This window comes from Amblyomma maculatum, chromosome 2 (genome assembly GCF_055883805.1).
Source record: "Amblyomma maculatum isolate TAMU_Amacu chromosome 2, ASM5588380v1, whole genome shotgun sequence".
NCBI classification, from domain to species: Eukaryota; Metazoa; Arthropoda; class Arachnida; order Ixodida; family Ixodidae; genus Amblyomma; species Amblyomma maculatum.
The window spans coordinates 72,085,742-72,229,920 of record NC_139345.1 but is presented as its reverse complement, the minus strand read 5'-3'; the positions used below and the strand labels follow the sequence as shown (position 1 = coordinate 72,229,920).

The 144,179-nt window shown below is 46.1% G+C and overlaps 3 protein-coding genes across 3 annotated transcripts in view; all 3 read left to right on the top strand.

The window, feature by feature from the left end:
* The first annotated feature begins 37,640 nt into the window (after positions 1-37,640).
* On the top strand, positions 37,641-85,307 carry LOC146198958 (uncharacterized). The gene is made up of 11 exons (XM_084592010.1): positions 37,641-38,088; positions 56,630-56,833; positions 58,247-58,665; positions 62,228-62,488; positions 64,441-64,653; positions 68,027-68,218; positions 68,298-68,509; positions 68,925-69,193; positions 72,480-72,627; positions 73,764-73,883; positions 79,479-85,307. Exons 1-11 carry the CDS (start codon positions 37,641-37,643, stop codon positions 79,663-79,665), a joined length of 2,673 nt encoding a protein of 890 aa, XP_084448136.1. The 3' UTR covers positions 79,666-85,307.
* LOC146198959 (uncharacterized) lies at positions 77,499-78,865 on the top strand. The gene has a single exon (XM_084594426.1). It carries the CDS (start codon positions 77,609-77,611, stop codon positions 78,479-78,481), a length of 873 nt encoding a protein of 290 aa, XP_084450552.1. The 5' UTR covers positions 77,499-77,608; the 3' UTR covers positions 78,482-78,865.
* A 50,118-nt stretch (positions 85,308-135,425) lies between the features above and the next one.
* LOC146198957 (uncharacterized) overlaps positions 135,426-144,179 on the top strand; it is a 10,779-nt gene continuing 2,025 nt past the window's right edge. The window contains exons 1-2 of the mRNA XM_084594425.1: positions 135,426-135,532; positions 143,190-143,435. Coding sequence (XP_084450551.1) covers positions 135,459-135,532; positions 143,190-143,435 — 320 coding nt within the window. The 5' untranslated portion in view covers positions 135,426-135,458. The remainder of the gene's footprint in view (positions 135,533-143,189; positions 143,436-144,179) is intronic.

Here is a 144,179-nt window from a genome sequence, read left to right as displayed (position 1 = left end):
AGTTCAACACTTTTCATAATAAAAATAAATTCTCTAGCGAAAGTGATCCCCAAATCTATAATGTATTCCGTTTATGTAGATGACCTTCAAATAACATGTACTTCCGCCAGCGTATCAACCTGTGAACGACAAATACAGGTAACCATTACCAAACTCTTTGCTTGGGCAGAGAAAAATGGATTCAAGTTCTCCCCACAAAAAACAGTAGCCGTTCTGTCGTCACTAAAATGAGGCTTACAAATGGAACCTAAATTGCACCTGAACCAAACTGCACTACCTGTTAAACAAGAACACAAATTTTTAGGCATCACTTTTGATAAGAAACTTACATTTTTACCGCATATAACCAACCTAAAGAAGAAATCTGCTCAAACACTAATGTCTTAAAAATTATCTAAAAAAAAAAAACGCTGGTGCTCTGATCGAGCATGCCTTCTACAGACCTATCGCTCCCTAGTGCGCTCTAAATTAGACTATGGGTGCATAGTATATGGCTCAGCAAGGTCATCCTACTTGAAACAACTCGATCCTGTTCATAATCTTGTTCTGCGTTTATCATCTGGAGCGTACAGAACATCTCCTGTACACAGTCTCTATGTAGAATTAAATGAGCCATCTCTAGAGGATCGCAGAACTGCACTGATGAGCACATACGTCTTAAATATTCGTTCTCTCCCTAAAAATCTCTGCGACTTCATTGTAACCAAATGCCCATCAAACGCTTTGTTATGCAACAAACCTCATTTTATCAGGCCCTTGGTATTGCGTTTGGAAATAAATGCAAATAGTTAGCAGTACTCGACTCTCTCCCTAATATTGGTACTGCCACCATGATACAACCTCCCTGGTGCGCTGTGACTTCTCACTAACGCATTTACAAAAAAAAAAATAAATAAATAAAAATAAACACCACATGGGCACATACTACAAGAATTTTTCGCACTCCAAGAAAGATATCATACCTACACTGAATTTTATACAGATGGCTCAAAAACAGAAACACAAGTAGGAATGGCAGTAGTTCAGGTGAAAAATAAAAAAAAATGGTATGTCTGCCACAGTGCGCCTCAATTTTCACGGCCGAGTGTTACGCTGTGTATGCTGCGGTAGAACAGATAGTCAAAGAGAAAATCAAAAACAGCGTCATCTACACTGATTCTTTGAGCCTGATCACCAGCCATAAAAGCAAAGAACGCTCAGGAACCTTTGTTAGGAACATTATTCATAATATAGTTAAAATCGCATCTCAGGAACCTAACATTCGGTTCTGCTGGGTCCCCAGCCATATTGGGATTGATGGTAATGAAACAGCTGATGCATGTGCTGCGGAAGCCCGATGCGGTGAAACAAAACAAGTGAGCGTGCCGCACAGGGATTGGTTGAAGTCATTACATAAAATATTCAGACATAGATGGCAGGCTGCATGGAGAGATCAATAAAACAATAAATTGCATACCGTAAAGCCCTTTTTAGTAGAATGGAAGTCCAGTAGACACCAGGAACGTTTTAAGGAAGTAATTTTATGTCGCTTACGGATTGGACACACCCATCTCACCCACAATTCCTTACTAGCAAAACGAGACAAGCCGCTTTGCGAAAGGTGCGGTGATGAACTCACAGTTAACCACATCTTAATTTGACTGTTCAGGACTAGAAGATCTAAGAAAAAAAGCATATATATATATATATATATATATATATATATATATATATATATATATATATATATATATATATATATATATATATATATATATATATATATATAATGGGGGGGGGGGGACACTTAAAGCTCCGCCTTAGAGGGGTAAGGACATGAAATTCTTGCGTCGTATATTTATGTTGTAAACAGTGCGCAGCTATTTTGTAATCACGGAGCACGGCGTTAGGAGCACGAAATTGCCTTACGTAATTTATTGTCGCTCTATTAGTACGCAGCCGTTTCAGCTTCGGTTCGTAGTTGCCAGGTATTTGCTCGATGTCAGAAAAGATTGAAATGTCACGTGGACCAAAAACCCCTCAACGTCAACGAGCAGGCGTACGTGGTTACGCACACGACACACGGACTTGGGAAAAGCCATGATGTCAAACTCGGAGTCGGATGCCGACGAGAGGGCAGAATTTTATTTCGTCGACGACACGGACTATGGAGGCGCAGGCAGTGGCTACCGACGATGAGGCAGGAGAGTCCGCAGTCTGCAGTCCAGACAATCATTTTGTTTCTGACTCTGATCAGCGGCACAGAAGAGGAGACATGCTGTGACCGGCCCGACGCATTTCAATGATAGCGTTAATGGCCTAGTGAAAAAATCCAATGAGTCACAATAACATCATACAGATTTCTCATACTAAACTCATACCAATGTCATCAAATCTCATATATTCCTCATAAGGTGAATAAGATCTGTATGAGGTGATATGAGATTTTTACGAGTTCAATATGAGTTTACTATGAGAATTTTCATGAGGTTATTATGACTCGTAGGGTTTTTCGCTATGGTCGTCTGCCGCCTTCCCTTGCAGATCTTGATTGCCGTACATGTGCTGTGCTGCTCGGCTTCATTACTGATCCCTTAATTTGGCTTCTGTTATCTCGCGCATAGTACTCATTAGCAATAGATTCGCAGCATGTGTGCAAGACCATCCGACAGAGGTATAACGCACCCCTTTAACCAAGCCGTATGAAGCTGCCTGCTGGGGGAATACGGGTTGCGTGTGCGACTCGGTATACACGGGTCCCAGAGCGTTCGATTCCCAGCTCAATGTAGAAGCGCGAGTTGGCAGCACCGGGCAACTCTGTAATGCCATGTGCTCTCGTGACGTCACACAAGCTGGCGACCAATCAGTACCATGCCGTGGCACCTGCCATTTACCACCTGGCACAGTGGCGTGCTTCACCAACTAGCCCCGCAGTGAGCTTTGTTAAGTGTCAAAGCCATGCTCGTGATTGTTCGCTCACAGTGCTGACGCCGGATTTTCTGAAGAACCGAGGCTCGATCATAATCACGTTAAAAACGGAAAGTCTTCTTGCAGTGTAGATGAGGTCATCCATAACCATCCCTTTCCTGCTCTGCCGGCATCTGCCTAGTAGAAAATAGCCTCGCTATGTAAGCTTTGTGAGCACAGAGTTGTATGCTTTAAAGTTGTGAAAACGATAGAGAGGCAAGGGTGAAGAGGACTAACAGGTACTACATTAACCAGAGCCTGAAATGAGCTAATAATTTAGTGAAGATGGCCTTAATTGTTACAGCGCTCTTGGCTGCTTTGCATCCCATGTGCGTAGAAACACTACGCGCACTAATTTATTTTTTTTTTCGTCGCGCACCTGTTTTCGCTTCAAGAACGTTTATGATTCGGCGTTTTTTTTTTTTTTTGTGACAAAGGTGTGTTCACAGATATGTACATTTTTTCTTGCACTACTGCCCAATTTCCTAATTGCCCATCTGTATTCTGCCCAGCTTCATTGGTGTTTTGATTGGCGAACATGTGTGTTGATGTAATCGATACACGGGCAATAGCCACATATTCAGGAAACGACCCGTTGCTTCTTCTTAATGATGATTGCAGGCGGGGCCCGAAATAAGTACCAAGTGTGGTCGGAGCGCGCGCAGGCCTCATTGTTATGGCCCTCACGACCGCGGGGCGTGCCGAGATTCCTCGCCGAGTGTTCCCATCTAGCCACTAGCATAGCAGCGAAACTCGGTGCGTGTACTACCCACTGAAGGAACGAGTGCGTTGTTTCGTTTCCGGTCGGCGACATCCGAGAGCCGACGGAGGGCACGTCGGCGCGAGTGCGGCCCAAAAATATCCACGCTAAATTGCGAACACCCCACCGCCGCCCCTGGAAAATTACCCGGCCACACATCGTTGCCGTAAAATCCCCCCCCCCCCCCCCCCCCTCTCTATCTCCTTATCGTTCACAAAACTCGATATTCTTTTTCATGCTCCGTGCATAGCTACTGAGCAGAGCACTTTTCCCAACGCTTCCGCCGTCCGACCCGTTACTTTTCCGACGTGCATCCTCTTTCTTTCCACTCCTTAGTGTCACGACCGTTGTTCCCTTTTCGCGTGCACCCTGCAAGAGCTTGCAGTTCAAAGACGACGTCTCGGAAATCAGATCGAAACTGAAATTAAATTTATCATCGCCCGAGCACCAAGCGATGCCGTTCCAATGGAGGGGGGAAGGTGGGTGCTGTGGCGATAGAAATGGTAAGGGGAGGTTTGAGCGAAGGAGAGCAAGGGCTACGAGCTGCTGAGGGTCAGGGAGGGAAATCGCGAGAGTTTGAGCGCCGACGGCGGTCGAAGTTTTAGGAGGAAAGAAGGACCTGGTGCCACCTATCGAAGCGGGGCACGAGCGTGACGGGCGCCGTTACCTGAGAGTAAGCGCGTTCGTGTAACGGCCGGTGAGGCAGGTATGCGCGAGGACGTTGAGAGGAGCTGCTGATTTTAGTCGGGGAATGCGCAGAACCGTTCAGGTGTTTGCAGAGTGTGGTGTTCTCCCTGCTCGTCTAAGGAGAACAGGTCCCGCAGCTGAGCGCGTGTAAGGTAGACGAGAGGCTATAGGAACGTAGCTGCCGGAAAATGGATAGTAGAGGAAGGGAGAGGAGAATCGATGACATGAAACGCTGCTTTTAGGCTTCACGCACCGCGCGGCGTTGATTGCGTAGGAAAGAGGCTTGGCGGGGGTATACCTTTGGAGCGGGAAAGGCGGAACTGGGGAAAATGGAAGAAAAAGAAATTAGGGAAATCAACGTACTTGGGCGCAGAGCAGTGTCTCCTCTGGTATGTGCGGAGGAGGGCAACTCTGAGGAAGGGTGAAACGGGAAAGGACGCGAACATCGTGAGGGGGAGAAACGGAAGAGCGAGAAAGGAACGCGGTAGTCGTCGTCGGCGGCGGCGCTGGCGAGGGAAGCATTCCCGCACACCGCATCAATGCGACACGCAGGCGCAGAGAGCCCCGGCTCTTCGCTGCGTGCGTTCGCTCGGAGCGCTCGCCTGGCCCTCATCCCGGAGGCAGAGCAGCATCGTCATCGCGGGAGTACGACCGTCGTGTGCGTGCTCTCTTGTCTCACTCCCTCTCTCCCTAATTCATGTCCCGCCATCCGGCGCTGCAGTTTCTCGAGAGCCCCTGACCGTGGCGGTCGAATTGGAGAGCCGTTTTCGGAAGGGGAGAGCTCGGGAGCAGTGATCTCTTCGGGAAGACGCAGACTTTGATCACTCTTTCGACTGGCGTCGACTCAAGCAACTTCGGCGACAGCGCGCGCCTCCGTTCAACTGCTGTAGGCCGGGACAATATTATTTTCCGTTCGCGTTCTGCGACCAATGAACGTGACTTTGGGTGAATTACAGGCTGCGACGTCTTCGGAGACTTGACACTCGCGTTGTCGTACGATGTGCTCCGACGAAGGCGGCGACGAGACTGGTTGAAGAGAGCGTCTTGACACTGGTCCGTCGTCTTTCTCACGTGGGAGCCGTCATGTAGACCTTGCCCAGGGGCCGTGTTCTGCCGCTGCCACAGACTTTTGAACTGTCCCGAAGTGCGTAGCGCTCAGCGTGGCGTAAAGCGGAGCTAAGGTAAGCCGGCGTTGGTCGCATGCCTTGCTCGTGGCCTCCACTGGCCCTTTGATGTTTATTTTTTTTATTAAGTTAGCGCATTTATTCGGTGCTTCGATTGCGTAATTAAACGCAGCGGATTCGTCAGGTAACTGGCAACAACGCGAAATGCAGAAAAAAAAAAATCGCTTCTGGAGAGACAAAGATATATCCTTGTCGCTAATCACTTCGTTATAACGTCACTAGCGAACATCCGCGCACCTCTGCGCACGCTTCGCGTGCAGTTAGGTAGTTAATATGATGACTGCCTTCCTAACTGCGATACGGAAAGAAAAATTCAGTTGAAACTACACTTTCTGAATTCAAGTAGCCGTCGTAGGCAAATGCGAGTGGCTAAATAGGAAAGATATCACGCAATCAAATGCGAAGAGCGGAACGTACTGAAGTTGACTTAATCTGCCCGAACGCCGTTTATATAGTACCTACATGTGGTGGCTGTTCGCGTTGCGTTTTCTTTTCTTCCTCTTTCGCGTTGACGATCAACAACTTCCGCACCTTTAAAGGCCACCCTTTTAAGTTTGCGACTTTGCACTCGCGAATGTTTTCGTGCGGCGTACTTGAGATGCCTCGCGACAGAAGGGGCCACCCTGCAACGCAATAATCTTTGAAACGAGTTGGTGGAACCGGGCGCATTACGGGCGAGGCCAGGCGTCGGCATCTGTTGAGCACTGACTGCGTAGTGCGGGATTTAAATAAGCGCAATAGCAAGTTGCGCCGGAGGTGTCAGTATTGAGTTGGATGCGGTTCTCATCTTCGGTCTGCTTTGAGTAGTGGCATGTTTTATCGTTTCCTTTAACCTAGAGGTTCGATGTGATGTTTTGTATGTAGCCGCTTGTGTACCAGCTATGTAGCCTGATCATTAACACAGGGTATGGAAAGCTAATACTCTCGTATAATAAATGTATCGAGTTGGAGTTACCGCCTCCCCTGTTGTCGCAGCGCGTCATTACAAAAGAGGCGCGTTGAGTTTCAGTTCATCGCTTATTGAATCCTTGTAGAGTATACATAACATGCAAATAAAAACGCAAAGTTTATCCAGCACGTTGGTTAAGCTGTCGAAACGGTCTCTATACAGATAAGAGTTAATGGAAAGTCAATCGCTTGCCGGTCACTTGTCTCGTTTGGATATGAGGCGATGGGAATCCAGTTATACGCGGGCCGGTTGAGTCATTTTAGGTTTTGTCACCAGGAGGCTATATAATTTTCCGCGAGTCAGGGTGCCTTACAACACGCAGCTACAAAAAGAAATTTAACAATGAAGATGACGCATGTGCTGTATGTGGTAACTCCAATGAAACAATTGACCATATTATACTCGAATGTAATGGTATCCATCCGGAAGTTGATGCAGGCGCAGTCACTGTTCCTGAAGCTCTGGGGTTTAGAGATACCAGTGGCCGGGTGAATAAACCGGCGGTGGAAACTAGCAAAAAACGACTGGAAGATTGGTGGCTTAAAAGCAGAGAAGCGACATAATGTTAGTAATGTAGAAACAAAAATTTAATAAATAGAATGATGGTTTAGTTAACCAATTTAAATCAATAATTAAGGTATAGGGAGGAAAATGAGCATGATAGCTACTGCTACCACCCCGTTTCAATGGGGACGCTCTCCATCCATCCAGTCAGTTGAGTCTCTGTTAATTTTGTTTGGAGATAAGTTCTGTGGAGCCCAAGTTTTCTTGGAACGCTCAATAAGAGCTGATAAGTAATATTGGAAGTAGAACGTTTCAGCAGAATATGAAACATTGACTTGAGGTATTAAAACACCGGTACGCAGAGAAGATGAAAGGCCGCAAACAAACAAAAGCCTACGTCGGGCATACATTTCAAAAACCGAATTAGGATTTCTTTATTTGTTTTTCGTGCACTAAGGACTCAATTCAACTTAGTACTCAACTTTGCAGGTGAATGTCTTGGCTTGTGTGGCTTGTGTTGGCTTGGCTTGTTTTCGAAATGTGTTGTTATTAAAAGATCGCCACTAATACAAGGTTGTATAGATTTGTAGCCGGTGTAAACGTGAACACGTAGGTTTAAGGCATGTGAATGCATAGGTGCAGCATCTTCACGCAGTCTGTATCCTCGCACTTGTTACTTGCTGCTTCCTGATTGTTAGCAGTGAGCGTTTGGTGTCAAGTTTCGTTCTGGTTCACAATGTTTTTTTTTATTTATTTAAAAGTGTGCATGTCGTTGGGATGTATGCGAGATGTTTCAAAACGGACGTCTAGAACGTATGACGGACAGGCTATTTAATTGCTTTTGCCCAAAATAAATTATTCTGTTAACGTTTTCATGACGGCAATGTAGGCTGTTACCGCTCAAGGTAATAAAGGGACTCGGTGCATAATCAGATGTATATAGTTCTGCCAAGTTCATTTTTTTATTTCCGTTCGCTAGAGTGTGTTAAGATGAATTGAGTCTCAAATGCCACTTTACTATTGTGTTTCAATTTGAACGCGGAAGGCAGTTCGCTATGGTAACTCAAATGAGCCAATTGATCGTTAAAATTCTACACCGTCGTGATGGTTAGATGGTTACGGCGCTCGACTACTGATCTCAAGGACGTAGGTTCAACATCGGCCGCGGCGGGTGCTTTTCGATGAAGGCAAAAATTATGGCGCCCGCGTAGAAACCCTCGTTCGTCGAAATTTCCAATGCACCTCCACTGTGGTGTCCATCTTAGCGTGTGTCGCTTTGAGACGTTAAATTCTTATAAATCATAAACATAACCTGTTTAATTGAGCAAGTTGATAAAAAAAAATATCAGTTTAAACACATAGTATTCTCTTAAGAGCCTTTCCGGGTTAATGGCGCGCCCCATACATTCCACGTTGCGTTAATGCTCTGAAACTCAGTGCTTTTTGACTAATATACTGAAGCATTCAGCCGTACAAAAAAAAAAAGAAGTATCTACTGGCTTTTAGGCTTAAAGTTGCTGAGTGAACTTTTACTTAGTATAAGGCGAACATTTTCCGATAGGCTCCTGCAGCAGACGGATATGATTGCTTTAGAGAAGTGAGAGGCAAACTACACAAATGCCCCTGCTCAAAATTTTTAAGTATATATACATTTGGAAACTTGGAGGGGAGGGGGGGGGGGGGGTGATAAGAAAAAGCAATCAGAGAAGATAGCCATATATAATCTGCACAATCGGCTAGAGACTTTCAATTTTTTTTTTTTTACCTCACTGACCTCAGAATTTATTAAACTGCGTCCGCCTCCTGCCCATTGGTACCGATGTATTCACCAAAGTGTTTTTAATCCAGTCTCCGTAAAAACGGAAAATTATGCTACCTTGTCCTGCTTTTTTTTTATTCGGTGAGTTTTCATGTGTATGTTGGTCGCGTCTAACTAAATACGCTCCCATTCTCTGTCCTGCTTATGCCGATATACAATAGATGTAAGCCGGAAATCCGAACCCCTTGTTCCAGTAGAGATTGGCCTGGCGAATAGCGAGGTCACGTTACAGCTACGCCCAGACTACGACGAACGCCTTAGTGAAAGGCGGCACATTAATAAGTACCACATAGGGTCTTTTAACGTCACCTGAAAACCTTATTACACTGGTATTGAACAGGGCCTAGCTCCGTTTAAATGATCAGACTTTAAGCGTCGTATTCACTTATCCCCCTCGCGGAGGTGTAAAGGGAAATAACATTTTCGTGGTCTCATTCAACCAGTGAGTTCACTGCGAGAACCGACAAGAAGTTTGCGTTGATTGCCAGGCCAGTACACAGGGCTTGAGCATGACCAAACCATGAGCGTGGTGCGCCAGCAAGTGAAGCGGGTGGTCGAAAGCGCCTTTTTCTCTATATTTTAAAGTTCTGTCGAATACGTCACGTCGAGCTACTCTACATTGGCGCTTTCCAAAGTATAAAGATATCAGCGTTGTGCGTTTTCATCTGTCACGGCAGCAATCTAAAATACTCATTGGTAAAAAATTAGTGCACATAGGCGTTCTCCAAAGAAGAAAGTAGCCATGTGGTGGGTTTTCATTTGTCGATCTAGCTATGTACAGTCCTGATTGACGAGAAATTTCATACTTTTTGGGTACTTTTCTTTGCTCGCCAGAGCGCACAACCGCACATTCCGGTCATAAAGCGAAGAGCAGTAAAGTGGGCGCCATAACAAGAGGGCGCCCTCCGTTCTGGGTTCCTTTTTTACCTCTCGAAGCTGCTTGGAATGCAGGCGAGCGGTTTCATCTAAGTGATGAAACGCGACTAGTTGCAGCACGGGAGAACACAGGCTGCGCCTTGCGAGAGTTCCTGTGGGAAGATGGCCGGCTGTATCGGTCGTCTCCTGTCCATAGAAGGCGGCAAGAACTCCAAAGAGCCTGGAGAAACGTCGTGCATTTCAGAAAAAGGCTAAGCCTTACCGTATGGCTTCAGTACCGTGTATAGACCCTTTACGCCGATGGGACGTAAAATATCAAGATATCGGTGCATTTTTTTTATATATATTTCGCACTCAGCCTCGAGAATATGAACGGATGTATTTTTTTTTTTTCCGGCTGTTAAACTAATAAACTATATGTATGTAAAGCATGCTTACCATAGCCTGTGCTTACCGAATTTTTTATCTTGAGTGTACGTGTTTTGCGTGTGTGGTGCGGTTATTGTTTCCTGACCAGAAAGGACAATAAAAATACCGGCTTAGGTATAATCACATCTGTCCCCATTCTGTTGTTGTTGACGTTTGTTGAAATGGCCTACGGTCACTGATTCCTGTGCCTCTCCTCGTGCTTCTCTTTTACCTTGGTCATTTCTTTTGCTTTCTAAAACAAGTAAGGAAAAAAACAAAACGAAAAGAAGTCGTCACGAGCAGTCTTTTTCAGCGCGGCGAAGATGAGCGCAAGTCGAAGAAATAAAGATGACGGCCAGAGGAGAACAAAGAGAATTTTGGAATACCATACTACCCAAGGCTTTTTTTTTTTCACATGCGTGTTTCCAAACGTATAGCAGTTCTGCGCTCCCTATCGTCTTTATTTGTAATTTCTCCGGTTCCTTTTTTTTTATTTTTTGTCTGGCCTTTTTCTGCGGGTGCGCGCGCGCCTAAACACAGGGATCGAGGGGTGTTCTTTCTGACGTCGCCCGCTCCTCTGAGAAAGATCAGCGCTGTTGGATCATGATGATTGAAAATCTATAACATAGCCAGAAAATTCGTGCAGACCTAGCGTTACGACAAAAGCGCGCTGCTTCCTGTCTTGAGATATGTATTCGGCTTTTCTTTTTATTCCTCTGAGTTTTCCTATCCGCTTTTTTTCCCCTCCCCAGCCTTTGAAGGAGGTAAATTGGTACCGTCGCGGCAGCGACACAAAAGTCGAAAAAAAAAAAAGGGGGGGGGGGGGTGAATACACTGCGGCCCTGGCTCTGCCCCCTCTCTCGCGGTTTTTGTTCGTTCTTCATATTTTTTTCCGGCTTCCTTCAGAAAAGGCCAGTTTGGTACGCTTATTGATTCCGGACTGGTTCGAACCGAGTGCGGCTTCCCCTCTCTTTCTTTTATGCTCAGCATTGTACCCTGTAATACGAGTTTGATGAACGCACACGTTCCTGATTGGCTGATTTGGGGGGTCCACAAGGGTTCCTTTTAGGAATCGGGAAATCTCGGGGCGGCCAGCATCCGTGTGAGTAGCGAGAAACTGGTGTTTGCTCCAGCTGGGTGGGGAGTCGAGGGAAGGAAGGGAGACACCTCTCTTTGCGCTTGCTGAAAAGGAACCTAGGAAAGAAGAACACCAGCCACGTAGTCTCCGAAGAAGCAAATCACCAGTTCAGCAGCGCAGGGATGCCGAAAGCTTTCAACCTTTTCAGCTGTAGGCAGTGTGCAGAACCTGCCATTGAGGGATATTGTAGGAATACCACGCATCAGACTCTATGCGAGTCGCGTTTCTTACTATTCGCATCATAAACAGCCAAAAGAAGCATTGCCGGACGCATTTCTTTTGGACCGCGCTCGACGAAACGTGAGAAAAGCATCGGATCGTGCAGCCATCTTTTTGTGTTTGGTCTCTGTTCTCGTGTGCGTTTGTAGGCTTCTTGGTCGTTCCGACGTCCACGTCTGTCCGTACACCCTGTTCTCGGATGTTACAGTATTCGTGGCGGGGTTTTGTGGGCATTTCTTCAGTTGTGGAGCTTCGACTACGTCATCGGTGTGTTCCGCAGAATGTCGCTTACCTCGCCCGCACGAAGGCCGCGATGTCACTGAAGCAGTGGTCACAAATTGCCGCTGCCAAGATATTTTGATTTTACTTCTCACGCTGAGTTAGCGTCCTCTTTTTATTTTTTTATCGCTCTTTGCGCACGCTGGTATCATTTTGAAGTGTAACAGTGCATCTTACACGACTGAGTGTTTCGCCGTGGACTGTTGTCTTCTGGGCTGCTTGCAGCGATTCGCAATCACCATTTTTGAAAGCTGTCTGTTTTCTATTTATCAAGGAGCATATTCTCGTGCTGTAACCTGACTTCTAGGTCTGTGTACGCTACATTTTTGCTGTGCAGCCTCTGGAACTTAGCAACTGTGGCTAGGTCTTGCCTAGGTTACGGGGTTGTACATTGAGCAAGATGGAGTCTAAAGTCAGACTCCTCCCGCACCACTAATGTATCGCGGGTAGAGAAAGATCCGGAATTGGCGGTATATGAATGAACAGGTCCATCCGGACAAAAGTTGTAATATGGAAGTAATAAATAAAATGGGGATGCTACTACAGCGACCCACATCCAGGAGTACAGGCCCGGGGAGACACCCCTGATCTCCCCTGAAAAGTAGCGGAATGGGGTAGGAGATGGGAAATAGGAATAAGGGGTGGGTAAAGGGTTGTTGGACGGGATCTGGGGACAGCGAGGTTTAGCGCAAATATTTAACACAGTCTTCACGTCTGACTTTTGGCTTCATCACTGTCACCACGACGTTGTGGCACTACACCTCGTCACGCCATAAAGAGAGCGTTTTTTCTTTGCTGTATTAAATTTGTGCAGTGAGTAACCTGCAGTCCTCAGTATGAGGAATGGCGAAAAGGCCAGCTGGAAGAGCGTACCCAACTTGATACTTATGCTTGTAGTCTCAATATAATCACTGCTTGAACTAACTGTCGCCCTTAACACTTTTCTCTGACTATAGTTTCTTATAGTAGTATAGGCTCAGAAGTAATGATATCAATAGCGTCGAAAATGTTCTCTAGTTGCCAGATATTTCGTTACCATGCAGTACTTTGGTCTTCGCTTCAGCAACTGTTTTTTTAGCATTCATTAAAAGAGCCGAACTAGACATTAAAATGTTGGCTTGTTGGTTGTTGGGGTTGTAACGTTCCAAAGCGACTCAGGCTTGTTAAAATGGGATCCGAACATGAAAACTCGTTTTCCTGATTGAACTTGAAAGGAAGTATTTTATATATATATATATATATATATATATATATATATATATATATATATATATATATATATATATATATATATATATATATAAATTCCCGCTGCAAGACACGCACGCCACAACGACCGAAGTATTTAGTGTTGTAATGAACGTCGGGCATCGGAGAGACGCGTTTTTGCTCTGCTGGAGCTCTGATCGTCCGAGGTAGACCGGAAACTCTTCTAATTTTAGACTCGACGTTTCCCGCCGCTCTTATCTAAATGATCGTGGTTTCAGTAAAGCCTCGGGATCTTAGGAATGACAGTTAGCTTCCGGGTCTGCGGAGTGTATTTTTTTATTTTCGCGTTATTTTGGGTTTTAATTAGTTCTGTACTCGGTGGAACTTTTCGTTGCTGTTTGATTCTACAGTACTTAATCACTTGGTAGGGCAGCTTATGCCACAGTGTTAGATGGTTTCAACCTCCACATTGAGCCCTTGCCGGTTATCAGCTTTCTTTTTTGGCTTACTCTAATTCGGACTATTCTGTCTTCGTGCATTTCTGAATTGGGTTTTTTTTTTTTTTTTTTTTTTTTTTTTTGCGAATTGCCAGCAGAAACTGCGATGAGATTTAATTGCCAGTGCTATTTAAGCTGCGATGATTTGTGAAACGAACTATATATTTGAATTGCTATGAATAGCTCCTTATTGTTAGTGCCGTGGTGTTTCTCTTCAATACTTTTAATAAGAGAAAGATGGTCTTTCCAGTTGTGATGTATGGATGCGAGAGTTGGACTGTGAAAAAGGCTGACCGCCGAAGAATTGACGAGTTTGAATTGTGGTGCTGGCGAAGACTCTAAAGAGTTCCTTGGACTGCCAGAAGATCAAATCAGTCGATATTGTCGACCATAAACCCTGACTGCTCATTGGAGGGTCAAATTCTAAAGTTAAAGCTCAGCTACTTTTGTCATCTGATGAGAAGAGAGGAGTCGCTGGAGAAAGATTTGATGTTGGGAAAGGTTGAGGGTCGCCGGAGAAGGGGTAGGCAGCGAACGCGATGGTTAGATGGCATTCTCGAGGCAGTGCAGATGAAGCTATGTGATGTTAAGAAGATAGTGAGAGACCGGAAAGCGTGGCGTGACATGGTCCATAGGGTCACGAAGAGTCGGACACGACTGAACGCCTGAACTGAACTGCAGTAACTGTCTAACTCAGAGGTCAACAGCAGAAGCGCTTCATTCAGGAAATTCATAGGGGAAGTGAAATTAAATATAAAAAAAAAAGTAGCGTAGTTTTACCCCTTTAAACTTAGTTATTCGAGCGCAAGCTTTACACATTTGTTTCGCTTTTACCAAACCTTTGTTGGTCAATCATCTAAGACGCACTAGGACCGGCGCACACGTCGTCCATTGCGAGATTGAGCAGCCAAGCGCCAGTGAAACAGTTGTTCTACCCCCTGCCTAGTCACATGATATCACAGCGGAGAGAGCCTCTGCGAGAGCGCCGCAACTCCGCCTCTCCGCAGCGGGCCACGGGGAGTGACGTCCCTGACCGCGCCTCCGCCCCGCCAGCTCAGGATCAAACGCACAAGCGAATGGACTTGAAAGTTACAGTGCGAGACTAAAGCTGGCGTTCAAAAAAAAAAAAAAGAAGAAAAAAAAAAGGCCGTCGTTGTTGAATTCCGTAGGTTTATCTTTAGGACACCTGGAATTCGTAGCGTCCTCTCGCGTCGCAGAGGACTGAAGTATTTTAAGTTTACCTTTACTTTCTCTTACGTCATCCTTCTGACACATACCTTCGCATTTCTGTCGCATTGAAATCCTTACTTAGAAAAGTACACATACGTAGTTCGCGACGGCTCTGCTGTACGCTAGGTAACGGCTGTACTTTCCTCTTTCGCATTCCTGTAAAGCGTGCTTTGCCGCATACTACCACTTACTGCGGGAAGGCACCCGCATTTCGCGAAGGGGCTATTTTACATTGGGAGGGGCGTAAATGGTGGTAGCTGCAGTTTATTACGCCTCACTGTCTGTGTAATTTCGTCATTTCGCCAGGTTCCATAACTTTCGCCGATGGCTATGAAGCTTCATTATGACTGATGTGTCGAGCTGTCGCCTGTTAAAATTTATATTGATCGTTTTGTTTAGCGCCCTTACGGCATAAGCAGGTATAGTGTGAGGCCTCTAAAGACTACTAAGATCTCACTCGTACTATAATTTACAATATGAGGGAAAGAGGTAGAAAAATCTTAGCAGCGTTCTTTTTTTTTTTTGCTTTCTTTTATAAACGGGTGCAAGCTGGAAAATTGCTCGCGGAGATTTTGTCTTGTCTCTTTTTCAGCGCCCTCCGTTTGTCGCATGGGATAAGTTGGCTCCTGACATACGGAGCCTTTTGCTTTCCGCCGTTCTGGAATTCGCCGCATTTCGATAGGAACGCTTCGAACCGCAGTTTAATTAAAGGGGGCATATCAGATGGGTAGGGTGAAGAGCGTTCTCGTTCTCGGCCGCTCCTTCACTGAAGCTTTCTTCCGAACCAGTAGAGCTTTGTCGCCGTCCTTGTCGATAGATCCTGCCGCTTCCAGTATTATATCCGGAATTCCATTCGTGTGAGCGTTCGGCATCGCTAAGAAAGCAAACACACCCACAAAAAAGGAGCAGTTCCAGGGACTGAGCGCTCGCTTCTAAAACAACGGCGAAAGCTGAACGGGTACTATCACGCACTCGCGCTTTACAGAGAGGGCAGTGGCCGCTTGGTTTCGTCTGCAGATCAGCTCCTCCATTTTCTGCGTGGATTGGCTCGGCTAGCTTCTTCGTCTTCCACTTCGGCTTTCGCGTCACCCTGCGGCCGTCGCACTGTGCGGTGTCGAGAAGCCTCCGGGCTGGCGTTAATTTAAGCGCGCCTGTGATTGACGGCTCGTCTCTTTAGCTGGGCCACTTGGCATTGTTGCTGTGTTCAGGGTCTTTCTTTTTTTCTTAGCACTCTTCTCTCGTTCACTTGTGCGTAGTTGCAGGCTTTTCGTTGCTCTTTCATTCTTTGTTTTGATATCTTTATTTTTTTCGTAGAGTCTGCTTTCTGCTCTGAGCATACGGCTTATTTCCCGTCGTTATAGGGCTCAGCTCTTCCCGCCTAGATCGATGTCTGGTTTTCTTATTTCCTGTTACAGCGCCTCCAACTGTCGGATTCCGCGTTTCTAATTGGGCTGTCTCCTCAGCTGTCTGTTCCTTCGCTGGCGCTCTTGGCACTGTCCGCTGCGTTCGATCTTTGCTTACCATTTGTTAGCACTCCGCCGCGTGTCACTTCTTTTCTACTTCAGCTCATTAAGTCCCAGCCTCTTCTTGAAAGCCTGCCATTTTTTTTTTATTCTGCATTTTCATTCCCCTGTTTGGCTTAATGGATATCCGCGCGTCCTTCTGGCTGTCTGAACTCTCGCTTTTTATATCTGGCGTTTGGCTGGCTGTTCTCTTTCCGTCCACGCCACTCGTCTCTTTTTGACGTGTTTCTTTGTTGGTTTGTTTCTTTTTCTTTTTTCTTCGCGGCCCTTAAGCTTCGCCTCCCTCACTCCTAACGCATTAGTCGCCTGTTCGGTTTTAATGACTTCCGTTCGCATGTTTGTGTTTTGCAGAATTTTTATTGTTCCGTACCGTTTTTTTTTTTTTTTTTGCTCACTCATCTGCTTTCAAACATTGCACGTTGTTGTTAGAGCTTCCGTGTGTGAACGTTTTTGGTTGTGCTTCGTGATAATTACTTAGAGCTCAAGACTTCTGAATTGCTTGAGGCACTTTTGCAGTCCATGGCTTATATCCCTTCTCTTATTACACGCAAGCTTTGCATGAAACTTCTTTTAGATAAGCTTCGGCCGATTTTTTTCCCCCGGGGTTGTTGTTGTTATTTTTCCTAATAAAAAAGGGCATTTTCGCTTTACATCATCTATGGGTTTTTTGTAATTATTTCTCTTTTGTGGACTGCTCAGCCGAATTTGGCGGGCTTGAGCAAACACTGAGCCCCGGGTTATTATAATCTCTTTTTTTTTTATCTTTTTTGGTGCTTCGCATTCGTCTGGATTGTCATGGGCAGTGCGTTTCTTGTAAATATTTTTGAATTACTTGCGCTCGCGCTTTGAGGGCGTATGTTTCTCTTGACCACATGCATTGTTTTCTTGTGTTTTGTGTACTTCCTTTTACATACTGCTCTCTGCTAATAAATTTCGCATTCTACTCGCGTTTTTATTGTACAGTGATAATCAGAATTCTTGCGTCTTTTAGTTCCACGCTTTTTTTTTTTTTTTAATGTCGCGCCTCGGGTGATTATCTGCATTCGTATTTTTAGTTGTTCGGTAAAGTTCATTTAGCACAACATGAGCTTTGTTCTTGATTTGCCAATAAACGCAAACCAGCTAACCAGCTACCTAACTGTTGTATTCTAGCTAGCTGACTGTCTAATGTGGAACGCACACTCTGCCGTGGTTACAAAGCTCGAGCGCGTTTCAGCTGGAAAGGAGACAACACTGAGACTCTTTTTTTTTTTTTTTTTTTAATCTTATACAGCGCAAAAAGAAAACGAAAGTAAGTGCCTTATATTTCGTGTCGGTATTCCTCGCCTAGCTGGAGCGGCTGTTCTGTGCTTCGCCGTTAGCGTCCGCATTCTCGATTGCCTCCTTCATTATTTCGCCATCGCATCCAGCTCCTCTTTTTCTCTTTGCTTAATGTTCGAGCCGAGTGTCATCTTTATTCCTCCTTTTCCCGAGTAAAAGGCGCGAACGACAGAACTGGAGCAAACAACGGGTCGATGAACGGGCTTCAGTGTTTCTTCTCTTTTCTATTTTTCTTGCACGTATCCTTCTCTACCGTTGCTTTTCTTTCGTTGCTTTCTTTTCGAGACATCGAGTTCAGAGCGAGACTGCACGCTTAGCGGCTAAAAGTTGAACGAACTTTCACCCGCGAGAGAGACTTGCTTACCTGCCTTATACACGTCCGAAGTTTTTCTTCTTTATGTTTCGCAATCCTCGTGAGAGAATCCTTAATACCCATGGCACGGGGCATCATGCGGGCTTCTTTCGTACATTTTAAACAAGCAATCCCTTCGCTGCTGCTCTGCGTTTGGTAGTAAGAGATCGAAAACGTAATGCGTTCTTTCCTTCGATCGTGTCCTTCGTGATGAGATAGTAGTGGTAATCTGCTAAGTGCGGCAGCATACTCTTCTAGGTTCTAGCGCTTTCTTACGGCTTTAATTCTTGTTTTCTTTATACTTAAGATGGGCATGAGCTCAGAACCCGGATGAGTATCTTCGGTGAAAGAGAAGCCGCGGGAACAGGGCGAAAGTTGCGCCGCCGTTTACCACTGTGTTCGGCCATCGGGCCACGTGCCTTCCACTGACTGGTTTCTTCGGCGGACACAGTAGGAACAAATCTCTGGACTCTTCGCGAAGTAAAGCGACCAAGCAAAAGTAAGCTGGAGGAAAAGGTGAAGCTTTCCTTTTCGCGGAATAAGCGTGGAAAGCGTGTCTTTCAGCGCTTGCTCTGATGAACGGAGCGTTTCATTTCAGACGTAAACAGAGCGCTTCACGTGCATCTTCGCTGTCGCGAGAAAAATAACAGATTAAAAAATAAAGGGCTTCTTTCGTCTTCCTTAAGACTTCGAGCGTATGTTTTTTTTTTCTTTTTTTTCTTCTTTTGTATTCATAGAAGTGCCGGCATTTAAGAAGCGCGGCGCGAAATCTGGAAGTTTACTGTGGAATCTCTTTGAGGTGCTGAAACTTCGTGAAAACTTATTTTTCTTGTTTTATTCGCGTTGGTACGGGACGACGTGCGCCGAGCGCTAGTGCTTTTTCATTGCGGATCGAGCGCGAAATGAGAACAACGCACGCCAGCGCAAATTGTTGCGCATGCCTGACTAGGGAGAAGCAAGCAGCTAATAGAATTCCGAGAAGATAGAGCGCCAGGTGCCTCCGGAATAATAGAACTCCCCTCGTGTTCGAAAGGAGCGGCCATTTTTTTTTCTCTCTCTCTTCTTGTCCCCATAGCTCCTTAAAAGAGCGCGCGACGGCTCTACTAGTTTATGCATTACGAAAAGCGCCGGAGGCTGCCTTAAGCCACACGGACAAGCATATTCCGCTCACCCTTTGCGTTCCACCCATTTCATGAAACTTGGTGAAGTTTTGTCTCTTGCACTGCTCCGCCTATATTTTTATTCCCATTTCTCCCATTCTTTCTTTGTTCCATTGCGCCATGGGCGTGATTTCGACTGCCGCGTTTCGTAAACTTCACGTGTTTCTAAAATGGAATACAATAGCGGATTCCCTCGGTGGCTGCATTCGCCGCGGTGCTCTCGGCTTCCCCCGTACGTATACGACGGCGAAGGTGATCGTTCTTCCGTTTTTTTTTTCTTCTTCTTCCTTTTCTCCTTCTTTCATTCCTCAACGTCCGCTGGATAGCCAGCTGCCTGCTTTCTTTCCTCCACGCTTCTCCGGTGGTTCGACGTGGGTATCCGGCGCTCATTTGAATTTCAGACTTCGGAGTCGTCAGCCGGTGGGCCGCTTGTCGCCGATATGCGGCCGCTTCGCGTTTCTCCCTGACTGCTGCGGCAGAGCGCCCCCGCTGTCTTCGCCGTTCGACTCTCTGCGCCCCGGGGATTTGCTATATTTATATGTACAAAATTCTCTTCGCATTGAATACATTATTCAGTGCGCCGAGTGTAATCTCGAGTCCGTGTCCGGTCGCATGCATGCGGGCACAGAGAGCGAAGCTCCCTCTCGTGTTCCGCCTGATTAACTCGGCTCTCTTTGTTTGCGAAGCTTTGAATGTAGCGTCTGGAGGCGGTGTGATGGGGTCAACCAAATCGGCGCGTATTCGGACGCATTGCGAGCGCGAACAAGCATTGCTCAAGGCTCATTTCGAAAGGGCCGCCGTCGCGCCACGGGCTGTTGCGTCATGGACGGATTCTGATTGCTACAGGATTCCGCGCGGCTGCTCTGGGCCGAGCTTCTCATTACCTTTTTGCCGTTTTTCACGGAGAGCGAGGTCTGACGGCTGTTGTTAGTGAATAGCTGCTGGGTTCCGCAATGTCTGTGCAAGCTGCTTTCTCTAGCGTGGGTAGAAGTCCGACTATTAGATATTTCGCTTAATGGAAGGGGCAGGTAAAGACAGAAATTAACGCCTTTCTTTTAAATCAAGGGTTTTAGCTGGAGGCTTTGTCGCCTTCACGCCGTCCTTTACAGTAAAAAGTGTTGTCGTTTCCTTTCTTTGTTTTTTTTTTTTTTTCGACGAGTGTGCCCCCAGACGTACATCTGGTTCCACATACTCGTTAAAAAAGTTCCAGTTATAAGTGGAACTTCCACTTATAACCGGAACGTTTTTGACACGTATGTGGAACCAGATTAAGAGTGTAGGTTTAGGGAGCCGTCTTCGCGCCTGCCACTGCAGCGAAACGCCTGGCGTAACTAACGAATATCGTCAGGTATTGCTGTCGCCGCGGATATAGCTAACTCAGTTAAATTTTGTAAAGTAGCATACGGACTGCTGCCGTGAACGTGATCACGGCGTTTGCGCAGACGCTGCAGCGACTATATTTCCGGTGCGCCTACTCCGCCAACAAAATGATGAGACCCATGATGCACTACGAGTCGGAGGTTGTGCCAAGATGTCGAGAGGGTGTCTCGCACTGTCTGTGCGCATTACGAGGGTGCGGGCTCCTCTTGAGCCACTCCCGTGCAGTGGCCCCTGCGACGTCGTTTGTGGGCCTCATTTATTGCGTCCCTGTCGCCCGTGGACAAGTGGAGAGCGTCGCGTGCTGCAGAGACAGCGGCGACTCGCGGCAAAAGCACTCCGGTGGAGCGGCGGCGACGCCGGCAACGACGGGGGAAGGCCCTTTGTCATTGTAATCCGCTCTGGCAACACGGGAGCCGGTACAAAGAGCGGCGGCGGACAATGGCCAGAACCTGCCTCCGGGCGCGGCGCCTAATTCGATAAGGCCTTCCGCCGCCATCGTCGCGTGAATATGATGGAAAGCGCCTCCTCTGGCCGGGCACCGCGGCGCAAGTGTTTTTCCAATACGCGCGCACGCCGGCCGAGTTCTCTCCTTTTGCCTCCCGGCTTGCTCTCCCTCCCTCTCTTTCTCTCATTTTCACTCGCACTGTTTTGTTCCTGCTATCGACGATGGCGGACCCCAGATGTGGGCCGAACTGTTCGTGCTGCGATTCTTTACTGGCGTTTGCTTCGCGTGTGGGCATATGTATTATGCAACCATTTTTATTCGTCTCTCGCAAGCTGGCTGGTGGCCGCCTTGTTTAGTTCGAGGCAAGGGGTAAGCGTGGGGGCGATGAGCTTATTGGGGCTTGCGCTGTCTTTAAAGGACAGCCAATGTAAGTTTATCTCTCGTCATTAGTGCCAGTGTTGCCGTTGCTACTGGTACGTGTGCGCATGCGCTACAGAATAAAGTTTCGATCTCCCCTCGCTCGCCGGTGGCGGCTTTGACATTCAGCCGGACGTGTGCGGCGGCCTTTGTTTCCGAGGCAGAGATACGGGCGCGCGCACGCTTCAGGGCTCGTAATGAGCTCCGGGACCGGATGCAGAGCTGGTTCCGTGGCTGTTAGTTAAATAAAAATGCGCGCTTAGAAAAGCTTGGAAAACGGGTCGGATCCAACATTGTTCCAGCGGGCCTGGCGTTGATTAAAGGCGCTCCCGTCACGTTACTGCGCGCTGCTACTTGTACAGCGCTGGGACCGCTACTCGTTAGCGGAATGAGTGGCCTTGCTTTTTTTCTAAGTAATGATTGGGGACACCCTGGTCAGCTAGGCTTGGATGGCGTAGTGTGACAATGCGCACAGTTTAGTAATATATTATTGATTTTTAACGCTGTTTTTAACTTCCCGCCATCTTTACGCTCTTTAGGGCAAGTAAAAACTGAAAGATATGCGTGACTACCACTCTACCCTGTGCCTCACGATAAGAAGAATTTAATACGCTCATCAGCAAGGTGGTGATGGGGTTTCACTTCACTGGTTTAGGATGCAATGTAGAGAAAAAATGTGGGTAGAAAGGATTTAAGGAAAGGATTTAAGTTTGTCTCATTCATTCTGCTTTCTTGAATCGTGCGGTTGGCGGCCGAGAGAAAGGTTAATTCTTCACCTTGGACGTCGGTACACGCATGCCGCGAATTAACGATCTCCGTGACTCGCCGTCATTCGAACCGCAAGAAAGTGTTGCCCGAGTTTCCAGCCGTACCTAGTCCGCTTTCCGAACCTACATCTGCGCCCAGCACTCGTTCACTTTTCTGGTGGTGATGCTACCGTCGAAGTTGGAACACACGCTTGCATCGTGGTCACTTGTGTACCGTCATTTTAACTCGATGCGACGACTGGTGGTAGTAATAGCAATGAAAACGACCCGTGCTGTCACTACATTCAGTGGCGATGAAGGATGAAGAGGAGGAGGTACACAGAAAGAAGCGAAGGCAAAGGCAGGAACAAGGTGCGCAAAGAAAGGGGGTAACGATGACGGGTGGCCCTTGGGATGTCGGTACCGAATGCTCCGGCCATTGTTGGTCACAAAGTGACCGGAATCTCATTGTTCCGCGCGCGTACTATGGAAGTGGACGCGCAGGAGAGAGGAAGGTGTAGGCCCGTATGCATCGTTGTTCGAAAGAGAAAATTCGCGTTGTGCGCCTGCCGAACGCGCAGCACGCTGATGACAGCGTCGGAATGCGCCGACCGCAAATGAAGACGGAACGCGGACGAATATGGTGCTGCCCCCGCGGCCCTCCTCGTGGGCCAGCCTGCATTGTTCCGTCGTCTTTCTCTTCATTTCCTCGCTTATCTTCTTTCTCCTGGGCAGCCTTCTTTCGCGATCTCTTTCGTAATGCGCGAAGACGGGTAGGGGACGACAGGTCGGCGAAATAACCGGCGCGCCGTGGCATGAATGAAGTGATGAAGGGAAGCCCATTGTGCTCTGCAGGCATAAAGATAACAAGCGCGGGGAAGACGCTGCCGAAAGAGATGAAAAATGCCGTTGCTTCCCATACCGGCGGCACACGGTACTCCCATGCCGCGCGGAACAGCTCGTAAAGAATGCGATGCTGCATGTCGCGTCTATTTGAATGTTGTACGCTTTTTTCTTGCGCGTTTGTTCTTTCGCTTCGTCGCGGGTTGGATAGGAATAAAGAAAAAATGAACGCAGCCTCTGCTTATAGAAGGAAAATGGTTCGCAATTTTCGCGCGACTCCGATTCAAATTACCCGCTGTCTCGAGTTTTTAACAGAGACCGCGCATCATTCTTCCGTCTGCCCTCGCTAGAAAGTAAACGCAGTTTGTTGTAGTGCACGGCCAACTCCGAGAAAAAGTGCGTCGGAAAGCAGATAAGGACGTCGGCGACCGAGCCCGGAAGCGTTGACTGTGCCCTGATCAAGGCGTTTCAAACGAAGGGACGTGAACATGGCGGGAGTGAGCAGCCATATTTCTTTTTATTTTTTATTTTTTTTTTATTTCTAAAAGAGCACATGAAGTGCGCGTTAATACGGCTCCATAAACCGGGCTGTCTTTCACACGCCGCGTGTGTTTTCTTGGGTGGTAGGTAACAAGTGCAGTTATCCCCTCCGTATATGGCGCGCTGGTTGTCTCGGATACTGCATGGGAAGTGCGTTGAACTGGTTGTGCTTGCTTTGGCTTGTAAAGGTGGCAGCTATTCTATGGACTTGCGGGTCATGGAAGACTTTTTTGTGATGCGATGATGGTGCGTCATGGAACGACCCTGAGAAATCAGTAGGAGAAGGGGTTTGTTACTAAAGAGACGAGGTTCGTGTTCGAGACAGACGTTCCAATCTCGCTTAGCTCATAACCTATATTTCGATCTCTTGCGCCGAGCTGTTGTACTCTCAACTGAAAATAAAAGCACTTGGCGCGAAATTAATACCAGTAATTAGCAATTTAGAAATTGCGTTTTCCAGCCTCCTCGTGGGGTCATATTGACCTCCGATTTCTCGAATGGCAGCAAGTTTGAGAAAATTTCTGGCAAATAATGATTCTTCTTTTTCGCTCCTTTCTTTTAGTCTCCTTTTGTGTTCACGAAAACTGCGTCCACATTTTTATTGGCGCTATAGTGGCTTCGCCCTAATAACATTGACGTTTAGTTTTGGTTTCTTACAATGACTTGAACTCTCATTGCTCCGGCAGTTATGCTCGTCAGGGTGTCACCATAGCCACATGGTTCTTTATTATACATTGTGTAATGTTGCCTAAGCACCGAATTTTTAGCTTCATTACTTATAGCAATGCACTGTGCTATGCAGACTCCACTTCGCCCGTGCGAGTTTCGACGCGTGCTTGCCAGGCGGATGTTCTGCCTCTGCAAACGTAATGAAGACGCCTCCAACCCTTCCGGCGACATTGTAATCCACGTTGTACCTCTGCGGTCCGCACGTGCTTCTTTATGGGGCGTCGCTAAGGAAGAGCGATGCGCGCTAAATAATAAAAAAACCTAGGAGGGAGCTAGCGTAAACATTACGTCGGCGGCGCTGGGAGCAAAATAGAAAGAAACACACGACCTCGTGAAGCGAAACTGCATGTCCACTATACCGCTTCCCGTTACTCGGGCTACCGCGATGAGAGCGTCGGACAGCGCGCTGCCTATATTATTTCTGTCCCCTGTACCGCCCTCGTCTTCTTCCTTAACGCCAGTAGCGTGCAGTAGCGGCCGTATAGTCTAACACTGTAGGAACGCAACGGCTTGGGGCCGGTGGACGATTTCGACGATTCGATAGGAGGAGGCGTTGTTATAAGGGGTTCCCGCGCTCTCGGTTTGCGCCGGCCGGTTAATATGGCGGCTGCGTTACATCAGAGACCACGGCGCCTTCTTACACTTTCTTCTAGGCTGTAGTTATCGTTTCGCGGGAGTCTTTATATTTCTGCGCGTTCATTTTTAGCACTTGAAGTTCTTATAGCATAATGTGCTATGTCTGTATCTAATTTTTTGTGATCCCTTGAGAAAAGGGCATGTCACAATGACTCGCGTATGGCAGTAGCGCTAAAAACAGGACCTAATTTTTGTGGCACTCTTTCCTCCTAGTTAGGATGCTCCCACTTGCGCAAGGAAGTACAGCTGGGGGTCCCAGTGAAACGTGATCTCGATGGCCTCCTTTTGTATAAGTTGTATGTGTATTGTGAGGGAGCATCGGGCTTGTATAGCTCTCTCTGCAGCAAGCGCTGTATACGGAGGCCGCGTGGCAGGCTTAATCCAGTGCATGCACCACAGTCGTGCGTGCATACGTCACTTGTCAGTGATGCGCCGAGGTCATCCTGTGTTCGCCGGCGGGGCGACAGCACCCTATTTAGAGCGGGAGATGTCAACCGGGACAACGTGTCGCGCTGCGCCATGCAATGCAGAGGTTGTCTCTGAAATACGCGCCACAGCGCGGAGCTCGACCGTTGTGCGCTGAGCTTGTCTGCTTCTCTTTGCATCCCCGAAACGTAATCGAATCGACACAGCAATCGTAAACTCCACAGATCTACTCTTCCCGCCACTTCCCCCTCCTTGCAAATAAAGGAGAAAAACGAATACAATTTCATTTCAAGTGGAAGATGTGGAAAACGAACGGGGTGTTAACGGCTGCCTGCTCCTTGGGCCGATTACATATGCAGTTGCCGCCATGCTGCACGCAAATCCTCCGGCGCAAAGTGACACTAGACGGCATCCTGGGGAACGGCAGTCCGGAGCCCCTAACGACGTTTTCCGGACCTTGTAACAAACGCGTGCGCACGTGTGTGCTCGCCTTCCGCGGCAACAGCCCGTTTCTTAGACACTCTTGCTGCTGCTCCTCCTCCTCTTTTGCTCGAGCGCTAGGTGGTGATCAAGAGGAGAGAGAGAGAGCAGAGGACTGGAGAGCGCCGGAGGTCGGTTTTGCGGCGCGAATCCGCCGCGTTGAATTATGCATAACGCGCGGATGGCGGTCCTCGGGAAGGAGAGTCAGGAGAAAGAAGGATAAGAAAGAGGAAAAGGAACAGACCTGAGACGAATCGTTTCGCGCGCTTGATTCGTTTCCTTCGGCCTAGGGGTGGTGGATGGCCACTGGAGTCCGTGGGGCTGCCAAGCTCGCTCCCGCAATGGTGACTCCATATTTGGCCGCGGTTGACCACGCGAGACTTTCTAGATCTCGCTGCCCTTCTTCCTTCCTTCCCGTGGAAGAGGAGGAGGATGCTTTTGACGCTGGCAGCGCTAAGGTGAGGAGGCGATGTGGACGGATTCCGGGAGGGCGCCAGGGAGTGGTGTTTTTCGGAGGGGCGGCAGTTTGTGAAAGGAGCATTTTGTCGGCTCTAGTCGCTCTGCGGTTGACAACCTACACCCTCAATTCCCTGCTTCGATATTTCTCGTCGCCACCTTCCTTTCCGTCAAATCCTTGCTTGCCGCACAAGCGGAAATTCTAGGGTGCCCGCGCCGTCATCGTAAAGAATTGTTACACGCGTTTGAAGTCAACCTTTATTCCCCTCCTTTTTGTCTTGCTTTTGCCCATTACCTTGTATCCTTTATCCTCGCAAAAGAGACGTCTTCAATACTTGCTCGCATTCTACTTCATCTGCGCGGTTTAATTATAGTCTGCTGGCTCTCGCGACTGTCCGCTTTCTATTTTCCTTCTTTAGCAAGAACGAGGATAAAAGCAGAACGCAAGTTCGTTCTTTCTTTCTTTCTTTCTTTCTTTCTTTCTTTCTTTCTTTCTTTCTTTCTTTCTTTCTTTCTTTCTTTCTTTCTTTCTTTCTTTCTTTCTTTCTTTCTTTCTTTCTTTCTTTCTTTCTTCTTCTTTCTTTCTTTCTTTCTTTCTTTCTTTCTTTCTTTCTTTCTTTCTTTCTTTCTTTCTTTCTTTCTTTCTTTCTTTCTTTCTTTCTTTCTTTCGAGCGGTTGCTCTAAAGGAGGCCTCAGAGGCACCCTGGCGAAATCCGGGAATGCGGGAAGTATTGCTTCTGCATTAAAATTGAACTCACTCTGGTTCCCTGTGTTCGAACCCGGCACCGCAGCCTGGACACAGGGAATTTATTATACCAGCTCGGCTAACCAGGGCAGCTAGTAAATGGGTTCGTGTTGATCCACTCGGCCTTGCCTTACCGCATACTTGTCGCCCTGTCTACTTTAGTTGATAGAGCTAGAGTTGATAGTCTCAGAGATCACCAAGCGGTACATGCGTACTCGCAGTACCGCTTCTAAATAAACGATCTAAATAAACATTGTCTTCATCCTCTCTATCTCTAACAACCTTTGAAGCCTTCCCCCTCTCTTAGGCAGACCAACCAGGTAGGCAAGAACGCCTGGTTCGAAACGACCAGGGTGTCGTATTCCATACGCTTCCATTTCGGATCCATTTGCTCCTCTGGTATGAACTGGTCACTGTTGCTGAGTGACGAAGCCGCGGCTTTCAAGCGTCCATGAGAGGCCACTGGCTCATTAGTGACCGCTGCTCAGCGCCGAATGCATGACGTAGCTGTTCTGGTGCCTGTTGTGAGTCCATGCAAGTGACTATCGCCGTCTGCGGGGCCGACTTATCTTGTCATATCTGAGACTGGCCGCTGACTGCTTTCGTCTAATACTGACGTCCGGCCCAATGAAATGGAAGCTTATAGAACATGACCGCGGGGTGAATATTTCAGAATGCTGTGCAGCTTTCCTGCGTAGACCAATGGCTGCGCCTAAGTGAATGTTGAGTAAATACCCTGTTAATCAGCATCCTCTATCTTAGAAGGAAAAAGGCACGGGGTCAGTCTGTTCCCCTATACATGCATCATGACTATAACATTAGATGAGAACTGTGGAATGCGGTGTCGGGCCTAAATTAGTATCGTACTACGTAGAAGCAGAACGACACAGGATTGACCTTCCCTGTCGGTAGCATCAAACGGTATTAGAAGCTTGTTTTGCGAAGCTATCGATCTTGTTAGCATCCCCTGGAGACAGACAGGAATAAGCGACAAAGGAAGGGGGAAGTCCGCTCTGCCCTTTTAACGACGCTCGGCCCACTTCCTATTGTCGTGGAGGAGGCCGTCGTATAACTCTTGCTCCGGCCATTGTTCTTTTGTCGCCGCTCTTAGGGATGAGTCGAACTTCCTCACTGGCGTCTCCGCGTCCTTTCTAACTGGGCCGGCGACGCGGCCAATCATGGCCACTGGCCATGGACTTGCGCCCTCCTGGTGTCGCGGATTTTACGGCTGGCCTCTGTGCTCTGTTCCAGCGTCCCGATCAGCGACGCTATCGCGAATTTTACGATCGCTGCAGTCGTGAACGATCGCCGTGAACGTAAAAGACTCGACGCCTGCAGGAAAGCCGCGGGTGTAATCGACTCTGACGATCTTTAACGCCGACGAGATCGAATTCCTTCACCGCCTCTTTTTCGCGTCCTTTTTGTGTAACCCCTTTCTCTTTGTCTCTGCGGATAGATTGGACGATCGGTGCATTTGCTAGGACGTGTGCTCTCTAATTTACCCGAGAATCCTTGGCTTCAGACCTTCTGACCCTTTAGGGAGTTTCTTTTTTTTTTTTTTTTTTTCGCTGACGCTGGTTTCATTTTGTTTTGCGGGCGCGGTACTTCGTTCGCGGTGCGCGAGAATATCTCGAACCGTTTTGTCCTCTGGCCTCTCACGGGAGAATGGGAATTCGGTTGAAGCCTGCTTTCTTCCTCGGATTAAGTACCGGGGAATTCGAAGATCCTTTCTCGGATGCCATCATTCTTCAGAAGTTCTTTCTTGGTGTAGTTGTATTGCCGGTGCAGACGCCTAGAAAACCTCTTTTATTTTGTTCGATGTCTTCTGCGTTATTCCATCTGTGTTCCTTTACCGTGATGTCGGAAAATTGCGAACGAAATTTTTGCTTTGAGAATTCTACTTCCCGCGCAGTGTGAGCCAGGTGGTCCCGGAAGATGAAGATGTTTTCGGCGTGTTTTACGTGCTGACAGTACGATTATCGGTGTTATGGACAACAGGATTGTTGCTGTCAGTCGCGCTCGCTTTGATAAGCATGTTGAACCAATTCTCTTTATATTTTCATTCTGCTATGCATTGTACAGCATTGTCAACACGTTGTACAGCTCACTTTTCGGTACCTTGCTGACCGCAACTGACCTGCAGTCGCCTTGGTCACGCAGCTCACGAAATGTTTTTCGAGAGCACAACGTTGCGATATTCGTTCGGCGCTTGTTGTTGGGTGTAATGCTTACCCTTTGTGCTCTCTCTGTATGTGGTCAGCAATCATTTCCGCATTTGAGGCAAATATAATTCGTGCCATATTTTCTTGGCGAAGTTTCATTCCAGATTCATAGCTTCGCTTGACAGAAAAAGCTCTTCGCCACAAGGAATCCCGTGATTTATAGTAGTCTATTACTCCCAGATTACACCTTATAAGATGATCTCTTTATTTATTTACTTTTTTTGCTCGCTGAGTTTCAATCGCGAGAAATGAGCCCTGCACTGCCTCATAAAAAGATACAACTTGCCGTGTCACATTGGTATTTGTAAACTATGGGACTAAGGTGGAAGTGAGTGTGAACGCACACATTATGGGGGTGTGCTGCATTACACCACGGAAGAGGTCCGCACCCCAATTTTCGGGGCACTGCTGCTGCTGCTAATTTCCACTTGTTTCGCTCGAGCAGGAGATAAGGTCACTACACCGTGTTTCGAGCGCTTCTCACCTTTCGCACATCTATCTTTGCCTGAGTAACTGTCACGAAAGGCAAGAGGTTTCAGAAAAATCGTGTTTGTCAACCCACTCCCCGCTCCACCTCCCATCTTAGACCGTAGACGCACCCGAAATTTAGAAATGTTTCGCTCGAACACCACTATCGCGCCGTTTCGACCCGGTGTCGCTGATGATCTCACTACTTCCGCGTCGTCTCGTCGCCCCTCGCTTCGTCGTGGTATGTACGAAGCGCTTCGCCTTCGCACGGATGTCGTTCAGCTGACCCAAAGTGGGCCTCCGGAGGAGTGGGTGAAAGGGAGTACGGCCCGGTGGCATGGCGCAGCCACTCTCATGGCCATCATCATCAACGCCGCAGGGCCGGCGCATGCGCATTGGTGCGCCGGGCGCGCTGCGCGGGGAAGCCGAGTGCGAGCCACAGCGCCGAGCGCTCTATCGATCTCCTTGGGATGAGTCATCCCGGCCTGGGTGACCTTTCCGCATCCTTTCCCGAGAAGGAGAGGAAAGGCGCAGCACCCTTCTTCTTTCCTGTTGCCCCTCCTCTCCTCCTCTGCCGTCTTGGTTGGCTCCTTCGGGGCCGTCTTTTTCTATGCTCTCGGGCCTTTTTCCCTCTCCGGCAGTGATTGGCGTTTAGTTGCCTCTGTAAGACGTTTAGCGGAGCAGATTGTCACGTGGCTGATGCACCACGTCCGCTTTACTCCTGGCGAGGCGTGGCTCCTTCCTGTGCCGGACATTTGGATCGAAGGCCTTGCTAGAACGTTTTCTGAATACGCGCCCGCAGGCAGTTATTTTTAGATTTATTCGTAAAGAACCTACAAAAAGAACGTCAGCCTTCTCAGCTGGTAACACAGGAAAAAAAAAAGGAAAAAAAAAATCACCAACAGCGAAATTAAGCGTAAGTGCGATGTGGGCAAAGCGAAAACAAATGTATCTTTACAGACATCGGATTCAGACATCGGTACAGACATCGAATTCTCGTATGGAGAGGATTAGGCCAGTGAGCCAAGAAGCATTGTGCCCTGTCCGAGATAGGTTCTGAAATCAACCTGTGACTGCACTGGCAATAGAAATTCGATGACCTGTGCTCCTAATGTAACCAGGTGCTGTCGCCTCGTTGTATTGGTAGCATTATGGGGATGCTATAGCTCTCTCTCTCTCTCTCTCTCTCTCTCTCTAGTTATTTACATTCGAATTAACGGACGCGCGTAAAGCATCAGAAACATTAAAGCGTTTACTTTATTTCTTTTCTATCTTTCCTTCTATTCTTCTCGTGCACTGCAGTGTTTTGCTGATTACAACGCAGCGTACAACTCGATGGTGAAGACCAGGAGGAATCTGACTGAAACAGCTTTGTAACAAGCTTTTATATGGACCTGGCTGGCTGAAATTGTGTCAAATTAAATGCGACCTTCAAAGTTGGTTCATCTGCTTTTTTTTCCTACCCTATACTTTTTGGGGCGCCTTTAAGAAAGGCAGTTTTCATTAAGCATTTTTTTTTTACATTAAAACGCGGTGTTAGTGGCATCAGCTTGCAATTCGTGGCCAATCAGGTAAACCGCTCAGATAATCGCCCATTAGTGAGAGTAGCGAGCGGGAAAGCTGCCAGCAACTGACAAGCCGCGCTCTTAACTGCGTAAAAGAATATTTGTTCCGTCAGTGTCACATGAAGCCCAAGCAAAATGCAAGAGCAGAAGACTAGCTTACGGAGGCTAAATACTAGCCCGCTCGGCATACCCTTCTAGTGGCGTGAAGACCGCTGCGTATAAGTGGCAGTAAAGCCTGCCTGTATTTCCTCTGTAGCAGCAAATACTTTAACTTTGTTGTTTTTGAGTTAGGTTTGTTCTATTCGTATTTAATTTGACGCTGATAGTACATCTTGCGTGTGACTGAGCTCTTTCGAGAAATTTAGGAGATGTGAGCACGCGCTTTACGCGACGGAGCAAACGTCCGTACGATGGACATTTATTTTATCCATTATTTTTTTAAATTTTATTTCCGTACTAGGTAGCAGGTTCTCACGAACTCAAAAAGCACACGTCGTCAACTCAAGAAACCGAAAACAAGTATATGAAACGCCATTACATTGCTTCTCTCTGCTTTAACGAAGAGGGCTATGGGCAATTTGTCCCGGAGCATTATTTTTAGCGAGGACCTGATTCTGATTGGAACCTGCCTTTATTCGCTATAGTGGGCGCGCTACTGTACAGCGTAAGACGAAATTGATCGCCGCGGACAATTCATTTCTTCCTCGGCTGTTTGGTATCGCCCTGAAGAAAAGAAGTATAACCACACGGCTCTGTTTTCCTCGAAACGTCGTCCTCTCCACTTTTCATTCCTTAATGTTCCTTTCGTCCAGCTATTGCGCGATGTTTCCAGTGAAAGCCCGAATGTTCGTGTGCTCAGTTCTGGTTTTCGCCACCGATATTAAGCCGGTGCTGCGCTGATGGGTCCGTCGTTTTCCCCGTGTTCACTGACTGTCGTCGCAGGACGCTCATTTCCTGCGACTCGGCGGTCCAGAAATTACTTCCGTATTGTTAGGGCGGACAGGAGACATTTTGTAACAACATTTCTTTTGCCAATTCTGGGATCACCCCGGCCCCTATGTCTTGTTTTTCATTTATTCCTGTTTGTTCTATTCTTGTTTGGATTCACGAGAAAATATTGTCTTATTCCGAGATTACGTTTTCTTTAGCCCTTGATATTGCGAGTTTATTTATTTATTTTTTCAGTCTTTAATATTAGAACTGTCCACCCTGTACAACAGCTTTATTTTGTCTATTGAAAAAGAAAAACAACTTTGCTCAGCTCTTGGCCAGCAGGAATGAATTTTTTTTCTTGTTTTGTTTTCTTAACTGGTGGCACATACCGTCGACACAAGGGGACCGGCCAAGAATTAGGGCGCAGATATTTTTTAGATGTATACTTACATCGTCAAAATAAAATGGTTGTTGGGAAAAGTTTGCTTTGAAGGAGCGTTGCGAGAAGACACAAAAGGGAACCGTCGTCTTGTCGAACTGTAAATATAGTGTTCTGGAATTGAGAACGCTATACTGTAAACATCCCGCTTCATTTCTGTAGCGTACAAGACCGAGATGCGCACTGCCGATGATTTTCAGCGGCTTTAATTTCATTTGCGGTATATATATTTTTTAAGTATGATTAGCACCATAGTTCTCCTTCCTCATTTGTTTTGATCCTGGCAGCGCCTCTCAAAGCCGTGGACTGCTGCTCGTATTCCTTCGCTCGCTACTGTGAGATGAGGAAAAGAATTTGGAGTGAATGTGCTCGCTTTAAGCGTACACACGTTACGGCACGTACGACGATTAGAAGCGGTGCCGTTTTTCTCTAGCTAAGGTCGTGACGCGAATATGCGTCGAACTTATATCACGCTAACGTTACTAACGATCAACAGCTTTATCGAACGGACAGCGAGACGTAGTTGATATGGCCCTGTGCAGTTTCAGAATAGCCGGCACTGTCTTTGGGCGCTTGCTTTGCTTGCCGGAGGACCTTTCAACTTGACGCTCTGGGGTTATTTGGCAATTTTTCCAGAATATCATTGACAGATCCTGTTTTTTGTTTCTCATAGACAACGTCCGTATAGGTACGTCGTATGGAAACGAGGTGTTGGTTCCTTTACTGAACAATTCTACAATTTTACAACATAGTGTAGAATTACATCTTGAGTAATGCCACAGCCGAGCAACAAATTAATTGATTTGCAGTTGTCCTGACGGTCGTCATGCCAGTGAATACTCACTTGAGGCGTAAGAATTCTGTAATACTTGTTTCGTGAAGTGTTTGTGCAGTTAATATGCCCCGCACCTTCGCAGAGCATGCTGGCAGCGAGGGCCTTTGTTAAGCTTCTAAATCCATCCTTTAATACGTTTATCCGGAATGAATTGCCTCTTCGCCTTTTCTAGTATCGATTGGCATAACTCAGATACATACGGGCGTTTTAAACAGCTTCAGCCAAGGACTTTAAAAAAAAAGGGGGGGGGGGGGGGGGGGTGTACCGCAGCTGGCTAAAATCAACGACATGTTATTTACCGTCGTGTAGTACGCCTTAGAGTACTTTTTACATTCCGCGTAATTAGGATCCAAGATGAATTACGATAAAGTTTTAATGATACCGGTTGGACAAAGTGCTTTTCGTTAAATATATACAGCGAGTTCGAGAACATATACCTTGAACGAGGCCCATTTTTTCTAGCTGTTGTTGAAATTCTACGAAATGTTAAAAAAAAAAGGAAAAGAACAAACAAGAACAGTGCTTCCAGCCGTGTTTTGAACTAATATAATCGACACCTGAGCGTGCCCAAGTAAGCGACCGTCGATCTGTTGGGCGGATTACACAGTGATTCTGTTAAAAAAATGACTAACGGTCTAGTTCTGCTAATCACGGATATGCGCAGACATTATTTAGCAACTCGTTTAGTATGCTCTTGTTCCACATTCTTTAATTAGTCTTCGTCAGCCTTAACGATTCCGTATTCGGTACGAGTAACGATGGAAAGTCAAAGACCCTGTTAGTCTTAATTAGCCGTATCTTAATCAGTCTTTCAACAATTAATATTGGCTTAACGTCGAAGTCCCATGGCTGCTCAAAAGGCTTCACACCCACCCCGGCGAAATCCAAAAATGCGACTAGTAATGCTTCCTCAATAAAGAAACGCAAGGAATAATTAATATGAGCTAGTTAACTAGTTAAACGGAATTAAATATACACCAGAAAGCGTTACACAGTGACAAACAATGCGTCGCGGGTGTAAACGAGCTGCAATGCATAGCCTTTGATTATTACTGTTCTTTTTCTTTCTTTTTTTTTTTTGTTTTGCTGCCTTAGCTTAAGATATGTGAAACTCCCTTCATATCTGGCCTTAAACCGCATTCATCTTCAAATCTGAAGCTGTCTGTTTTTTGTTTTTTTTTTTATTTTATTTTTTTTTTCTATTGAGCTCTACATGTCAGTCAGCTCTATTAGTTTGGTTATTTGCTCCTATTCTCGCTTTTCTTCACTGATAGAGCAATGAAATGCGCTGCTTTAATAAATCACACTGTCGTTCCTTTAGTCATTTGCCTTTAGTTGTTCGCCCACTATTAACGCGATGCCTCTACGTACTGCCATGTTTACCCATCCCCCTCCAGCTATTTCCTCTCCTCTTAGCAGGCACGCTGGCGCTAGTACAGTTTTTTTTTTTCGTTGTTTTTTTTCTATTATTTTTGCACGATTTGTGTCGTGCTCTTTTATTACGCGCTTTGGTGGCTTCAACCTTTTGTACTCTATAAATATCGAGTTTGGCTCTCGCCAAGCTAGCAAGGAAGCAAACAAGCAAGTTAGCACGCAGGCTCAAGAACACGTGCGCTGTGGCTCTGCCATCTACCTCTCTCTTAGGCTTCGCCCTGGGGACCATAGCTGCACTCACCTACTTTTCTTCCTTCTTTTCGGGGCTGACGTCACCGCATTATTGATTGGTCCTCTTCTCTCCGGTGATCCAAAAACTCCTTAAAGCTCCTGAGAGACGGGCAATGCTTCGGCCGAGTTTCTTTGCCCCCTCTTCCCCCTTCGCAGTTTCATGGTCTTTGCATCTTTATTTCGCTCTTCTCCGCTTCTGTCATACCCCCTCCTCTTTTCCGGGCTTCCTCCCTCGCGAGGCGGAAGTTGCTTTTGATTGCCGCTCCCACCTTGGCCCGTGGAGACATAACTGCGCGGAGTCCGATGGTGGCGTGCACGGGTGGGCGTTTTGGCTGCTTGTGCCCTCGCCTTGTGCGAGCTCGCTCCCGTCGTTTGTCTGCAAACATTTGCGGATGATGTCACGGTATCTGGTGACGTCATTCGGTTTGGGACCGTGCTGGCTTCCCTGTCGGGCGATACGGCCTACGGCCTACGGGCGATACGGATATGGAGAGGGTACGAAACGGTCTCGAGTGCAGCTGTGCGAGTTGTGCGCGGTGTTTCATCTTGTTAGTCACCTAGGGCAAGGATGCGAGCGCGAGGAATGTCGCTGATATGTTCGTAACCGTTGTTTCGGCAATGAAATGTACTGGGAAATATCTACGCCCCTTAAACGCACACTGAACAAACTGAGAGGCATCTTCTTAGTTTGCCTTTGTTTGTACGCTTCATTTGCAAATCAAAGCAAATCGATGACCAGTACTCAATAGCTTTTAGAGCAGGTGCAGTAATATTACTCCCCCCCCCACCCCCCCCCCCCCCCTCCCTTTCTATATATTTAAAATTGTCGCCGTATGCCCTTTTTATTCCACGTTGCAGAACAGCGGGCCGTTGTGAGCCGATCCATCAATTCTTACCGTATATTTAACCGTCTGTGGAGCCTACATTTAACATGCTGTGGCATCGCCGATGGTTGTGGCCTCTGCATGTTAATAAGAGCTTACCACCTGTAATGCGTCTGTCTTGGCTGTTTAAAAGCGTACTTCCATTACGAGGCGAATCATCTCCCTGCGTCCTAATTCGTTTCCTTTCACGGCGTTATCTCTCTCTCTCTCTCTCTCTCTCTCTCTCTCTCTCTCTCTCTCTCGCGCGCGCGCTCTCTGTCTGAATCTCTTTTTGCAATTCTCGTAGTCTCTCGAGAAGTACACGCGTCGAAGGCGCGACAGAATTTTTTTCAGGACAAATTATGGGCATCTGTCGTGTTATGATTGTTTAATGTGTTGTCGTGACTGTTACCCTCACTCGCTGCAGTATGTACCAGGCCTTCAGTAAGCTGCACGATTTATTCGGCGACAAAAGCGCGCGGTGCACCCGTGCATATCGATCCGATTACCTCCGGGCGGCCACGTGTCAGTGACCGCTGGTTGCCACAGCCCCGTTGCACCACGCTCCTTGCTGGTTCTCTGCGCGGTTTTGCCTCGAGCTTCGATTTCTCTTCAGGTTTAGGAAAGTAAAAAGAAAAACGGGAAGGAAAGGCTGATTTAATCTCCACGTAGTCCTGGAATTCCGGGCACCCCGGTAACTGCCTGGATGCTGAGCCAACGCTAGCAAAACATCAAAACTAGCCATGGCAAACAAGCCCGTAGACAGTTTGGCCTTTTTTTTTTTTTTCTTTGCGGATCGCATTCCCCCTAAATATCGATAAACTTGCGCGCGTGCAGTTCTACTTTTAGGCAAGCACTGATTATGGGCTATTTCTTTTTATTATTTTCTGCTTATCTCTGCTACCTGTAGTTTCGATCGTTTCCGCCCTTTTTCTTTTTTCTTCGCTTCCTTTCTGTGCGGCTTCGTCGTATTTTAATGTTCGCGCGTTTCGCCCGGCCAATCGAAGGACGTGACTTTGGCCTCGCGGCGCTCGCGGTGAGTCATCTCTGCGCAGCAGTGGACCCGCATAGCGGACGACGCGTGGTAGTCGGCCTCTCACCCGGAGGAGAACACTGCCATCGCCGCGGAGAGAGAAAAGAGAGGAGTGACGAAGAGGCCCCGCGGCTCGTGTACAGGGGTGCGCTTCGTCATCCCTCGGCGCTGTTTCGCCATCGTCCGTGCCGCCGACGACTTTCGTCAACGAAAGGGAAAGAAACCCGGCGTTCTCTGTACACCGAGGAGTGCGGCCGGGCGCCCCACGCGAACACGGGAGGGAGCGCGGGTGTAGAAGCGCGCTGCCGGCGCGGCAAGTGCGTGCACTGCCTCCCTCATCGCGCTGCTCCCGCGCCTCCCTCTTTTTGCAAAGCTGGGAGCGGCAGACGGTGCGGGTTCGGGGGAGACCCCCGTGACGCATCGTGGGAACTCTCTGTCTCTCTCTCTCCTATGCGTCTGTCGTCAGTGCCACCACCGCTGCAACCACTCTAGCACTTCCGAAGTGTGATTCTATCGTGCGGACATGTTTCCTGCGACAGTCATTGTGAGGTGATGTGACCAACGCTGGCCTGCGTCGGAAGGATATCAGTTTTCATTCACCGTGCTGCGAATCGGGTCCGTGTGTGTATTCATTCACTGGCGGAGAATTTCGGCCTCGTTGGGAAAACAGTGGCGGGCTCCCATTTTGAGGGAGCCGCGCTCCGTGCGACTGACATGGAGACCGCCGGCTTGTCCGACGATCGCTCCTCTTCGACCGCGGACACCGTTGCGGCGGAGACACCGTCGTCGCAGCAGACGGCAGCCAAAACCGTCGCGTCGTCAACGAGACGTCGCACGACAAGGCGTCCCGAAGCGGGGGGAACGTCGACGTTCTGGCGGCGCCGGCCGCTTTTGCAGCGCAGCCAGACGTGTTTGAGCGAGACCGACCGCAAGACGAAGAAGAAATCGTCCGCGTCGTCTTCGGACCGCTGTCCCGGAGGTGGCACCGAGGATTACTGGTTCCTGGAGCCGGCCCCTACGGCTGCCTCCGCTGTGACGAGTTTCGCCGGCGCTGGTGGTGTTGAAGGGCGCGCGCAGGGGGACAGGAAATTGCGTAGTGCCGACCGGAACTCTAAGGGCGGCTCCTGCCTCTTCCTCTCGCAGTGTTGTTGCCAGACGAAAGGTGAGATTGGTCGCTACGAACGCAGCCGTTTGTCGGCGTTTACTGCGCGGACTTTTTGCATAGAAGGTTTTCGAGAGCCTTTCTGCGGTGTTTTCGAATCCTGGCTCCATCCTCGACCCTGTACGATTGACTATGGCTTTTGAGTAAGCTTTACAGGAAATGTGGAGCGAAAATCGGGTGACATCTCGGTCTTGAAAAGAGATATTGGTTCAGTATATCTGACCGTGGGTATAACGATGGTTTTACGATGGATATAAAGATGACGCATACGTACGTGTTGCTCTAGAGTGTGTTTCATTTGCTTGCAGGGATGTTTGGAATGAGACGGCACCTTGTATTGTGAATGTTCTGGCGTGATTCGCTGCATTCAACAATATGACGCGTTAGAACAAAATGACGCGTGAGATAGAAAACTGTGAACTGTCAAAGTATTCGCTAAGAATTTACTTTGAGGCTAGCTCGTTCCAATCTGGCGACCTCTTAGAATGTCGGGAATGCTTATTTTCGAGTGTCTAGTGTTCTGGTTTGCACGTAATCTTTAGCCTTCTATTATTGGCACCTTAAATCGTTACATGTTTCTTCTTGAGGATTAACGCTGGCCAATAACGCTGGCTGCAATAAGACCAAAGCCACTGGGCTTTGGTCTTATTGCACCTTTATGTGCGATTTGTTAGAAGATTCGTGTTCTGTTCTCGTGAAGGATGAACTTTTTCGCTCCTCGCTGTTATCCAAAGCGCACCATCCTAAAGTGGTGTTAAAAAAAAATGGTTACTCGTTCTGTCTGTAGTGAACATATCTGAAGAATTTCAGAGAAGACCGCCTTACATACAAGACTGTTAATACGGCCGAGATTCGTGACTGTGTTTGTTCTAGCCTAGCATATGTTTGATTGGCTTAGTCCATTCTATGTTATACTGTGCGCTTCAACGCTCATCCTCTGTCTTCACCTGAGCAACTTACGGACTGAAATGTCATTGCGCAGAACGAGTGAATGCGTAGAAGTTTCTCTTCTAGTGTAATTAAATCGACTGGGATCTAATATACACCACAAACTACGCGGGAAACCGATACAAGAGTATGGTGAGAGAATCGAGCGTGTTTTAAAGGAACACAGGCGGCCTGCATGAAGTCAAGCTGAAGCTTTTGGCACGGGCAAAGATCACGCGTACGCACCAAGGTACATAGCATTACCATTACCAATGTGGAATAAGCTTAGATAACTGAGGAATTCTACTGGGATCTCTACAGTCGCCGAAATAATGAGGATGTATAATAACAAAGATTATGATTTGGAGGCAGCGGACAGCCCATCAGTACTAAAAAGGCGAAGTAAACAAATTGCAGGATCTCTTAGTATATCTCTTTAGGAATGAACGGCCGCGAAAGTCTAGTAGTACTTATTAGCACTCATTTTAGTCATTACTACTTATTACTAAGCATTTTAGTCATATCTAATCAATTTTAGTCGTTACAAGTCTTCGTCAGCCATATTGGTTATTAAAATCCGTTTAGGCCTTACTACTCATTACCAAGCATTTTTAGGAATTTATAATCAGTTGTAGTCGTTATAAGTCGTAGTTAGACATATTGGTCATTACAAGTCATTAGTAGTGATTTTAGTCATTACATCTTATTACTAAGCATTTTTAGTCATTTCTTATCAATTGTAGTAGTTACAAGTTGTCGTTTGACATATTCGTCATTAGTAGTCATTTTAGTCGCACTAACCATTACTAACAGTCTTTCAGATGTTCAGATAACTGGACTTTAGATTCTTAGGGCTGAACGTTGACGAAGAATATATTTGTGGCCTCCGTTTCGCCGATGGCATTGCCTTCCTAGGTAACTCAGGGGACGAATTGCTGGACATGCTCTAGGACTTGGACAGGCACAGCAGAATGATGGGCCTGCAATTTCTAATATGAAGAAGTCAAAGTAATGTTCGTCAGCTTCGGAAGGGAACAACACTTTGCGATAAACAGTGAAGCATTAGAGATGGTAAGGCCGCAAATCCTGACTGCGCGAGTTAAATCACTGAAAGAGTAAGAGTGGGAGGGAGTACGCTTGGCAAGCACTCTCATGTAACGAATGACAGCTCACCAGTATCCCTCTGGAGGAAAGTATGTACCTGCATCATAGTGGCACTCACCTATGCGACCGAAACATGGGGGCTAACAAAGATGATTCAGCTTAAACTGAAGGCCACATGGCGATTAATGGAAATAAAAATGGCAACAGTAATGTTAATAGACGGGAAGAAATCAGAGTGGGTCGGGGAACGAACACGACCTACCGACGAAATCGAGAAGAAATAGACATGGCCAGTATAACGCGAGAGGAGGATCACGAATGGCCGCTTAGATAGCTTATTGCATTCTAAGGGAAGGTACACATAGGAGGGGGTAAAGTATTAGGTGGGCGGGTGAGATCAGGAAGTTTTTTTGTTTTAAAGCGGCAGCAGTTGGCCCAGGGCTGGATTAATTGGATGTATATGGAGAAAGCGTTGGTCTTGGAGTGGGTGTATTTGAATTTTGTTTGGTCTGGTGGGGTTTAACGTCCCAAAACGTCTCAGGCTATGAAAGACACCGTAGTGGAGGGCTCCGGAAATTTCGACCGCCTGGGGTTCTTTAAAGTGCACACTGACATGACACAGCACACGGGCGCTCTGCTTTTCGCCTCCATAGAAAAGCGGCCGCCGCGGCCGGGATTCGATCCCGCATCTTTTGTGCCATCACGACGGGGCGCGGAAGGCAGATTGAATTTTAGTTTGGATACGCAGCTTCGTCTTTGTAACGGGTATACTCCTTACGTAAATCATCGAAAATTATCCTTGCCTTTCACATCGTTAATAAGGCCAGGAAACTGATGATGTTTATGTCGATGCGGAAATTTTCCAGAGCCGTAATTTTCGTTTAGCGTAGCGAACACCTTTCCGCAAGGCTCATCTTCTTGAATACGCAGCGTTAGGTTCTCGCTTTATTGTATGTAATGCGGTATGCGATTATAGCGCAATAGTTTTGATGCAGGTGCTTGCCGACGAAAGAGTCGAGGTTTTTTTGCCTCGGTCCTGCTCATTCCCGGAAGTCTGACGCGGGACGGCGTTTGTTGCACACTGTGGCGCTGAGCTCCTTCCTCGTTCGATCCTTTCGTTCCGGAATGGAGAGAGGTCATGAAGATATCCGTGCCACTACCCGGGAACGTAGAAGAATCAATCGTAATTCTCGTTAATTCCGTTACTAGTGCGGGTAGCACGGTCGGGCCTCGTAAATTAACCGTTATGTGAGTCGAGTAAATGACGCGCGATTCAGCGTTATCGGCGATGGCGCTGCTGGAAAGTTAATTAGCCCGCCCGCATTGTACTCTGCGTTACTGGCATCGCTCCTCATATCTCTCTCGTTTTGCGTGTCGCTCTAGGGCCGCTGTGCCTGTATCGCTCGTTTTGGCCTTGTTGCGTTGATCCGATATATCGCTCGTCATTTGTACTTACTGGTCATTGCTCGCCGAAGCACGGCACATTTGAAGAAGAAATGAAAATGAAGATAACGCAGTGCGTCTGGTTTAAGGGGTGCTTGTCTCCCCCTGGCATTTTTTTTTTTTTTTTGCCTGTAACCTTTGAGTTGCACGGAGTTTATTGCAGCGGAAACTGCGCGGCACGCAACATTTCGTTCGATCGAACAAGCGTGGCAAGCCGCCCCGAATGGATGCCTCGCGCACTAATGACGTCCCACGCCTTTCTCGCGCAGTAAAAAAAAAATAATAATAATAATAAGAAGAAGAATGAATAGATGATAATGAAAGAGTGAACGCCAAGCTGCCTGCAGGCTCGGAATGGGCTTAAGCTTTACAAGCGTTCCCGCGGCGTTATTACGGCTGTCTGGTGCTGTGTTCGCCCTCTCTTTACTCTTTGCGCCTCCGTGGCATCGGCGCAGCGTACTTTACCGATTGCAACGCATGGCTGCGCTGCCGGGCTTGCGAGCGTTGTCGTGCGAGACGGTTAATTAGGCGCCTAATGACGCGGGACGGAACGCATATGTGCGACTTATAGGCTTTAAATGCGCGTCTTACCCGACTGAGGCCGATGCCACTTTTCCTGCTTATCTGTTTTGCGTGGGCGGCCAGCGATGCGAATTGTTTCCCGACACTTGTTGTGAGCAGTGGATTCGCGTTTGAGGGCGCCGCTGAGCTTAAACTGAGTTCGTGGCTAGTTCGGGGTCCGGGTGAATTACGCCAGAGCTGTATTCTACTCTTTATCTTCCTCCCTATTCGTCCCTTCCTTGTTGTTGTTGTTTTCTTATTTTTCTGTGTGGTCTATAATTCAATTATGCCCCCCATGACCTTCTCATCTAGTCCTTACCCAGCATCTGTAAACGATATGGCGAAAATGTAGAGCGCATGAAGCTAATCTCACCTGCGCCTAAACGCAGCCTCCAACAATATAGGGGGGTTGTTACTGAACGCCTAAAACATATAATTGTATTTATCGGCCGCTAGTTTGGGCCCATTCCGGGGTGGTACACTGTGTTGCGATGCAGTGTATGCCTTTGCTTTGGAGTCTGCACGCCTTGAACAATGGCATTTCGGGAGATAGTTTCTTCGTCTCGGATAGAAAAAAATATTTCAAGTAACGGACGCCTAGACAGTGCTTAGCCTTGGTTACGCTAGCACAAGGAGCCCGTTGGGATCGCCGAGCACGATCAACTAAGAACCTGCATGAGCAAGCACGCCCTTCTCATGCATCAACGCCAGTTTCAATGGTGTTACGTCGCCATGGTGGCTGTATTGTCCCATCGTGCGATGCCGTCACCAGTGTTAGTTGTCTGATGGACACCACAAGTTTACGTTATCGTGATCATCACTGGTTACACGAATCATTCACACTGCTCTGCTTCATGTGCTCTATACCAAGCCATCACCACCGATTTATCACCGCGACATTAACTGCCGTTATTTCCGGACTACAGTTAGCGGATTATACATGTTTGAAGATTAAAATTTCGCACGTTGCGGGATATTGATGTCTTGTGTATTCGCTGCGCCTTCTATTCAGTGGCATTTTCTCTTCTGCACGTGCCATCTACTGCGCTAGTAGTCACGGGAAAGCAACTAGCCCAGTTTTTGTTCTTGCGGGCAATCTAAAAGGAACTGTTTTCAGTCGACATTATAAACCCTTGCGCAATATACATAGGGAACTGTATGTAGTCCAATAAGTACGGCAGTCATGATGAATCATGGCAGGCTTCTTATTACCATGCATCCCGTGTCATCATCACCAGCCGGACTATACCCACTGCAGGGTGAGGGCGAAGGCCTCTCCGAATTTCCTCCAATTAACCTGGTCCTGTGCTACCTGCATCCACTTGACTCCTGCGAACTTCTTAACGTCATCCGCCCACCTAATTTTCTGCCGCCCCTTGCTACACTTTCCTTCCCTTGGAATTCACTTTGTTACTTTTTGCGACCATCGATTATCCCCTCTCCCCGTGTCATATGCTTACTCATATGCCTCATTGTACTTCGTGTACAGACCATGTTCCACACGTAATATGTACCTTAACGTAACAACGCATGCCGTAATTGCCACCACAAATACAAAAACAACCAACTATGTAACCGGGTGTGTCAGCGACACGCCAGCAACACTGGCAAAACGTCTCAACGGTCCCTTCATGCTTTCGCATATACGGTTTACAGCGATTGTCTTGCTGAGTCATTCGGTTTATTGCACTGATGAATCCGGGCCACGCCGAAGAAATGAGCGCCGCCCAGAAAGATGTGTCCAGTCGTGAGCAATATGACAGGGAACAAATATTTTGGACAATATTGCGAATATTCTCGGTATTTCTCTATCAAATGTGAGGACGACCTTTGGTCATTGTGTATCCAGAGGATAGCTAATTAGAAAGCTGGAAAAACTGCGCTGGTCACGAATAATTACAGAGTAATCAGTAAACCTATGCTCAAACTTTGTTCCCTCTCATATTGCTCATAACTGTACATTTAATGTCAGCGTGTATAGACCGAGTCCTTTACCTGTCCCTCTCCTGCGCTGCGTTTTCCTTTCCCCCGTGGTTTGCTGTAATGCAGGATGTGCCCATCGCGGCACCTACAATGCAGCGCGTCCCTTTTACTTAAAGTGAAGGCGATGTTCAATGTTCTATGTTCGATGTTCATATGTTCAATAAAGTCAGTAAATATTTCTCCACTGTGTACAGAAGTATGCCTTATTCTCACGTAATGTCACCGTTGGTAGGAAGCTCGTGAATGGATGTAAAGAACACGTTGCATCGCAGGCCGCGTGTCATTCATTGTTCAGAACCATTTCCAGCCGGCCACCCGCTCGATCTTCGCGTAATTAATGACGTCTTTTGAAAAATTCACTCTTTTCGGACGCTCTTGGACCGCCGGGTTCTCACAAGAGATGCCGACTATTCCTTCTCTCCTCTCATCTGTTTGCCGCGTCGAGGTGATCTTTCGCCACATTTCTCGCCGCCACATATGCGCCAACGGGCGTGCGAAGACGCATGCCCTGCGAGGTAAATTTGTAATGCTCTGGATATCGAGCGGGGAGGGTAACGAAAGTAAATGTGTATACAGCTGCGGAAATTGGAGGAGGGAGGCGAGGTTGAATGCCTCCTCCGGAGGCGATGTAAGCCTCTTCCGTCCTCCTCCTCCTTCTTCTTCTGCTGCTCCTGCTCCCAATTTTCGGGCGCGATAGAGCCGAGAAACACTCCAGCGAAGCTCGCTGACTCCGGAGAGAGTGTGCGCGCTCAGTTGCAGCTGAATAATTGAGCGCGTTTCGCGCCTTGAGAACGCTGTCTTTCCCGCGTCCACGCTGCCGTTTTGCTGTGTGTCGCGTATCTCCGGGTGCGCTTTACGTACACACGCGAGGACGACACGAGCAAGAATTCCGACCCGCTGCCGTCTGTTGGCGGGCCGCGAGTGGAAGATCGGGGATATTTGTAATCCCCCGGTCGCCGTTTCAGGCTTCTTGTCTGTGTATTATACAAACGTATACGCGGGTGCCTGTTTGCATCTGTGCTGCGTTACGTATGCAGCACTTGCGTACGCTCTTTGCGGTCGTACTTTCCGCGTTGATTTTGACTTCCGCTCACTTGGCGGCGTGCTGTAATAGCGCGCTTGCGGGGCGGAAGGAAGCGGAGTTGTGTATTCCGCGTGCAAAAGCGAAAGTTGGCGCGTCGATGAATCCATTCCCGACACACGCGCGCCATCCGGATGTGTTCGCCCGCAGCGGTGCCGCAGAACCACTGCGCGCCCACGGGCTTCCGCTGCCGAGCCGTCGTTTTGCGAGTGCAAACTCGGCTTAAACGAAGATTTATGGTCCGAGAGCTCGTCGCGTGGCTCACGGACGGCCGCGGGCGCGAGCTCCCTGGGTGGTGAATTGTGTGCGCGTAGTCCGCGTTCTTTCTGCTCGACAACAGTGCTCTCCCGTCGAGCTCGTCGCTCATGAATGCGCTGAATCTGGTCGACGTTTTCACTTGCTTGGGCAGAGGTCTCTCCGCGCTATACATATATCTCTGAACCTTTCTTTTCTTTATTTTTCTCTCACGAGCAGGTTGCGGAATGTTGCGACTCTGATTGTGATACAGTGAATGCGTGGAATGCGATTTAGATTCCTAGCTGCTCGCTGTCGACACCCCGTCCTTGCCTTCTTTGATTTCTTTTTTTTTTTTTCTGCTACAACACATCTTCGTTTACAGCGACACGCCTGAAATCTCGAAACTGGTATTTTTTATTTATTTAAAGTGCGCACTATACTGCGTGTTGTACGTGCAAGAGCCCGTGTCGGAACTCTATTGATAGAGAGGTCTAGATGAAGGATAGTAGGTGAGCTTCCAAGGAATCAATGGTACCGCCACGCTTCTTCGGGCACAGATTATCGCTTTGCGCCTACGTTCGGAGACGCTGACGGTTTGGAATGTTTTCTACAAATAGTTCGGAAAATAGCGCGTACGGTCTTCAGGAAAGTAAGCTTAAGCTGTGGCGCGTTGCATAAGAGAACGGTGTGATTAGCACTCACTGCAGATGAAATGCCTATCACTATCGCACACTTTTCCAACATATCTTTGCTTAAGATATTTTACTTAAAAACTAATAAGACCTTTTTACGTTCATTAAAAATTGACATTGAGGTGCTTAAGACATCTTTACCCTCCTTCTGGCCACTCTCGGTCACTTAATCATTTAATTAGTATCAGCAGCAAGACTGCCTTAGACAGCCTGTTGACTTCCTGGAGAGCTCATTGAAAGGTGTTGCGTCGCGAGACCACAATCTCGAGGGCTTTGGGGAGTTCCTCACGCTTAGTCATTACAGAAGCTCCGAATGGCAGATCGCAGTTATTAGTCGTATTATCAGAGGCCTGCACATTTCTTGAGTCCATGTATTAATGGCGTTAGTGCTTGTTTCTCCTTTTTTTTTTTATATATAGTGGGTTGGGAACCTTTATTTAGCCAAGGGGTAGAGCTTAGAGTCCCCAAAACTCCAAATCCTCTGAAAAGTCAGCTCGTATTCACATCTTTCGCTGCACTGTGTATATGTACGAATCTTGGACCTTTTGTTTTGCGTTCATCATAGAAATGGCATGTTATGTAGGTTTTAACGTCTAGAAGCTGACCGTGAAGGTGCGAGATGTCGCAGTGTTCAGCTCTGAACTACTTTAGACCAGCTGAGGTTCTTTATGGTGCACTGACATCGCACAATACACGAGGATTTTTTACTCAATTGAAATGCTGCTGCTGAGGCTCGGATTTGATCCCGCGACCATGGTCTCAGCAGCTGATCCCCATAGCCCGATAATGGGCCATGGTGGCTGGTACTGTGGTAGAGAGCGTGCGGCAAGTCACGTGTCCTTTCCTGGTATTCTGCGTTTATGGTGTACGCAATAATTTCACGTCTATCGTCTTGCCTTCATTGTTCATAGCAGGACAGATCTAGCGTCTTTTTTTTTATTTATTTGCAGCTTTTATGCTCTCTCTCTTTCTAGCCAACATTGTCTTTTTTCTTCTTTATCTATTTCCTTTTTTTTTTTTTTGCGGTGATATCTTTTTTGCGAACGGATGCAGCTAAAGGGATATATTGCCTTTTTTTTTTTTCTGCGTGTTTGCTGCAGACACCTGTTGTATGCTCTGAAATTGTGAACTTTCTCAACCTTTCTGTTGTGGATAATTTCCTCCCGTTTAAATGAACCTGTTAAAACTGGTCACAGGCTATCCCCGCTAGCGAGATCGGAACACATTATCTTCATTGAAGAAACCTGAGGCTTCTGCTAAGTCAACGATGGGGGACTGCTGTCGAAAAATTAATCCTTCTTGTGTCACCGAGCGCCGTATCTTCGAAGAAATTTACCGGGCAGCACAATTTTCGTGCTTTCGGTCGAATTTGCTAAGGAAAATATTGAGTCCAGTTTAATTCATAGCTCACCCCAGGGCAGCTCCTCTAATTTCTATCGCACTGTCGCACGTCCGCGTGACGTCCGAAAGAAGAAAAAAAAAAGAGGGGGGGGGGGGGGGGGGGTAGAGGAGAGAGCTCAGCCGTTGTATTTTGTTTCTTCCTGTGTCTTCTCTATTTCCTTTCGCTCCTTTCTCATTTTGTGTCAGCTTTAAGGCGCGGTCGAGCAAGCAAGCGGGCCAGATTCTTTGCGCCGCGCGCAATATGCTAATGCGGTTGCTCGGAGCGGCACCGTAAAGTTCGCAGCCAACACGGGGAGCGCTCACTCGAAAGCCGTGCCTTCTCATTTTAACGTAATTAGGCCGGCTAACAGCGGCGGCGCTGTGTGCCCTAGCTCTGAAGTAGCTCTCCTTCGACGGTCGGCAGCGCGGCCGGCCTCTTTGCGCGGCCTCTCTCTCGAGTCCCAGAGACGAACGCTGCACCTGGTTGAGTTGTTGAGGCTAATGAGATGGCGGCCTTTCTACTCAGGGCCGGAGCGAGCAGGAGTTTGCGTGAGATGTTTTGGTTGAATGGATTCAGCAGCGCTAAAGTGGACTGACAAGTCAAGCGGTAGAAGTCAGTCCTTGAATAGCTAATTGAGCAAGAATTCGCTGGTTCCCTAATTCGTTCTTTCGTTCGCTATTTTGCTAAACCAAATCAAGCGCTCATTAGTTACAGTCACTGATTTACTGGCATGATTGGTGTTGTTTGAGAATAAATAAATAAAGTACGCCGGTGCCTGATTTTAACAGGAAAATGGTAGCATGGCGTCTAAGGCACCGTTCACGCACAATGGTCTATGTTGCTGTTCGGAGATGCGGAAAAACTTGCAATACCAAAATCCTGGACTTCCTTATTTTTTTTTTAATCCCCTTGGCAAGTGTAAAAATACCCCACAGTCTGTAACTGTTTCCCCGCGACAAACGAAGAAGTGGACACGTGTCGTAGCTGCAGGGGAGTTGTCCAGCTTGCAGTAATCCCAAAGGCGATGAGCTGTCAGGAGCGACTGTTGTTCTCCTGCGCTCTTTTTGCAGCGTCTGGTCAGATTTCACTTTCTTATTCCTTGTTTCCTCGTCGTTGTTTTTTTTTTGTTTGTTTTTATTTTTTCAAGGTTATAGTGGCAAGTAAACCATGTTATTGCGCATTCTTTCGTATGAGAATAGCGTCTTCGATCGCAAGCCATCTTCAGGTTGCGATATATATACTCCTCTCATCCGGGTATTAACGCAGGCGCTCTGCGCAGGCTCTGTAATCTCTCCTTTCTTAGTTGTTTATAGTCTTTTTTAGTTTTTCTTGATTAGTATTGGTGTCTAGCTCAGGATCCTCTCGGATATCCACGCCTCCGGCGCCAAATTGGATGGAAGATGCGGAGCATCTGTTGTTAACGTTCTCGCGAAAGCCCAACACATCGCGGCGGCGGAAACGAGATGCCCGGAGGGCAAAAATAAGCTGCGAGTTGCGCACCAAGCAAGTGTTCGCTAGCGGGAGCTTACGCCAGACGCCCTACTTCGAACGGAGACGTCGGAAACAAGCGACGCAGGAACACCGATAAGGTGGAGCGGCTAAATTATTACCTAGCTTTCGCGGCGTGTTGTGCTGCAGCGGCGCGCGTGCACTCTGCACCCAAGTGGGCAACAAGAGTTCGCTTACGAGGTCTTGATATACGGCCGGCGCCTGTATCTAATAAAGTTATCTCTTTTACCCTGGCCTTTCTCTCCATAGTTTTGGTCATTTTTTTTTTTCTTATTCTCTCGAATTGATTGTTTGTAGTTGGGTGCATGTCTTTCTCAGTCACGTGCTGGTTTGTCCTTTGGCGATGCTGGGCGTAATCACTGCTGTTCCGGTGTGCTCTGCCGTGCTATCCGTTACATCTCGAAGTGCGTTCGCGATAATGTGGTATCATTTTTCCGTTGTTCAACGGCCGAAACTAGATTTTTAGTATGTAGCTTAAATTTGATTTACGCTCCTGAATTCCCCCTTGACATTTCTAGCAGATTACTTTTGGCTTTAACTGATATTGCAATGGGTTTCTATTTCCTGGAAAATGCGTAAATTGATTTTCAAGGGTTGAAGTGCTTCAGAAATTGTATATGCTAAGATTTGAATACGAGGTCTTTATTAAATGCTACCTCCTTACAGGCTGAAAAATATGGATGCCTCAAGTTTTGCTTCAACCGCCGGGATGGTGTAGTGGTTACGGCGCTCGACTACTGTTCCCAAGAATGCGGGATCGCATCCCAGCCTCGGCGGCCGCTTTTCAGTGGAGGCGAAAAACAAGGCGCCCGTGTGCTGTGCGATGCCAGTGCACGTTAAAAAACCGCAGGTGGTCGAAATTTCCAAAGTCCTCCACTGCGGCGTCTCCATAGCCTGAGTCGCTTTGGGACGTTAAACCCCACAAACCAATCAACCATCAAGTTTTGCTTTCGTCGAGTACTGCGAGACATTGTAATTTGCAGCCTAATGAAATCACCCTATACTTATTTTTGTCTCTATGCGTACACCAATAGTATTGTGTAATCCTTCTGCAGTATGCTATGCCGCTATCATTACTGTTTGCTAACGGTCCGTCCGCCTTATCTAGGCATGTATGCACGCCTGTAAAGATTGCTTCTTTGCATGCACACGTGCTAGCGGTGGTGCACGCTTTACAGGGCAAAGCAGAAATAAATGGACGAGGCAGCGCTTTTGTCCAAGTGCTGCGACTTCCTGCGTCCCATGAAAGCAAACGCTAAATAGCTTTGCAGGGTTTGAAAAAAGTATTTTCTGGTAAATGTCGTCATAGAGGAAAATTTAAATATGCATTTATCCCGCATTTACTTACCGCTGACACTGTGTGCCGTGAGTAGAAACACGTACCTTTTTGTACACGTACAATTATTTTTTTCGTCAGTTTGTGGTTTTGCCCGTGCCGTACGACTCCGTGGTCATTTTGGCGGGGTCTCCCTTCTACGTTTCCGATGAATGTTCACGCTGTATGAGCGACGATATTTTCAGTGCGCGTTCAAAGTTTGTCCGCCCTGGGATGCCGCGACGGCCGTGGTACTTTCGGGCAAGAGTCAGACGCGAACACTGCTCATATGCTGAACACAGCATTCGCATTTTTATATTCAGCTACAGCCATATAAAGTCACTAACAGAAGAGAACAGTACTTGCTTTCTGAGTGAATTTATGAAGAAAAAAGAAAGATTAAGTGAGGTGTGCGTCCGTAAGGCGGTTATGCGTGGATACTGTGCTGTGCGGCCAGGATATGATGCACGATTTGTTCGCGTGTCAACCTTGCTCAGTGGTACGTAACTCCGCGCTGAGGCACACCAAATGAAAACACCGGGCTCTAGTTAGGCCATTTATTAATTATTCGACTGTTTCTGGAGGTTTGGTCATGATTATATAAGCAATATGCAATGGGCAAAATGCTTGTGCGTGCGCTGCTACTGTACGCACAAGCATTTTGCCCGACCTTGATTATCGCAGCTATTGCTTGCATGTGGATTAAGGCTCGGAACAATGCTTAGAATTCGAGTTATTTCGATGAGAAATGCCAGTGCTCGCTTAAAGCTGAGGTGCTTACCGTCTCGGCCACCACCACCACACACACGTGTGTGTGTGTGTGTGTGTGTGTGTGTGTGTGTGTGTGTGTGTGTGTGTGTGTGTGTGTGTGTGTGTGTGTGTGTGTGTGTGTGTGTGTGTGTGTGTGTGTGTGTGTGTGTGTGTGTGTGTGTGTGTGTGTGTGTGTGTGTGTGTGTGTGTGTGTGTGTGTGTGTGTGTGTGTGTGTGTGTGTGTGTGTGTGTGTGTGTGTGTGTGTGTGTGTGTGTGTGTGTGTGTGTGTGTGTGTGTGTGCGCGTGCGTGCGTGCGTGCGTGCGTGCGTGCGTGCGTGCGTGTGTGCGTGTGTGTGTGTGTGCGTGTGCGTGTCTTCCAAACAGGCAGCAGAGCAGGAAACAACACAGAAACACAGAAGAAGCACACACAGACAGCAGCATTGTCCGTGTGTCTGTGTGTGCTTCTTCTGTCTTGTTGCCTGCTCTGCTGCCTTTTTGCAAGTAGATACGCCATGCTGAAAAATAAGGTAGGGAGTTAAGTTGCATGAGAGTGAATAAAGAACATTGCTTGTTCTAAGTACTTTATTTTCACATTTTTATTTTCTGCTGAGCTTTATGACCGTTTCGTATTTCTTGCCGTCGTTTCGGGGATTGGCGGAGATTGCCTCTATCGTCCCCTGTCAGGTCCTCTTCCTTGGTCCTCTATCGAACATTTATCTGGAAGCAAGCACACAAAAAGGGGGGCTAGTATGTGTGGCCGCGAGAGTGTGCGTGAGGCAGACGCACTGGGGAGGATGGCGGAAAAACGATACAGCGGGATCCACCTACAGAAAAGATAAAAGGTTTCAGTGGTGCGACGTTCGTGTGTGTCGAGCAGAAATGTAATTTTCCTCCCGGCGTATTAGAAACCCATTTTGGGAGAGTCTTCACGAAAATACATAACTATGACGCTACTGCGAACAAAAAAGAAAGGAAAGGGCAGAGGACACGGATGAACGGAGGGTGAACAAAAACTAACAAAAAAGAAAGCTGGGTTGGAAAGGGCGAAGAGGAATCGGTTGGAGGGGAAGAGAACAACTGCGTCAGGAAGGAAACAGTAGGCACTCGGCGGAAAGGGCGTCAGGGGCCGTTTCTTTCCCGAAAGAGTGAAATACGACAGTGAGCAAAAAACGCCCCGGGTCTGGCCAGGGTCCCTCCGCCCCTTTATTTGCCTATATCTTCCTCCATCTAGAGCGTAATCTCGGCAGTTTATAACCCATTTATCCTCGGTGTCGGTGCCCTGTACTCTTTCTTTTTTTCAGTTACTTCTCTCTGCCAGGCTGCCTGTCTATATCGTGCTGGCACCTCTTGCGAAATATCTCGCGCATTGTTTTGCAGCAAACCGGTTTTTGTTTGACTTCCTTTTGTTGTGGTATGATGTTTCTTTATGCGATTTGTGTGTGTGTGTTTCTTGTCTACCCCATTTTAAGTATGCTTCCTCATTTCTGGCTGCTCCTGCTCTTTGTCATTTCTCACCGTGCGTTTTTCTTTTTCTTTTGTATCTTCAGGATGTGAGACTTTTCGGCCTTGCGCCTGGAAATGCACACAGTACATCAGAATGAGCGTGGGGGAATGTTTGCATCGTAGTACTCACTACTGACATTCGATGTATTGGAAAGCAAAAATTTTGACGGAAACGCAAAGCATCTGAATTTTCGTAGCAACTCTCTCACCATGTTTGTTTGGCTCATACCGTCGTTTCTCTCGTTGGTAGTTATTCATCTGTGTCGAAGTTAACTATTTAATTCCTTTAAACAAGCGCAACAGGCGCGCACAATGCAGTAAATTGCTAAACATAAACGTCTGAACGTTTCAGTCTCGAGGCCATTCGTGAACTTATCGGGTACGAATTGTTTTAGTTTGCTTGTTTGCTTGTTCGCGAAATCGCCTTTTAACATTCTCCATTTCAGCTCGCGTCACCTTTTACATTTTTTGTTTCACTTGAAAGACCTTCCCACTTGCTGATCCCCTTACTTTTCTTTCCTTTTCTTGTCAGGTGGTAACGTGACGCTTATCGCATGTATTTTTGTTCTAACAATTATATTGTTTATTGTTTATTGCAGTTTGTAGCAAAATACAGTTTTTGCCGTGGGACCGAGGCTAAAGGTGACGTACAAGTCACCTGACTGGGCGGTAGAGGTGTGAATACTGCTTACGACCGTTCATGCTGCGGCATTTCAATCGAAAATATTTCGAACGTGTACCCTCTTGCGCCCATGCCGCCGTGCAAGAACCAATAACATGTCGTTTTTCTCTATCTAAAAGGGTCTCATTTGGGCCGGTCCGCACGATTTGCGACGCCATCTGGCAGTGTTCGTTTCACGGGTAATCCGGTCCCGCGGGAAGAGGAGCAGGCCGGCTTTTCTAGAGAAGCTTTTACTTGGCAAAAAGCCGCGTCCGGATAGCGACCTCCAAGGGAAAGCAGCCGTCCCCTTGTGTCCGACGAACAAGCTTTCAGCGGCCTCCTCGATCGACGCTTGTTCCGGCCTAAGCCAGGAGCAGCACGGAGAAGTAGTCTCCGCGAACGAAAATTGACTCCCCCCCCCCCCCCCCCCCCCCACCCCCCGCCGCCGCCACAACAATCGAGCATGGACCGGCTGCCTTCCCGTTATTCTTTCTGAAAGTCCCTTGCTGCTCGATTGCGCGTTCTCGCGGCCGTATTGGGAGATCCGTGGCGGGGAACGGTTTATCCGGGAATGTAGGCGAAAATACTACCTCTGCAAGAGACGAGCGATTCCTTGTGCGGCTTAGTAGTTGGGAACCGCTTGACGGAGAAATAGGGGGAGTGGGTGGGGCAGCTTGTCGGAACTAGAGCGTAACTTCTTATTCCGAGGCTGGAGCTGCGCCCTCGAATAAAAGGAGATAGAAAGTCGATGGGACGGTGGCAGATGCGGTATCTCCGCGATGGATCAGGAACATCCGGATGGCTGAACCTCGTATCTGCCGCCGAAGCAGGGAATTCTTGGCTTCCTGTACGACGCAACGAGAAAAAAAGGACGTGAGGTAAAATGGGGAACAAGACGGCATCAGCCCAACGTCGGATCTGAGGTTCCGTCGGATGTCTCTCGCGTAGGAGCGACAGCAAGCCCCGTCAAGTTCGCGAAGCCGAAGGTTTCTCGCGTAAGCTGTCGTAGCGGTACCCCGGGGCCAATGTGCGAATTTTATCTACCTCTTCGTGTACACTTGCCTCTAACGCGTGCTGGAAGCGACGGGTTCGCCCTCGATTCCAAAGCTACAAAAACAAAAAACAAAAAGCAAGTGGGTATTATAAACGACCCGATAAGGCTAAGAACTGTTTGATCGAGTCGCCCTTTCGTCAGCTGTTTGCTTAGTTCGTCTCTCTTTTTTTTTCTTGTTTCTCCGAGAGTTCGCTTTGCCCCCAGGCGCCGTTACTTCCGGAGACAAAGTAATCACCTCTTAATGCTGTCATTCTTTGCCGTCTCTTTCTCATCTAGTTATTTCGGTAATCCCTACATCTTGCCCGGCGGCGTCGGCTTCTGTTTCCCCGAGGGATTAGCATGAAGTCTGCGCTGTTTCACTAGAGTTTTAGAAAGAACCCAGAAGGAGAATGTCAGACAGAAATGACGTCGCTGCTTCTGGTTTCTTGAGTATAATCCGGAAATTAGCTGTCGTCGTTCCACAATTCTAATTAAGGCGTAAGTAATGCTTTGTACTTAGCGGCTTTCAAAATTTCCCATCGTGTTATGGCTCGGGCTGACGGTGGTGGCGCCTCTGTTCAACGGAGAAGTTCGTCAATAATGGACAGATTTAGTGCAGCGTTGCCATTTGACCACCTGCGCATGCGCTTGTGGTGGATGGCGGTAGAGATACAAGAATAGTGGCGCACTGACGCGGTCGCTACCAGCACGAGACATGAATGCCGGTGCTTATGGTGCCTTGAATGAGTGAGATGGAAGGGGGAAAAAAGGCTTAAACCAGAACATGACATCATAGACTTGAGGAGTAATTTTCTTTTATAGGCGTTTACTCGGTTTAACTTGTCGGAGAATTGTCGAACTTTCCCCGCTGTTTAATCTAGAACGAATCATTGGGTGGGGCGTGCGGATGTTCAGTTCCACAGATGGAGCACCGACCAGAATTCTTTGAGTACATGGTGCACCCAGTTGATAGAACAAAATAAGAAGTTTCGACGGATTGCGTTCGTTCTCACGGTTGCGCTTGTCTTTTGTGGCATACCAGAATCCACACACCTTTGTTCCGTAACTGCGGACTTCGCGCAAGCTTTCTAAATTCTGGCGCAGAATCATTATTGTTTTCAGGCCCGAGTGTTCCTTTCTGTGTAGTATACGTCTCCACTTTGCGCCCCTCTTGTTGGCAGGCATTGCTCGTTTTGCGCTGATCTAGGTCACCGTTATCCAGTTAACATGGCAGATTACCGTTTTGCCTATGGAAGAACACGCACTCTTTTCTGTGCGGGAACAACGTGAATTAAGTACGTTTCGCGCACTTTGCCCTTATCAATTGCTCAATCAGTTGAAGGAACATTTGTATTTCGACTGACGCTGAGAAAAAGCAGGTCACCTGGGCGACAAACTCAGGATTTATAGCATGCTTGCTATCGCTGAGAAGCAGTATCAATTTGTAAATGTACAGTTAGTACTGTGCAAACTGTAATTAACAGATTGGTATATTATTGGTTTATGTAGACCCATAAACGTCTTTCACCAGCGCTTTGTATCCTTTGTGCACTTTACATTTTAACGAGACTTCTATGCGTCGCGGCTCAGATCCTATAGCTTTTCGCAAATGCTTTCATTGTTCTGCTCCTAGCTCACCGAAACGCCGTTTCTTTAAGCAAATCCAGCTTTCTCTCAACATTTGGGAACCCCCTATTACGGACGCTTTCCTTTTACATGTAAGCATAGTTTCATGTTATGGGTAAGACAGTTAGACCCAAGAGGATGACGACACCTGAGCCACGAGGAGTACACGTAAAAAGTAAATAGGGAAGCCTACACTTCATGCGTAGGCATACATGCATGAAGACATCTCTATTTCTGCTTAACTGGGGTACATGCACTTTTATTGGGCAAGCTGCTCTCCAGAGGCTTACAACTAAACTTAGGCTAAAAGTGGAAGACACGATCATTAACACCTGCACGCGTTTTTATTTTTTTCCTCTTCGTTCGACGGCAGCCGTTGCCCAGAATTTTCCGAATCCGTCTTGTATACGGCAGGTGCGGGAATGGATCCCCAGTAGCCTCGGGTACCTGTGATGCAGTGTGTACAGGCTTTCCCCCGGCCTCATGCGTGCGGCTTGTGTTAAGTGGAATGCTTGAAAATGCTTTGTGTAGATGAAAATATATACCTTGTGACGTAGCGCTCTTTGGCCCAAGCTGTACGGCAATCGTAAACATTCATAAACATTACCATCGTTCTTCGTTCAAAAAGTCTTGTGACGTATACGCGTGCAGCGTGGTTCGTTCGCGATTACACTTCGCAACAATACGAGTTTCCAGGCAGTGATCTGAGGGGGGAATCCTTTCTTTCCTCGCAGCGGCCCCTACGTCCCCGAGCATCGGCAGTGGCTCCTCGTCGTCGTCCAAGAACGCGGCCGACAACCAGCGGTTCAGCAACAGCGGCAGCAAGTCGAGTCCGCAGCCGCCGCCGCACCAGTCGCAAGCCTCCACCTCCGCTTCGGCGTCTTCCGCCGCTCACAGCGAGCCCGGCAGCAAGGCCTCCAAGACAGCGGATGAAGCTGGTGAGTTTGCTTGCATTGTCTGCCGCTCGTATGTTCTCTTATCTACTGTCAGTATGTCTGTGTAATGTAAAAAAAAAATCAAAAAGAAGAAAAAATCGGGGGACTTCGTGGCACGGTGAGACATAGTTTCGTTTTCGCGCTTTAGGTTGCAAGATTTGCCCTAAATGAGCCCTCTAGCACAGCTCGCGCTCGCTGAGTTTGCCACGAGGCGTCTGAAACCATGAGGCTATGCTGGAACATACTAACGGTGGTAGATACTTGTGTAGTCTAGCTAGGAAATGCCGCGTCAAAATTCAGAGCAGCTGCTAGATTCGTTGCAGTAGTAGTGTTGTGAAATTCCTGACGGGTGGCGTATGAAACCTCCCACGACCGGTGCTTAACAGCCCAGTTTGTACTGCGTAGGATTTCGTGGAATAAGGAGAGAAACCGTCCCTCAACAGCGCAGTAGCAAACGTAGCATCTGGGGATGTGACAGCGTTCAAGTACCTCGGTATATAGCACCGAAATAGAGCAATGCTACATTTTTGTTTCAGTCCGACTTTATTTTGATGTAGTTTAATGTCCTTTTTTTCCTAACGTTTTAGCAATGTTACATGTAAAGGATGGTATAATGTTTCAAAAAAATACTAAAACAACATTAACCTAATATGTATTCAACATAAATGTAACATTCGTGAAAAGGTTTAGCAAGCTCGTGCAAGCATGTCGGCCCACCACTCATAATGGTACACAACTTGCACGCTTTGTAAAGACCACAATGCACTTCATAATACAGTACACTCACCTCTGAACAAATAGCATTGAGTGAAGCTTTTATATCCATCGCCGACGGGTGTTCCATGAGTGATAGTGGCGAATGGATAATAAGAAAAACTTTCTAACACAATGTTAGGCCTGGGCGTGCATTCTATATGGCGGGCATCATCTCAGAGTTCTAGTTGCAAAGAACTGTTATTGAAAAAACATGGTTACTGCAAGAAAAAGGGCAAAAGTGCTGGGACTCGGTGTTTGAAATATGTTTTATATAGTTATGATTCAGTCATTGCTGAGTCATGTCTCTGCCTACAAGTCATGACTCTTAAAGGCTGTTACGTTTTATCACTCACTGCTATACGTGTAATCGCACATGCGCTTGAACATCGTACACCGGCGTATATTGCCGTCATCAGAATTTGGCTTAATGGACGGTGTTTAATAGAACATATAATGCTTGGGCATTAAGATTCTCCCGTGTGCTTTACGATGTCAGTGCATGTTAAAGATCACTTAGTGGTCTAAATTATCTGGCACCTTCCACTACGGCGTTTCTCATAGCCTGAGTTGCTTAGGTGTAATCTCTTATTATAAGCCCCACATGCGCTATATTTCAAAGAAAAATCGTTGAATAAACGGTCTCTTCGACGGTCGTCGCAGCATCATCGGCGGCAGCGTCGGCAGCAGCAGAAGCATGCGGCGGCGTCGACGCGGGCGACGTGCAGTATTGCGACCCTTGGGACTCGGGCCCGGCCGCCGTGGCCCTGCGGTTACTGAGGGCCGAAGAGCAACGCAGTGGCAAGAGCCCCGCCCCGGTACCGCTGTCGGCCGACGAGATGGCCCGCCAGAGGCACATCTACGAGACGGCCTTCGACTCGCGCGTCAAGCAGCGAGACCCGGACTCGGACCTGGACCGCCTGGCCCAGAGCCCCGTGCTGCTCGCGGGGCTGCAGCAGCCGCGCGCGGGGCCCCTCTACCCGGCGCCGTCCTCCTCCTCGGCGGCCCCGAGCCGCAAGGGAGGCGTCACGAAGCAGCCCTCACTGCAGGATGCCTGTTGCCCGAAGCCTCCGCCTCACCAGGTATGCAGCCTCACTGCGCATCGGCTTCTGTCATCCATATCCACATGCCTGGGAAGGAAGGGGGTGCACTACATTTATGTTTGGCAACCTGGCACAGTGACACAGTTTGCCGCAAACTGAGTAGAACCTAGTTGATACGATTATCTGATTCGTGCGTTCGAAGTCGCGTGCTTTAAAAATTCCCCTTGTATTTACAGTTTTTCTCCCAGAAAACACTATTTCCCGGATACGAGGTTGAAAATTTTCACAAATCTAGGTCGTATAATGCGTTCAGCGATCAACCGCGTGTTTTCCAACATACCAGCGGGCCGAGCCCTGGATAGCGCAACATAACGGCGCTCACCCACCATAGTGGCTTTTCTGCAGTGACGTGGCGCGATCGGGCGAAGCTAACGTAAGAGGGCGCTAAAGTAAGAGGAAGATGCAGTGATTTCTTCTCAATGCCTTAAGAGCAAGGAGTCGAAGCATTCGAGAACAACTATGCGCCTACATACTAGTGGACCAGATCTGGGGAACGCAGTGTGAATAGCAAGAACACGACTAAAATGAGCCATCGTGATGGCTTCTCCGCAGTGCATTGTTATAAAGAGACGAAGCACCCTGAAACAACGCGGAAGCGATTTTAGTTTGCCATTGCCACCAAAGTACTGGATGCGTTGCTAAATCTCTTCGGCACTAAGGATGCGTAAATGAGAACTAAATTCTGCAAATAAAACAAGGGCTTTTCATATCGTTAGCAAGGAAATGCTATCTACCATTTTATGAAGTGAAAGTGTCAATAAATGGCATTGTGCTTAATTCACCTGTTACATCTTTCAAAATCATGCAGTTCGGCTCATACGTTTTTCTGGATAATACGTGTTTATTTTTTGAGCATTGTTTTAAAACATGTAAGCGGTGCTTTGCTGTAGTTCTGCATTGCTTGTGTTAATATGTTGACCTTACTTCCTGCATCATACGTAGGACTGAGTTTATTTTCTCCAGAGACTTGCGGCTTCTGCTTGCACTGGTCATCTAAAGCCATCAGAGGTCATAGAAAATTTCTTATGGGATACCACCTGAAAAGAAATCGAATATTGCATGTGTCATTTTTAAGGACTCTATGTATAAAGGCAATTTTAAATTCAACTGCATGTAACTAAACAGTCCTAGTTACCATTCATTTAATATTTATCCTGAAGATTTTCTTTAAGTCAGCTATCAGAAACATCTACTCAGTCTTCAGGAACTTTAAAATTTACTTCTGTCTGTAGGTAGTGCCAAACAATGCAGCCAAATGTCCTCAAATTTATACAGTGCCTAATTAACAGGCTGTGCTACCAAAGAAAAAAATTGTGCTAGTGGATACTGATGCTACCACACTGATTTCACTTGTATAATTGATGTTCTCTCAAATTTGCTTTTCAGCAATTTAGAGTGCACCGTCCCCTCTAAACACTCCAATACAAGTTTGCAGTATTTAGAAAATAATTAGTACTTTCTTTAGCAGTTTCTTTGCAAACATCTTACTTACAAAACAGTTGCTGCTTCACAGTTATCAGTTTTGCATAGAAGTGAATTGCAGCAAAATAATAAAGTAAAACTCCATGGGAGTGAAAAATTTGTTCAGATCAGCCAAGTTTAAACTGGGGAGAGCAACTTTTGAGTGACCAAAGTCTAGAGCTCACACTTTTCGTCTGTATTGGCGCTTAGTAACTGCATTGTGCATATGTGGGTGCACATTAACGATTGCCACACAGGTTGAACTTGAATCTAGTTAAACCGTATTTAGGCCAGGCCAGAGCACCCCAACTTTCCAGAGAGGAAGGACCAAAATATGAACACATGTGTCAGCATCAAAACGTTAAGAAGGTTGACACTCTAGGAAACTCTATGCTAATATTATTCTAGGTGAAAATGCATTATATGTCCTTACTTGATATGCTAAAGCTTTGCCAGCAGTAGCAAAATAATAATAATAATAATAATAATAATAAAGTTATGCAATATTGATCATAACAAATTAAAAGTACTTTTTTGGCTGCTCATTTCAAACTCATAGTGTTTACACCTAGAAGGACTCATTTCCGCCATTTTCGAATAATGGCAGTGTAGCGTAGCTTCTGGAATCTGCAGCGAAAATTCGGTGTTGGTGCATGCAGTTTAATTTTGAAACTGGCTTGCAATGGCAACACCTGTATTTAGTTTCTAACTTAAAAAAGGTCCATTTTCGGTGAGCATGGAATTCTCTCCATCATCAGAATACCACGGTCTACCGATGCAGGCCAAGCGCGATTTGTCCACAGTGTTCCTTTTAAGAACAGAAAAATAGTAGTGCTTCTCGAAGAAAGGAGGGCTCACTTCCAATAAAGTGCTGTATGGTCCTAAATTATCTTCCGAGCGACAACTGATGCTTCACTTATATGTAAATTTTTTTAGCTGCTAAATGTAATAAGGAAATAAATGTATTGAGTCCAAGGTCTGGCCAGCTCAGGACATTCCTGCATTGATCCTTTGATGCCATCTTCACTCCAGCGATGCTGAGGAAGACCCACCTGTAGAGGAGGTGCCATGGGCTTGCACTAGGATTCTAGACACCGTCCCTAGCTGAAGTCTTTTAAAGCCTTCTCTCTACCTGCCATTGTAAAGTTCGATCTCTGGTCACCTGCTCTAGTTATGGCCCATCATAAAACACCTTGCAGTAATAAAATAATAAATGGTAACATTGGTGGAGTTTCTGTACACACATATTGGCTGTCCTTACTCACCTATGGGGCTGAAACATGGAGGCTAATGAAAAGGGTTCTACTTAAGCTGAGGACAATGCAGAGAGCTATGGAGCGGAAAATGGTAGGTTTAACGTTAAGAGATAGGAAGCGTGTAGGGTTAGTCAGAGAAATAACTCGAGTTACTGACATTTTAGTGGAAATCAAGAAGAATAAATGGGCATGGGCAGGGCATGCAGTGCAAAGAGTGGGTAGCCGATAGTCGTTTAGGGTAACAAATTGGATTCCAAGGGAAGGAAAGTATAATAGGGGGCGGCAGAAAGTTAGGTAGGCAGATGAGGTTAAGAAGTTGGCAAGGGTCAGGTGGATACAGCTAGCACAGGAGCAGTTTAGTTGGAGTAATGTGAGAGAGGCCTTTGCCCTGCAGTGGGTATAATCTGGCTGATGATGATGATGATTGGCTGTCCCGTCATTTATTCTTCATTGTCAGTTACGTCTTCTAATTTTGCTAGCTTTGTATGGCAAATGTATGACCTGTTCATTGAAATCTGCCTTTGCATCTTTGACATTGACATTTTCCAAGCGTGTACACGACATTTGGGCGTCGCGTGGAAGGAGATGATTTTTTATTCTTCACACATCAGACATCCATCTAGTATACTCTTCTGGATGTTTTCAGTATATCAAAATTATCGAAAAAGGAGGTGCGGTAAACATACGTTGGACGCTTTGTGGCAGATGGAGTGCCATGCTTGGAGCGCTAGTATTGAAGTACCAGTATTTGTGTGGTACTTACAAGAAGGGTTTTACCGGTTTCAGAGTGTGCCCGCAGCAATTAACACACACCTCTCATGCAGGGGAGCAGTGGCAGCAGTTCATCATCTTCTAGCGCACAGCAGCAACCAGCACCAACGCCTCGTGGTTCGAGTAGCAGTGGTAGCGGCAACCCTTCAGTTCCAATCCCTGCCACCAGAGGGCAGTCCAGCAAGCAAGCGTCAGCGGCCGACAAGGCCATCTACCAAAACCACCCCCTACCACAGTCTCCCATTGCTGAGAATCCCCCAGCTGCACCTCTCGGCGCAGTCGCCGTTAAGCGCAGCATCCATGCTGGTGTCAAGGTAACTGCCTTTCACAGTGTGTGGCTTTACTCCTGTGCTTTTTATCAGATTGTAAGTGGTCTAAAATTCACTACAACTGAGGCTATTTCAACGCATAACGTGCATATTGGAAAGTGCTATCACTGCGCTACACACTTGCTGCTTCTCTAATAGTGCCACATGTTTCCCAGGCTGCATGTAATCAAAGCGTGACGAAAACGTACATGATATTATTTAGGTAGCTGCTTGACGTGAATGAATGGCTACCTGCAGTTGCGCAATTGGCTGTGCATTGAAATGGGGAGCCTGTGGTGACACCGAAAATGTCATGGCTGGACAGCTCCTTTAAAGTAGTATAGATGCTGAATTTTCAGTTGCAGGGTTTGGTGTACTTGTATCACCAGGCAAAATTTGCCTGCACCTGCCAAGTGATCTTAATTGAATTTCTTTCACTCACCTAATTTCGATTTCAATATAACAGTTAAACAGTGGCTATGACATCAAATTTCTGTTAAGGTTACATTAGGCATAGAAAAATTGTGGTATGTATTATCACTGCTGTGTTATTTCAACTCGTTATCACTCTTATGGCAGCCTGCTTCAAGAACTGAGATAATGAATTAAAAAGTGGCTAAAATGTTTTGTTTTTATATTCCTCATGTCACCTTAACTACACGTTGATATAATAGAAAAAAATTCGGTCGTAACTCTTTTATGAAGCATTTGAAATTTGCATGCAGTTTGTACTTTAGTGCCTTGCACATCATTACAAACCAAGAGCACACAACCAACTTGCTGTCTCTACATCTTTCGCAGTTATTTTATCAGCTTGGACTATGCTTGGAGGCTACAAACAAGACAGATAGTCGTGACTGACTAAGTAAAGCACTCATACCTTGAAATGCAGTGAACACTGCATTTATGCAGTGAACCCACACTAGCACTTTATCTGTAATCAGCCAGTCTATATATTCTGCCACTGGCAGAATATATAAATGTGCACTGCATAAGGGACACAGTGAATATTACTGGTCGTTCTTCCTTACTGACTGGTAATGGGCTTCCCTTGTGTCTGTCCACATCTGCCCTGACCTTATTCATGGTGCATGATAGCCTAGGTTGCTTATGCACCAAAAAAAAACCAACACAACACAACATCTGCTCCGCTCCTGTGTTCTGATTTTGCATCACTCGATTTCAATAGTCAGGAGTGAGCACTATTTTATGTTTTTATTTTGTTTTTACTTTTGCTAATTGGCTTCTTTCTGCATAAAATATATGCTATAAACACGTCAGCACTTACTTGTCAAGCCATGGATGAAGTGCACAATGTAGACCATTGTCTAGCTTCATGCCTCATCATAGAGGCCAGAAAGGACTTGCTTAAATGGCTAGTCACTTTAGTATGGGAAAAAAACGATCTCTGAGAAAGCATGGCAAACGGAAGTGTGGTAAAATTGCTCAATTGCTATGGCTGTATAACTACACTGTGATGTGTCCACACACGAAGTGTCATGAGAGCACATTTCTTAGACAATGTCTTTAAATTGCGCCTTGGACAAACACCTTTCTAGGCGTAACTTTTAGTTTTCAGTTGTGACATAAATAATTATAGTTGGGTGAATCAGACAAAAGACTGTTGATTTTCGAGAGAAAAAAAATTTATGTCGCTACCTCACAAATTTGTGATGCCAAGGACACGTTCATTGCCCCGTACAGTACTTTGGTGATGCAAATTAAAGGAGTGAGTATATATACAAAACGTATGCTCTTCAGGATGTATGTTGCACATTTCTGCGATCATTGACTGAGCTAGTGCAATTGCCCGAGGAGGGAGAATCACTGCATACATGACCTAGCCTTTCACTTCCTTCACCTGTCTCTCTGCACACAAATACCGTTTGAGCTTACCTTCAAACGCTGAAGCAGACCTCTGTCACAACAGGTGACATAAGCCATGCCGTTTTGTGCAGGTGCTCCCTTCAGAGCCGGTGAGGCGCCCAAGGCACGGTGGCCACCGCAAGGAAGGCGAGCCCATGGCCCTGGCGCCCGTGCTGCTCAATGGGTTCCGGTCGACATCCTCGGACAATGTGTCCTCCTCTTCCTCCTCAGACAACAGCCCTCGCAGGCCTGACGAGAAGCGAGGCCGGCACGGTCCCCTGCAGCCGGTCACTACCAGTGCCAGCGTAGGTCCACTGACTGGCATATATCAAGCATGAAATGCATAGGAACAGCAAGCCTCTAGGCTCTAGAAGAAGGCATAGAAGAAGGCATATGGGGCATGGTGCTATGTCACAGCAAACTGTAGTAAAATTATTCGGAAATTACTACAGTGAAAATAAAAACAAAACAAGAATAACAATCCAACAATCCTGTACAGAATTTCACAATGGCAGGAAACACATACACAAAAGACAGAAAAATATATGTTAATTTAACACGCAGAAGTGGTTTGAATTATGGGATGCCGAGTTTAATATCTCAGTGAATGTTTCATGATGTGTGTATGAATCGATATCATTAACATATTCCACGGTAATATTGCATTACGAATGAACAAGTTGTTAGAAATGGACTTGGGTTGCGTGGTATACTAAACGACAACTTCTTTGGCAGTGAAGGAAAAGCTACAACAGCAGAGTATCCAAAGCTTTGTCACTCCGCCGAATAATTCAATTTCTGAGGCGCCATATTCAGGTCTTATTTTAGTTTCAAATCTGTTTTGTGGTCAGGGATAGATATTTGTTACAGTGATTAAGAATATCCAAGTATCCAAGAAGATCTGCCTCAAGTAATGCTGATGTGAGCTTTGGCATCACTTAAACTGATAAGTTCTAAAAACATTGCTACAAGGAAGGTATCAGTGTACCAACTGACCCACATTCACAAGACCTGAGCAACAGCTCGTCATGGAATGGAACTGATCAACGCAACAGTAGCAGCCCAGAGTCCCACTTTTATCTGTTAGCCCTCAGACTAACAGATTATGAAATCATGATGGCTCTTTACTCACAGTGACCATAATAGAAGAATAAGTTACGTAACGAAACACACTGACAATCACTTAGTTGCACTTCCTCCGTGTCGCTTGGCCTGCCATCTGGTTTTCTTCCTGTCTTTTCTTGCCAGTTATCACACGCAAACTATAAAGAAATTTGCAACGATTGAATTTGCGGCTTGACATGAATATTTTGATGAGAAGGTTATATCAGTGCTCAGTTCGGCCGCAAAGTCCATCGTCTCCTTGCTGGGCTTTCAGGTGTAGCTAAGCCTTGCTGCCACATGTGTTTTTTTTTCGCTCCTGTTCAGGGGTGCAAAATACTACATAGTTGTAATTTTGACACATTCAAGACGCATGGTGACTGGAGTACTCATGTTCAAACAATAAGAATTCATGCACATGTGACATTCATGCTTTATCTTAAACTACACGAAATAATTTGCCAAAATAAGCTTAATAGGTCTGTGAAATACAGCTGAGAGAGTATTGGTCAATTTGAAGTGTCATGTAGAGTAAATGTTGCTGAGAGTGCATGCCACATATGAGTCCTCAAAAGTGAGCCAATAATTAACAAACAGTTTTTTTAACAGTTATCTTCCTCACACCTCGCAACAACCACTGCCACCAATCTTTCTTACAAATTCTGCCTTTGAAAATCGTAAGGAATGTGTGACATCAGAAGTAAAGGGCTGTCATTGGCTCGCCAGAAACTGCAGTGAAGTATAAACTGGCAGGAGTTTGCTGTATATCTCACTTTCCTTCTCTCCACTATTATCTAGCCATGGCAGTGAGGGAGAGACAAAAAATTGAGCGAGAAACCAAGTCAGGTTGGCTAAGAGAAGACTTTATGAGCAGCTTGCTATGTACATCCTTACCCATATTTTTTTCTTTGTTCGATTTGTGAACATGTATGAACTGATTGGAAAAACTCTGAGGCCGTTTTTAATTGTCAATATCTCTGATGGTGCGTGTACCAGACGGAAAACTTCTTCAAGAGGGTGATTGGCATTTATATATAGATCAGTATTACAGCTTTCCTTACCCTCGGTGAACAGTGTGCAAGTAACACATATTTACACTTCTTCATCGGCAACCGATTTTTTTGCATTTCAGACGGCGAGAGCACCTACGCACATTTCTAAACTGAGGCTGTAGCAATGGCCAAATTGTCTGCATCACTGGGAAACAAAGCTGCTCTTTTTGTACCAGTAATAGTGGTTTAAATCCCGCTTGGAGATGAAGTTTTTTCTGCCTTGCTTTAAAGAGCAATGGACTACTGTCATCCATTCAGTGAAACAGCTTTGTAACAGCTTCTTAATGTGCTTATACTACTTCACTGTAACTCAAAATCAAGCCTTGGTGAAGAATTCACGCCGAGCTAAGAACTTTGCTTCTCTCGCTCTGAATCAAAACAATCCCTTCACCCCTGATCATGATAAGAGACCTCATACAACAAAATATGAAAATACTCATTTACACATAGAGAAACCGTGGCACAGTGATGCACAGTCTGATATGCTTCATTCATATAACTGCATGACTTATCCTGTCAAATATGATTGTCTGCAGTCCTTGCACTTGGCTCTGCTCACTGTGCACAGTGGTCTTGTGTCATCCATCTCACTTATGCGAGACAATTATGTTGTTTCGTGTGAGCATTCTTCTTCTTGTGACTGTAGACTGGATGCCATCTTCGTTGCCAGGGCCGGGTATGTCGAAGATACAAGACGTATGCCTAGAAAATTAGGTGTATCTGAAGAAATTTTATTTGCCGTTGCACTTATAAATTTGACATGGAGTATTTGCATTATAGGCTCATAGCTGAAGTTGGAGGACATTCTCGTGGAGGTGTTTTAACAACGGGTGTCATAATTTTGTATCCCACAGGGAGAAGCACATGATTGTGAAAGCAAAGTGTAGCGCTAATCATGCGATATAAAAAAAAAACAATTTTCTTTTTTTTTCTGTCAAGCAGTGCGATCCTTTTTCTATAGCAAAATGCAGTGGTAAAGGGCATTTCATACACGCCCATCTGCCAGCACTTAGATGCTTTGGTATTTTTGTAAAGGCGGAAGCCTTAGTAGGCTATGCTGTGCCGTCAAAAATTGCGCCAAAATGTGTCTGCAAAAACTGAAGCCAAACTGTGCTGGTAACAGCGGTTGTGATAACATAATTAATGAAAATGGGAACACAAGTAGTGATAGCATGATTAGTGATAATGAATTCGTGATAAGAAAATTAGTGATAAAGAAGTCAGTAATAATGAAATTAGTGATAAGAAAATTAGGCAAGGAAATTAATGATAAAACAGTTAATGATAAGGAAATTAGTACATAATAAGGATCCTTTCGCATTATTTAATGTGGGCTACCTCAGTAATCTCAGTTTTTTTTATTTCCGTTGTGTGGGTGCCAACTTGACAATCCAACCTTGCTATATTGTTCTTCGCTGGGAACCCAGTGTTTTATATCACGCTCCTTTTCCTCTTTTTGACTGTGAAGAAAAGCAGTTATTTGCCCAATGTGAAAAGGTTTTTCTTTGTGCCACTCTTTCCACAGCATGCAGCACCCATAGTTGCGCCCCTTCAAAATGGCTCCAACTGCGCTGCTGCCCTGCAGTCATTCAGGGCATCGCCATCTGTGGACAGCCTTTCAAATTCTTCGTGCGACAGCCCTCGAAAACCCGAGGAGAAGCGAGGGAGGCTGGTAGCAGTTGCCCCACCCACAGTGCTCAACGGTGCACCTTTTAAGGTACTTTACCTTCTAGCCTAACTGAAATATTGTTGTAGAGGAAATGCAAGGCATCTAACAGAATCTCCTTGCCATTCAGGGTGCATCGTCTGCTGTGGCTGAAGCCGAGAATGCAGAGCGGCGGCTGCCCGACAACACCAAGCGGTACCCTGCTCTGGCAAGGCCGTTAGTCCAACACAATCAGAGCCCCAGCTCAGACACGAGACCGGAGAGTGACTACGACCGGCCCTGGGATTTGCCGAGGATCAAGCGCAGCAACGGTGACTCGCCTCCGCAAGTCCCCGACCACAGGTACGAAACCACCATAGTAACAACCCAGGATGGTGCCAGAGAAAGAAGGGGAAATGGCAAAAATGTATAAGAGGAAAGTTGGAATTGTTTTTTTTTTCAATTCTTTGTGCTTGCCATGGCAAAAGGAGATAAAGGAAAGAAAGCATGCATGCTGTACAAGATACCTAATCATATCCTACACCTGGTTGTTACTTTGCCAGAAATATGGGCTAAGTCCTTGCTAACAATGTGTTTTCTCTGGTGAAAATCATCAAATAAGTGGTCTAGTTCCTTTTTGAAATTTGCTGGTCCTAGCTGGAGAGCTGTTGGACCAAGGAACTAGGGAGAGAGATTCACTGTAGTATTTCAAAAGCCCTTTGGTCGTCCCTCATCGACATTCTGAAGCAGTTCTGTTCTCCTCCAAACGGAACCGCAGGTCCCGGCCGGCTGTGCAGTCGCCCACACAGCATGCCTCTTCGTCGGCCGTCCGGCTGCCCCCTCCTCCGTCCCCAGAGTCCTCGGCTGCAGTGCAGGCCTTGGACCCGTCTCGCGCCAGCCCAGCGCCAACAGCGGGTAGCAGCAGCAGCGGTGGCCCCAGCTCTTGTTCCCCTTCGGTGGTCATGATGGCCTCTTCTTCCTCTTCCTCATCCAACACGTCCATTGCGATGGAGTCGCCTGCCGCAGGCCCCCCTTCCAGGCCCAATGGTCAGTGTACAGAGACACTTCCTGAGCCCCAGTAGATGCGCTCATGTTGTGCTCAGCAGTCTCAGGGTGATTGCTTGCATAGTGAGGAAGCCAGAGTACCAAGTGTCTCATGGTGGTGGCGGACATTCACTTCCTTGTAAAAGTGACACTGCAGGATAGAGAAAATAAGGGAAAAGCCGTCATGGTGCCCTGCTTTGTCTACCATTACGCAAAAATAAGCTGCCGTGAAGCAGTTTAGTATGTTCGCCATCTGAACTTGAGTATGGGTACTTTACACAAGGGTTATTTAGTAAGTATGATAAAAGTACAAGAGACGGCGCACTAGAAGCAGTCTTCATGTGACATCAGAGGACTTGTTCCCATGGGCACTGGCCATTAGTAATCTTCTGATAGTCATTTAAAATGCGCCCGGTGGCGATTCCCAGGAAAATAGGAAAAGGTGAATTTCGTATAGTGGCCATTTTTATTTCAAGTATTGCACAGCTGCCCTAATTAAAGCTGAGTTGAACAAAGTTCATGAACAAACTGCTTCACCATTAAAGATAGTGTATTATGAATTTAAATGTGGCCAGATTTCACCTCAAGATGGACCGTGTCATGGATATCCAGTGAAAGTCACTGTGCCAGAAATGATGTCAAGAATTTGTGGTATTGTAGTGGAAGACAGTCAGATGAAGGTGCTTGAGATAGCAGAGGCTGTAAGCATCTCACGAGACTAAGTACACAATATATCCTTCATGAAACGCTACACATGATAAAGCTGTGTGCGCAATGGGTGCCACGATTGTTGGTGATCAATGAACCAGAAGAGCGTGCGGACAGACATATTTCTAAGCAGCATTTATCGATGCTTGCTTGTAAGCTGCGAAACATTTGGCATATTGATATGTGGACAGCTGTGGAGACGTAAGAACGTCATTACATACTGTAGTTAAAATTAAAGCAATGGACAGAGCTTTATGAAGATGCTCCAAAATTAGCGACAACTGTTCTATCAGCCGGAAAAGTGATGGCCACCAGTTTTTGGTATTCTTAAGGAGTAACCGGCACAGGCTGCCTAAAAAATGGCTGAACAACTACAAGATCTTATTATGCAAAACATATGGATCAACAGAAAGAAAAAGTGCATACTAAGCAGCCAAGATTAGCATGAACAAAAGTTCTTTCACGCAACAAGTGCTCCCCCCTCCCCCTCTAGTATATTGCTGCAATGGCCAAATCGCACAAATTATAGCTTCGAATTGGTGCTTCATCCACCTTGCTCTCATTAATTGGCACCGTGAATCTTCTTCCTGTTCCCAAACCTAAAAAGTTAAATAGGTGGGAACAAATCATTATCACATGCAGAATCAGCTATGGATGACTACTTTGAGGGCCTCAAGACATCCTCTTTTTTTTTTTGAGAGGATAAAGAAAATAGAGCAATGCTGGATAAATTTTGTGCTGCTGGAGGGCAAATACATTGAGAAGTAAAGCATCATTTTTCCGAAAAAATTAATACATCTTTAGTTCTTTTTAACTGCACTTATTGAACAATCCATGTAGGCTTCATCCTTAGCAGTCACACAAGAATAAATGTGAACCTAGTAAATGCTACAACGACGAACTAAAATTTGTAAGCAAGGAACCTTATTTTGATGTGCATTCAAAAAAGAAGATTTTGGTATTTGTACTCACCTCCATGTAGCTGGCAGCACCTTCACATAAACATCAAAACCCATCACGCTCACATTCTTTCGTGGCATGTCTGTCAGCCCTAAATAATGTTGTGCGAGTGCGTACCTCCAACTTTGGGTGCATGCTCTAGTTCAGTGATGATACGAGCAGATGCTATTTCTTCCAGTGTGTATTGAAAAGAGTTCAGAAAGGCAAATAAAGCTGGCTATAGCCTAAATAGTTTGCTTAAAGAAGCCAGTTTTCAAGGTTATATAGTTTGATTGTAGTGGCAAGCACATTTTTTTCTGAATGCAGTTGTGTCAGCTTTGTTTGGCTAATAATGTTTGTCAATGCACTTAGTTTTAATTGGTATTAAGCAAATAATTCTATCCAATCTAAATAAAATACCACTTTCCTTCTTTTCTAATTTAGGACAGTAATTGTGGGAAAAAAACAACTGCATACTTGTGTATTCAAGTAAATGCAACTTATTGACCACCTTTAATCCAGTTGTCAAGCTATGTAGCAAAGCTGACGTAATTTATGTGATGTAGCAGTATAAGCTTCAGGAATGTAGACCTTATTGTTTGTAACTGCATGACAGTCTACCAGAAAGTTAAAAAAAAGAACCTGTGAGGCACCTGTTTGTCAAAAATGCAGTGACTCTTCGTTGTTCAAGTTTCATAGTCTAGTCATGGTTTTTGTCCCTTCACCAAAAAAATGTAACGTGGACATTTCTATGGCTAGAGAAGCACTATAGTACACAGATACATATTACCTGTAAACTTGACGAGCAAAGAACTGCAGATGGGGAGACATATCGCTTTTGGTCCTCCCCTAATAATGCATCATTTGGGACTGCAGCAGGCCATATGTGTTCTTGCAAAGTTTCGTAGCATTATGCCACCCATAATGAGGTACAGGAAATTGGAAAATACAGTATATATTTGTGTCATCAGCTTCTGCCTGGCATGCATTAACAGTGGCATAAATAGCATCATCTGTTAGGGATGCAAAGACCTCACAAGCACACAAACACAATGACAAAGCAAACCAATGATGGCCACATTTGTCAGATATTCAAATGTCTCTTCTTTTTTTTTTTTGCCTTAAAAGAAGTGACCTTAAGCTTAGCGTCAAAGCTTCTTCAGACGAGCTTTAAATTAACTGCGCTATCCACAACTGCTTCGAGGCAAACTACTGATGATTCTTAATCCCCTTTTGCTGGTGAAGCACAGTAGTAGTCCTATTTATAGTTAGGGACCTTGCCACTTAGAGCCGACAACCAAGAGCTAAATGATTATCAGAGCTGCTTTATCATGGATATGACCACTGAAAAATTTCTGCACACTGAAAAAAAAAGCTTTTGTTTGAGGAAAATGCATATAATTTCCACTCCTGTTGCTAGCCTTCTTTGCTTACTTCTAAATGCAATAAAAGAGGTCCCTGTATCTATGTTTTTCTGTCTTTGTCAACTGTATATGTACTATGAAGACAGCCAGGTGCTGATCGCATTGGGATGTTAAGCCTCATGAAACCAAACTAAACCAAACCAGTCTAACACTGCTATTTATCTTCAGTTCTTGTGCTGAGGCTCACGGCTTTGCAATCTTTCTTTCCTTTTATGCAGCACCAGCGCGACCCTTGCTCAACCTGAACCTGAACGCATCGAACTCGCCAAAGCGGTCTCGGCACAACCTGACGTTAAATTTTGGTTGCGCCGCTTTGAGCGTTGTTGGTGAAAAAGTAGACACAAGCGTTGCTCTCGAAAAGCAGGGGTGAGTGCTTTCATTTGTGCTTATATTCTCTGATCTCAGTTATGCTACTCATTTTTCCTTATATGTATAAGAATAAGGACATTTATTTATTTCGCTGTAATTCTTAAGGCATTTGTGAACTTTACACTTGTGGTACAAGTGATAGAAGTCATGAGAGAAAGGCTCCAATCTTTAAGAGGAACTGTCTGTTGGCCAAGCCTGCATTTGCTGGTCAAAGCAACAAGTAGAACAGAGAATATATGGGGCATACGAATAGGAAAAGTTGCTCTCGGTAGCCCATCTTCTAAGGCAAACTTCCAAGCAGGTTTTATTAAGCCTTCATCGCCATTGTCAAATATAGACACTAAGGACAATTTGAAAATGGCTTTTATTGGTAAATTAATGCTGCACATTGATACAAGAGATGGTACTTCTAGTTAAAAGAGAGATTTGATAGCTCTAAATGATTAAAAAATAAAATACAGATCGTCTCCTGCTTCACAAGAAAACTGAGGTGTGTCAAACTAGGTTTCTGCATGTGAATTGTTGAGGCTGGTCTACTCTACCATTCTCTTCAAAAAGGTTGTCTTGGAGTCCTCTACAGCCTTGATGTTACAAGTTTGAATCAGGTGGAAAAAATATCTTTAAATGTAATTTCGATCGGTACTAAATGTCCTTTTTTTTTGTTGGCAATCATCGTGATAGCCAAAAATCAGCTTAGGACCGACTTTTACTTAGAGAAAAAAGGTGGATACTATTGAACTCAGTGTACTCGGCATGAATTTGTAATAGCTTTTTGCACTTGCTAGTCTCAGTTATTTCTGTTCACAATTACAGTGCAGGTATCTGAACCATACAGTTTTCTGATCGTTACAGCCCCATATGTATGCTTTGCCTTAACATGACAGGTGCAGGTTAGGCGTTTTGCCAGGAAGCTGATGTTAGTTATGACGTGCCTTTTCCGTGTACTCGCATCCGAGCATTAAAGGAGTGAAAGGAATGTGAGGTGAGAATTGAGTACTCTTCAGCAGTACTTAAACTTCCCAAGCCACGTCATTGTGTTGTGTGATGACTGCCTTTAGTTTTCCCTGTGCAGTAGCTGATAAGAATGCACTGCTGTTTCTGACACTGGGGGTGTTCTCCGTTCTCTCAACCAGGTGGTACCATGGCTCGATCAGTCGCCTTGACGCTGAGAATTTGCTCAGGGTCCTGAAGGAGGGAAGCTACCTCGTCCGCAACAGCGAAAGTTCCAAGCACGACTTCTCACTCTCCCTGAAGTGAGCACAGCAGTCATTCCTTGGCTCCCTGTTTTGGGGCCTCACGGTATTATATGCAAGGAAGTAATAATGGTGCCTTGTCAAAAGTTTCTCCGGTGATGGATTACATTCACAAGGCACTTTTAGCACCATAAGTGCAGCACGACACCCATGGGTGGCATTTCATAGCAGTCCCCCTTGAGCTTGATGTATACCTGGATTCAACATTATATATTTAACTGAAATTTATATATAATCTTAGTGGAAAGCATAAGGAACTTGGTGCTCATATGGCTGCTGTGCCTAGTATGTTTGGTTAGACAAAGCAGCTGTCCTGGAGGGCCGTTCACATGTTTGTTCCCAACGCATTTGAAAAACTACTAAACGGCAGCACACCAAGTATGCTGTTGCTTCCCGCTATATATTTAAACTGAAGGAGTGCAGCATTTTTGGAGAATGGTAGAGAAAAAAAAATTGCATTACAATCTACATGATGTTTAAATATTCAGTCGGCGACCGAAAATTCAGACACCTGATTTTCCGGATATGCATGATTATGCGGACTTTTTTGCGGCACTGTGACGTGCTCCATGCAACTAATGTATATGAGCTCCCAAGATTTCGGACGCCTCGCGACTGATTGCTCGATTTTGAGGACTTCATTCGCATTCCCTGCGGCACCACTGCCAATAGCCAAGCCTCCATATGTACCGTGTATTGTGGAACGTCACTAATCCAGGCTTCAAGGGGGTCGTAAATTTGATTATATAAAGGAAATTTTAAGCTAAAGATACGGGGCATTTTACGCAGTGCGACGCAGTGATTGCACATATAGCCCCCGCCGCGTTTCGAGAATGCTTCACCGCATGGAAGATGAGTACTATGCAGTGAAGCATCCCTGAAACGCGGTGACTCGGTGAATTTGCAGTGGCAGGTTTGCTTTCGCGTTTGGACTTTGCCTAAGCCAGCGCACTCGGCCTCAAAGTGCCGACGGCAGTACAGCCATCGAACACCGATTGCCGCCCGTTGTCTGTGTAAGCATTGCACGGCGAGACCGTCAAGCATCAGACTGGGCTTCTGACCCCTTCCTCCACCATAGTGGCAATATCAGAAGTTTATGTGAAGTGATTTGTTCTGCAAAATTTGACTTTTCAGACTTTTCGCGGTTTATACAGAGTCCAAAAATTCGTTCAGCGACCATATAGTGTACATGTACATATATTTTAGAGTAAAAGAACACAAGCCATCTTTTGCGTTAGTTGCAATATGTACATGTTTCTTGGAACTTAGGTATGCATGAAACGGAAGCTCAGCACTTTATATGTATATCGAAGCAAAAAGCTGGTTTTACGTTCACCACCATTGTCTCTCTTTTCTACCCTTGCCTCTCCCTGTGCAAAAGAAAAGGCTAGAGAATAATAAATAGGAGCATCGTTCTGGAGCATAGGCAATAGCCTGGTCCTTACAGCCCGGCTCAGTAATGCTGCACACTGAGCTCCTACTTGCAAATATATGTCAGATGAAGGTAGTCATAAAATAGCCTTCTTGAGGAAGAATAATTTAATATAGCACATTTACTGTAGTATGCGTGAAATGGGATGAAGATGAGAGCATGAAGGGGGGATGCGGGGATCAGATCGCGAAAATCGCGGAAAAAATCGATTTTTGAAAAGTGCGCTTTTCGGAATCTACAACATTATTTCTATGTTGTCCTGAAATATTTCACCAAAAAACAAACTCTAAGTAGTCTAAATAAATATATTTATCGGTGCCGGCGTCGAGATATTCTTCCCGAACCGCGAAAAAGCTGCCAAGTTCACGGCATGACTGCTTGACTTTCCCGCCACGGAGCGCCGCCATTTTGGCATCGTTGGAAAGCCCGACTCTTCAGCTCTTTGTCCCAACCCCTCCCTCCCTTCTCCGCCAGCTAGCAAGCGCACAAAAAAGGAATATCCGCAGGACGGCAGCACGAAGCAGCCAATGAATACCGCGCCCCGATTGGCTCTGCGCCGCGACGTGTTGCTAGGCGCCTCCTCATTGGCTGATGCCGCGGCAATAATGGCAGCCAGCGCAAGGAGCGTCTGCTTTGTCCGCCGCTGGAAAGCAATTCTTTTTCTTGCGTTTCGAGTCTTCGACCACGTGCAATGGATCAGCGAACGTTCGAAAAGAAGTTCCGGACAAAGCATGCTTACGGGAAGCGAAAACGCAAGCCTGTTACAGCAAGGAAGAAGCGGCGATCATCAACAGGTGGTTCTACCGAGCCGAGCGTCCGTTCGGAATCGGCGGAGTACGCGCCCAACGTGCTACGCGATCTCTCTCCCAATGTGCTGTGCGATCTCATGCCGAGTCGGGCACCAGCCAGCGATTGTGAGAACAACCAACAACGTGCTGCGCTGTCGAGGCACGGGTGCAATGTTACTTCACCAGCGACGATCGACATGCCAGTGAGCGTCGCCGCACACGTGCGTCTCGCCGTGCACGGACGTGCCACTGCAAGTTCGTCGGGTGAGGCACCAGCCAGCGAAGGTGAGACGGGCCACGATTTCTCGCCGTTGAGCCGTGGGCGCAACGTTAATTCGCCAGTGAGGATCGGCACTCCAGTGAATGTCACCGTATGCGAGCGTCCCGGCACAAGCTCGTCGAGCGAAGTGGTCTTGCAACAGTCATCACCGCCTGACTGCACAGTGGAGACACGTTTCCGCAATGTGTTTTTCAACTCCAAAATGTGTCCACAGCCGACAACCGCGAGTGAAGGCAATCCTATGCCATCGACGAGTTACGGTGTTCGCGGGCGCGCGCTCGCTTTCGCGGACGCGCCGGCGGCCGAGCCATCGACGAGTTACGGCGATCGCGGGTGCATGCTCGCTTCCACGGACTCGCCGGTGGCCGATCATCGCAGTGACGAATATTCATCCAGTGAACGTCGCACTATTCAAGCTCACCTCAGAACACGATTTGTGCCCGCGGAAACGGCAAAGGTGCAAGCATCGAGTGTTTGCGAATCGCTTCGCGCGGTTTCGGCTACGGAGCGCAAGTTTGCGCTGACTGACTCAAGAGAAGATGCCATTTCCGCACCTCCAGAAGAGGAATTTATGCTTGTGCAAGTAGCAGCCTTGAACTCGCTGATTAGTTCCATGCTTTGCCCAATTTGTCATCAGCCTGGCCTAACAGTGCATCGGGAAACTAAATTAGGGCTAGCTGTGAAGATGGTACTTTCGTGTATTTCCTGTGGTGCCCTGCAATCTGAATGGTCTTCACAAAGGCAGAGTGGTTCTAGAGCCTTTGATATCAACATCAGATCAATTCAAGCGATAAAGAGCATTGGTAAGGGACCAACTGCTCTCAATGACTTCTGGGCCACCATGAATGTTTCACATAGAGGATTACACCACAAAACATATGAGGAGCATCTAAAAAAAACTTTCAAGCCTGCTGCAGAAGCAGCTGCAAACAACATCTTTGCAGATGCTGTAGAGGCAGTGAGAAAGGTGTACACAGAAATGGAAACTACCTTTTCGAAGAATATTACAGTCGTGTACGATGGTACGTGACTGACACGTGGCCACAGTTCTCACACTGGCGTAGGCTGTGTAATTGAGTTTCATACAGGGCTTGTGTTAGACTGTGTGATTCTCTCGAACTTCTGCCTTGGGTGCAGCAGACAGCCAGCTGAAAGTGACCCCACTTATGCTGAGTGGAAGCAACAGCACCAGTGCCAGAAAAACACTGATGTGAATTCTGGACGAATGGAGGTGGAGGCTGCACTGCAGCTGTTCAGGCGCTCTTTGAGCAAGAATGATCTCCGGTACACAAACATAGTCTGTGATGGGGACAGCCGCATGTTCCGCACTCTGTGTGACGAAGAAGTTTATGGTTTTGTGCAGCTCTCCAAAGAGGACTGCATAAATCACGTGAAAAAACGGATGGGTGCTGCACTTCGCTCCCTGGTCAGCAAGGCTAAAAAAGGAGAGCCACTAGGTGGAAAGGGGGGCCTGACACAGCAGCTGATGAAAAAATTGACTGACTACTATGGCCTCGCTCTGCGGAACCACTCAGAAGTTGAAGAAATGCAAAGGGCAGTAATGTCGACCTATTATCATGTGACGTCGACGGATGGTGAGCCCCATCATGAGCTGTGTCCCCCTGGCCCCCTCAGCTGGTGCAAACATCGATCAGCAGAGGCAGAAGGACAACCACCACCCCCTCACAAGTACAAGTTATCACCGAAGGTCGCTGAAGCACTTCTGCCAGTGTACCAGCGCCTCTCAGACCCTCAGTTGCTGGCCCGGTGCAGGGGAGGCAAAACTCAAAATGCGGCTGAGAGCCTCCATTCAGTGATTTGGTCACTATTATCGAAAGACCAGCATGCCTCACTGTTCGCTGTGGAAACAGCAGTGCACGAGGCGATTTTGAAGTACAACTCGGGCAATCTGAGAGCATATTCAAACCTGTGCACAACATTGGGCCTGCGCCCTGGAGCCCTTTCTCTTCAGCGGGCCGCCGAGAAAGACTCTCAGCGCATTAAGAAGGCGCACAAAGCCCATCTTTTGAAAGGACAAAGGTCTAAGAAATTGCCTGCTGCCAGAGACATGAAATTTTACAGTGCAGGAGCATTTTAGACAGTGTGTGCCAGTTTGGAACTTTCGAGCTTGTTTTCTGAAAACTTCGTTTTGAACTTACCACCTTGCTTGTGGAAAGCGCAGCATCGCAATGGGTGCATGGATTTTTATCCCGTTTGTCTTGTTGTAATTGCTGAAATGTGCTTTACATCAAGACAGTCTCAGATTTGCTATTTAGGCTCACCATTTTTTTATTACACAGTAATTAGAGCATGATACCTTCTAAACATAAAGAGAAGATGTATAATAAGTCATTTAGGAAAAGAGCAGAGAAGTTTAAAAAAATTTAAGGAGAATCTTGACCTAGACCACACTTCTTAGTAACTATTAAGAACATTTACAGACCCATAGCCCATTTTGCTGTCATGCTAGGCTTTCCACGAGCAAGCACCATGTTACCAACATATAAACAATGGTAAAATAAAAACTACTGAAGCTATCATTTTGAAACTTTATACCTTTCTGTTTGATGCTATTTCAAGCCAGCCTGCCAAATTTCATCCTTCTAAGTCAAAAAATAAAAAAGTTTGCTCCGATCCCCTCATCCCCCCTGAAACTAGCTTATGTTATCCTACTTGAATATAGCGCTGGTCTAGTTTTTTTTTTATGGCTTCTTTCTTCTCACTCTATCCCAAAGCAACTGCTGTTTCTGTGTTATTTTTTTCTTGTTTTCGCTTTCCATCTTACTTGGCCAAGCACTCCGAAGGTGCCCAGTAACGTTGCCTCTCTTATCTCCTTCAACGTAACTGTGCTTTACCCACTCCTCAATCAAGCACACTGGGTGCTTTTTATGGTCGCATTGCTCATCTCATCCAAGAATTCATCTTAACGGAGTTCATCTTAAGAGGAGACTGCCATAAATTTAAATGCTCCATTCAATTGAGTTTTCTCTCAGGTGTCATCAGTTCTACACATATACACTGCTTGTCTTTGTAGCCCTATTGGTTCCACAACTGATTTTACCGTGCCTGTTGCCATTCCTTTTTTTTCCTTACAGGAGTGCACGGGGTTTCATGCACATGAAGATAGTGCACAACGAAGATGGGAAGTTCATATTGGGCCAGTTCAGCAAGCCCTTCGAAAGCATCCCCGAGATGATCCACCACTATTCAGTTAACAAGCTGCCCATCAAGGGAGCCGAGCACATGTCACTTCTCTACCCGGTCATCGACCAACTTCTCTAAGAACTTTCCACGGGTTCTGTGTGGACGTGACTTGCTGTGAGCTGGCAGCGTCAGTGGATTTTATTTCTTTTATTTTTCGTTTCTATTGCTTTTTGCAAGTCTGTCCTCCCGTCTAGTGCGTTATAGTGCGGAACTGAGAAACAGATATGCCATGAGAACTGAGCTGTCCTTTGCACATTATGAAGATTTTTCAAAGTGCCGGACAATAGAGATGTGGCAGTTTCACCAGACTCTCATTTCAGAATGTCCTGCATGTCGGAGTGAACATGCAACCAAATGAGGTTGCGAGCAAACCTCAGTGCATGTTAGAAGCAAAGTACCACAACTCTTAAGAGCCAACATTCAGATAACACTTTTTTTTATGCAGAAGAAAGTTTTTATGCATTTTATTGGGATATCCTCTAGTTGATTGTCTTCCTTTTCATTATACAGAACTCCATCTTTATTTCTCCTATGTTTACCATATTTGAATTTTACACTTTATTTTATATCCTCCACCTGCCAATCTTTACTTACATTAATAAATAACTGACACTTGGGAAGTTTTTATCCGTAGTGGGTGAAGTTCTCTTTTAATCCGAGTGGATTAGAGAAACTTAATGCAGCATTTTTTTTATCCACCTTTTAATATGTAACTGTTGTACTTACGAAATGCCTTCCATGAAAAGACTTGAGCTGAAGTCTCTTTTCTTTGCAGCTTCTCTTGCCATGGCAGCAACATTCCATTGTAGTCTGTTGTTTACAGTGTCTCTTTTTTTTTTATTTTACGAATACAGAATGAACACGACTTGTGGTCGCGTACTTAATTTTACTTGATATTTATTTTGTCGAGATATTGAAATACAGTCCAACGTCTAGTCTACTTTGGTGAAGCATTTCAGGGGTTCACGATTTGTTATGCGCAGCCAAGAGGAAAATGCTCACGTTGTGAATATTATATAGCATCTTTCTGCCAGCTAAACAGCCAAACTGTGTAAACAGCAAGATGTGCCACATCTGAGAAGAGAGGAATGGTCTTTGACCAGATGAGTGTTCGTGGTGCTCCGGCTACCTGCATGTCAAGTATATCGACATGCGGCAAGCGTGGGCGCACATTCTGCATCAAAATCTGATTCCACTTGAAGGAACTCGTGCGCTTGCATTCAGACTGCAGTAGCTTTCATGGCCTGTAATGTGTTAGCAATTCTTTGGGAATTGTATTCCACCTATTGTTTCTTTGGCATCTCTCCATGCTTTTTTTACACGTTTGAAGCTCAAAATTTACTAGTGCTGGACTTCTATGAGATTTTGATGACCATTTACTTTTGGTCACAATTGCAAATTGCAAACATTAAATGACTGAAAAAGTGATGAACCATTTTATAATTAGTAGCTTACCTATTAAGAGTATGTTGCTCTTAACATATTCAAATAAATTTGGCATCCTTATTGCTGACAAGAACTAGAGTCATAAAAAATTAGCCTAGTGCTTTTGCAAGCTCTTTCAGCATGGAAAGTCAGCCATATTTTTTTTATATGTGTACAAGCAAAGAACTACAATACTATAACATTTCAAATTGTTCACACTGACCTGTATTATCAATTATTAGATAACTCTCAAAGTGTAACTGGTAAGAAGTCTTTACAGATGCATTCCTGTAAATTCATCAATAGTCAAAATTCAGAAAAAGAATACCCAATATTAAATGCACAATGGGTAAACTTCATCACGGCATATCCTTGAAGCCAGTATTTATCAGCCTTTATGAGCCTCACTGGAAAAACACTGTTCATCCTAACCACAGACAGCAAACTGTTGTTGAGATGCCTATTTATTTTTTGAGGAAAACATTATTGTTTTCAGTGATGGAGATGATTCGATTTTCACAGTTTTATGCCAGGTATGTTACACTTCAGGTATATGTGTTTTTTTTTATTTTAATTTTTTTCGCATGATGCGAGTGACAAAGTGATTTTGGTGCGGGGATCATTGCCTTGCCGAACATGCTCAACATTCCCTGGCAAGAGCTCTGGCACAGAGTTTTCATGCATTCGTGGCTTTGCTAACCGGCACATCAAAAGACAGGCAGAGAGCACCATTGGAACTTGGATTCTGAGAAAAAAAAGGTGTTGTAAATTATAGTGGTAAGGGCACCGTTATCGTTCTAGTGCCAGTCATATGTGAGGAATTGGCTAGAGGTGTTCACTTCCTCAGGTGTAAATTAGTAAAAACCCTTCATACTTTAGCCTTAAATAAATACACAGTTTGATTGTGACAGGAAAGAAAGAATGCGTGTAAAAAGAAGTCTGTTCAATGCCTGTTTAACAAACTAAGAGGCTAATGTGCATGGCACAGGTTCGAGTGGCACTCTGTTGGTGCCTAGCATTTCACATTGTGGTCCACTGAAGAATATTCTCTGCCAGATGCCTTGCCAAGCGTTCCGATTTTCGTTTGCGCTGCTCAGGTTGCCTACTGTGTTGACACTGCTTGAGCACATTTTGCGTGATGTGCCTTCTCAGCTGCGAGAATGAGACAGCGGTACTTGGAAGTTGAAGGTGTGCATTGCGGTGTCCCGAAGCCAAAAGTTCTGTGCTGCACAGTGTCGATACGCCACTGTGAAAGGGAGACCGATGTTTGCTCCCAGCGATGTGCTTTCAGGCTTGCTTCTGATGCTGCTTAATGCTTATTAGCATAGCTGCTACATTTATGTTAGAAGCAGTGTTAGGCACCTTGTGATTATATTGATGTACTTTTTGATAGGTAACTTGGGAAAGTTGGAAGTGTTGTCAGTGGTTGAAGTACTGGTATCTCTGATTGATCCTTATAAGAATGACATTGCATAAAGAGAGCAACTAAGTGTATTGTGCTTCATGCACTTATTTAATTTGTTTACTACTGCGCTTCTTAGGAAAGGCCAATCTGTTTTTCAAATTTGAGGATTTGAAATCAGCCATGTTGTCTGCCAGTTGCATGGTTGTCGCGTGTTTTGGTGCTTTCTCTCAGGCATCAGTTTTCAGCACTTTTCACACAAAACAGAATTATCTGTAAAATATAAGGCAGTATTTTTTCATGCAGCTAAGGCTGCCTGGTATATTGGCATGGGACTGTGCCACTTACTGAACTGTCAGAAAAAGAAATTGCTAAATTCGGTAATCTGCTTCTGAAAATTGATCTCCAAATGAATGGTGTAAACATAGGCTTGACTGTTCCAAGCTGAAGAAAATGTATAAATATTACCGGATAGTAATTACCAATGTGCTTGCCTGTAACTCATTCTACAGATTCATGGATTCATCTGGGGTGCAATTCTGGTTTACTGTAAACAGTCATAGTACTGGGTCCAGCGCCCTCACAGCATCGTCGTTGCTTAGTGCACATTGTAATCACTTTAGTAAAAGGTGAAACCATAAAGAACTGCGTACATGAATATACTATCTACATATCAAGAAGCGAATGGTTAATTTTTGTTTTGTTTTCAAATGCATGTGGCTGTAAATGTTTGCCATGTAGATTGTTTTGCAAATGTGCCTCTCTCTTCTTTTTTTATTAGGGATGATCGATAAAGCTGGCTGGAATGTCACAGAGCAACACAATAGACTTCCTTCAAGACCGCATAATTATGTACAGCTAAATGTAAGACCACAAAATATCGAGTTATGTAAGTTTGCACATTTGCTGGAGCAGCGGGAGTGAGACAAAAAACGTAAATGAGTAGTACGAAGGAGAATGCTAAGCTCCATGAAGGAATGTTATTATGATTAATAGAAGTTGCAGTCAACCATGCTGCCTCATTTGTTACTTCTTCCACTGGCAGACATCTGGTCAGTTTTGCTGAGTGCTCACAGCCTTATACCTCTAAAACAGTAACTGTTACTATTGTGTTTGAAGAGGATAACGTTCAATCTAACCACTCTGTAGGAGTTGGCAAATTATGTTAAACGCATTCATTTGCCTTGCTTTTTTTGGGAAACAGCTCCTTGAACTGTCAAGATTGCCACATAGTGTAGCTCAGCAGAGTTTGTCATGAAGGAGGTCCACTGTTCTGCTCATTGAGACTACAAATAACAGTACTTAATTATTCAAAATGAGCAATATTCTGCATTTGTAAAAAGTTGTCTTTTTGTTCTTGCCTCATAGTTTATTATGAATGTGTGGTGTTACATAACGAAAATCCGGAACATGAGCATGAAGCCAAATATAAGAGAAGCAGACCTAGTTAACCAACAGGATCTCTCTGCATGTCATAAACGCAAGGAATTATTCAAACTATATCTTCGGTCAAATGATTTAATTATTTTAGTTTGTAATTTGGAATGCCAAAGGCTCATTTTGGTCGTAGAGAGTTTGCAGAATTTGTCATGTCGTTTTATGAACGCCAGGTGCATGTTTGAATGTGGGGCCACAGAAGCTGTACAGTTGAAGCTGTCCGTATTTTCGCTGGAATTTTCGAGGCCGCATGACAGTGTCAAGGCCGTGTTGCTGACAAGTGAGGATGGCCATCTTCAGATGTTGGGAGCAGGTTTTGATGTGCAATATGGATAAGAGGAAATGAACATATTTTTCACTTCGAGAATGTTATATAATTCCTCAGATGTTTGCTGTGTTCAGAATGTTTTGCCGAATACCGCACCCATTTCGAGTCACCGTCTAGTGTCACAGTGTCTGCAGCTTAGTGATAATTTTTTTCCTGCAGAAGTATTTTGCTCGAGCTATGAAAGAACACTCGCTGCATTACCTCACACTTCTGAGTTGTCTTCTCAGTTCTATGTTCAGTGCTACATTCCTTAATGCCACAGCTGTTTTTGCTTGTGTTAGATAAGATATGTGCCAAAACGTACAGAAATCTGTTTGTGAAAATGCGCGTATACTAATATATTCAGTCTATAGGAACCTGGCGGTCCTCCTGTGTGCGAGGAAATGAACGGAAGGATAGCTTGATGTGCAAAAAGTGTAGCGTACACATGCCCTGTAGATAATGTATTATTTTTGCAACTCACTTTTGCATAAGGAAAGCATGTAAAATGTAAACAAACCCTTTACTGTGTTCTAACGTTTTTCTTTTTTTCATTACACTGGTTTTCGAGACGAAGTGTGCATGTCCCATTTTCTCATTGTTTTGTTACTTTCTGTTCATGAGGATGGTGTTGTTGTGGTGAATTTTCTATTTCCCAGTGCGACAGTATCGAGGAATGTACAGTGATAACGAGGTGTTCGTACTTAAATGGTGTGCCCATAGGTTTCGATAGACCTGGAGGTGTCCACGCCCTCCACGACGCAGTTTTGGAAGCTTGTACAGGAAGACTGGCTTTGTAAATGCGTTTTTGATTTTTGTAAATGTGTTGTCGTTTTCCCCAGAGTTTTTGCAGACCTTTGGCAAGAGCTGAGCGGCCAAAATGTGGTGTGGAAACTACTTTGACTGACGTGCCAGTCTGCTCAGCTGAGCCAATTGTGTACATAGTGTTCCATGGCCAGAAGGCTTTCATTTGTTCTTACAATGCTGTAGATTTATCAGGAACAGCAGCTACATATTGTTTTAAAGAAGGAAAGTTTTCTCTCTTCTTTTAGGTTAGAAAAAGAAAGTGAACGAATTCAGGTCGTGACACTTTAGTGTGTTCAGCCCTGTACTGGAGTGTTTTTAAATAAAGCAGGTTCTGTAAAAGTACATGCATCAAGCCCCTCACTTTTCTATACCATTGTCTGCTGTATGGCTGTATCTTCCCCATCACAGCGGCTCAGTGGTAAGGCACGTGCTTGACTGCAGATCTTAAAGAACACGGGTTTGATCCCGTCTGCAGCAGCTTAGTTTTGGTGGAGGCAGAACTAGGGGTTTGTGAATATTTAAATTTTCAAATACGAATTGAATACAAATATGGGGAAAAAAATGCCTTCAAATATCGAATAAAATACCAAATATCTCATTATACAAAGTAAAAATATTGCGAACACTGTTTGTCTCGTTTATTTTAAATTCACATTATTTTTGCAAATTCAATTATACTATAATTGCAGAAGAGCGTATACCCAACTGAAGAATCCAGTATACATTTTATGCTGGCGTTCCTATACTAGATTTTTGTACAGGAAGGACCTGCATTAAACCAGGTCATATGGCTGCTAAATACGGTACACTCTCATCAATTCGGCCTTCAAAAGGCCAGAAAGAAGAAAGTGTTCAAATTAACCCAAAGCTAGATTTATTGAATGGGCCTGAAAAAACTGCCAAAACCGTTTGCATCACAGCAAGTTTACCTGATGAACACCTGTAATTTCAGATAGAAACCGAAGTAAGAACAACATTTATTCCCAGTTTGGTCAAAGTGCTTCACTTTGTGCACACTGTCAGGAAGGCCCTCTTCACAAAAGGGAAGGTCCCTCATCACAAAATAATAATTATAGTAATATATTAATTGGATCACCGGAAAGGAAAGACGCAGTATCTGTCACAGGTTTTGTGGACACCTGTACCACTTTAAGGGAAGGGAAAAAATTGGAATGAAAGCGCAAAGACAAATTTTTCTTTAAATTAGGTTTTGGGGGAAGGAAAGCTTCTTCTACATTTGGGAGGACACCACCGAATGGTGGACACCAGCACCTAACCAGGTCATTATAAATTATATTGACCTATTGTAATTATATTGAGCTGCCATTTCACTGAGTGCACTCACCGGTATACCTACCAGTTCATCGGCGAGTGCTTCGCATAGCCACTGCACAGTGTCCTCAAGTCGAAAGTGCCGTCAAAACAGCTCGTACAAGTCAAAAGCCTCTTCGTGCATCCACCTACGCCATTGATCGTGTCGGCATAAAAAGTATAAAAAAGTACTCAATGCAAGAACATTGCCCTCCCTCAGTAAACTGCATACCTTGAGAAATGCAGAAATTGTGTCATGTTGTAGGTATAAAAGATGAGATATTACAAGACCAGAAACTTTTGCAAATATCATAACTTGCAGACGAGTTGTGGAAATGAAATGCACTTTTGCTCATAAGTATTAAACTGCTGTATAGATGTGCAATATTGAATATCTTTTGTGCATGACTACAAAACGTTTAGCGTATACAAAATGCTAGGGTATCAACCAAGGTGGAGTGAGTTTTTGTAATAAGGGAATTGTTACTGTGTATCCATGTGAGCACAGCCATACGGCTACAATGGAAAGCTAGATAACTTGCACAAAAACTTTGCTGTGAAAAAGAAAATTCATCCTGGTCCGGGATTCGAACCCGGGACCACTGCTTCACTGAAGTAGTAGCTCTGCCAGCTGAGCTAACCAGGAAAAGTATGTCAAAGTTTCTGTGAAAGTTGTGTAACTTTGTTTTGCAAACATGGCTGTGCTTGGGTGGATGTTAATGCACAATTATTCACTTATTTCAAATTATGAGTGGATGCAAGTTTTGCTCATTAGTAAACAACACTACAGCAGCTGTGAAGAGAATGCTGCGCAGCTAAGTGCATCACACATATTTCCAGTTATGATCGTAACATGGCCAGGAACTGCTCATATATGTACAGAGAAGAGTAAACCTCGCACACACATCAAGGAGACGGTGTGTGAGCAGAGGTCATTATGAATGCAAAACATGCAGCGTTGTAGATAATATTAGCGCATAACAATGCAATCGACGAACATAGCATGGGAAGCCCGGTTATGGTGTTTAGCTGCCGAGCTGGAGGACTCATTACACACAGCCACAGTGGGCACATATGTGCGAACTATTGGCACATGTTAAGAAACAAAATGGTATAAATTAATGCCGAGCCCACTACCCTTTTAGTGCATGTGGCTCTTGGAGACATTAACCCCCATACTTTGCAATCTTTCAAGTGAAAGCAGGAAAATCAATGCGTAAAAAGGAAGAAATGAACATGCGACCATCATGGTTGCTTGGTGGTTATGATACTGGTCTGCTGACCGGAATGATGCGAGTATGATACATTCTAAACGGGGTCCAAAAATGGTATCATACAGGTTGATATACACATGATTAAACTGAGTTCATAATATTCATACAAGACTATACTAAGAGTACGAGAATAAAACTTCGACAAAAGTGTATCACACTATGTTTTGTACATGGATGAAACTTGACTAGCAGGCTCACAACGTTATCAATTAAGACACAGGATTTACATATCCGACACATTGGGATGCAAAATCAGCTCACGGTCTCGCTCTGTGCTCTGTCGGCAGTTCGGAGTTTTCGTTCCTGTTATCTTTCAATGCCTGCGACCCTGCGGCCAGTGAATTATCCACGTCACCTTCGGCAGTGCTGCTGGGTTGAATAATACCGTCTTCAGCATTTTGCGGCGGTAAATGCTGAGCATGTGTCAGAATGCCGTGAGCGATTTCGGGATCAATAGAGCTGGTTGCCGCAGGTATGATTAAGTCGCTGCAACTGTTCTGAGCTGGTGCGCTCTGTGTCCAAGCATCGATTCTGTCCTGTTCTGAATCACTTCGAGGGGCCCTTTCTTGGTAGCACTTCAGTCTGTTCGCATGCACGGTGAAAGTCGGGTGCCTTCCCTCACAGCTCCGAACACGAACACGATGCGGTAGGTGCCCTTCCATTTTGGCGCCAGTTTACGTGACAGCCCCATTTCAATGTGCTCAACTTTCAGCAAGACCCTATCTCCTGCCATGAATTCTGCTTCCGCGGCTTTAATGTCATGTCTCGCTTTCCGGACCATGGAGGCGGAAGCCAAAGCTTTCTTCGCCATCTGGTGAGATTGCTGCAGTCGCAAAGCCAGCTCTGCCTGATAGTCATCCATGACGGAGTACTTGGGACCCCCTCACACTCCTGAAATGCCTCTTGCGGCATGTCTGGGTCTCGGCCATACATTAGGAAAAACGGCGTCTCATGAGTACTCTTGTTGACAGCAGTGTTGTATGCGAAAATTATACACGGGATCCATCAATCCCAGTCTCTTTAGTCGCGTGCCACAACATGCAAGAGCAGCTGCTGAAGAGTCTGGTTCAGCCGCTCTACTGCTATTCTAGGTGGTATGCCGTTGGTTTCAGCTTTTTGACCTTTAAAAGCTGACACACTTCTGTCATAACTCTGGAAGTGAAATCGCTTCCTTTTTCAGTAAGCAACTGTTTGGATACGCCGTGGCGCAAAACGACTCTGTCAACAAAACTTGGAACTGTTGGCGCCTTCTGGTCACACAATGGAATGGCTTCCGCGAATTTGGACAGGTGATCAGAGAACACTAGCTCGTACTTGTTCCCATTACTGGTTGTCGGTAAGGGTCCGATAACATCCATGGCCGTTCTCTCAAAAAGTGCGCTCAACTCTCCGAACTCTTAAAACTTGCGCGTTTCCTGTTTTGAGATGTTTTTTGCAGGCAGGATTCGCCCTGAGCGCAGTACTCGGCAATCGACTTCCTCATTTCTGGCCAGATATACTTCAATTTTCTGTCTTATTTTCTTGGCCCCGTTTTGACCACAGTATGGTACGTCATGGTATGCATGTAACACATCTCTAACCAGGCTGCGTGGAACAATGTATCTTTCTCTGGTAGCCGCACCTTGCCTTTGAGTCGGGTACAGGCACACCTTTAAGAAAGAGCAAGCCAGATGCGCTCAATGCGTATCCGCTTGAAGACACCGGGTCGTCAGCTAGTTTATCCCTTATTTCTTGAAGTTTCGCGTCCTTCTGCTGCTCATATTTCAGCTTTTCTTCATCAATAGCCAGAATAAAAACTGCGGTCCTTCAGAAACTGGTTCCAAGCGCACCCGACTCAAGGCATCCGCGTTTGCGTGCACTTTTCCCGCTCTATACTCTATTTCAAAGTCATAGCCTTGAAGCTGAAGGTTCCAGTGTGCCAGTCGCGAGCTAGAATACCTGATGTTCTTTAGCCACTTAAGCGGCTGGCAGTCTGTCACTATTCTAAACTTGCGACCATACAAGTTACAGCGAAAGTGGCGGACCGCCCATACAACAGTCAAGCATTTTTTTTCTGTCGTGCTATAGTTTTGTTCTGCCTTATTTAGCCGACGACTTGCGAAAGACACCGGACGTTCATTTTGTTCCAACCTTTGCGACAGGACTGCTCCAACCGTGCGCTGTGACGTATCGGTTTGAAGGATAAACGTTTTGCTAAAGTCAGGGTACTTGAGCATTGGCGCTTCAACGAGCTTTCTTTTCAGATTCTCGAGAGCAGCTTGTGCCTTGGCTGTCCATGTGAAATGTGTGTGCTTTGCTGTTAGCATTAATGTCAATGACTGAGCCATTTACGCAAAGTTTGCGATGTGACGCCGATCATATCCTACTAAGCCCAGAAATCTCTCTGACACCGCTTTGGTTGGGAAAGCGAAGAACCGCCTCAATTTTCTCCTCATCTGGCTAGCAGACACCACATGCCCGAGGTACTTTACTTTGGCCTTCAGAAATTGGCACTTTTTCGGCTTCAACTTTAGCCCGGCGCCTTTCAGTCTCCTCAGCACTGCCTCAATATCTATCATATAGTGCTCGATCGTAAAGCTATGGATGATTATGTCATCCATACGTGACATATGTGACCAGTCAACCCTTCGATCACAACGTCTGCAGTTCGCTGTCAGGCAGCAGGACTGTTTACGAATCCCATGGGCATTCTCGTCCACTGATAATGACCACTGGTCGTGTTAAACGCCGTTTTCTTTCTTATCAGAAGGATCCATCTCAATTTGCCAGAAGCCAGAGGCCAAGTCCACAACCGAGAAGTACTTTGCCAAACTTACCTGTAACAAGGTCTCTTGGATATCTGGCAGAGGATACGGGTCCACTCTGGTGACACTGTTTAGCTTCCTGTAGTCAACTACAAAAGGGAATAAACCATCTGGCTTTTCAACCAATAGTGCAGGTGAACCCCATGGAGACATGGCACGTTCTATGATTCCGACTTTCAGCATATCCTGCACCTGCTTTACCGCATCTCCTCGCGCAGCGCATGCGGAATGCGGCAGGCCCTCTGGTACACAGAGATGCGCCTCGTGTGTCTTGTGGTGTTTGATTGCCCCCCATTGCCAGAGGTCAGTTGCCTCGATAAAAAACTTCAGTGTATGCCTTGATTACATTCCTCAGTTGGGCCAAGTCCTTCTCAGTCAGATGATATCACATCTCTCTTTGATGTATCTCACATGTCCTGGCAATGATCTGTGACCGCTAGCACTTTTTCGTCTTTTGGTTTGTCCACAGCGCACAGATATGTAGCAATAATCTTATTTCGGGGCAGAGTTATTTCCTCTTCAGTGAAGTTTGCAAGGCGGACGGGAACGCGGCAGCTTTCGTCTGACTTCACTAGTGTCGCGGACCCTCAATCCATATGCCAAAACCGCACCAACCTTGGCGACGCTAACCTGGCCTACGCTCACGGGTTTCGCCAGCTTTGCCCAGCAAACAATTTGCGACAAGGCTGGTACAGTGCAAGGGTACGTAAACCTCACGAATATGTGTTCGGGCACACCATTGAGGACAGCTAGCTCTTGATGGACCTCTCTCATGGATTCAGCTCGCCAGTTTTTAAATAGAAATTTGGCGCTCTTGTAAATCCAAGACCCCTTCAGTTGTTAAAAATATTAATTTTCTGGGCCGATATGATGTCCTGTACGATTATTCTATCTACTGGGATTGCAGGCCCATCCACAATAACAAAACAGTCATGAAAAAAAGTTCTGTTTCCTAAGAAAATTTCCAGAGAAACAGGCGTGGATGTCGATCTTAATCCCACCGCTGCCACCATTGGGCTGTCCCGGTTACAGCGCTCTTTTCGGGGTGGAGAGCAGGAATCACACATGAAATAGGGCCAGTAGCAGATTAATTCAGAGCTGGATGTCCCCCCACCCGATGGTCTGGAGGTTACGTCTGGACGCCACTGCGATGATCTGGTGCTTCAGGTGGGAGATGATCACCATAGCTGCAGGCAGCGCTGATGAAGGTTTACACGGCGAGCTCAGCATACGCGCCGGCAGGGCTAGCAAGCCGTCTTCGTATTTTCAGGCGGTCGTCCCTCGGAAGACGAGGCTGGGTCGACATGTTCTAGCGCGTCCCTCGTTCCTCTCCACCCCGCCGTACTTCTGCCGCTTTCCTTGTCACCTCAGGTCCTTCCTTCCCGTTCTCAGAACCCTCGCCATCCTCGCAACAGCGTCCACGTAGCCGTCATTAGCACGTCGTCCCCGCATTTCAGCGCGTCGTTCAGCGCATCCGGTTTTCGGACAATGGCGAGTCCAAGCAAAATTGTGGAGAGGTCGGTGGCTCCCGTATCACTGCACAACCCGAATGCCAAGTTCCGGCAAAGACTATTATGCCATCACACTAGATATACCTCCTGCCCTTTGATAAGATACAAAAATAAACAATGGGCAAACTGCAAGAAAACAATGCATAATAACCTCTGCATCTTGCAGAGGCTGTCATAAAAAACATAATAAGTAAAAGAAAAAAATTGGAGGCTTATCAAGGTTAAGCCCAGTGGATGCGAAGCATGTTAAACAGCTGCCTCAGTGTGGATGGCGTTAAGTAACGGAGACGTGGTTTTAGGTTAATCGTCATACTTTATTCTTTGCAGCCCGACAAACACAGTCTTATGGTCCGTAAATGCATGACTCTTGGTTTGCACGTCACTTATTCTGTATTGTCTTTGAGCATTTCTACGCAACACCACGCTGCAGCCTTCGTTTTGCATTCCTATTATTAACGTCCTTAGCGTTTGGAGGCATCTTGACCGCATACACGCCCGGCGCAAAGACGCTGGCGCGGTTGCGGGCACAAAGACTGACGCGACGGCGGGCGCGCGCCGCTTCATCCCTGGTGTGACGTCACATATCACGTGATGCAGTGATGGTGGCGCCGGCGCCGCGTCGCGCGCGACGGCGCGAACCGAAGCGTAGAGGCCTCCGCCGGGCGACGTCCGAGGGCGCGATATGAGGCCCCATCTGCAGCCGGTGTGACGTCATCGCGTGACGTCATGTCACGTGACCCCACTTCAGGGTCAATGGTGGCCACCGCCGGGCGTCGCGCTACCATAGTCGCGCGAAGGCCCGAAACCTACGTTAATATGTTTCGCATAATATACACATTAATAGCCCTGTTCGTCGTGCAGAGGGCGTCAGAAGCCGCTCTCTATGTCGTCTACTTCGCCAGCGCCATGGTCAGCAGGTCCGGAGGGAGGCTAAAGATGAGCTGCCAGGCCGGACTCCTCCAGGAAGGCCAGCAGGAGCCGGTGGGCTGCCAGGGGACTCCTGGCCGGGAAAAGCACCTGGTCCTCCGTGGCAGCAAGGAGTCCGAGGGCCCGGTAGCCTGCCTCCATCTTTCGAGGGTTTGTGCATGGGCACACACAGGAGATGCCCCAGCATTCCTGCGTCGCCACAGGAGGGGCATGCAAGGGAGGGAGCCCGGCCACGGACGTACATCTCCGTGGGAGTCCAGGAACCTCCGGTGCGGAAGCGTAGGAGAAGAGCTCGCTCCCTGCGGGCGAGCTTAATTGTCGGAAAGGCGGTGGCAAGTACTCCCCTCGGCGATGCACCGATCAGGGTGCACGGCCTTTCTGCCTTCTTGAGGGGCCTTTGCTGCCTTCTTCCAAGAGATGTGTGACCAACTAGCTCATCGTTCGACTCTATTATTCTTGAGGGGGCCTGGAAAAATCGATGACAGATACATCGTTAGAAATACCTACCTGATTGGAGTGGGCCGCTTTGGCGAGTGCGTCGGCCTCATCGCTGCGATGGATGCCCGCATGGCCCGGGATCCAGTGCAGTGACAGAACGAAGCCGGCATCCTCCAGGGCCTGGAGGCGCGCTCATAGGTGGCAAGTCGATAGCTGCGAGCAGGACGGCTTGAGCTAGAGCTGCAGTGCGGGGCGTGGGATCTGGCCGGTCTCCAGGTAGTCCGCCACCTGGTGGAGTCCCGCCAGCTCGGTTGCAGTAGGTAGAGCTGCATGGAAAGGAGAGCCTGCAGGAGCTGGACACCTCCGTCTGTGGGGCCGTCATAGCCGCTGCAGCCTGGCCCATTCTCACAGCCGGTGCTTCTCTCCGTCGCGGCGGCACCGGCGGGGGACACCGCACGACGGATGGAGCGGCGCGATGTTCAAACAGAAAGGGCCGCCGGACGCCGTCAAACCTGTTCGGGCGGGGCTTCGCCGCTCCCACGTGACTCTACGTCAGAGCGCTTTTTTTTTCTCCTGCAAGAAAAAAAAAAAAAAAAACGAAGGGCGGCTGCCCTCTCTGCAGCGGTGGAAGTCGTGTACTCCGCGTCTGTACGGAAAAAAAAAAAGAAAAAAAAAAGAAGCGTGCTGTCTCACGTGCTCTAGCAGCAGTTTGGAGCTAGAAAGCGTTTTCATCTCAGCTTTGATAACGGTACAAACACCACGCGTACTGCGCCAAAACAAATGAGTATAATTATAGCAAGCATGTATTAAACCGCAGAAAGTTATGCTCACTCCAATAAAATTATTCTTCGCAATCAGCACAATCACAGAAAACGTAATGAACTATTCTATCAATAAAAGAATTGTTCGTGACAACATGGCAAGATGGTTTTGATACAAGTATTAAAAAATCAAGTTAGAATGGCGCCGACTGAAATATTTCACGCAAATCTGTCGGAATTCGAGGTTAGCTGTGACGTCCTGCATATTGCAAAATTAAATAAAATCGGCATTTTTTGTTAGCCTCTTGTGCTTTGGGGCTTCAGTAGCTGTACGAAACTCCACGCAACTCAAGACTGCTATCAATATAAGCATTGTTCACCAGCAATGAAACGTTCCTGTCGATACCACCATTCGTGATATTAAGGTAGCGCTTAATATTTCGCTATCACCTACAAGTGCAAGCAATGCGCGGCTTCAAAAGCGGTGGCTTCCTCTTGAAACGCAGTTTCGTCACAGCTTTTTTATTTTTTCTAAGGGTTCTCTGTCTTGCGGGGAGATTGCGACCTTTTCTTGCATTTCTTTTCCCCATTGATATGCTTTTTCTTTATTTGCTTTCTTAGACCTCCTCCCCTTGACGAAGTTTTCTTGCCGCGCCATTTACCCGCTGTTTGCATTTTTTTTTCTCTCTCTCTTTTCTTTGTTCAGTTTTGTCCTCTGCTCCTTTCCTCACCTCGCCCATTACCTCTTCCTTTCCCTTCTTCACCTATGTGGCAGTCGTTTTGACTTCTTTACTGCCTCGAACCTTGTTTGCCACTCCGTACTTGTTTTTGGTTCTGGCTGTGTCTATATAATGGCTCTTAGCTTAACTTGTGAGTCAGATGCTTTACATGATTTCAATTTGTCAAGAACCTGTTCTGCGTTTGGATTGACTTAGGTTGGTGAGAAAAACTACCAGATTAACTATTTGCAACGAGGTACCGTTTGCGTAGCTCCAAAATGAAAGGGAGTGAAATTCCAATTATGGTACTTGAAAATAGTGTTACCTCAGCATCTCAGATAAAAAAAAAAAATTACCCGTCTCTTATATTCCGCTTTTAGTGTCGCGACTTCTCGCAGCAGTTCAGAGTTGGAACGCCTTCTTATGTCAGCCTCAGTACAAACACCGCACGTACTACGGAACAACAAATAGGTACCGGTATATATCAAGCCAGTATCCAAGCTCAGCATAAATGCGGACATCTATATTATTATTCATGGCAGTCAGCGAAATCGAAGAAATCTATAGGTACATATTAAATAACTCTGTCATCAATAAAGGAATGAGTCGCCAGAACTTGCAAAATTTCTTTTGATACACCCATTCAAACATACAACTGAAATATCGTTAAGTTTTGCAGGAGGTCATGTTTAGCTGCGACACCCGGTGCATTAAAAAAAAGAAAAAAGAAACGGCAGCTGTTGTCTTCTTGTCAGCGCGCGCTTCGCGGGGCGCCAAACAGGAGGGCAACCCCCGCTTTTTTTTTTTTTTTTTTCTCTGTGCTCGCGCACCGCCGTCTGCATGCGAGCCCGCGATGGCCGCGCGGCCGCTCCGCCAGCGCTCGCTCGGTCGCGACACGCAAGCCATGACGTTGAGTCACGTGAGAAAAGCGAGCGCGCTCACTGGTCCGTCTTTCGTGGGGCGGAGTCCGCCGCTCGCCGGACCGGCGGCGCCTTGGAGCAAAACCCCACGGCGCCGGCCACCCGATTTCGGGGAGTACTGGCACCATTAACTCCTCGGGCGAGCGCCGGAGCGACGGAGGCGACGGAGGAGAGAAAAACCGGCTGTGAGAATGAGGCCTAAGGCAGGACCAAGCCGTCGTGAAGAGGAGGGTGCTGCCTTTGCACTCTTAAATCAGGGCTGCGGCAGCGAGGAGGTGGTGGTGAAACGCGGCGTCCTGCTGCTGGCGCCGTTGCGTTTCCCCTGCCTGCTGCCGGCGTCTGGGTGATGGCCCTGCTGGCGGGCTTGGAGAGTCTAGCGAACTCGACCGGCCTGGTGGGCCTGATGGGCTCGAAGAGGCTATTAGAGGGGAAACAGCACTTACACAATGCAGCGTGCTGTTGAATAAGGAAGCTGTTTGGTGCTATGCTTGAGATTGCTACTAACATACGCACAAGGGAGCAGTAGCACATAAATATATAATGTAAGTGCGAACTGTTGCCACATGTTAAAAACACACAGGAGTAAATTATAATCCGGAGCCCACTACTGCTGCATCCCTGACAGTGCATGTGCCTCTTAGGGACATTAATACTCATACTTTGCAATCTTGAAACGAAACGAAGGAAAATGACTGCAAAGAGGAAAGAAATGAACATGCGGTCGTCATGGTTGCTCAGTGGTTATGGTACTGGGCTGCTGAGTGCGTCTGGGTGGTGGCCCAAGTGGCAGGCTTGGAAAGTCTGGCGAACTCGGAGGGCTCGGCGAGGTTGGCGGGCTCGACGGGCCTGGTGAGTTCGAAGGGGCTGGCTGGCTCAGAGGGGCTATTAGATGGGAAGCAGTAGTTATGATACAATGCAGCATGCTGTTGAATAAGGGAACTGTTTGGCGCTATGTCAGATATTACTACTTACGTATGCACAAGGGAGCAGTAACACATAAATATGTAAGTGCGAACTGTAGACATATGTTAATAAACATAGTGGAGTAAATTCATCCGGAGCCCACTACTACTACATCCCTCATATTGCATGTGCCTCTTAGGTGCATTAATACCCGTACTTTGCAAATCTTGCAAAGAAAGGAATGAAAATCAGTGCAAAAAAAAAAAGAAATGAACATAGTACCAGTACTGGGCTGCTGACTGCGTCTGTGTGGTGGCCCTAGTAGCGGGCTTGGAGAGTATGGCGAACTCTGAGGGATCGGTGGGGTGGTGGGCTCGAAGGAGCTGGCTGGCTCAGAGGGGTTATTAGATGGGAAGCAGCACTTATGATACAATGCAGCGTGCTGTTGAATAAGGAAACTGTTTGGTGCTATGTCTGAGATGACTATACTGACATACACAGAAGGGAGCAGTAACTCATAAATATGCAAGTATTGACACATGTTAAAAAACACAGTGTAGTAAATTAATCCGAAGCCCACTACTACTGCATCCCTCATAGTTTATGTGCTTTTTAGGGACATTATTACCCGTACTTTGCAATCTTGCAAAGGAAGGAAGGAAAGAAAATGAATGCAAAACAAAAGAAAGAAATCAACATGCGGTCGTCATATGGTTGCTCAGTAGTTTTGGTTGGTTGGTTTGTGGGGTTTAACGTCCCAAAGCAACTCAGGCTATGAGAGACGCCGTAGTGGAATACTCCGGAAATTTCGACCACCTGGGGTTCTTTAACGTGCACTGACATCGCACAGCACACGGGCACCTTGCTTTTCGCCTCCATCGAAAAGCGGTCGCCGAGGCCAGGATTCGATCCCGCGTCCTTGGGCACAGTAGTCGAGCGCCGTTGCTCAGTAGTGTTGGTAATGGCCTGCTGACTGCGTCTGGGTGGGGCCCTGGTGGCGGGCTTGAAGAGTCTGGCGGGCTCGGAGGGCTCGGCGGTGTTGGCGAGCTCGACAGGCCTGGTAGGCTCGAAGGGGCTGGTGGGCTCGAAGGGGCTGGCTGGTTCGGAGGGGCTATTAGAGGGGAAACAGCACTTATACAGTGCAGCCTGCTGTTGAATGAGGAAACTGGTGCTAAATCCTGAGATTGCTATTGACATACGCACAAGGGAGTAATAGCACATAAATATGTAATGTAAGTGGGAAATGCTGCCACAGGATAAAAACCACAGAGGTGTAAATTAATCCGGAGCCCACTAGTACTGCATCCCACATAATGCATGTGCCTCTTAGGGACACTAACACCTGTACTTTGCAATCTTGCAAGGGAAATAAGGAAAATGAATGTAAAAAAAAAAGAAAGAAATGAACATGCGGTCTTCATAGTTGCTCAGTGGTTATGGTGCTGGCCTGCTGAATGCGTCTGGGTGGTGGCCCTGGTGGCGAGCTTGGAGAGTCTGGAGGACTCGGCGGGGTTGGCGGGCTCGACGGGCCTAGTGGTCTCGAAGGGGATGGCTGGCTCGGATAGGATAGAAGAAAACAACACTTATCATACTGTTGAATAAGGAAACTGTTTGGTGCTGTCGGAGATGGCTACTATGCACAAGGGAGCAGTAACACATGAATATGTAATCTAAGTGCCAACTGTTGACACACGTTAAAAACACAGTGGAGTAAATCTGGAGCCAACTGCTACTGCATCCCTCGTAGTGCGTGTGCCTCTTAGGGACATTAATACCCGTACTTTGCAACCTTGTAAGGGAAGGAAGGAAAACCAATGCAAAAAAGAAAGAAATGAACATGCGCTCGCCATGGTTGCTCAGTAGTTATGGTGCTGGGCTGCTGACCGCGTCTCGGTGGTGGCGGGCTCGGAACGGTCGGCGGGGTCGACAGGCCTGGTGGGCTCGAAGGGGCTGGCTGGCTCGGAGGGGCTTTTAGAACGGAAACAGCACTTATCATACAATGCAGCATGCTGTTGAATAAGGAAACTGGTGCTGTCTGAGATTGCTACTGACATACACACAAGGGAGCAGTAACACATGAATATGTAATCTAAGTGCGAGCTGTTGACATGTTAAAAAACTGGATGTCGTTTAGCTCTGGTTAACGGTAGTTGAATTGCGAAAGCAACAGCGGAAGCTTCTTTTACCTGCTACACTATATCAGTGTAAGGTGCTACATTTTTGGGGGCACTGAAGCTCATCCTTTAAGGGTATGACGCGAGAGCGTAAGCTACCAGCCCACATATAAAGTCACGCTTCAACCAAGCCGTATAGACGTGGCTGTGCGTTGTAGGGGTAACGAGAATGCAAACGGTTCTGGCAGGTTGATTCTTATATCACCCTCCAATATGAAAGTATAGCGACCAGAGTTGGCAGCTCCTGCCCGTGGCATAGAGGTAACGTGAATTAAAATGTCATGGCAGGCTGGCCGTGGCATAGAGGTAACGTGAATTCAAATGCCATGGTAGGCTGATTTCATCGAGGCGAAGCGCGCTTATATGCGGGAAGCGTCACCTCATCTCCTCTGCCCGCGGAGCACACATCGGACGGGAGCGAGCGGCATCTGGCAGAGCGGAGTGAGCGACTGCGCGCGCGGCACGGCTCAGCCATTGAGAAAGGGATTGGCTCAGCTATAGCTCAGCGCCGACGACGGCAACACCACCTGGCGGAGCTCGGCTGAAACGGTTGCTACGCAACGGCTGTTCAAGGTCATTCGTGCCCACTGGCCACCAGCTACGCGACGGGATGGAGCGCATTTTGCAAGCAAGGTCAAGGAGTAAAAAAATATATATAAAAATAAAAAAAATCTTCGGTATCTATTTCTTAGCCTGGAAATGGTGATCCTGTGTCCTGAAAAAGAAACAAAAGCGGCAGTACCAGGAAAAACTACAATACGGGGTAGATGATTAGTCACTACCTAAAGCAGGTTCGGTGCAGACACACCTTTCTTAAAAAGGGACAGCATTCCAAAGGGTCTTGATAAGGAATATATCTGCAGGGGAGCAATTCTAAACAGCTTTCTGCAAAGGGGGGAGAAAGACAAAGCAAGAGAATAATAACAGGACAGTGAAACACACAAAAAAAGTTCAAGGTCCAGCTAAAGTAGGAAGTGAAACGTGTTTGGAGAAGCGCGTACAGCTTAAGCTATTTAGGAAGGGGGATAGAGTACCCACATGCTCTGAATAAACAGTACAATTAACGCTATATGGGATTGTTTTCCCGTCTAGTTATGGTGCAGAGGGAATATATTAAGGGACTCTAGTGTTAGTTTAGAGATAATATATTCCTGCTGGTTTCGATGTTCTAAATTTATGCGTTAGATATACCTCTGTTTTTTCTGTTCCTTGCAGATTTAAAGCCAGACTGGAGAATGGATAATTTAATTTACGATCTTTCCGATTGAAATGCTCGGACACTGCTTTAGGGAGGCTTTTTCCTGTGTCTGCCCGATGGCCATTAAGCCTTATGTTCATTGGTTGCCCTGTTTCTCCAATGCACTGTTTATGACAGAAGGAGCATTCTAGAAGGTAGACAACGTTTGAAGAATTATAGCCTGATTTTATGTGAAAAGTGAAATCACTTGCAGTACTTTTAACCGTGGTGTCTTTGTGTGAATGATTGCACGCCTTACATCTGGGTCGAGAGCAAGGATGTGGTTTTGTTGGATGCTTGTTGTCGAGTTTAGAATGTACTATCTCTGAGGTTTGTATTACGTTTGTATGTTACCTTTGGTGCCACCGGGAATATTTTCTTCAGGCGTTCATTACACGTTAGCGCGGAGTGGTATTTCCGCAGAATATTATTTATGTTTAGAAGGGTATTGGAAAATTTAGTTTCAAAAAAAGGCTGGTGTTCAGTGTTGGCCTTTGGTCGTTTCGTGAGCACAACATTGCGGTTTCAAGTGCTTGCTTTTTCGAGGACCATATTAAGGGATTTACTGGGATAGTTTCTCTGAATTAGTGTTGCTTTCAATAAATATAGTTAGTTTACGTAGTCATTATCATTGCTGCACATTCTTCTAAGCCGTGTCACATGTTCTACAAATATTTCTTGCTTACAATGTCTCGGAGGATGATTGGTAAAATCTAGGTATTGTTGCTTATCCGTTAGCTTTCTGTACAAGGCAGTGCTAAGTTTTCCGTTTTCCATTGACACAGTTGTGTCAATAAAGTCGGCTTTGAATTGCGATGTCTGACGAGTAAATTTAATGATACTTTGATGATTAATATGCGAGACGAACGACTGGAGTGATTCTGATCCATGCTGCCATATCATGAAAATATCGTGAATATAGTGAAGGTATATAAGTGATTTTTCCGGAAATTAATTTAGTATATTGGATTCTAGAACTCCCAGGAATATATTCGCGTAAGTCGGCGCGAATGGACTACCCGTGCTGGTTCCAAATATGTGAAAATATTAGGATGAATCGAACTCGAAATAATTTAAAGTTAGGACTAGTTTAAGGAGCAATAGATAAACTTCAGAGGGATGCGGGTAGGGGTTGTTAATACTTGAGAGAGGGCGTAGTACCTTCATCGATATGAATATAAGTGTAGAGTGCCGTGACATCAAGTTTAACAAGTATACTGTCATTTGCAAGTGTTGCTAATGCACTCAATTATTCGGAGAAAGTGAGCTGTGTCTTGCGCAAACGAAGGAAGCTGAGTCGGGAGTTCTGCTAGGGGGTGATTTAGAATTATTGAGATACTTTCTGTGGGCGTATTATTGTTGGAAACAATTGGCCTTCCTGGTGTGTCTGTGGTAAACAATGCTTCAGCAGAAACCGTGCGATCGATCTTGACCAGTAAGTAAAATCGACTGCTGGTTTGTTTGATGGCTTAAGAAATATATAGTTGTTTTCGGTAACCAGTTCCCTGGCGAATAGATCTATTTTATTCAGGATGACTCACTGAACTGTTCTGTCGGATCGGTATTTAGCTTTTGATAGTAGCAAGATTTGTTAAGCTGTCTATATGCCTCTTTTTGAAATTTTCAATTGGGAGAATCATTATGCTGCCACCTTTGTCTGCAGGCTGGATAACTAAATCAGTTGTAGAGTTGCTCCTTCATTTTTAGAGAGGTGTTAGAGCTTTCGAGCTAGCTTTGTATAGTTATATTTGATATAAAACTCTGGCTTTCTTCAGAAACTTGCAAACAGGAGACAATTTGCCGAGTGCCTGTTCGATTAAAAGCAATGCTGACTGAAATGGGATTTGTTCTTTGTAAAATACAGTAAAATATTTTTCTTAAGTGCTTCAAGGTTTAAGCGTGAGAATAAATTGTGATAAACTGTGAGCTCATCGCCACACATTTTACACACAGGGAATTGTCCTTTTTTCTTTTTTTTTTTTTGTCAGCAGGAAACTATGGGTGATCCGTGTGTCCTATGCGTAGACGGCATAAAATGACTTCGATAAAACGTTCCTGATGGCGGCATGATTTCCATTTTCCTAACATGAAGCGCGCTTTACAAAGTGAAGTTTTCTGTTTGCTTCATTTTCCCAAGGAGCCTGTCATTTGCTTCTTAGTTTGCAGCGCTCTGACTTAATGCAATATCTGTGTGGTATGTTTCCGTGTTTTATTTTTATCCTTATGGATCGTGTTGCGAATGCATCTGCCCTCTCATCACCGTTGATCTCAACGTGACTGAGGACCCAGCAGATTGGTATAATTTTATGATATGTCATAATTTCACGACCTTTGCTATATTGCGTATGATGCTTACTATAAGGAGTTGAGAGCAGTTCCAGAGTTTAAAGCGGAGAGTACACTCAGGGAGTCCGCATACACGATGCTCTTTCTGATGTTCTCATTTGCTATTTTATAGCAATTTTCAATTTTGTCCTGTATTATTGTATTTACGACATGAGCTTCAGTTTTTGACCCATCAGTGCGAAATGCGATGTAATTTGTATTTTTCTTGCAATGTGGGATATTCTTGTAGTATAGGCTCATGTGGTGTACATGTTTTCCGAAAATGTGTTAACATGAGGTCAGTGAAAGTGGGGAGAGTGTACCACGGCGGTAGCGGTTCATGTCTTGAGGCAACACTTGGCATTTCATTCATTGTACCTAATTCTCGGCATTTTTTTTTTTTTCGAACAGTAAGACCAGTGGCTTAATCGTCTGGGGTTTGTTTTTAAGATTAATCGGGATAGACATCTCGTGACAATATAACAACAGAGACGTTTTGTCTGCGAACAAATTTTGAGGACGTTTGTACAATTTAGCGCAGTTATTCGATATTTCAAGGCAGGTTCATTCACCTCCACATAAAGGCTGGTTATTGGGAGTGTTCTATAAGTACCGGATGATAACCGTAAACCAAGATTTTGGACTAGAATAAATCGTTTCAAGTAGGATGGTGTTGCTAAACCGTATACTATGCAACCATAGTCTAATTTACAGCGTACCAGAGAACGGTAAATGCTTGTGTTGTGTTGGCTTTTATGGCGCATAGGCATCTGAGGCCATCGTGCACGAAACACAAGGTTGAGTGAGTAGTGTTAAAATAATTTTTATATTTAAATCATAGTTTGTGTAGGACAGTTACTGCTTTCAAGAAATCTAAAACACGCGAAATCTTCTAAAAAGGCTTGGATGTCGTGGCATGTGTTAATTGTAGAGACGTGTGAAATGCTTTTTTAAGGCGAAAGCCTTTATTGCCTCATCGTTTTCATCAGCAAAGTGTCACGCTTTTGCGGCGACTCTGATTGGTCGAGGCGAAATGACGTCATTGAGGTCTCGGCCAATCACAGAGTACCACCACAGTATACGCGAATGCGTGCCTTATATGACCATATGGCAATCAAGTAACTAATTAATGATTAAACACTAATTACTGCTCGATAATTAATTACTAAGCAGTGTCTAATTAATTCATTATTACTAATTTGCGACAGCTGCGTAATTACTTAATTACTAATTAATGTCGCGCAACCGGTAAAATCAACCACACAACAGTAAACGTAGAACAACTGCGAAGATACAAGGAGCGCGATCTCGTTGTTGCCAAACAGAATCCACTGAATAAATGCGCTCGCAGAATGTGAAAGAGTAGTCGCTCGCTTTACTCGCAGCAGCATTCATCGCTACGTGCGCAACAGTAGCGTAGCAGAATGCAGCACTCAGGCTTTCGCCTGTTATCATTTTAGTCACCAATGTGTGCTCGAATTTTTCTTTATTTCCTCAAATTTTACGCGTGATATTAGAACGTGCCTTATTGTCGGCTCATCTATGCATGCTTTACAGATATATGTTTTCCTTGTTTGAGAAGTGTGAGATTGTGTGAGATATGTGTATAACCAATGTGGAGGCGACACAGGATTACTTCAAAAAAGCACTCTTCATAACTGGATGACTTCCACCCTTGGATGATAGGCCTGGCCAAGTGTAGTTTGTTTTTCTCCTCATTACCCCATGAAGCTTGCCATTTAGATCCTGTTTCTTCTGTATGAACTTCATGCAGCCTTTACGAAGCAAATGAACGTGTTTTATTTCAGCATTACGAGCACGTGCAGCACAATCGTCTGTTTTTTTCATTTCCACTGATTCCCATGTGGCCAGGGACCCAGCAGAACTTAATTACCGGTCCTCATTTATCAGTCTTCATTACATTGTTAATGACATCTCCAATTAAAGGTTATATTGCTTGGCGGGCGCAGTGCCGTTATTACGCTCAGAGAGTCGGAGTAAATAACGCTGTTTCTAATATTTGTCTTTAATATTGTTTCTACACCTACTGAGACAGCATAATATCCAGCAGTGAAAATTGAAGAGCACTCAGATAGTCTCATTGTTCTCTCCCAGTTGTCCTGAATTACAGCACTGCTTCTGAACCATTTGTATAAAATCGCGTGTATTTCTTGTATTTCTCACCAGGGCTTAAAAAACTCTTGCAGCAGGTATTCGACGGAGTTTCCGTCTTGTCAAATCGCATTAGCGTGGAGGTGACACAGATCGGGAAACGTATAGCATGGCGGAAGTGGGTTTGGCGATGGCTCAACATTGGGAAGGATATCGAGTACGTTTGATTCCCGACATTTTTCTTCAAAACGGGGCAGCAGTAGTTAGACTGCTTGGGGTCGATTGTCGAATAGTGTTCTGGATAGTGTTGCTGTAACGATGGGGTGACACCTGTACACGCATGGAAACATGGTTCTTCCGTCTGCAACGTGAAGCTCATTGTAGAACGAGAGGAAGAAGTTGGTTTACACGGTATGAAGGAGCACTGAACAAGGGTAAAGGGGGAGACGCCTCAGTTCGCAGGTCGAGCCAACGTTTCGACAAGTGGACTTGTCTTCGTCTGGGCCAAGCGATCATCACTGGCAGGGGTTTAAATACGCTTTTGCTTCCGAAGAAGAAAAGCTGGGGAGGGGGAAAGTGGGTGAGAAGAAAGGTCAAGAGTGTGGAAGGGGAGGATGGGACCTCATTAGTTTCAAGAGAGACTTTATGGGGGCGTTCTGTATGCACCGGTTGAGAGACGAAGGCCTAATTTATGCACTGGATCCAGTAGTTTTATATATGATTGCCCGGCTTAACCGTAAACTATATGCACCCATAATCTAAACAGGAGCGTACACTAGAGATATATAAACCTGCAAGAGGCATATCCTATCAGAGCCCCAGCGCTTTCGCGAGAGGGCATTTAGCATATTCAGGGCTTGAGAAATAGCGGCAACAAATTATTGCGTGGAAAAGTTAAATTCATTTTTGTAGGCCCAGAAAGCAAGTTTATTTAATGTTATCTGTATTTGCCTCTAACATGCTGCAGATGTGCAGGCTATTTGCAAGTCATCCTCATAAACCGAATACATAACGGATTTCAAGATTATTTTCGCTATCGAATTCAATTTTACTACAAAGAGAGTGGTGCTTACACCCCTGAGGTACGCCGTTCTCTTGAATAATTTTCTTGAGAATGTTGAATCCAGGCGAACTTGAAATCAGCGTTCAGACAATAAATATTTCTGTCAGTTAAGCATCCTACCACGCACACCTAATTTTGCTAAGTCTTGGATGATCCCGAACCACCATGTAGTATCATAGGCTCTCTCCATATCAAAAAAGACTGCCAGACAATTCGTCTGTGTACAAACGAATTCTGTGTACAAACGCTTCTCGGATAGTATTTTCTAGTCGGAGAGGTGGTCAGCTGTAGAGCATTCCTCCCTGACACCACATTGGTAGACATCAAGAAGTTTAAGGGATTCGAGCGTAAACGTTACTCGAATATTCAGGATACTTTCGAACGATTTGGTGAGTGCTATGGGTCTATAACTATGAAGAGAAGTTGCCGGCTTTCCTCGTTTGAGGAACGCTACCATTAGAGACCTTTTCCAAGCCTCCAGTATTTTTCCTGTGACCCATATTTTCTTAAAGAATTTTAAACTAGCTCCTTCAGCAGGTTCAGATAGATGTGCTAGCATCTGGTAATAGATTTCATTTGAGCCAGGTGCAGTCTCTTTACCGGTGGAGAGCACTCTGTGAAGTTAATGTAGAGCAATTAAATTGTTATAGGCCTCCTTGACACTAGCACTTGCGGGGAATCTATTTTTCAGTTTTTTTTTTTGTGTGTGTGTGTGGGCTCTAAAAAAGTGTGTAGTACAATGAGCTAGAAACTCCGGAAAATGTTGTCCCAATATGTCTTCCTCTTCCTCAATACTTATCTGCCTACTAGGGGCTGTCTGTAAAGGAACTGTGAACAGAGGGAACCTGTCGTTTAGCTTGCCAACTTGCTCTCAGATTTATTCTGATGTGACTGAACTGTTTATTAAGGATACATAGCTCTCTGCCATGAGGTTTTTCAGCATCGCGACGGATGCGCCGTGCTTGGGCTCTAGCCTTTATAAGGTTTATGAGATTCTCCTGCGTAGGGTATCTACGAAAAATTTCCCAGGCCTCATTTTGTCTTTTTTTTTTTGCTTGTCTACATTATTGTGTATACCGAATTTTCTTTTTTTTTTCTTTTTTTTTTTGTCGTACAACTACAGATGACTGTGGTATGGCTAGGCGTGCAGTATTATCCTAATAACGCAGGTTGTAAATATTTCATTTAGATCATTGATACTAAGGTTTTTAAAAAAACTTCTTCCAGGCTAGCTTTTTCTCGGGAGAGAAGCTAGTCTGCTAAATGCAGGTTCCAACAACGCAGTTTTGTGGGGGTAACTTTTGGTGAGATGAGTTGATTAGTACGAATAAGTGGTCGCTGCCATAAGGGTTGTTTAAAGCATCCCTTTAAAAATCAGTAAAAATGGAGGGGTGCACTTAGAGATAAATCTAAACAACTAATTTTCCCTGAGCTCGGGAAGCAGTACGTAGGCTTACCTGCGTTCAGTAAACAAAGACTATTACTTAATATAAAATCCTCAATGACTTGCCCTTTAGTGTCAGTTTTCTCACTTCCCCAGAAATGGTTTGGTTTGGTTTGGTTTGTGGGGTTTATCGTCCCAAAGCGACTCAGGCTATGAGAGACGCCGTAGTGGAGGACTCCGGAAGTTTCGACCACCTGGGGTTCTTTAACGTGCACTGACATCGCACAGCACACGGGCACCTTGCTTTTCGCCTCCATCGAAAGGCGACCGCCGAGGCCGGGATTCGATCCTGGGTCCTTGGGAACAGTAGTTGAGTGCCGTAACCACTGCGCCGCCCCGGCGGGGCAAAAAAGCAGAGCTTTGCGTGACTAAATGAATGAAATAGAATACAAGGGTAAAAGTTTCTTTCAGTTCGTAGTAGAATATGTGGCGTGCAAACTGAGTTTCGAATCCACAAAAACCACAGATCACACAACAACCCTTTTCATCTGCCGAATTAATTTTGACAGTCACAGAGACAACTGAAATGGGCGCTGAACTGGCGCTGAAAAAAAAATGTCAGGACAGCGTAAAAGTGTAAAACCACCATCAGCGCCTCAGCTGTGGAGAAGATTACACCCCACATGCGAAATTCGAATCCACTAGCAACGCAGTGGAACATGGAGAGATTCAAGCTGTACCTCGAAGCAACCAACAGAGCGAATTAAGCACCGCCCGAACGGCACTGCCATTGAGAGTCGAAGGCTCTACGTTTCTTGAAATTTACAATGCTTTGGACTTCGGGAAACCAACAGAAACAAGACCACACCAAGAATGTGACTAGATGCACGTGATAACCCTTCCCGACGCACACTTCTTACCAAAGCATAGCGAACTGCACTCGCGACACGTCTTCCGCTCACGAATGCAGCACCAGGAAGAGCCGTTAGATTATTTTCTCACTGACCTGAAACTGAAAGCGCGCGACTGCCCGTTCGAGAACGAAGGAGACAATTTGATGCACGATTAGGTCGTCTGCGGAATTCAGAGCGAGATAGCAGGAGCTAACATCCTAAAGCTCCATGACCCAATATGAGAGAGTGGTCAGAGTGTCTTGCTCATGGAGCTACAAAACATCAAATAAAAACAAACAGGTATCAGCTGCAAGCAACAGCGAAGTGCACTCTGTGAAAAAGCATAACCATCGCGCCTATGGCAGTAAGAGCTTGCAAGACGAAAAAAAAATTGCGTCGATGGCGAGCCTTCCAAAAACAAGAATACTGCAGAAGAAGAAACGAACGCAAAATAACAGCCTGTCCAGCTTAGCAGTATTCATAAAGCGCAAAAAGCCGAACAACTTCGCAGCTGTGTGCCAAGGTAGTGGCTACAGTCTGGAGGTCGAAAGCGACAAAGAGGACATTTTGATATTCAAGAGCGAAAAGTTTTTTTCTAAAGTGGCTGTAATTTCCGACTCTCTATCCTTGTGCTCATCCCTCTCTTCGTCGGTGGACTCTGCAATAGTGAAAACCTTTCTCTCCCTGATCACTAGACATTTGAAAATTGTACATATGGTATGGGTACCAGGCCACAGCAATGTGACTTTAAATGAATATGCTGATAGTTTATCAAGAGTCCCTCAATGGCCCCGTATTATCTACCCTTCCGGCGATAGCGTACATTACCGCAGCAAGGTTTCGGAGAAACGTTCCATTAAATATGAAAAATGTACAACTTTTAAGATCTGACGTTTACCTGCATCTAAATTATTCTTGGAATAGAAAATTGTCATTCACGGCAACTTGAGATTTCTCTAACAAGGCTGCGATGCCGTGTCCCACCTTTAAATTTCTATCTTTACAGGTCTGGTTTGGCACTGTCTCCAGTCTACGCATTTTGCGGTGAACAGGAATCATTAGATCACTTTTTATTGTTTTGCCGCCGCTTCACTACGTTGAGAAGACAGTTGATGGGAAGGCCATTGCAACAGCTTGGCCTCAGTTTAAGCAGCCCGACATTATCATTTGGCGCCATCATTCTTGGGCACAGTCACAGGTCTGTTTTCACCGCCATGCAAATTTTTTTTACTGGAATCAAATTGTTTGCATTGCTAAATATTTAAACATCACTTGTTCTACAATTGCAGTGTCAATCTCTCGTGTGTGTTACCACTTTTCATTTTATATTTCACTTATTTCCCGTTTTGCTTCCTTTCCACTACCCCTCAAATCAATTTTTTATGCAAGTATGCTTCAAAAATTTTCTTTGCTTCCCAATTCTTGGCCGATCCCCCTCTGTGGGTTTGTGCCGTAAGTTATTTGGACAACAACAACAACCCAGCACAGTTTACACGTTCCGGCCAACGGAAAGAAAGAAAAATTTCGTGCAGGCTGTGTAGCGGAAGTTGATGGGGTTACAGAGAAAAACACGTCTAGCCGCAGCATCTGAGAGCGAACGCAACGACACCACGGTCATGGAAATGAAGCAAAGTTTTTCGCAAGGCATAGCTAAATTTTAGGTTTCCGCCAAAAATTAAAAAAAAAAAAACTTGTCTTGGAATTCATAGTTGGTGATGAGCTAACACCTCTAGTATGCAGAAACCATAAGTCTAATAACAATCGACTACGTTCTGGTATCTACACATTTGAGACTCCAGAGGAAGGCCTCACGCGCATAGTGCGCAAACTTCCAGACGTCTTTAGGAAAGACTCAAGGATGCTATTGTGAAGAACGCATCTAATATCTAAACAAAACGTAATCCCGAACGCCATAAAAAGGTGCAGTACCTTTCAGCATAAAACTGCGAATGGAAGAAACCTTGCAAAACATTTGCAGAAAAGTGTTTAAAAATGAGAAGGGTTCAACGCTGCTGAACCGAATGAGCAGCGAAAGCGTTAGCTGCGGGTGACCTAGCGTTCCTATTTTTATTCTTTCTCGCCTTTTTAGTCTTCTCCGGTGCCACGCCGACGACTTGGAATCCCACCGCAGTGTAGCTTTCGCTACAAGTGTCAACAACCCAACCGAGTGTGCGAGCCTACTGGGACTGGCGACGAACAAAAATGAAGACATGAGAGTGTACATTCACTCACAAGCGCTAAATGAAGCGCAGTGAAACGAGAGAACCACACGTCGCCCATTCTCGACGACGCCTTAGCAGAGATTGTGAAGCCAAGATCCATTCATCACAATCGCTAAATGAAGCGTAGTGTCCGCATTCTCGACGACGTCTTGGCGGAGATTGCGAAGCCAAGATTCATTCATTCACAAGCGCTAAATGAAGCACAGTGTGCCCATTCTCGACGAAGTCTTTCCAGAGATTCCAAAGCCAAGACCCACTAGCTCACAGGCGCTAAATGAAGCGTAGTGAAACGAGAGCACCACATGTTGCCTATTCTCGATAACGTCTTGGCACACATTGCGAAGCCAAGATAAATTAACTCAAGTGCTAAATGAAGCGCAGTGAAACGAGAGCACCACACATTGCCCATTCCGGACGATGTCTTGGCAGAGATTACTAAACCAAGATCAATTCACTCAAGCGTTAATGAAGCACAGTGAAACGAGCGTCACATGTTCCCCATTCTCGACGACTTGGCAGAGATTGCGAAACCAAGATCCATTCATTCACAAGCGCTAAATGAAGCGCCGTGTGCCCATTCTCGATGACGTCTTGGTAGAGATAGTGAAGCCAAGATACATTCATTCATAAGCGCTAAATAAAGCGCAGTGAAACGAGAGCACCCTACGTTGCCCATTCTCGACGACATCTTGACAGAGATTGCGAAACCAAGATCTATTCACAAGCGCCAAATGAAGCGCAGTGTGCCCATCTTCGACGACGTCTTGGCAGAGACTGCAAAGCCAAAATCCATTCACTCAAGCGCTAAATGAAGCGTAGTGAAACGAGAAGCCCCCATGTTGCCCATTCTCGACGAAGTCTTGGAAGAGATTGCACAACCAAGATCCATTCAGTCAAGTGCTAAATGAAGCGCTGTAAAACGAGAGCGTCACACGTTGCCCATTCTCGATGATGTGTTGGCAGAGATTACCAAGCCAATATCCATTCACTCAAGCGCTAAATGAAGCGCAGTGAAACGAGAGCACCACACGTTGCCCATTCTCGACGACGTGTTGGCAGAGATTGCGAAGCCAAGATCTATTCACTCAAGCCCTAAATGAAGCGCAGTGAACCCATTCCCGACGTCCTGGCACATATTGCAAAGCCAAGATTCATTCATTCATTCACAAACGCAAAATGAAGCGCAGTGTGACCAATCTCGATGACGTCTTAGCACAGATTGCAAAGAAGAGATCCATTCACTCAAGCGCTAAATGAAGCGAAGTGAAAAAAAGAGCACCTCACGTTGCCCATTCTCGACGACGTTGGCAGAGATTGCGAAGCCAGAATCCATTCACCCAAGCGCTAAATGAAGCGCAGTGACACGAGACCACCACACGTTGCCTGTTCTCAACGACGTCTTGAAAGAGATTGCGAAGCCAAGATCAATTCACTCAAGCGCTAAATGAAGCGCAGTGAAACGAAAGCACCACACTTCGTCCATTCTTAACGACGTCTTGGCAGAGATGGCGAAGCCACGATGCATTCATTCACAAGCGCTAAATGAAGCGCAGTGTGCCCGTTCCCGACGACGTCTTGACACAAATTGCGGAGCCAAGATCCATTCACTCAAGCGCTAAATGAAACGCATGAAACGAGAGCGCCACACGTTTCCCACTCTCGACGACGGCTTGGCAGAGATTGTGAAGCCAATATCAATTCACTCAAGCGCTAAATGAAGCGCAGTGAAAACAGAGCACCACAATTTGCGCATTCTTAACGACGTCTTGGCAGAGATGGCGAAGCCACGATGCACTCATTCACACGCGCTAAATGAAGCGCAGTGTGCCCATTCCAGACAACGGCTTGGCAGATTGCGATACCGAGATTCATTCATTCACAAGCGCTAAATGAAGCGCACTGCAACAATTTTCGACGACGTCTTGAGACAAATTGCGAAGCCAATATCCATTCATTCACAAGCGCTTATGAAGCGCAGTGTCTCCATTCTCGATGATGTCTTCGCAGAGATTGAGAAGCCAAGATCCATTCAATCAAGCGCTAAATAAAGTGCAGTGAAACGAGAGCACCACATGTTGCCCATTCTCAACGACGCCTTAGCAGAGATTGCGATGCCAAGATCCATTCATTCACAAGCGGTAAATGAAGCGCCGTGTGCCCATTTTCGACATCTTGGCACAGATTGCGAAGCCAAGCTCCATTCATTCACAAGCGGTAAATGAAGCGCAGTGTGGCCATTTTCGATGAGGTCGTGCAAGAGATTGTAAAGCCAACATCCATTCACTCAAGCGCTAAGTGAAGCGCAGTGAAAAGGGAGCGCAACTCGTTGCCCATTCCCGACAACATCTTGGCATACATTGTGAAGCGAAGATCCATTCACTCAAGCGCTAAATGAAGCGCAGTGAATCGAGAGCGCCACAAGTTGCCCATTCTCAACGATGTCCTAGCAGAGATTGCGATGCCAAGATCCATTCAATCAAGCCATAAATGTGGTGCAGTGAAACGAGAGCACCACACGTTGCCCATTCTCAACGAGTCTTGGAAGAGATTGCGAAGTCAATATGAATTCACTCACAGGAGCTGAATGAAGCGCTGTGAAACGAGAGAACCACACGTTATTTCTCGACGATGTCTTGGCAGAGATTGCGAAGCCAATATCAATTAACTCACAGACGCTAAATAAAGCGCTGTGAAACTAGAGAACCACACCTTGATATTTCTCGACGATGTATTGGCGCAGAGAATGCAAAGCCAATATCAAATCACTCACAGGCGCTGAATGAAGCGCTGTGAAACGAGAGAACCACACGTTGATATTTCTCGGCGATGTATTGGCAGAGATTGCGAAGCCAATATCAATTACCTCACAGGCGCTGAATGAAGCGCTGTGAAACGAGAGAACCACATGTTATTTCTCGACGATGTATTGGCAGAGATTGCGAAGCCAATATCAATTACCTCACAGGCGCTGAATGAAGCGCTGTGAAACGAGAGAACCAGATGTTATTTCTCGACGATGTGTTGGCAGAGATTGCGAGGCCAATATGAATTCACTCACAGGCGCTGAATGAAGCGCTGTGAAAGGAGAGAACCACACGTTGATATTTCTCGACGCTGTCTTGACAGAGATTACGAAGCCAATATGAATTCACTCAGAGGCGCTATATTAAGCGCTGTGAAACGAGAGAACCACACGTTGATATTTCTCGACGATGTCTTGGCAGAGATTGCGAAGCCAAAAGCATTCACTCACAGGCGCTGAATGAAGCGCTGTGAAACGAGAGAAGCACACGTTCATATTTCTCGACGATGTCTTGGCAGAGATTTCGAAGCAAATATCAATTTACTCACAGACGCTAAATGAAGCACTGTGAAACGAGAGAACCACACGTTGATATTTCTCGACGATGTCTTGGCAGAGATTGCGAAGCCAAAAGCATTCACTCACAGGCGCTGAATGAAGCGCTGTGAAACGAGAGAACCACACGTTCATATTTCTCGGCGATGTCTTGGCAGAGATTTCGAAGCAAATATCAATTAACTCACAGGCGCTGAATGAAGCGCTGTGAAACGGGAGAACCACACGTTGATATTTCTCGACGTTGCCTTGGCAGAGATTGCGCAGCCGATATCAATTAACTTGCAGGCGCTAAATGAAGCACTCTGAAACGAGAGAACCACACGTATATATTTCTCGACAATGTATTGGCAGATTGCGAAGCCAATATCAATTCACTCACAGGCGCTGAATGAAGCGCTGTGAAACGAGAGAACCACACATTGATTTTTCTCAACGATGTATTGGCAGAGATTGCGAAGCCAATATCAATTAACTCACAGGCGCTGAATGAAGCGCTGTGAAACGAGAGAACCACGCGTTGATATTTCTCGACGATGTATTGGCAGAGATTACGAGGCCAATATGAATTCACTGACAGGCGCTGAATGAAGCGCTGTGAAACGAGAGAACCACATGTTATTTCTCGACGATGTATTGGCAGAGATTGCGAAGCCAATATTTATTACCTCACAGGCGCTGAATGAAGCGCTGTGAAACGAGAGAACCACATGTTATTTCTCGACAATGTATTGGCAGAGATTGCGAGGCCAATATGAATTCACTCACAGGCGCTGAATGAAGCGCTGTGAAAGGAGAGAACCACAGGTTGATATTTCTCGATGCTGTCTTGACAGAGATTACGAAGCCAAAATGAATTCACTCAGAGGCGCTATATTAAGTGTTGTGAAACGAGAGAACCACACGTTGATATTTCTCGACGATGTCTTGGCAGATATTGCGAAGCCAAAAGCATTCACTCACAGGCGCTGAATGAAGCGCTGTGAAACGAGAGAACCACACGTTCATATTTCTCGACGATGTCTTGGCAGAGGTTTCGAAGCAAATATCAATTTCCTCACAGGCGCTAAATGAAGCACTGTGAAACGAGAGAACCACACGTTGATATTTCTCGACAATGTCTTGGCAGAGATTGCGAAGCCAAAAGCATTCACTCACAGGCGCTGAATGAAGCGCTGTGAAACGAGAGAACCACACGTTCATATTTCTCGATGATGCCTTGGCAGAGATTTCGAAGCAAATATCAATTTACTCACAGGCGCTAAATAAAGCGCTGTGAAACGAGAGAACCACACGTTCACATTTCTCGACGATGTCTTGGCAGAGATTGCGAAGCCTATATCAATTAACTCACAGGCGCTGAATGAGGCGCTGTGAAACGGGAGAACCACACGTTGATATTTCTCGACGTTGCCTTGGCAGAGATTGCACAGCCGATATCAATTAACTTGCAGGCGCTAAATGAAGCGCTGTGAAACGAGAGAACCACACGTATATATTTCTCGACGATGTCTTGGCAGAGATTGCGAAGCCTATATCAATTAACTCACAGGCGCTGAATGAAGCGCTGTGAAACGGGAGAACCACACGTTGATATTTCTCGACGTTGCCTTGGCAGAGATTGCACAGCCGATATCAATTAACTTGCAGGCGCTAAATGAAGCGCTGTGAAACGAGAGAACCACACGTATATATTTCTCGACGATGTCTTGGCAGAGATTGCGAAGCCAGTATCAATTCACTCACAGGCGCTGAATGAAGCGCTGTGAAACGAGAACCACACGTATATATTTCTCGACGATGTCTTGGCAGAGATTGCGAAGCCAATATGAATTCACTCAATGGCGCTGAATGAAGCGCTTTGAAACGAGAGATCAACACGTTGATATTTCTCTACGCTGTCTTGGCAGAGATTGCAAAGCCAATATGAATTCACTCACAAGCGCTAAATGAAGCGCTGTGAAACGAGAGAACCACACGTTGATATTTCTCGACGCTGTCTTAGCAGAGATTGTGAAGCCAATATGAATGCACTCACAAGCGCTAAATGAAGCGCTGTGAAACGAGAGAACCACACGTATATATTTCTCGACGATGTCTTGGCAGAGATTGCGAAGCCAATATGAATTCACTCAGAGGCGCTGAATGAAGCGCTGTGAAACGAGAGAACCACACGTTGATATTTCTCGACGATGTCTTGGCAGAGACTGCGAAGCACATATGAATTCACTCACAGGCTCTTAATGAAGCGCTGTGAAACGAGAGAACCACACGTTGGTATTTCTCGACGATGTATTGGCAGAGACTGCGAAGCCAATACCAATTCACTCACAGGTGCTGAATGAAGCGATGTGAAACGAGAGAACCTCACGTTGATATTTCTCGACGATGTATTGGCAGAGATTGCGAAGCCAATATGAATTCACTCGCAAGCGCTAAATGAAGCGCTGTGAAACGAGAGTACCACACGTTGATATTTCTCGACGATGTCGTGGCAGAGATTGTGAAGCCAATATGAATTGACTCCCAAGCGCTAAATGAAGCGCTGTGTAACGAGAGAACCACACGTTGATATTTCTCGATGTCTTGACAGAGATTGCGAAGCCAATATCAATTGAATCACATTAAGTGGAACATTAAGTACGGCCCGGACACAGAACCTCTGAGCCATGACAGAATAGCAAAGCCGTAGAAAAGCTGGTGCATAGTTTCCCAGGAATAGAAGATGAACTGATGCAAGCACTCAAGAAAAAGTGTTGTAGGAACGCTTGAACATATAGATACGCAAGTGTTCAAGAAGTATAAGCAGCCATAGTACAAGCCGAGAAACACAGCGACCGGTAAGGACAAAATAAAAAACGCCATCATAAGGAATACGAGACAAGGAAAGACTGCTAGAGGCGATGGAAATAATCTATGGATACGTCGTGGAGCGTGGACTGGCATGCGCGGCGGAGAAGCCGGAGCATGTGGGAATAAAAAGGGAATGGCCAAAACGATTTTACTGGGCAATGCAGGAAAAGAGAAATAAGAATCATGGCACTTGGCTATGAAAAACCTGAGAAGCGATCACTTCATGCTCACCTCAATTGTCGTAGAAAGCACGGTCAGAATAGGCGTAAACAAGCAGAAATCACAAATTGGGAAGCCTTCAGAGAATGTAGAGAACAAAGAAGCAACGCGACATTTTGAAAACTTCTAGGAATGGAGCCAAGAGCTGGCGGAAGCGAAAAGCGTCATACTGACTATCAGCTACGCGATTCAGCATCAGGCATCTCATATGACCACCTACTGCAGATGTTGGAAGCACGGCGAAGCCTGATAAGAGGAAGAAGACAGAAATGTAACACAATGCTAAAACTGAAAATCACCCGATATATGAGAAATACTGTCGAATATAATGATCAGACAGCAACTTAAATCTGGAATTAGTTCGCTAAGTCAGTCGAAGGAACTTGAAGTACAGCCCAAGCACGGAACATCTTGGGCTACAACCAAGACTAAGGTAGAAGGTAGCAGACATAACATTCGCAGGGAAATGCTGTTCAGGGAAAACTGTTTCAGCGTTCCTTCAATGTCAGATCGAAGTACGTGCTAACCGCTAGGCCTAACTTCAGCAGAAGGGAGATGCGGCTTGGCCATTTTAGGCTCCTTCCTCGGGAGGCCACTCCGCTGCTGGATAAATCGTCACTGTGTATACGTTTCGAGTTCGAGAGTGGCCATTTTTTAATGTTACCGGCCTAGGAGGCTGAAGAAATGGCACTTCCTTTTTTTTTTTTTTTGCTTAGGTATATGCCATCCGAACCCATTTATTCATCGTCCGGGTCGTCCGGAAATTCCGTTAAAACAATACAGACGTTCAAACTTTGTCAGGCGGGTCTACAGCGACCGCCGAGAGCAACACTTTACAGGTGTACGCTTCTGGAGATGCATCCAGAAGAATTTACTTCGTCCGTGTTGCATCTCAAACTGATAATACATCTACTTCATCAGCCGAGAGTGGTAACGCTACGCCAGGCGTCCACAAGGCAAATGCTGCTTCGTTGGAACAAAATACCCAGTCCATCGACAAATGTAATGATGGAGCGAAGACGCTTGAAAAAAAATAAAACAGCAGCTAGGGGACTCCATTTCGGAATATACCGCTGGTTTACGTGACATAATTCAACTATGCGACTACGCGTCTCCGGACGAAATGCTGAGAGGTCGTTTCGTGACGGTAGTGTCTTTGATAATTCGAGGAAGTCTTTTTTCTTTTTGCAAAGATCCAGTGTCACTTCTGCGACTATGTCTGACATTGCTTTGCAATATGAACAGGCTGTCCGTGACGTACAGGAATTTCTAACACCTGTTCAATCTGTAAAGCAAGAGTTATATCAACTCATCCAGTCTCACCACATATGGCTATGCCAAAGCAATTTCGCCCTCACTTCCCTCCGCAAGAACTCATTTACCAACGGCAGCCTGTATCAAAAATACCAAGATTCCAAGACTGTACGCCAAGACCGTACAACTCGCGACAAGCCTCTCACGAGTTATTTACGCGTCATATATATATATATATATATATATATATATATATATATATATATATATATATACAAGCAGATCAGTTAAGGGGAAATGAGGGTGCTCGTTATAATACATGAAGGAAAGAAGCCAACAGTCGGCGAGGCCAAGGAAAGCGTTGGGGATGGTACTTTATGTATTTTTTTAATGTTTACTTGGATAATCACAGAAATTAGTATTGTAATCTGTTCAGGGGAAAGATAATTAAACACAAAGTAGAAGAAAAAACAACGTGCCGATGGTGGGAACCGAACCCACGACCTCCGAATATCGCGTCCGGTGCTCACCGGACGCGATATTCTCTTTCAGTGTACACAAAGAAAGAGAATGTGCCATGTTTAAACTTGTGTATTTCATGTGGAAAAATGACTGATTTATTTTCCGAATTCTGAATTGAAATTCATTTCTAAATTATTAAGTTTCTTTGTCCCTTGTACTTGTATTAAGAAAAACTGTCAGCGTGCCTGTTATTCTTCTGTTTCACCCCAACGAAGTGAGACGTATATGTACTGTCTTATCTGTTTCACTTTCGGTTTTGTCCACTTCCGGTTTCTGTTTTATGCATTGTACTCGTACTTCTGTGTCTGTACTAGATTATTGGGATATCTGACCACCTGAACCAAGCGCATATATACGGTGCTCACCCACTAAACACCACCTATCGACATGAACTCTTGACAATTAACTGACTGCCTTTACGGCCGCTACGGCTGACACAATATGATTGATTGGAGTTAGCAAGACGCCGATGTTAACAGGCTTGTTGGTTAAACCACCATATCTACATTGCTCTACATTGTTGTCGACAAAACTTCCCCATTGGGCTATGGGTTGCATACACTGCAGATACGATACACCCAGGCTAGCGGTCCCCCGTCCTGCATGGGCTCCGAGCAGCACCTCGAGGCAGGCGTCGAAGAGGAGGGCTCGTTGAGCGCACCCTCACTAAGCCATTTGATAATTCTCAAAACTATCCAGTGACTAACCCTCACGTGTCTCTCCCTAGGCCAGTGGCACGAAATCGGCGCACATTTTTATTGAGTTAGCGCGGCGTCACAGAGATTTCTAGAATGTAGGAGAAATGTCTCCTTTTCCGCGCGAGGAGAGACCGTAGCCTTGCGTGCATCGGCGTCACACCCACCTCATCACCCGGCGGCAACGGTGACTCAATCGGCCGATAATGTGCTAGACCTCCCGAGAAGGTTCTGCCGCCACTAACCAATGACGATGCGCGAGTCGGCGGGAAGAAGAGAGGACGGTTAAGGGCGAAAGTTACGTGTACGTGCGCACTTGCCTTGGCGCGTTCTAACAGACAGACGCGGCGCGCCCTACTTATTGAGGTCCCGTCGCTTGTGCTAGGCGACCAGGCAGCTAGTGAGAGAAAGTGTTAAAGCGATTGTTGCGGTCAATCAAAGGGTCATCCAGCTGTTTGGAAAGCCCGCGAGATTTGCGAGGGAGCGGTGCTTGTCTACAGGACGACCACATCCGGACTGTCCAGACTGCGACAGTACTCGGTGAACAATTTGGTGTTTGTTTGATTCTCTCGTGCATTATTCAGTGTTGCAGAGCCTCTGTGTTATTGAAAGCCTATTTAGTTTCATGCCTTGCAGAGTCTTTCTGCGAGCCTCTTGTCGGTGTACTTGAAGCGCTAGTGTGAATTCCTCTATATCATGTCCTGCTGTACATAAAGCCTGATTTGTTTGTTAATTCTGACTTCGACCCTTACTCTGGCTTGAAAGCTGAGCACCAAACGGCCACTCCTTTCTGTCACTACAGGTTGCTGAATTCCGGTTAAACTTTCCACGTCGAGGGCATCTCCCTTGAGACCGGAACAGCTGCACCCCTCCACCTCACTCTAAGAGTGTCTGGGAGTGTGCGCACCAATAGCGGCTTATCGTTAATAACATTGTTAACGGGTGACAGCCAGATCGGAGCAAGCGCTGCTCGCGTCTCACGCCGCCTGGCAGAATTATCGTTACAGACGAAAGTCGGGTAGTGCTTTGGAAAACGCAATCACCGACTTTAAAAGATTAAGTAATGGCACGCTATAAATGCAATAATATATCAGTTACAATTGGTTACAGCTGATCTTTGCGTCGCCTTCAGCAGCGAAGAAAGCCACGCGAGAGCTGTCTCTAGATTTCGGTCAGTTGGACTGGCTTCACCGCACAACAACGAGTGCATCGAATACTGGCTTCCTCGCATGGCAGTAGTGTCGCGTTGAAAACAAGCACAGCAGACTAAAGGCCAATTTCAAGAGGGCTCGACGTTCACCACATCAAGCGGTTTTGCAGCATTAGCGCCGCCGCCGCTATGAGCAGGTGCCTAAGATGGATCTGCGTGTGCAGAGTGATCATGAGGCGACATTAGGGCAAGCTTCCCTCGCAGGGAGACGGTGCACACAAAGATATATCAAATGCTCCAATAACGGGAGTTCGATAAACACGAACACTACTATACTTTTTCACGGGTTTTTAAGGGTGTGTTCATCCAGTTCGATAGAAGCAATAATTCAATATATCCTACCCTACTGACTGTGCATCGCTTGCTCTCGGATTTCGCAATATGTAGCGGCGTAATCGTCCTTTGAATTATATCAGATATTCACGCATTGTGGCAAATGGTCAGCTGATTTACCTTCAACCATGACACTATAGAGGATGACACCCCAGAGAAAATAGCCATCACGTATTTCACATGCACTTCTGCGTTGCATTTGCGGATGTCTTGCAGCCAACATGGAAAAATATTTAAGGCCTTAGCAAATTTTTTTTTTCTCTTTGCTGTCCACAACGATGTAAAAATATATTCGCACCGATGGGCTGCGTGCACTTTCTCCCAGTCCATTATCCAACCAGCGAGTTATCGCATTAAAACGGCGCAAAACATCAACACCGCTTCCCTCTCAGAAAAGCCGTGCATTATTCGAGTTGTCCATAATAACCGGGGATTATAATAATGGAACATAATTCTTTCATAGAGCTGATGACCAATTACAGAAGATACTTAAGGTCACTCTCAAGCTGGAACCGGTGGCACTTTAGTTGTCCATACTGCCACTTGCGCACTCATGACGTTTAATTTTTGTTGCATACCTGACAAGCAATGGATGCAATTAAGAAGATTGTGTTGATGACAGCTCTAAATTCAGGAACGTTTACCTTGCTAGGTCTGCTTTGTCAACATGCAAAGTTGTTGGGTATTAAATGCACTAGAGGGCAGCTACTGAGACACCTTTTAAGTGCACGCAGCTTGTGCTTTGTCAAGGATGCACTGCGTCCAGAGGCGCTGCATGCGAGCCCGCGTTACATTTACGGGAATAAGCTGCGTGAAAGTCTGTGATGGATGTTACCGCCGCCTCGGGAAGCCGGCAAAGCACGTCGCCATATTCTACCGCCGACGGATGGGGCCTTCGAGGTAGATCGGCCTTTCTTTTTTTCTCATTTTCCTCCCTTTGTCTCTCTTGCAACCACTGTATAAAAATGTCACTCGTTTATCTCTCTTCTCCTCATCGTTATCATATATCAGCAATGTGATCTTGCGCTTTCACTACCTGTCTTCCGCCATACCCGAACCTGATAGATCAATCTTGAGGTGTAACTGACGACGGAAAAATGCGCAGCCAATATCTCTATATACTGGAGCTCAGTACAATTGAAAAGGCAGAAATAAAAACGCATATATATGGTAAATAGCTACGGAACAAGAAATAATAGCAAAGAAGCAGAGTTGACAAACAACGACAACGGTGTATTGATGAGGAAAACAGCCTTGCGCACCACAAAAGAGCTGAACTGACGTTCACATTTCTTGGCCAAGAAGCACTCTTGATAGTGTGTAAGGCTGACTAATCATTACGCAGTATACAGACGATCACAGATGACTGCATTGATGAGGACTCTCCAATGTAGAATTAGACAAGGGAGTCTATCCTTCGAAATAATTGAATAACAGTTATTTTAATGGCATTGATGGACTACGTTTTAAGGAATTGCGAACGCCTAGATAAGTTGACAAAACATGCAGAAAAAAGGCTCAAACGCAAAACGTATAATAGTTGAAAGGGGCCCCTTGTTTGTGTGTTTAGTTGGGAGATTAATGGCGAAAGGGAATCCAGCACCAAACAGTTCCAAAACGATGTTTAACTCGTGTGTGATGTGCTAGATGTGATAAAAGATTGATTCGCTGTGTGTCAATACCGACAATAAAAATCCAGTGTAAAACGGAAGCAATCGACAACATAAACCTCAAATGGAAGCTAACAGATGGAATTTGGCACGAACAAGAGGGCGAGGAGTTTCCTCCTATACCGTGCTTGGTTACGACGCGCTCTTGTCAGTGCCAGGTTACCCTTTTCAACTAGTTACCCAGAATGAAAGTATTAAAACTTTATATACTCAAAAAAATTCCGGTTACATGTAAATAACGCATGCCGTCATCAAATGGTGCCACCCCTAATAAAACCTGGTGATGAAATAGTATGCGCCAGTCATTAAATTTTCTGAAATGAGTGCGACCACGACTTTTATAAAACAGGCATGCTTAACGAATATGGGCCCCTGATAATGGGATGCTACAGTGCTCCCAGTGCGATGGCTGTGACCGTTCCGTTCGAGCCTTCATATGGAAGTCACGACTATATATATATATATATATATATATATATATATATATATATATATATATATATACAGCCTTGAAGGGAATAAGGGGTCCCTATAATCTGAAATTATAGTGACGGGTGGTTTAACGGGAGGAAAGAGCTCAGCACAATAAAAATGCTAAACTACAATGTTTCGTGTCAGAAATATGGGATCACTTATGAATTCAGAGTATGCACGTGGTATGGAACACGGTGTATATGTGAATTTGGTGTAGTATATACAAACTGGCGCATGTAGCTGTATGTAAGCGCACTAGCTATACACACAAGTCGGCAGGATCATTCCGCAAATGCCGATAATGTCGTGTAAAGCAAAATAATTTGCTTGAAAGAGTAACAACTTTTTTTCCCATGCTAATTGCTCAGGTATCTGTTGTATTGCAAAGAAGACCATGCAGAAACTCGCAGTGAAGTGTAGTTGTAGGTGTGGACGAAATGCATCTTGAAGTTTCTAAATAAGTTGCATGCTCTCCAACAAAGTTCTCGTTGCATGCTGGAATAATAACCAGCTGTCGAGCAAGATTCTTTGGCACGAGCCAATATAAAAATCAAAAATGGCTGCGCACGAACTTTATAAACTATTGCGAATTGAAAGAAATATGCTGCAAGAAGAAATATTGCGTGTAGGCCAGGTAAAAAGCTATAAAAGCAGCGTGAGGGGCCCTGGCCTCCTTGCACAAAGAGTAGCATAATGTCGGAGAGCAAATAAACAGAACGCAATGGCGAAAAAGAATACAAAATGCATTATCTCTCAAGCATGGTACGTAATTGCATTGGTGAAACTGTGGATATGTAATTGTTTGTGTCCGGAAATATCTCATTTGAAACCGTCGGTGATGAGTAAATATCTGCTATGCGCAGTTTGTTCGGCATGTGACGACTTTTCAGTGTTCCGATTATTGGACGTGATTAATAGCATCGCTAAATGGTGGCAAAGCGTTTAGTAATGAAGAGATGAGGACAAGCGTGGCAGAAAGCATACATTTATACTTGAAGGCTGAGCTGTCCAAAGTTTTGTTTGGTCACGCTGTACACTTGCAGCACTGTCGGAAGCAAATGCGGCGTTTGCCACGTGTCAACTTCGACCAAGCTACATCCTCCACCCCACTACAGCCACACTTAGTGACGAGTTAGGGTTACGGCAGCCGTGTCAAGTCTTCTCGTTTCGATAAGTCTATCGAAAACGCAGAAACCTTGACGCTGCGATGCAGCGCAGTCGAAACTTCCGACAGTTACAGTGTGGCTGGCAAAATATATGCAGTGTGCAAGAAAGAAATTTTGCACGACCCTCAACTGACATCATTTCAGATGTCATCGCCAGCCGAACGCACTACTGCAAGTGCAAGCACACCTGCAAAAAGAGAGAGAAAAAAGGATGTAGGCAACCTGCTGCAGACACACAAGCGTACCGCATTCTTGCATACTCACCGTGACAGCAGAATAAGCACGCCGGACTCCCGAGAAGCTCGGGAAACAAGCCTGACGCAGCGAAGTTGGAAAAGAAAACGTGTCTACCCACCTTGGCTGCGGCGGAAACACGCTGTGCCGCAGACCGCAGGCAGCGTTCGTTCTTCAGAGTTGCTGGACGGGGTGGCGAGAATTTCCGAGCGCCATGTGCGGCCGCAAACCATATGTCGGTCAAAGTCACGTGTGCGCCCGAAAGTCCGGTGACTCGACATAGTGGCATGGTAGCAATGGCGTTCGGAACGAGTTTTTTGCTCAGTGACGCAAGCGGCAGCGGGCTCGCATAACCCCCCTTGAGGCAGCGAGCAAAAGCTGGGTATAAGCCCTGTAGTGTTTTGCGCCAATCGTACATGACACAACCACCGGCGACGTTCGACCTCCAAAGATGGCCCGAGCCGCTCTGCCTAAAACCCGAAGCCTGAGAGTGTAAAAACAGAGGAGTGGCCAGCCAGAGGAAGACAAAAAGGAAGGGCTGAGTGCGCGCCGCAAATGGAGTCCACTGAACCCTGGCCAATCCCCCTTCGTGGGTATGTGCCAAATAACAAAGAAGAAGAAGAGTGGAGTCTTTGTGAATGCGGATGCAAGAGAATAAACAGCTCCGTTTTAACAGAGTGTCGTCGTTATGAATTAACTCTGAAGACGACACAAATTGGAACCAAGATGGGATACTCAAAGCGAACCAATAACAACGCAGCAGAGCGACGGCACCACACTCAAAGAAGACAGACGACTCGGCGTTGTGACACACCCGAGATGGAACAAAGAAGCTCCTGCTTCTCAGGTCAGACCAATATAAGCATGGAGGTGCAAAACTGATTTTTATCCGCACGCAGACTCTGCGTCACTGACCCAGCGTTGGAAGCGATGCCATTCGAAATTCGAGAATCGCACCACTGCTGTCAAGAAAAGAAGACAACAGAAGGACAGCGATGTTGCTGCTTCTTGCCGGAAAGATTTTCTACATCTTTCTGCCGCTCTAAGACACGAGTCTTTCGTACGAAACCGCCGTTCAAAGACTAAACGGTCATTTTTCACAAGAGAAGAACATAGTCTTCGAGCCTCTCGTGTTCCACTAAGCGAAGCAGGAGGAAAATGAAACAATCGATCAGTTTCACGTACGTGTAGGACATCTGGAAGCCACGTGCTGTTTCGTTACGCAGGATGTAGAAAGCCCATCAGAAGTTAGAGGAGGCACCGCATCATCGAGGTTAAGGAGAACCCCTCTGAGAGCAGGAGACTCGCACTGGAGTTTGAACCGCTTTGTTTAGCGACGCACGCAGCCTAGCAAATGCCAAAAGAAAAGCTACCGGTACAGAGAAAGATACGACAGTAGCGGTAAGGAAGGTAGTACCAAATAAGAAGCAGCTGGCACAACCGCCAGCAGAGAAAGAAAATGCACAGAACAAACCCTGATCGTGAAGTAGAGGACAGCGGTCACATGCCGGAGTAAAATAGAAATGTCCAGCATGGGGATCCGCCTACCAACACAGGAAAAAAAAATTCGTTGTGCACAATTGTGTATATCGCAGAGGTTATAGAGCGAAGACTCCAATAACTGAAGCAGACAACAGACCTCCTGAAAACGAGATCCACTGCATAAAGGGCAAGGAGTGCAAGTTCCCTACCACAATACTACATAGGACTCGATGGAGTCAAGGTGGAATTCTGCCTAGACTCGGGAGCCAGAATTGATGTGATTGGCGGAAAGGCTTGGAGGGGCCTCCTGAAAACACCCTTGCAAAATAAGAGGATGCACCTCGTGTCATACGGAGTGAGTGCAGTCCTTACGGTGTTAGAAGTCTTCAGAGGAAATATGAAAGCCAAAGAGAAGCAGGTTGAAATAAACCTTTACGTCATCCAAAGAGCAAGCAGGGAGCTGCGAAACTTCATAGGACGCGTTTCATACAAGCCCTAAACGGAGTTGTCAACAACTCTCGTGTGAATTCTGAAAAAGAATTTCCAAACCTCTTCAAGGTATCGAAAAAACTGAAAACTTGCATTAAACTCGAAATCAAGGCAGGCTTGAGACCAGTAGCCCGCCCACACAGGAGCATCCATTTCATATTGCGATATTGAGTGAGGCTAGAACAACTCGACATAAGGCAGCAACAGGACCGACCACTTGGGTTTCTTCAATAGTGGCAGTCTCAAAACAAAGTGATCCGGGTGCTGTTAGGATGGGCACGGACATGCTGGAGTCAAACGTTGTCATAAAACGAGAAAGACGCGTCACGCCGACGGCGGAAGGCATCAGTACCCAGCTCTATGATGTAAAGTGTGTCTCGAAGTCACGGCCGAATGAGGGCAACCACCAGCTAGAGCTTCACAAGACATCGCGACAGATAACAGCGTTCGGAACTCACTGCAAACTGAGTATATGCAACAGTTCCCTTTGAAGCAAAACGCAGCAGCAGAAAATTTCGAAGACGCCACCCAACAGATTCCATCTGACGAAGAGGGGATCAATAATATAAGCGATGATACTTTAGTGTCCGGATGTTCTATAGAAGATTACTTGTGCTAATATCATTGAAAGAAGCCGGACTGACCTTGAACAAATGGGAGATCGCGACAACTAGAGTAAAGTGCTTCTAACACACATTCTTCGAGTGAGGCATCAACGCCAGGCCTTGACTAGGTGGAGGCAGTAGTCAAGCGCATCAACGGTTCAAAGAATCGCTCGAAAATTTGAAGCTTGGGGATGGTGAACTACTGTGGCTGATTCATTCCACGGTTGGATCAGTCGAGGAACCACTTCGGGAGCTCACTCGAGAAAAAAAAAAATACATTTCAATAGACCAGCAGAGAGGATGGGGCTTTGAATAATGTCAAGCAAGAATTGGCTTCCAGCCATTCTCTTAACTACTGCAACAAAGAAACCTGCCTTATCACAGATGCAAAGCCAAAGGAATAGGTGCAGATTCAATGGAGTTAAAAAAAAAAAAACGTAGTATACTGTCATGTTATAGCAGAGCGTTGACTCCTACAGAAATGTGCTATCCTCAAATTGATAAGTAAATGCTAGCCATAGTATTGGCGCTTTTTAACTGTACCCGGCTGCAGAAACTTTTACATTTGAGACGGACCGCAAAACGCTCGTCTCCACCCTCCAAAACTCTAGTGAAAAACTATCAGCCAGACTACCTACAAAGTGGAGTTCATACCAGGAAAAGACAGCCCGGCGGCCTATTTGTCAAGGCATAAAAGATACCAGCCCAAAAAAACATAGACTGTAAATCCACTCAAGAGTATGCACTGTTTTCAGCATGTCAGCTGTTCCCCAAAGTCATGACAATGAAGTGGAAAAAGCCTACGATGATGACGCGCTAATGCAGCAGCTAAAAAGTGCCGCCCAGGACGAAGACAAGAAGACACCAGACAAAATATGTCAAACGCCTACTCTGAAGCTTTTCCCCAGATTTGTCAAGAGTTGACGGTAACCGACAACAATGCCACTTTTAGCAGAGCTCAATTAGTCCGCCCATCTAGGCAGGGTACTTGAGGGTGTTCCATTACGTTCGCAACATGGAACGTCGACTCTCGAAATTCTGGCAAGATTTATGAACAATTAAACGACCGGCACACCTGGATGCTATACAATCTCCAACGTAGGCCAATTCTTCGACCTATTACAGAGTTAGAAATTTCCGGAGCAACCACGCCGCTGCGAAGTGGGGAGACCAAAGGACGGCCATAAAAGCCATGAAGGGCCATGAACGCGGAGGCGTCAGCTGCCAGGCCGAGGCCAAACAGACTGAAAAATTGCTCGCAAGTCCTAACGGAAGTGAAAACACCATTCAAGCGGGATCAAACGAGGATTTTAAAATCAAAACGACGATTGTGGTGACTGCGACTTCATCGCCGCAAATGACAGGGAGCAAGGATCCGGCCCGAGCTAAAGAACGAAGACCTAGGCAGTCGATACGTTGACAACTGGATACCATCTATGTAGGAGGCACGAGTCAAAGAGTAAAAAACAATGTCCAAAAGGCCAAAATGGATAAGCTGACAGCCGCCGAAGCCAGAGGTGTGATAGCTCGGAATAAGTCGCACCATGGACCTGGACCGAGAAGACCGCATGAAGGCTGAAGAAAAAAATATATCCTCCTCTACCGAAGAGCGGCATCAGATTCATCATGAAGTCCAAGCAGGGTTTGAAGCTAAGCCAATACTAAATGGTGGCAATGGATAAAGCAATCTAAGAATCGGGAAAAGAAAGAGACTAACCCTCATCAGAGACAGCGACGGTCTTGAAGCAAATACGAGGATTGACAAAGGAGGCAGTTGCAAAGTCAACACACATGCGGCGCACCTGAAGGCGTCATTCGGGGAGTCGTGCACTACAGAGAGAATAAGCTAGTTCAACTCAGCTTTAACCGAATTTCGTACTTTTGGATGCCAAAGTCGCTACAGGTCCCATTTTGCTAGCTGGCTCAATACCTACACTTTCCTGCCTGCAGTGCGAGCTAAGCCTAAAGCTATTGCGCGCCAAGTATGCTTGCTCACCGCGCTTCCGTCACGGAGAAAAAACTCGATGGCGATGGTCCAGGAAACCTCTGCGTGTTGTTACTTGTTGATTTTTATGCAATGCTTGCGTAAATTGAGCTAAATTTGCACCAATAGCCGAAAAGAGGTCTCCACGAACACAAGTCGCCCTCGCCGAAAGGCTCACCTTCGATGCCGACGAGCCTGGCTAGCAGATATTCCTCGGTAGTCTCCGTCCGTCAGTCATGGGTAGAAAGGCGTTTTGGCGACTCGGGAGCACGGCCACAAAGTTAGATTCACCACCACGTTAGGTACTACACTACAAAGGTCGGCACACCACCACCACAACGGTATAGAAGCAGTCACCGGTCGGAAACTTTCACGTATATATATAGCCACTGTCCAGTCAATTCAAACGGCAGTGCAAATTCCTCTGACAGCGGCGGAAGCAAATAAGGCCGGCTAAAGCGTATTGTTTTCAGGGCAGCGGTATCCAACAGGGAAGAAAAATACTTCCGCTTTGAACGCGTCGAAAAAACTGCTGCGAAAACAGTGCAGCGTCGTTTCCTGGTCTCTCCGTTAATTCGAAACCCTCCGCAGGGGCTGGCACTGAATACATACGCACAGGAAATAATTATTCCTGAACATAAGTTCTCCAGTCTACAAGTGCGCAGTAGCCTTCTCCTGATGTGCTGCCGCTGGTATGGCGAAGTAATCAGTCCTCCTGGCTCTCCGTCCCGCTCCGCAACGATCAGCGCGCCTTCTGAGGACAAATGCTGTCTTTTCATCCGCTAAGCCCGACCACTTGCGCATGCGTGTTACTGTCGCAGACAGATTCAGACATGTCTTTTTCTTTCTTTTTAAGGGTGCCTGTCTCTTCCATGTTATCAGCGGCCGACATTGGCGCTGGCCGCGACAGTGACAGTGCACACCGCCACGCCGCCCCTCCCGCGTACAGACGGCCGCCGTCGAGTTGGTCGAGTTTCAATGGGCCAGACGGTGCTTTTTGTCTGTTTCTTGCGTGGCGCGACTAAGCAATATCACGATCGTGCTTTTGATACTCGCTCCGATTCGTCGAGTCTGTTTCATGCAGGTGCGCGCGTTTATCGTTCTTGCCTCCAGCGGTCGCATGCAAGCTAAAAAGAGCTAGCCGACACAAGATGTATAAAGCTCTCTCCGAACCCTCGAAGTTTTGCGCATTACATTTTTCAGTTAAGTGGCACGAGGATGCAGATTCTAGTGAGTTTTAATCGCAAGATTAACTGGAACATAATTTAACATGATCTTGAATGTTGTGTAGGACGCCTCCTAGCATCAGGACAGGAACTGACACCAGGGAGGCATATGCATTGCCGCGAACCTTCACATCTTTATTTATTGCCACTGGCAGCAACCTGCGTGCATCCTTATCACTATGTATGTACAGCATATAACGATATTGGGATTATTTGTTTGTTTACGCTCAATGCGGCCGAGATGGGGCTTTTATAATATTTTGTCACGCAAGATGCGCCGAGATATGTATCCCGAATGGTTTAAGCCCCTCGAGTCTGTTTCTACAATGTTCTAGGTTGTGCTATAGTCACCTTTTGAGTCTTTATCCAGATGTTTCTGGGACGACTTTAAAATTGAGCACTGACGAGTGCAACGGGCATTCGTGCTGGCCGAATATTTAGGGGAATCACCCAAGGTGGAGTAGATTTGTAATAAGGAAGTAATTACCGATTAACATCCATCCAAGCACAGCCATACAGCGACAAAGAAAAGATGTACTTCGTACTTCGGCGGCCGACAAGTACTCTTCCTGCTGTCACCGACTCCCAATTGCGTAGTTCTTTTGCGGGCGCAAGACAGCCGAATAAAAAGTTTATTTGAAAGAAATACCAGCGCCTTTGATTGTTGTTTACGGCCTTGTCACTATACCATGTGGCGATATGATTCGACTGACAGTGATCCGGTGCCTGCGGCAGTCAAGCAGGGATGGATTGAAGGACTTGCTGAGGAAAGCAAATCGGAGGAGGCTTGACGGACATTTCTTTATTGAGCACATTTTTTCAATGTGGGTATATAGCTTCACCGAACAGCGTACCGATTTCCTACCACTCGTTAATTTACATCGGCCTGCAGATAGTGTGCATCTTCGCCGCTTCGATCGGTTACTAATACAACTCCTTTCAGAAAAGCCCCGCCGCGGTGATGATGAGGTTAGGCCGCTCGCCTCATGTGCCCAAAGGATGCGGGATCGAATTCCGCCGGCGGCGGCCGCTTTTCCAAGGCGTACCCGTGTGCTGTGCGATGTAAATGCGCGTTGGAGAACCACAGGTGATCAAAATTTCCGGAGCCCTCCACTATGGTATCCCTTATAGTTTGAGTCGCTTTGAGACGTTAAACCCGATGAATCAATCAATCGATGAATTCTGGTTGATGACCCAGTAGATTACAACCCTTGCCAACAGGCCCACATGTTAACGCTGCGAAAATAATTTCGTATTCCAAAACTGCTATCCTGAACTTTGCCAATGGTTTAGTGTCATCCAACACACACCGCCTTTTGCGTTTTTGGCGACCCCGACAATCTGTCACTCTTTTTGGACATCCACGCATGCGGGCCTTCCCGGTAATGAGGAGGCTCACTCCTTGGCCCGAGGCCTCACTTTCCAGGCTAGGGAGGAACAGTCTTCCTCGGATGCCGGAGAGTGCCTGCTGTCCTTTCGTGACATTCGTCCTGTCGTTGCCTCTGTTTTTTGTGTCGTCTTTTTTGCGCATAGCCTTAATGGCATTACATGATTCAAGCCAACTAGCCCGACAACAACTCTTGTTGAGGTTCCTTACCTACCACCGCGAAAACAGGAGGACTTACGCACCCCCTGCCCCGAATCTCACAATAACACAAGCTGCCCATTGGCGCAATTAGTACAAACGCGCACAGCCCCATACCCCATTCTTCTCCACGCCCGCTTTCCTGACCAGTTTTCTTCCTGCAAGCTATGTGGCAAACCTGGCGACTTTCTACACATATTACTCACCTGCCCCTCATTCCCTTATCCTCCTTCACTAGAGGTGGCCCTAGATTATTGGGAGAAGCTACTCACCAGTACCTCCTACATTACATGCGCTCTCGCTCGGATAGCCCTCCAAGGGCTTTCTTTTGTAAAAGGGCGCTCCGTACATGGAGGGGGCTCTCAAATGCCATGTAGGGGGCAACGCCCCTACCCTCTGTAATACTGGCAGTAAATGTTTCTACCAGCACCACCACACGTTAACGGACATATCTGTGCTAGAACCTGCCTGCTGTTTTGAGAACCTTGAGCAAAAAAAAAATATATACTGCTCCAGAACCATTAAAATACCACAAAGCATAAGTCAGGTGCACAGCGCAGCAAACTGTGCAATAGATAAACTCCCTGTAAAACTGCCTATGCACTCAAAGTCACGAAACAACCGGTTGTTCTGTTTTTACCTCTACCAAATTTCAATCAAAACATGGCTCGCGTTAAGTATTTCAAAATTCGCACTTAGCTTCAAAGGCTTCAAAAGCGAAAAAGCTCGAACAAGCATTGTTTGAAGGTTTCTATAAAAATAAGCTTTCAAAGAAAAAAAATTCAGTAATTTTAGATAACGCGCTTTCTCGCCGCTTTCTCCGGATAATAACAATAATAATTGGTTCACAGGAAGGGAAAGGCGCAGTATTTGTCACACTTGTACACCTGAACTGATTGATTGATTGATTTATAGGAAGGGAAAGGCGCGGTAACTGTCTCACTTGTTTTCTGTGGGCTGGCTGGTTGGTTCACAGGAAGGAAAAGGCGCAGTATCTGTCACACTTGCTCTGTGGACACCTGAACCGCGCCGTAAGGGAATGGAGGAAGGTGGGAGTGAAAGTGGAAAGAGAGAAAGGGGAGCCGTAGTGGAGGGCTACGGAGTAATTTCGACCACATGGGGATCTTTAACGTGCGCTGACATCGCACAGCACACGGACTCCACTTCGTTTCGCCTCCATCGAAACGCAGCCGCCGAGGTCGGGTTCGAACCCGGGAGCTCCGGCACAGTAGTTGGGCGTCTTACCACTGCGCCACCCCGGCGGGTTTAAAAAAAACTGATTTATTTATAGGAAGGGTAAGGCGCCGTAACTGTCTCACTTGTTTTCTGTGGACACCACAACCGCGCCGTAAGGGCAGGGAGGAAGATGGGAGTGAAAGTGGAAAGGGCACCTCAACCGCACCATAAAGGAAGAGAGGAAGGTGGGAGTGAGAGTAGAAAGAGAGAAGGAGGAGCCGTAGTGGAGGGCTTCGGAGTAATTTCGACCACCTGGGGGTCTTTAACGTGCGCTGACATCGCACAGCACACGGACGCCTCTTCGTTTAGCCCCCATCGAAACGCAGCCACCGAGGTCGGGTTCGAACCCGGGTACTTCGGCACAGTAGTCGGGCGTCTTACCACTGCACCACCCCGGCGGGGCGGACACCTGAACTTTTAGGGACGAAGGTGGGCGTGAAAGTGGAAAGAGAGAAAGGGGAGCCCTCTTCGATGGATGGATGGAAAAACTTTATATTCGTCAGAGAGCATGTGTGGACGATTCCGTGTTAGATGGCCATCAACCCATGGCTGACGGCGACCTGGGTGGCCCACTCCACGGCCCTGATCTCGACGACCGGGTCTGAGCTGGCCAACACGGCCTCCCACTGCTCAAGGGAAGGATCACGCATAATATCCGCCGGTGGCGGTGCTATGCTGCAGCTCCATAATATGTGGTCATAGGTTGCCAATTCCTGACACCATTTCCACTCCGGCTGAATGTCCGGGTAGATTTTGCTCAACACGTATGGGTTGAAGAAACATCTAGTCTGCAATCGTCGCCAGACGCATTCCTGCGCCTTCACCAATTGCTTGTCCGGGGGTGGGTAAATCCTCCGCTCAAGTTTGAAATGATTAGTAATGTCATGAAAGGATACCAGCCCATCTCTCGTGGATTTTCCTGGAACGTCCGGCTCACCTACTCGGCTGACGAAACCTCGAGCATTCATGTGAGCTGTCTCGTTCCCAGGGTTCCCAGGGTGTGCAGGTACCCAGACGATTTCCGCCTCGTAGTCCCTCGCCCCGTGGCCCGATTCAGCAATCTAGCCGCTGTGACAGATATTCTGCCCCTCGCCAAATTTCGGATGGCTGTTTTTGAATCGCTGAAGATCAGGTCAGTATTACTACTAGTAGCTAGTGATATCGCCGCTTCCTCTGCAGTTTCTGGGGAGCGGGTTTTGACTGATCCGGAGGCGATCAAGCGTCCCCGCCCGTCCACCACCGCAATTGCAAATGCGTTCTTGTCCTTATACTCGGTGACATCTACATAGGCTGCCCCATTGTACTTCCCGTACCTAGCATATGTAAAGCTTTGGCTCTTGCCTTCCTGCGGTCCTCGTGATGTAGTGGATGCATGTTATTGGGCAAAGGTTTTATGTACAAGCCCAATTGTGCATTTCCCACCTAATCTGAATTTTCGTGTCACCAGCATGGAACGTCAACTCCAATGCCGATCCTTTCCAATATGTCCCTTCCTGCTTTTGTTTTTGAAAAGCCTACCGAGCTGCATCACCAAGTGCGCCTCCCGTAGTTCTTCTAGGTTGTGCACCCCTAATCCCAGCAGCCTTTCGGTAGACGCATTTTGAAGCAACCCAAGGGCCGCTTTATACGCCTGCCTAATCATAGCTTGCCTTTTTCCGTCGCGTCCAACTTCAAATAAGGCGTCGCATACATATTCTACTGAGCAAAAACGCCTGCACCAGCTTACACGTACAAGTCCTTTTCCTTAACACCTCTCTTACGATTGGCGATTCTCCTGATTAGCCTCACGGTTGCATTGACCGCATTTTTAAGCCTTTCCAAGGACTCGCTATTTTTCCTGTTAGTCTGCAGATACATACCCAGGATCCTGATCGTTTGGACCTCAGCGACCGGTACTCCCCCCACTTTGACCTCTAAAGGCGGTGGCGGCACATAGTGCCTCGCATGTATCCCTCTTGGTTTGTCCCTCAGCACAAAAAGCTCGGACTTTGGCTGAGAGCACGAGAGTCCTGCTTCCCCTGCTAGCTCCTCCACAATATCCACCGCGTGCTGTAGAGTTTCTTCCAATTGTGCGTCACTGCCTCTTGTTACCCAAAGAGTAATGTCATCCGCATAAAATGTATGTTTAAGTCCCGATATCCCTTGCCTCAGATGGGCCTCGAAGGCAATGAAATGGCACGCAGACGCCGCCGCCTGCGCGCTCACGCTCCGGGCAACGCGCTTTCAGACCCTTATATGATACGGATCCCGAACCCAATCCGGCTCTCACTTTTGAGAAATTACTGAATTATTTCAATTCGGCCATGCAATTTATCCTAAGCCTTGTAAGGGCCTTACAAAGGTGGCGGAACGCACACACCTCCGGCTTACACCAAAACGCTGCTGTGCCCGGCAGTTTTAAAACACTTTTATCCTGCCTGAACAGGAAAATGCCCGCACTGTGCGGAGGTCTTCGTATATCTTCCACATGGTGCGGCCTGCCAGTCAACCCAGAACCGCACCCCCAAACCCAACCCCACCCGGAAGGACTGGGAGGCAGACCTGCTCGGCTGCTCCGATCTGGCAAGCCAGAAGGCCCTGGTCCACCGAGCCCGAGCCGCGGCGGTCGCCAATGGGCTCCTGTAATTAGGAGCCCACCTAGTGATTGCGTGAGGTTGCCCTGGCTGCCTCAAGCTTCGTCCAAATAGTTTTTCACGCACACACATTAACGTCGCTGACATCGCACAGCACACGGACTCCACTTCGTTTCGCCTCCATCGAAACGCAGCCGCCGTGAAGTGATATTTTCGCTTAAAGCGCGCAGCCACCTGGCGGCTATCTATGCAAAGCATTTCACATTCGAAACGCGCGAAAGCTGCCTCCATTTGTATTTTCTCCGCTACCCCGTTTTTGCGTCGTATGGATTCTAACCACCTTAACCATGGTCTGGCGCTGTGCTTATGGGATTTTTACGGAAAAGCACGAACCAAAGAGCGGAAATCTGTCCTATCACAAGTAAGCGACGATTGTGTTCATGCGTACAAGCGCAAAATAGCATGCACCTACTTGCGTGAATTCATGTTGTGGAAGTCTCTTCAGCATGTCAACTACGGCCACTGCCTTGCTTTGAGATGAAGCGAACACCTCGACTAGCAAATATAGCAGGATAACCGACACTTATCAAAATCTACTTACACACGGTCACGCTCTTAACGCATTAAAGGCCCCGTTCTGCTGAAAACCCGTTGTTGGCGTGAGCTAAAAATCACGAGAAAATGCTTCTGGCAGGTGGTTGGCAGGTGACATGGGCGGGCACTCATTGGTTTTAAGCAAACTCATTGGTTGGCGGCTTGTGTGACGTCACTAGACCAAATGGCATGGCCGACCAGCCAAACTGCCAACTGGCAGGCCCTTTGAAATGGGAATCGAATCCTCCGAGACGTGTGCAATCCGGAATTAGGCACACTACCTCTAGGTCACACCGGCACATTCGTACGGCTTTGTCTATGCTGGATAGTATATTTCCCTTAATCAGCAGTGTGCAAGATGGTCACAAGCTGTCAACTTGTAAATGCACAACAACGTTTTAAGGCAAAAGCCTTTCTATGCTCATGAAATGAAATCCCATGCGCGAGACGTCATAATACGCGGGAATCCGCGAGATGTGTTCTTTTCTAGCATTTCTGCTATCTGCAAACCCACACTTGAACGCGCGCCAAGTAACGCCACGGGACAGGAGCGATGGTGTACCGTCCAAACTTACACTTGCCGGAGAAAGTGCGACAGATGCTGCATCTTTCCTTTCCTGTAAACCAATTATAATTATATGTAACACTGCAACGAATGCAGATAACGGGCAAACGATGAGAGGCAAATGATAAGAGAGGAAGGGCACGCTTTCGCCATTCTCCTCTTAAGGGACATCTAAGAGACCTAATTTTTTCCCTCTTTCACCTGTGGTAGTTGTGTAATGTGCACAGGTTTCCATTAGACGACCCCAGCCTGCTGCGTAAAGGGTTCACAGCAATGGGGCAACCAGGCAGCCCCAGCAGGAGCCAGCTAGACACTTTGCTCAGCTCATTTGGAGCCAATAGTGACTTTAGAGCTGGGTTCCAACGACGCGTGCTGCGCGAAGGTGTAGTGCCGTCACGGTTTGTACACAGCGCTGGATGCACGCAGGTAGATTTTGCATGCATATTTTATTGGATTCCATTAAAAAGTTAGCAGCATATAGGTCAACAGCCGCGATGAAATGGAGATGCACAAGTTCCTCGCATCGCAAATTAGCAAAGGTTGGTTGGTTGGTTTGTGGGGTTTAACGTCCCAAAGCAACTCAGGCTATGAGAGACGCCGTAGTGGAGGACTCCGGAAATTTCGACCACCTGGGGTTCTTTAACGTGCACTGACATCGCACAGCACGCGGGCGCCTTGCTTTTCTCCTCCATCGAAAGGTGGCCGCCGAGGCCGGGATTCGATCCCGCGTCCTTGGGAACAGTAGCCGAGCGCCGTAACCACTGCGCCACCCCGGCGTTGTCAAATTAGCAAAGGATAAAATGAATCACAAGCTGCTAAGATACTGCTGTGCACAAACAGAACTATGCTGGCACAAAAATATCCTCACTAATGCAATAGATTTGCGACATATTATTTATAGATATAAGAAGGCTATGTGCAATACCTTGGCACTGCAGTTTGAGGCACAGTTAGTACAAAATGGTTTGGTTTGGTTTGCAGTGTTCGAAAGTCCCAAAGTGGCTCAGGTTATGAGGGATGTCTTAGTGCAGGGCTATGGTAATTTTGACCACCTTGGTTGTTTGTTTTTTTTCACCTTGCACTGTCACACAGCATCACACAGTACATAGGCACCTTTCCTTTCGCCTCTATTAAAAAGTGGCTTTCACGGCTGGAAATGAATCGGCCACCTTGGGATCAGCAATCGAGTGTTCTAACTACTGAGCCACCATGGCAGGCAGTTAGTACGACTGGCAACATAAATTTCAAGGATGTGAAGCATCGCCACAGAATCAAAAGATTTTAATAAACACCTGATATGATGATAAACCACTGAAAAGGTAAAAAGATGACTTGTTCTTTCTTCCAGGGGGTATCTCTACCTCTACTTAGCGGATGTGCTCGGGCAGCCCCGTAAAGAGAATACTTGGTATCATTGCACCCACCGGTCTAGCCATACTCACAGGTCTTCCTGTTACCAGTACAGCAGCAGGCACCAGCCAGTGCTCAAGATTCAATAGCAAAGCACGACCACAGTTACAGTCATCAAGAACACTCCGAGGACACTGTAAAGCAGCTAGAAGAGAGAGAAACTACTGCCCGAAAAAAGGTCAGGCTTCTTCCTGCTGAAACAACTTGCTACACAAAAGGAAGCCTAACTTTTGAATATATCGTTGAGCAGATGAGAGAGAAGAATTTACTATCAGAGGAAGCGGAAAGAAAGCTGCAAGAATTTGGAAATCTACCTCAAGATATTTTGGAAAGGTTGAGTGAAAACATAGCAGCTGGGCATTGGTGTGGCAGAAACTATGGCGAAGAAACAAAGATGTTTTCTACTGCACTGCACTACTATTCCCCTCGGGCATATGAATACCTAAGTGCACTGTTTCCTCTGCCCAGTGTACAGACTATAAGACAATGGCTGAAAGCTATCAGTGGCTGGCCAGGCTTCGTTGCTGAAGTGCTGAATGATCTCAAGGTCAAGCAAGAGAGAGTAAGATTCTCCGCGGGAGCGCCTGTGCTCTATTGTGATTGAGAGTACGAACATCAGAAAGGCTTGTGAGGTTGATGCTCCCAGTGGCCGCTTCATTGGCTTTGTTGACTTGGGGCACATCACAGTCAAGGGCCTAACGATGCTGACAACGTGCCATTAGAGACAGAGGTACTAGTATTCATGGTGGTTGGCATATCAGCACCGTGGAAGATGCCATTCGGGTATTTTCTCTATGCCAGTCTCCCTGGCGAGGTGCTCAAGAACTCACCTCTCGAAGCCATACGCTGTGCAACTGAGTGTAGTGGTGGTCGTGTGCGACTGCCTCGGTGAAAATGTTGCAATGGCAAAGCTACTTAGCTGTCATGCCCACAAACAATCATACAAAGACCTCAAGACCTTTTTCCCTCTCCCCAAAAATGAGCAGCAAAAGCGGCGGCGTAGCTCGAGTGGCTGTAAGCCTAAAAGAGATTTCAGATGATACACTGGTGCTTTAATGGTATGACGAATGAATAAATGTGGTGGCGCGGTTCTGCAAAAGTTCTAGTGCATTGGCAAGCTTGATGTGGGTGCCAAATGGGTGACACATATTCTAGCTTTGATTTCGCAAGTGATTCGTAAGCTAGTTAGTTACGTGCACGGGAACATCACGAAGATGACGTCTTAGAGAACGAAAAGATTTGTTAGCTGAAGAAATGATGTTAGCTGAACATTGCTTCTTAAGAGGCAGAAACAGTGGAAGATGACGTAGTGTTCATGTTTTGACATGAAGTCAAGTTCAGTTGTATTCATAGCCCCGTTGCCTTCATGCTACAGAAGTACTCCCGCAAGATGTAAACAAAAAAATCTTATGATCGAAAAAGAAAATGGCACAAAGAAATGATAACAGACGAATGGAAGGTATTTTAGAGTGTTTTCTTCATTAAGTAATGAGACATGTTTAGTAAGTGGCCATTTAATTACCAGACATCATCTTCAGGGCCATTTTATCACCAAAAATTGATATAGTGTAGACACCCTGATATAGTCAAGCTTTTTGCCGGTTCAAGTTATTTTACTACTCTCTTGATTCTTGCGAAATGCCTGCAGTTTTGACTAAATGTGGCGGAAGGCTGGTTAAACATTCACTGAATATATATGTGTGCTACAGGTCAAGACGTTCTTGGAACTCTTTTGGTTTTTGATTTAATTTTTTTATTTTTGGAGAAGTGTAGATCTTAAAAAAGGTGAACATCACACATAGTCAGAAAATGAGAACAGTGAGAAATGCTGACTTTCTGAGCATTTCCTTGGTATGCAAAGCCAACAACATATTTCATGAAGCAGTGTCCTTAGATTCTGTGATGTTACTACACATTAAAAAACATCAAGTAGTTTCACTTTCCAAAGCCCTTCACTACAGTGTCTCTCAAAGCCTGGGCACTTTGAGATGCTAAATAAACCCTATAACCTAAACAAATCAAACTAATTTACAGTATTCGCTGGTGGGTTTCTGCAATGAAACTTTAGGGCAGCTCAAAAAATCAAGGCATACAAGTGGATACAATGATCTAAAAAGAAATATATCTTTTTGGATATTTTTCGTCATTTCAAGGCTGCGCCCCCCCCCCCCTTCCTAAGTATTTGGTCAGTGGGATATGCGATGTCTTGTGACGTGAAATGGCCGAGAGCGGTGGCAGTAGGTTGGATCCGACACCTGCTATAAGTGCTAAAAAGCAATCAGCACAATAAGACAGGCACTTCAAATTACAATGACAGAAATCCATAGTAGCAGCATTGCTTCTAATACTGCCACATACCACTTTTAAGGTGACCTTAGCATCCCCATAATTTTTCCTTTTGTTAAAGATGTGCTTACAACTTAAAAAGTGCTCGGTCGTCTGTAGTATGCGAGATGTAGGTGATGTAGGTGAGTAGGCGAGTTGAGAAAATGTACTTGTCAAAGAAAAGAAGCGGCAAGTTATATTTATTCAGTATTTTTTTTGCGGGTTGTGTTAATTTGCTGCCCCATAGTTCTCGCGCTGTAGGCTCTCTTTCATTCAAAGGTGATTCTAAATTATAAATTGGTGCCTTAATTACCCTGTTTTGAAAGATTACAAATTCGCAATCGGTGTCAAGTCAGATGAAATATGTTGCCCACAGCATGCTACATTTTTGCGCAGAAGGATTCCGCATAGCCTTTCGTGTAAAATATCTGCAAGAGTGTTGATTTTGATTTGCTAGGGTTTTTCGCCAAATCATCCCAGAATTTACCGCTTCATGCATACAAGCTCTCCGTAGATTTTCTACATATGTACACGCCTAGGTATGCAGACAGAAAACGTTGCAGCACTTGAAAGGCACCAGCTTGTTCTCTTTAACTTGAACGGAAAAATTTAATTCCACAGTGTATTGCTCGAATACACGTTCGCGCTTGACATTGCGTCTGGGTATAAGGCAGACCTCTGCTATGTGACTATGCAGGCTAATGTATCGATTTACTATTGATGATGTATCTACTAATGTACCGATTTTTACGAAATGGAACCACAATGTGATGGCGACAGGATCGAGCTATCCGAAGAGGATCAGAGCACGCAGATACACGTCCTTAACCTGTTGCATTTCATCGGTAAATTCACGTTTTTGGGAGTTGTTTTTTGGTTGTTTATAATACAACGAGGTACATCTGCCACTAAAATCCCAGAGATGGCATAGGAACAGTAGTACGGATGCTGTATTGCGCATGCTTTCAGGTCCATCGCAGCGCAATGCTTATTAGGCACCGATCTTAGATTTAAAAAAAAAAAAAAATCAATATCAAGCTCCTTCGTGCACACGTATCCGCATAATGTACTATAGAACGCCAATGATCGATGCCGAGTGGCGGGCGCGGTAACATATTGAACATGGCCCGCGCTGGACCCGAAAGCCTTCTGCGGCGGCCGATACAGTGTAATCACATTGCTGACATATTTTACGCCAAAAAGCTATATCAAACTTATTCATGGACGCGTATTTGAGCATTGCATTAAGGAATCCGCCACAGCAGAAGGGGAAATTAGAAGCGGCAATGTGGGTTTTGCACCCTGTAGCAACACTGATGTTGCCATTCGCAAGAAGTTTTTGCAGCACAGTACCACTTTATGAAGTAAAATGGGAATGTAGGTGGCGTGTAAGTCTAATGTCCACTCTTCCATCCTTTTTTGTTCTGAATGCGAGCAAATAGCATGAAAACCACAGCACTAAACAGATGCAACTAGCGCGACGATAGCAGTCGCAGCAGCGCGGCCGACTCACTCAACCCTTCAACATGACGTCGCGTGGCATGGTTCGGTTCGCTAAAGGTCCGATACATGGCAGCAATTTCGCATGAAGTCTATTGAACTTTCCTGAAGATGACTGATTGTGAACTGAAGCTTGTTTCTGTAAAATGGCCTGAAGCAAAAGTTGTGCACCATTAAAAACAACGGTTGACAATAGGCTGGGTGTATGCTTATTGTAGGCAGTATTCGGTAATACTCAACCACTTTCAGTGCAATGTGTCCCTTAATAGGCACTTCATTTAGAAAAAGTACTAATGAACTACGGGCAGTGAGCCTGTAGGGGTCTTGGTGAGATACCGATATACTATCAGTGCAAGGCTACCAAGTACAGCAAGATAGAACACTGCAGGCTAATATGTTAGTTGGCAGCTGTTCTACATGTACAGGACCACTTTAGAGCTATACAATAGTTAACAATTATGATGGGCAGCCTTCTAGACCACATCACATAATAGAGTGCGGAGTTTTATTCCTGTACTTCTATTGCCAAGAATTGCGCATTTGAGAATACTTTAGTTCAAACCATTTTTAGGAACTTTCTTTTGGCACCACTGAACAGAGCAGGCACACTCACTTATAATGCGTTTAATATTTAGTTGAATCACGTTAGGGGACATGATGCCAGATGTCTTGAGCCACTCACACATTGAAAATATGCTTCTTTTTAAAATGCCAATAATAAGTTTCTCAGAAATTTAAACAGAACTCAGGTGTTCATTGCACTTCTTAATATTAACCTCCATAAATTTAGTGCAAAACACTTAGCGAAACTGAAGACAACCTTTGTACAATTTATGTTTATGTTAGTATTGGTAAAAACTGATTCTCTGGCTCTTGGAGCGTATGTTGAAATTTGTCCAGCGGCAAAATTTGTTGCTGAGAAAACCGGTTTTAAGAAGACTTCCTGCCACGCAATTCAAATTCATGACCACCTTTATAAAGGATGGTTTGGCTTGGCTTGTTCTGGTTTGTGATGTTTAACTCCCGAAGCGACTGCCATAGTTTAGGGCTCCAGATGATTTCGATACCACCTGGAGTTCTTTAACCTGCACCATCATACGGTACATGAACACCCTGCATTTTGCCTCCATCGAAACTCGGCCACGGCGGCCAGGATCAAACTTGCGATTTCCTGGCTCAGCAGTCAAGCACCCTAACTGCAGAGTCACCACAGCAGAAATAACGGGTTCCCGCCATTAAAAAGAGAGTGGTGCCAACAAACAGGGTCCTATTATTTTTTAATCTTTAACTTTGCCCAAACCTATCCACTGTGTTGATGCCAGTGCCAGCCTCTGGTATCAATGAGTTACCATATATATATATATATATATATATATATATATATATATATATATATATATATATATGAATTTAATTCTTGGTGACTAACAAAATGAAAACCTCGTTAAAAGTGCACATTAAATAACAATTTCCATCATTTTTCTTAGGCACGTAAGAAAATCTTTAAGAGTTTATACTGACACATCTTACGGGGTGTGTAGGCTTTCGTCAGGTGTCGACACACCTTTTGCCTGCTCTCCCTTGCTTTTCATTACTTGTAATGCAAATCAAAATAAAGATGTTAAATAAGTAACATTGCAGGTACAGCCATTATTCAGTTGCGTAATTGACATTTTTATTTCAGGGCAGTTGAACTCTTGACCTACACCAACCCAACTGCCAAACGTTTCAAGGCACCACTGCGACCATCAACATTCTACCATCAAGTAGAGGTGATGGCGGCTGCAGGCAAGCAGCTTATGGACCTCCAGTTGGCAGATGAACGACCAGTAACGCAGGATGGCCAGCGTATGTCTGTAATATCGCTGGCTTTCACCCTGAAGAGCGTGCCACAACTGGCACACATGCTCTTTGGTGCAGAACTGTGCAGGTTAGTATATACTCACATACTCTACGATTCCACACTACATACTGACACAACAGTTTGTTTTGTGAGGTTTAATGTCCCACAAAATTCTAAAGTTAAAGCTCAGCTACTTTGGTCATCTGATGAGAAGAGAGAAGTCACTGGAGAAAGATTTGATGTTGGGAAAGTTGAGGGTCACCGGAGAAGGGGCAGGCAGCGAACGCGATGGTTGGATGGCATCCTCAAGGCGCTGCAGATGAAGTTATGCGATGTTACGAAGATAGTGAGAGACCGGAAAGCGTGGTGTGATATGGTCCATAGGGTCACGAAGAGTCGGACACGACTGAACGACTGAACAGAACTGAAATGTCCCAAAGCGAGCTAGGCTATGAGAGATGCATATTGACACAACAGCTGTTTATAACCGCTGACTCCATATTTCATGCAAAAACCACAACGAAATCGTCATTAGGCTGATTTCACCCCAAGTTTGTGCGCACGCTTACCTCAAGTAGTCAGGCTGCTGTTTTAGGTGTTCTTTGCAATGCTGCTTGCAAAGCTGCTTTCTTTACTTGGCGCCTTTACTAGTGTTAGACTGCTCGCAAGACTTGTCAACATGAGAGCATTCCTTTTGAAGTGATAGTTTCAATAAGCAAGGTAAAGCCGAGGTCACCACAAGCTTTCGATGACCTTCAAAGAGCTTCGAAGTCAAGTTGGAACTTAAGCCACAAATTTAGGTAGCTATGTTACCCGAAGAACGGGTGCCAG

Excerpts from the sequence above, each read along its gene's own strand:
- LOC146198958 (XM_084592010.1), top strand. The coding sequence starts at position 37,641 with ATGGAGACCGCCGGCTTGTCCGACGATCGCTCCTCTTCGACCGCGGAC. Across the intron at positions 38,089-56,629 it reads GTGTTGTTGCCAGACGAAAG|CGGCCCCTACGTCCCCGAGC; the intron begins GTGAGATTGGTC and ends CTTTCCTCGCAG. Across the intron at positions 62,489-64,440 it reads GCATCCATGCTGGTGTCAAG|GTGCTCCCTTCAGAGCCGGT; the intron begins GTAACTGCCTTT and ends CGTTTTGTGCAG.
- LOC146198959 (XM_084594426.1), top strand. The coding sequence starts at position 77,609 with ATGGAGGTGGAGGCTGCACTGCAGCTGTTCAGGCGCTCTTTGAGCAAG.